Genomic DNA, 129,752 nt, shown 5'->3' on the forward strand with positions numbered 1-129,752 from the left:
GTGCATTAGAAATCAGGCTTTAAGTTCTTCCAAAGGCATCCATTTTTCTTGTGTTAATGGTTAATTCAGGGCACCTATTTGATGTTTAAGAGATCACTGCAACTTGCTCGCAAGAATACAACATTGATGAGCTATTGTCACATCACAGTACTTTCAGGAAGGACTTGGCACTAAAGCTGGAAAACTGCCCCCTAACTTATGTCCATAGGGAAAGCTTGAAATACTGAGGTCTATTTTTCAGAGAAATGTTGCATAGATAATAGCAATCATGATACAGTACAGCATCATGCTGCACCTTCGTCAGAGCTTCGCAATGGATAGGAATAGGGCACAGTTACGAAATATTCTTTAACTACAGGCTTGCCCCATTGGAAGGGACTGAGGCTGCTCAGCTCCATCGAAGAAAGCTTCTGTGCTGCCTCCAATTTTTTGGGAAACATAGGGTCATTTTACTTCACTTTCCACTGTTATTCCACAAAACAAGAATGGGCACTGCTCAACTGAATTGATTTTAAGGAAGCATTCAAACCTGGTGAGCTGAGCCCTGATGTGCCTGGACAGCAGGGAGAGGGCTCGGGTGAAGGGTTTCCCTTCCTCAGCTGTGCTGCAGATCTTGCTGGGTACAAAACACCCTCGCAAACTTCCACCCTGCTCCAATTGCTCAAGTCACCCACCCGCCTCTTGTAATTGGCTCTGCAACAACAACAACAGCAACAAAAATAGAGAGAAACTGCCTCTCGGTGAAGAAAAATTTGCGAGAAGGAAAAGATTAATGTGGAACAGCTGTGCTACGGAGTTTGTGAATAATTTGCTGAAAATAAACTTTAATGGCAAATTAAGAACAGAGATTAGCTCTGCAGCTCTGTGCTCTCAGCGTGTAACTTGGTTGCACAGCTCTGCTGGCAGCAGCTCCTCAGGAGCAGGCAGTGACATGGGAGCTGCTTTCCCACAATCTGCTCAGCTCCAGGCAGGCTTTTGCTTTCAGAAACCCCAACTGCAGTGAGCTGGTTCAGGAAGCAGAAAGGAGACAACAGCCAAGTCTTCCTTTCCCCTCCACATCGCTCCCGAGAGGTAATATGATTTTTGGGCAGCTGTCAGATGCTATCACTCATGTCAGGAAAGCTGTTGGCTGCCCAGTTTAGCTGTTGCTCTACAAGATGGATTTATTTTCCCCTGTTGCAGTCAGGATGGCATCACCCCAGTCAGACCAACTATGGGTCTCCAGTGATTTCAGCTTCTATCCCAGGTGCTGCAGGGAACTGACAACTAACTGGCAGTCTGCACCCCGTGGGCCAATTTGAATGCATTTTCTGAGTTTGTCAGCAGTCTGAACCCTACACCTTCCATCTCCTATATATCCAGCAGCACAAACTCCAGCTCCACATCCCACTTCCTGCTCTGATCTCAGCTGAGGCAGTTTGCACCATGCCATGCTCTGCCCTGCGAGGGGCAGCTCTACTACATCCAGCGATGCCCATTTTTAGGCTCTCTTTGCCCAGCAAACCTCATCCTGGAGGAGCTCATAGTTTCCAGTTCAGCATCATACACATAGAGCGTGTCAGCTCCCTCACTGCCCAGGGACTGGTGGGGTCACCATCCCTGCAGGCGCTCCAGAAGCATGGAGATGTGGCACTGAGGGACGTGGTGATGGGCACGGTGGGGCGGGCTGGGGTTGGACTTGGGGATCTTAAAGGTCTTTTCCCACCTGAATCATTTTGATTCTGCTGCCAGAGCCTCAGCACATTGGAGGAGCTCCCCCACGGGCACTGGATTCCTGGCCACAGCGAGTTTCTCTGCTGCACTCTGTGTGAGCAGAATCTGTGAGTTAAACCCCTTGGTTCCATCATCAATTTCTCCTACAATGGCTGGGCACTGACAGGGAGAGGGATGAAAACAGAGCTATTCCTCCTACTCTGAAAGGATAAAGGCCAATAAAATATGAGTATTGGCAGTCTGGCATGAATTACCACACCGACTGGTGTTCTGAAACGTCCCAGCTTTGGCAACATGCCTGACTGCTTTGTGGACATTGAATAACATGACCCCAGACACAACCGGATCTGCTTGTGCCTACAGGAATGATGGCAATTCATTTTGTGGCTCATTCAGCCAGCTCCAATCACTGCTTTTGCTTCAGTTAAGAAAAGACATAGATCTGCTTAATTTTTCTCTCTGTAATTCACATCAGACAATCTCCATTTACTAAATGTGATTGATAAATGAATTAATTGCATGACATTCATTCCTGACAGCAGTACAGAACATGTAAACTGGAAATAAGTGAGTAGGAACCTCTAAATCTAGAAAATAAATGATGGATTATTCAAGAAATTTTTGAGCTCAGTACTGAGAGATTTTCAGGCTCAGTACCAAGGAAAGATTGAAAGCCTATTTAACCTTGTATAGTTCAGTTCTTCCTCTTTTAACACCATCAACTACCGTAAGAGATCACAGGAGTTCCATGGCCAAACATGAAAACCTATTTGGATGGACATATTGCATTTGGCAGAAAAAATTTCCCATGTTGCTTCTTTTTTTCTGCCTTGTACTGCCACTCCAAAGAGACAAAAGATCTTTTCCTTCCTTTTTAATATCCAGACAGCAAGTAAAACAAAATTGTTTCCTCTTCAGCACTAAGCATTCATAGCTTTTTATGGCTACTTGCAGGTTAAAAGAAATAGAATTGAAGAATTACAGTATATAAATTAAGAGGTCATCGCTGGCAAAAAGCAATAGAGAAAGGCTCCCAGCACCCAGGCTCACGAGGAGATGGCATTTGCTCCTTGACTAATCCACAGACACAGGACAAGTTGTGGTTGAGATGTGCCCTGATTAATGGAAAATTGTTCCTCAGAGCCAGTGAGTCACTCATTATGAAACATGAAGCACATCCAGTTATTCCAAACTGGAGGACATTCACTAGCTGCTCACTAAGCTTTATTATGGTGTCTCCTACGAGTTTTATGTATGTAATCAAAGCATCTACATCGAGTTCTGCAAGTTTTAAGCATCTCCATAAAGCAACGTAATGACCTTCACAAAAAAAAAATAAAAAGTTAATAAAGGCCAATAATAATCAAGCTTTGCGTCAGCAAGGTACAAATATTAACCATATGCAAATTGCACTGATAAATCTGAAGGGAGCAGGCAACAAGCAGCACTTTGCATAGTCACTGGGGATATTAGGACCAAATAAAAGCAACAGGAAAGGCTCTGGGTGCTACACTTGCAGGACAAGTCGTAGGGTCTTAAGTGGGAAAATTAAATGTGTCCCTAGACCTCTGTAAAAACGAAAGGAGCAGAGCTGTAATTTAAATGCCACTTAATTTTTATGACTTTACCAGCTAACCAAATGCCCTTTGCCATGATTGGTTAAAACTTCTCTGATGACATACAATTAGGAAAGATATTTAATCAATCAATGCCACCCCCTGCTCGCCCCAGGCTGACTGGCATCTCCGTGCAGGTCCTTGCAAGCTGTCCTGCTAGGAGTGGCCAAGGGTGCAGAAGGAGTCAGGGCAAGGAGAGCAGCACGGACACAAGTGCTCTCTGCAGCACTGCCTCTGTCTTACTGCACATTCCCTCTATACACTTCTTCTTTCCCAGAGCCCATAACATCGATCACTGGTAGGAAAGACTAGCAAAGTGCTCCCTTTTCTATTCTTTTTCTCCTCCAAAGTGATCATATAAAGATGTACAGATAATCCCAAAGCTCCTCTACCAAAACAAGCTTTGATCTATCGCTGCTTTCACTGGATGTTTGCCACCACCTAGCAAAGGGCCTGAAGGGTTTTAAACTAATAGAGGTGAGATTTAGGTAAGGTGTTAGAGAGAAATTTTTCACTGAGAGGGTGGTGAAGCACTGGCACTGCTGCCCAGAGCTGTGGGTACCCCATCCCCAGAGGTAGATGGTCATGGATGGGGCAGTGGGCAGCCTGAGCTGGTGGGGGCACCCAGCCCATGGCGGGAGTGGGACTGGATAGGTTTTGAAGTCCCTTGCAATCCAAGCCCTTCTGTCATTCTTGTGTTTCCACTTACTTAATACACTGTGCAAGTAACAGCAACGTTTCAGCTGGTTTTCTCTGTACTGCACTACAAGCTTTATGGAGAAGCAAAATCTGTCTCTTTCATAAATATTGATAAAGAAAGAAAACAAAACCCAACAACTGTGACTGCACCATCATCTTCTTCTTTCTCCTCCCTTCCTCCTTCTGTACTCCAAAGGCTGTAGACATCCCAGAGGAGGACCCTAGCTCTTGAACCAGCACAGAGATCAGTGGAAAGAGAAATTTCAACGGCAGAAGCATCATCACAATCACTCCTTGAACACAAGACCACAAACCAGGTTTAACATGCCTTATCTGGATATCCCCAGCCATGCCACAGGGAGTCTACTACCAACCCCACAGACCAACCAAGGATCATCCCAGTGCCAAGCTGCTCTACTCACACAAGAGGGATTTCAGGAGCAGTTCACATCTTTCTACATACTGTCAAATGCAGTCTGACCCAGTGCTGGGACAAGGCAATCAATCCATTACCTCTTTCCCCTGCATATAAAGGCAACCACACACCACACCCATGATGAGGAGCCTAAGGCAGTTTCAATCTGTATGCCTTTGATGATATCAGCAGATCTATACAATTCAGTGCAGACAGTTTGCACACAGGTTGGGGGCTGCAGCAGCAGCCCAGCAGCACCAAACCTACATTTAAGATAACCCATTTCTCAGCCTGCCTGTAATTCTAGCCCTTGCTCCACTTCGAGCTGAGAGTGAGGTGACACAGACTGAAATCAGTGCTTCCAGAGGCCACACTGCCTGCAACTGCAGCACAGCCACGATTGATTTTCCTTAGGGGTCTTCCAGACTGCTATTCTGGGCCTATAATTACATCTCCAAACAAAGTTGCCTGTCAAGATCAAGTCTACTTTCCTGATGATGCTGATTTCCTCTTCCTTTTATATTGCAAAATAACACAGTTAGGATGAGGGAGAGCTTTTTTCAGATTTCTCTTTTTCCATCCAGGCTGCATAATTTTAACCTCCAAACTAGGTCAGCTCAGAGAAAGAACATTTAATTTAATCTGTTACAGTGATTAACAAAACTGTTGTATTGTTAAAGACTAAATATGAAGAGTTTATAGAAATATCAGCTCCTTGGTGTAAATGGTTCTTAGGCAGTGCCAAGAAAAATCAGCCAAGATACAGAGGAAGAGTAAAGAAAAGAGCCTGACAGAAGCCCTGACATTCTGGGCATCCTATCACTCCTTGGGATCTGAAACATTGTTAACCCATCCATTAAGAAACTCAGCACACTCTCAGCACACACATCCCACTGCAGATGATGTGTCAGAGGTAAGGAAAGTCTTGCAAGACTCCAAGATTAAATACATCAGGCCTCATATTTTCTGTTGCTAAGTGTTTTTCTTTTTAATTAATCATAAAATGTAGCAAGGAGCCCTTTAACATAAATAAAACTGAAAACAAAACCTTCTTCTCTCTCTCTCTCTTCCTGGCATTGTGCTATGGTCACAGCTGAGGATACCTCAGGGTGGGTTTGGGTGTTTCCAAATGAGTCCCTACACCTTTCCTTTGGCCGTGAAGCAGTGTCAGGTACCAGAGCACTGGCTGGAGATCTTTGGGCAGATCCTCCCACTGCTGCAACCTGCTGTAATTTTGCTTTGGCATCACTTTCCCTTGGTTTGGCAGTCACTGCACTATGGGCTTTTGGCTTTTTTCCCCCCCCAATTTAACTCTTTTGTTATGCTTGTTAAGAGACTCAATAAGGGAAACAAGAAACAAGGACTCCTATGAAAAGCCCGCCTGCTGTGCCAAGACCAGGAAGGTTCTTGTAGCATCAGACCCCCAGCATCTGTCCATTCTGTACCCTCTATAACAGAGCTGCCAACTTGCTGTCATGTCCCCCTTGCTCTTCCTCATCGCCTCAACAATTCCAAAATGCTGGAGCAAGCAGGCAGAGAAAAGCCTGGAACTTGCTCCAGCGTCCTGCAAAACACAAACCTCCATCTACTTCCAAAGGAGAAGGAGCTGACCTTTAAATCTCACGTTGCATTCAGCTTGGAATAACTCAGAGCTCCATTCGTACAAAGATTTTCGAGGATATTAATCACATACGACAATGCACACGGTCTGTGTGTTTGTTCACTGCCTTCTTATTTCCCCAAACCCCCAGTAAATAATCTCTTCTCACCTTCTGGTGCCCGGGGAACAGATACACTTCAGGTGTTGTCTCCTTTCTTGCTGTGTTTTACACCTTGCAGGCAGGGATTTCACCACCTTTGTAGATCCGTTCCGAAAAATCCTTGGCTCCTTTTAGGACTAAAATTAAGCCTCCTTCACTGTGCATTTAATTAACTTTTATTTGCTTGACATTTCGTTTTTATTATTTTTAAGCAGTCTGGGACTCTTGGCATTAGAAGTACATGTAAACTAATCCTACTGATAGTCTTTGCAAAGATAGTCTATTTTATTTTATTTTTATCATGCCACTAGGAATATTTTTCTTGTAAGAGAAAACAGCTGCAAAGTTCTTCTTGATTACCTCAGTCAGACTGACACCATGCAAGGCAATAACAGGGCAGGAGGAAGCACCTGCTGAGAGCACACGGACACTCAATCAGATGCTGTGCTTCTGGTTTAGCTCCTCCAGATAGCAGTGAGGGAGTGGAGTCACTGCAGAATATTTATTTTACTGGAAATAACACATTTATTTCCTAAAGTGCTTTAAAATCTGCTTTTAGGCTGGATCCCCAGGGGATCAGAGAGGAAGCAGTAGGCGAACTGCTCTGCCCAGTTATTTCCATGTTCCTCCTTCCTGATTAGTGGGCATGATGAGGATGGGTTGGCAGTTGGACTGGATGATCTTAGTGGACTTTTTCAACCTTAATGATTCTGTGATTCCCTCTCCCCTCTTTTTTGGCACGTGCCAAAGACAGACCTGGTGCCTCTGAGATGTGAAGCCTCTTCTGGATGGAAATCAGTAGTCACGTGGGAGCATGAGTACATCTTTGCTGTGAGGACTGCAGGAAGGGAGCAGGGAGAAGATCCTATCCCACCCAGTGCTCACTGGGAGAGGGAAAGTCGCCACAAGAGCACCCTGCAGTGCTCCCGTCAGCTTCTCCCATCAGCAGGAAGAAAACAAAAAATATATAGTTCGTCAACATGAAGAGTAAGCCGTTTTGGAGCACAAAACACACTACTTCTCACAGTCAGCTTATTTTGATAATAAGTTCCTACATGCATACGTATATACAAGACATTTACTTAATACTTCTGAGAAGAAGAGGAATATTTAAATCAAGACACCAGCTTGATCCCAGGGCTGGAATCTAATAGGAGAGGATGAGAGCTGGGGCCGTGCAGCCTGGAGAAGAGGCTTTCAATTGTCTTTCAATTTCTAAAGGGGCTGTAAGAGAGAAGGGGACAGACTCTGTAGCAGGGTCTGTTATGACAGGACAAGGAGAAATGGTTTCAAACTGAAAGAGGGGAGATTTAGGCTGGATATAAGGAAGGTGGTTTTATTATAATAGGGATGGTAAGGTGCTGGCACAGGTTGCCCAGAGGTGGTGATACCCCATCCCTGGAGACACTCAAGGTCAGGAGACAGGGCTGTGAGCGCTGATGAAGCTGAGGATGTCCTCTAAGAGTCCCAGCTCAAAAGATTCTATGACTCTAAGAAGTGCTTTCATGAAAATCAAGAAAAATGACAGATCTTTTACATTTATGGGCAATCTCAACCCACAGAGTTCCCTCATCCATTCTGAAGGTCTCATAATTCAGCAAAGAGGGGAAACCTGGCACTTACTGAGCATGAGATATTTTTGTGACTGCACAGTTGGCGTACTGATGACATTACTTCTTTTTAAATATTTTAAGAGTCTTTGGCTAATGGACTATTTAATTAAGAGAAATAAACATTAGTTTTCAATGTACGGGTAAGGAATACCCTTACCAGGATGGGTTGCAGGATATGATCCTCACTGCCTTTGCAGATTTATCACTTGTACCAGACATGCAGAATATAAATAGCATCAGCCTTAGACTGGTGGCACCCACTCAGTCTTCAACACTTCATAACGTTCTACTGAAAAATCAGTGCTCTCTGAAAGCCTGGTGCTGAATAGCAAGCATCTTTTTCTCAGCTGAAATTAGAAATGCTTGGGAGACGAGCAATGAGGTGCAGTTGTCATTATTTAGACATATAGACTACATATTCTGTGTGGATGATACTAACACTGGCGTGTTGCTTCCTGATAATAGAAAATAATGTTTAATAAACATTGAGTTTGCAAACATTGGTTTTAGTCGCGAGTTTTCATTTCATTTTTGCCTCCATTTCCTATAATCTGGTGGATCCAAAGCTACAAATTCAATTTGCAAATTCCACCCCTTACTGAAAACTTATATTTCACTCTGCACGGGTGAGAAAAGGAATATAGTTACATGCATCACTGCAGACACACCTGACAAATCGGCTCTTTAAAATCTCTTCTGCCCACACCCCCACCAAAACCAAATTAATAGGGGACAGCTAAACTTTTCCACAGCCTGACAGCAGTTTCAGCCTAAACTGAGAGTAGATACCTCAGAAATCAGGGGTGATTCCTGTCTGTGGTGGAAGACAGAGCTGAGATTTTCATAGAGAAGCTTCCAAGAACAAAAGTGAGGATACTGGGACACAAAGGGACTATCCTGCCCACTAATGGTACTTGAACACAAACCAGTATTTACACACAGTTCCCACAACACGACCTGGTTGACGTGGAGAAAGGATCTCTAAGGTCTGAAGAAGCTCAGATATCCCCATGTAGATAGTAGGAATGAGCCTGAGCCATTGCTGAGTGCTAGACAAAGTCAGAAAGCAGAGAGACACATACGGTCAAGCCAGAAACCTTCACCTAACAGACATAATCAGGGAGAGGAGAAAAACATAGCATAGGAGCCTGCATAGGTCTTCCCTCTGATTCCAGAGGCACAGTCAAGTGGAAAGTGCCCATTGCCCAGTGCACTGCTCTGCATCACGAGTATACAGTATTGAACACCTTCCTCAGCACTCCCTGGGAATGGAGTTCCTCAAAGCATTTCTGTGTTTGGTCCCCATGCAGCGTCACCATGGGTTCCTGGGCGAGGAGGGGTCCCACAAAGGTGCATTCTTATTATTCTTCAGGGAGCACAGGTTTGTTCTGGCTTTGGTCCCCAACATACTGTTTGCTTTGAGGGTGTGTTCCAAATGATGAGAGCAGGGACCTCTCCCAGCGTACCCCCAAGATTTAAGCATGCTATCCAATGGTGTCATTACCAGATTTTGAATCCGTTTGACATTTTCATCACCTGCCCCTTGAATCGCACTACAATAATTCTACTTCTGCCCTTAAAGCCACAGTTTTCTCCCAGCTACTGCACGGCTCGGGTGTCTGCAAATATTGTGGGGCTCTGTGTCTGCAATGCAAAGCATTCCTCTCCTTGTGCAGCACCTTGCAATTGTCAACATTGATTTTCAAAGCTTACAGCACAGCATTAACCAGGAGCTGCTCTTTCTAAAGGATTTCTGCTGGCTGTTTTTCTTCTCCTCCTCTTTATTTTTCTCCCCTCAAACAGACCATTGGGAGAGAACGCCGTGGCACAGAAACACTTTGTTTGGGTGCCAAATCCTCGTTGCAGCAGGGTGTAGCCAGGAGGCTCACATCCCTCTGCCAGAAAAACTCTTTGCTTTTCAGTAGCTCTCAACCCCCAGCATCCCTCTGGTAAGCCAAAGGCAGGAAAGAATAACCTCATTCCCACCCTAAAAGCATTTGTTCCCTCCTACCCCTTCTCAAGCTGTGACTCTACAAGACACTTTCCAGCTCACAGACCTTACCCTGGCCCACATCTCTCCCCACAGAGCCTGCACGTAACTGGCTTTCCTTTCCCACCTTGGCTCTGAGCATGGTTTTTTAAAGCAAAAATAAAGCCAAGGCATGGAAGGAGGACAAGCAATCCGCACAGCACAGCCAGCCTGCCTGCTCCTCAGCACAGCTCAGAGGGAAATGAGGATCCTGCCATGCCCGCTAACTTGCCTTTCTCCTTCAGAGCAGATTAGGGACCGAGAAACAGAAGAGACTTTTACTTGCTACTTCTCTAGAGAGCCCTTGAGTCGCTCTCTATTTAAGAGCTGGACATGGCAGCCATTTGATTTCTTTTTAAGCAATCAGCAGCTGAGGCAATTTGAGAAAAAGGATGTAATTCTGGTCAAGGCAGCTTCTGCCTGGACAAATGCTGCTGATGGGAGTGGCACAATGAGAACTGGGGAAAGAATCTTCTGCTTGCTAAGAGGGGTGAGGAGAGCAGAGGCTGCAGCAGCGCTGTGCCCCACAGAGGAGGCATCTTGTCCAACAAACCCTCCCTTTTTTCTTCATTACCACATTTTCCTGCTTTTCTTTCCCCAGCATGGAAATAAAACCATCACAGCCACGTACTGGCAGTGCAGACCAGAGTGTCTTACTCCTTGCACCAAGGATCATTTCCAACCACTAATTGCTCAGACACCCTTGGGAACAGCTGGGCTGCACAGCCTCCAGGTCCTCTCCAAAGCACTCCGTTCAGAAACAAGATCTGCACAAGGTGATACAGCTCCATTTCTGCTCCATAGCAGCACTTTCCTGCTTGGAGGTGAACAACCTGCTTCCCATTTCCCACCCCTCTCCTCCATTTGCAACATGCAGCTGGCTGACAGTCCAGCACAGAATCTTAGAATAATTTAGTTTGGAAAAATCACTGAGATCATCTTGTCCAGCCATCAGCTCACCATCACAATGAGCAGCTTGTTTGTGGAAAACTCTGAGTGCAGCAAATAAGCTGGATTTCAGATGGTACAAGCCTTCGGGCACTAGGAGGAAATGCATACATACATTCAGCTTTCTCATCTTTTCACGTTATTTTAAATGAATACCTATATGCATGTTGAAAGGCAAGGAAAAGTAGAGAAAAAAAGATGAAAACTGCAGGAAGAATTTGGTATAGGATTCATGAGACAAGGCTGGAGCGTGGAGGAGGAACATGGAGCCCTGCAAGCACCTCCATGGGGCCCCACAGCCCCACAGAGCAGCAGCCAGCACTGCAGCTTCTGGAGAGAGATTTATCAGGCAAAGAGATCTTTGATCAATGCATCCACCCTGGAAGGAGCAGGGCAGGAATGAAAAATTGCCACTATGCCTCCATCACTTGGTAGTTTCTGGCTGCTGCTAATTTCAGCAAGTTAAAAAAGACTCATCCTTCCTTCCCCTGCCAAGAAGCCTGGCTTCTAAAAACTGACATAAAGAGCTGTGAAAATAAACCCCAATGCACCAGGTGCAACTCTGATCTGTGCTATTCTGGATGAGAGCTCCGCCAACAGCAGTATAAATACAGTTTTGTAACAACGCATTCGCAGCAAAAATTTATAAGTTCCCAGAAAAGCACTAAAACTGCTTAAATCACTGCCTCAAGTGCCCACGTTTTCAAGGCTAATAGCTCAAAGAGCATCAGACAACCACGGCCTCACAAAACCCAACAATGAAGAGCAGTTTGGAATTTCCCATTCTGAAGGTATTTGGAGATTGCACCCAGAAGAAAAGCTGGAAAAAAAAAAGTCTGATTATGAGGCTTTTTCTCCTTGAAATGCATGGCTCTGGGGATCGAAGGCTCTCTGGTCCATCCAGCAATAGCAGAGGTTGTGTGGAGGTTAGTGGAGCTGATGGAAGCACTGGCCCAGGCTGCAGCCACCATGGGGCTCTGCCCCTGTGTTGGTGTATTGGAAGGTTGTGCAGACCTGACTCCTGCGTTTAGCAGATACACCCCTAAAACCACATTGGAAATCAGAGTTAGGACAGTATTTCTTTTCCCATGTGTCTATGGGATCATGGGTGCTTCAGTAGAGAGTTTGAGGGGCTTTGCCTCTGCTTAATGCCCTCATTACGTCCATCGGTGAGTCCAGGAATGATGAGATGTTGGCTTCAGGACTTCCCCGAGCTCTCCGTGGGTCAGAGGAATTGACTCCTCATGCCAGCTTTGCACTAAGCTCTACCAAGCTCTACTAGTGCTGCAGTTTTTTGAAAAAAATACACCTCTCCAGCTGGCAAAATACATGGCAGTGATGTGGAGTGCCAGAACTGCATTTGCCAATTGAGCTCATTCTGCTCGTTAAACCGGCTTTGATGCTGCAATTGTATTTTGCCATGGTGGCCAAACCTTTCAGCACAGACAAAGCTGAATTCTCAGCTCTCGGCCGTGCTCCCGTGTGGGAATGGATCTGCTCCTGCTTTTTCCACGGCCCCTCTGTCCTCAAGTGTCCCCACTGCCACTGACCTCCAGCACGTCCCTTTGAGAAATGATTTTTCACAAGGCATATTTCATCCAGCTGTTGGCTTTAGCTAAAGGCTGCCCTTTCCTTCTTGCTCTTTTGAGAGCAAAAATATCACCCAGCGAACACAAACATGAATCTCTGTGTTAACACAATCTAAAACACATTATCTTTTTACAGAGGGCTTCAAAGTGAAAAAGGATTTTAGTTTTACCAGCAAGGAGAGTTTTAATCAATGTTGAGCCATTGAATTTTTCCCCTAACCCTTGATTAATGAGCATGAAATACCATTTACCTTATAAACTACTCCAAACATCTAAATATATTAAACCATCTTTTGGTTTCTCCTTGGTTTCTGAAGCACGAAGCTTCAGTTGAATGCAATTTGTACCATCAGCAACCAGAGTTCTGCAGTTGTCACTGTTAGCATTACATTCATTTGAACAGTAATGAGGTGACACTGACTTATGGAACTCTTTATAGTGTTCTAATACTGTGATCATTCAGGTGTTATGAGCCTGTGGGAATGTTAAGGCAGTTTAGCTGTAGCTCTGCCCAGATTAAAAGGCAATACTGTCTTCAAGGAATTTTTGACCAGGTAAATTTAATCACAGGTTAAACCACAGATGATTCTCCTGTGCTTCCCCTTAGGTCTTAGAGGTTTTTTCCAACCCTAAGGATTCCATGAGTCTATGTCTCAGACACACCAAAGGGCAAACCAACCATTTGGTTTGGGTCACCCAGCCAAAGCATCCTCCTTAGTAAAACAAAGGTGAGATTCCTGCAGTGCACTTACAGGTAGGGCCATCCGTAGTGTGCTCACAAAGGACTCTTGGCATACTCCTGTCCCCTCCTGTGCTGTCCTGCAGTTCCCACACCCCTATCCACATAACAGTGGCAATGTGCAATATACTACTTCCCACTGTGCCATGAAATTAAGAGAACTGATCACTGAGAGACACAGATGTGCTCTAATATTGAACCACTGGACAGGCTCTGCATGAACCTCCACCCACGTGCACATCAAACACACACTGAGATGAACGGGGCCATTTTTAGACTTTGTGCCAAGAAGGAAATCTGTGCTGTCTTCTTACTAGGGAAGGATGTAAATATTCATGACCAAAAAAAAAAAAAACCTTACTAAATATTTTAATCAACTCAGTCATCATGTGAAACAGAAGTAATTTTGCCTTTCGGGGCCGCATGGATGGGTGCACACTTGCTGCCTGATGTAGCAGCCATCATCTATTTAGGCTGCTTTAGCTTAATAGCTGAAATTCTGCTCTTCGAATTCCTGTGTTTAGGAAAGAAACTGATACACGTTTTTAAAACCTGAAAATAGAAAGAAGCTAGGAAGTGTCGCAAAGAGGGGAAAAAAAAAGAGCAGTCAGAGCTAAGCACAGCCTAGGGTAATCCAGAACAGGTTTAAGAGTATTCCCCCTAATACTGCCCAACACTTTCACTCATTTAAAACCTGAAGATCGCCGCAGTCCTTCCTGATTCTGTGTTGTGTACAGGATGGTTATGTTATTCCCTCTCCAAATCACTAAAACAGGTGTTGAACAGCTTGGCACCTGGGGCAGGAATGCCAAGTCCTGGCCGCCAACCTTTGCCACAAAATAGAAGCACCTTTTTCACCTCAACCTTTTGATTGCTATTTCCTCCTGAATTTTTGATGCGCCTCTTTCACCTTGTGGGCTCCTCATCTCTCGAGCACTCCTTTGCAAACAGAGCTAAACACCAGCCTCTGCCATAGTCCCTGTCTAATAGCAACCCAGGGAACACTGCATCTTACACCTCAGATATTTTCTATAAGCAGTGAAGCTGCTTCCCTACCCTTTTTACTACCCTCACCTGGCTTTCTTTGTGCATTTTCCTTTTTCTACTGTTTTTTCTTATCTGCCTTCTTACTGCTGTTTCTTCACCAAATAAAGAAGGGCAAGCAAAAACTCACCTCCCTTAAAAGATCTTGACAGCAAAGAGCCTGAAAATAGATGGCTGATCCAATTGCGTAGTGCAGAATACTTCATTTTCATCATCTTCCAGGCAAACCTCATTTGATTCTTAATGGTAAATAATAATCATTAAATCCATGAAACAAGTGAAGCAATAGGTGGGGGGAGGGAAAGCAAAGATAACAACAGAAAAAAAAAAAAGAGAAAAAACAACTGTATTTTCAGCTGCAATACAAAAAGACATAAAATACCCCCTAGCTCTGGGCTGCTTTCAGAGATGCTGTCTCAGCTTAATTATTGCCCTGCTATCTCCTCAAGTTCCACAGACATCCCATAGCAGCCTGTAATGATGCCAAGATAGTTGGTATCACTTTTCCCCACTTTAAGGTTCCCCTTTCTTAAAGGCACACATCCAACTTTTACATTTTATTAGCCAAATCAGGAAAATTTCCATTGCAGAATGACAACTGCTGACAGATTGAAGTGAGCTTCCACAGCCATAGGCAATTAGTAATCTTACATTCATTACCAGGTTCATGATTTGTCACAAGCTTTTTCTTTCTTTCTTTTTTATTTCTCTCCTTATTAGTGGATTTGAGCGTGGATAAAAAGCTAGGAAAAAAGTACCACTGTAGGCTAGAATAATATAGAGTCAATAGAGAAGAATAAAGAGAGGAAAGTACTTCTGGAGTCCCACAACCCAACCTCTGCTCAAAGCAGGGCCAAATCCAGCACTGGACTAGGTCTCTCTGAGTTGCATGCTCATACAGAACATTTCCATTGGAAACCCCTCCTGAGCAGTATTCAGGCAACCATTTACAAATTTCAGATCTAGTAGATGTACTGCCAGTCCAAGTAGATTTTCTACTTCTCTACTTTGTTCTTAGTCAGTTTCCATACAGCTTGATTAACAGAGAAGGGAGAAATACACAACTTACATCAACTGAGACACTCGTTGCAAAGAAGAGTAAAAAAAACCAACACAATGAGAACTGCTTAAAATGGGTCTTGCCACAGAGCATTTCCAAAACGGCCCAAAAAAAACCCATAGATACCGATGGGGACCAGACTTAATGCCCATCTCCATAAAGATAAATGAACCTGAAGGCATAGGTAATTAATTTCCATGCAAATGAGACATAACAGCATCAAGTTTTGGCTCAGTCTGCCTAGTCTTGAAGTCAGTTGGCACCTTGCCATTGGCATCATTGGCAGCAGGACCCAATTCCCAGTTCAACATGTTTCCATCCTGCAGAATGGGCTGTGCCATGGGTTGGGTGCCATGGAACAGCCCTGGGCACCAGGCTCCAAAGCTGCACTCAGAGAAGGCAGAGCCCATGAGGACAGAGATCAGTGCCACACATAAGCACACATCACAGACTACTGGTCCTTCACCAGCACAGCACAGAATCACCCAGTTCAGTCCAACCTTCCCTCTCTTATTTGTTTTTTTTTGGGGGGGACAGAGCTTCAGTTGGGGACTGTGGGACCCCTGCAATCCCCTGCCTGGGAAAACATCATTTTTGGCATCTACAACACAAATCCCAACATGTGCTAGTTTCCAAAACAAAACAAAACAGCGTCTAGCTTCTGAAGTGAGTTTAGAGCTCAGAATCCTACTTCAGGTCTCTGGCCAAAATTCCTCCATTCTTCAGACTGAAAATGAGGCATGTAAAAAAAGAATAATAAAAAGCAAGCTAGCAACCAACAAAATAAATGATAACAACAACAAATATATCACTTTTTCCATATTTGTTTCCCATTTCTTTCTTATTTACCAATGTCTCCAACATCAGTTTCCCCTCTCAGAACTTTAGCACTCCAAGTTCCCTTCAACAGCACCCAGACTTGCAGCCCAACAGGGAAGAGACAATGAGTAAATTTTAAGACAACCGTGGATCGTTTTGCTGTTTCCAGGCTTGCTGGGTTGCAAATTAATAAAGTTAATTAAACAAACGAAATTAGATGAATCATATTTAGGGCTGGGTCTAAAACTGGATGTTTCTCTGGCGACGTGAAGGATTTGGTAAACCTTATTTTACCTGAGAAATGCAGGCACTGAATGGTAAAACTGCACAAGAGAATAACTCGGGCACATCCTCTCTAGGTGATGTGCTCCAATTCCCACAGCACAGCTGGAAGGGGAACCATCTCCTGACCCTGCACGGTGGCTCAACCTTGGCTAATGAGCCCAGCTTCCCAAGGCACGCTGTCAGAGGCAGTCAGTGTGTATTTGGAGCCAGTGTTTGCAGGGGAGAACGCATGCGGTGCAGCCAAATTAATTAGAAAATTCAGTAAAAACTGACATGATGAAGTACAAGAAATGTACAAAAAGGAATTCAAAACCCTCCCTTTTGCTGCTTCTGACTGAAAATTCTTTTAGTATGTTGTTCTTCGATGCAATTTAAATTATCGTCTGGTAGAACAATTATCCAACTAAAAGATTTAACCGTGATTAAAGACTAAATAATCTGCTGAACAAACACATGCTTGGCCTTGCTTGAACTGAATTTCAATTCTTCACACATCCGGTGCTTTACCTACACACTTCCTAACGATCAGCCTGGCAGGTGCTAGGCAGCATCTCATACCCTTTTACACCCAATTTACAATTTGTCACATCACTCCCAGGAGGACCAGCACAGGTTTCTTTGGCCTGGCCCAGCCCATACAATTAGCTCATACCATGCTTTATGTTCTCATTTAGGCAATTTATTTCTCTCCCAGTATAAAATCCAGGGCAGCCTGAAACTACATCAATACGCGTACAACACAACAGCAGGGCACAGCAGGTATTTCTCTTAAAGGCACTACAAAATCCCCCCGTGACGCTGTTAGGAATACCTGTATTCAGCAGGCTGAAAGAGCAAGAAATTCCATTGTCAGGCATACAGCAAGAGCAGACAGAAGCAGGAAACCAGCAAAACCAGTGCATCTCAGCAGCATGCTCAGCTCTGCACTCTGCATCTCACAGCTGAGGGCATGTTGTGCTCTCACACCTGGGGCTGATGTCTGCACTCACCCCATTATGCTGGTTGACCATTATTTCCATCTGCCCACAGCACAATGCTGATTGTTTGCTTTTGTTTTCTTTCCTTTTTTTTTTTTCCTGAGCACTTAGAAATTCATGAAACATCAACAGAAAACGTGAGTGTGTGGAGAGAGAAAATTAAGCTTACCTTTGTGAGAGGAAAAAGGAGATAGGAGTGAATCACAGTGATGCATCCGGGGCTTGGAAGGTCTTTTGGTAAGGATGCTTTGGAGACTCAGCCCTATTTGCACCACCTTCTTGATGTCAAAAGTACCCCAGGTTCTTTCCTCAAACATCCCATGGCTGAGGGGTCTCAGTGAGAATTACTCTTTTCATTACAGTGGAAGTGGGTGGAGGAGTGCCCTGGTTTCAGCCACACTCTGTGCATGTTGGGTTCTTATAAGTGCAATCACATGGAAAAAAAAAATTCAGTCTTTTTTTAAATAAGTTCCTGTCACAGAAGAGTCAGAAGCTTTGATTTTGTTTTGTTAGAAGAAATTATGTGTTCATTTTGAACTGAAACTGAACAACAGTTAGTGGAGGTAAGGGTTTGGATTCGTTTTAATCAAGCTCCTTAACGACCACACTGTGAATCTGGGAGGCTTTGAGATGGAGCAGTGCTAATTGGAGCCAGGGATCAGAATCAAAATCACAACACCCACTTTTCAGATACCACAGTGCAGGAGCCTTTCATTACTGTGCTTGAGATTCAAACACCAACTTCATGTTTTGCAAATCCCAGTTTGCTTTGAGGTCATTCCAGCGTTCATTTACCAATACATTCAAGGCTCCCATGCAAGTGCTCTGCCATGGCTGGAAAAGATGAAAGAAGGATCAGATTTGCCCTTGGTATCCAAACATAGCTTGCTATGCTGTTAACAAGAGCCAAAACTATTCAAAGATTTGTTATGTTAATACATGCACCCAAACAGGACACATCTGTAAGAGGTGCAAGGCACGTGTCATGTATTTGATATTTCATTTTTGTCCTTGTATTTCACCACCAATAAACAAATTACAGGCTGAAACACTAAGTAGGCCCCTGCTATGTGCCTGCAGAAGATCGAATGTGCATACAGCAAACTGATTGTGTAGACGTAATGATGAGTTTTACCATGCGAGTAGAAATTTTTTTTATCTCCACTTAATTCAGTGACTAAAGCAGCACTTGGGGTAGATCCATTAAATCTTCACAAAGGATTTGTGCCCACAGGTATTTTGTTCTCCACACTGCAGAAAATTTAATCAAATCTGAGGATCAATGAGCTGACAACAGGAATGGCTGGCTTAGACTTTTAGCTAGATGATATCCAAGCTTTCTCTGACTTAACTCTACCTGTGACAGCTGATTTTTATTTTTTGCTATTCTCTTCAAAGCTAGTTTCAGAATTCTTTTAAATTATTTGAAGATGAACAATTAATACTACTGCATAAGAAACAACTTCTGAAAACGCATGGATGAATACATATAAAAAAATTTTGTCTGAATTTTCACCATCAGTGATGATGAGATCACAGTGAAGTGGTGAGAGCCGTGATATACCACAACACGGTGGAGAACGGTGATGAGAAATCTCCCAGTTTTCATACCACTGAGGTAGCACAGTTACAGTGCACAAGCCTTGGACAATATAGAAATGCAGAGCCATTTCCCAGAGCTAAAGCCCTGTGCAAGAAGAAAATTTTATGACCCTGCATGATAAATAGCATCCTGGAGGATCACCAAGGAGGTGCGTGCCAGCTCTCCTCACCACGCACAGCCTCTCCCAGGTAGGCAGCCACTGCTGACCTTTCTGGTGAACGGAGCCATCAACTTACCCAGAATAAATGATAGAAAGCATTAAATTACGAGTCTTTACAGCAGCAAAATGTCAACGTGCCAATAGGTCCTGATGGCTTTCCATATGACTAAGCAACATGTTCACATCCAGAAAATGCCAGCATCTTGTGGCAAGAGCTGATGGGTGTTCAAAGCATGGTTGGTTAGGGACGCGCAACCACACATCGTCATGGTCAACGTTACCTGCTGCCACACATGCTTCAGCCTAGGAAAAGCTCAGCAAAAGGTAGAGCTAATGCACTGGTGAGGACAGTAAGAAACACAAGTGCAATCTGCAGAATTGCAGCACTGGGCTGTAACACTGAAATATTTCAGAAAATGCTTACGTGCATGTAACAACACAAGGTCACGCCACGGTGCATCAGCTGAGAGCAGAGAAGATTAAACTGACAGTCTATATTCTGATTTATCACATAAAAATGGCAGGCTTTTTCTTCATTTGGCCTGATAAACAGCTCTTCTACTTGACTTTTTAATTAAATTGTGAAGACTATTTATTATATGATCATAAATTTTTTTGTATAACCAGTTTTGTTATTGAGGGATCTGAGAGCAAAGGCCAAATAGAAGAAAAACTAATAAAAATGTATGTTTTTCTCCAAGAAATCAATAGTAATTTAAGTATGCTGGTGGTCGCAATTCTATTTGAGAAAGATTGATCATCTCCTAGGAAGAATTTTTAAACATTTGGCTGGTTCCTTCCATTTTCCTAGAACTGCCATCTTTTGGGAAACTGACAGCAAAATACTAAGAATGTTGATTTTAAAATACCAGGCTTCTAAAATCACCTCTCAGGTGAGTGATGGGGAACATGCATTTGAACAAAACTGCCCATAAATGTAATAAGAAAGGTGAGATGCACGCTGATGGCATACTGCACACATTCAGCAACAGAAGTTATCTTCAGTGCCTATTTCTCCATGTACGAATTCAAAGCTGTGTAATAGAAACCAGTGCACAGTAGAAGTGGATCTATACGTGCAGTTACAGATCTGATTTTGTACCGTTACAAGTCCATTAAGGTGCATTGATACTGGGAGAGCTTTATGTCGGTTGGATGACAGCTGAAGGAAGCTAATTATGGGAAATCCCACAGGACGGAGCATAGATGGCTTCCACATTTCTCTCCTTTGCATTACAGATGTACAGATTTTTTTTAGGTAGGTACCCCGGAACAGGAAAGAGAAGAGTGGGTATAAAAATATAAAAGGAAAGAAAATTACAGCAGTTGGGAATGACTCACTTTCCTTCAGCAGGGTTTTTCCCCACTAGGACTACGTCTTGAGAGACACAACAGATTAAACATAATTTCTTACTTATGCACACAAATTAGCAAATAGATCCAGGGAAAACTTTACATCTTATGAAATATTAGGTGTGCCAGTCTAGGGAGTGCAGCTTGCAGGGTCTCGGCTCATTTAATCTTCATCCAGAACACTGAAATCATTGCTGTACCCAAACCCTGGAAGCTGTGGCTTACAGGAACTATATCTGAAAGCAAACCAGCTCAAAGCTCTTCTCTTTCCCTGAACCCATTTCTTGAGTCTCCAGCCAGCCCTCAGCAGACCCAAAGAGCAGCTGGGTCCCACTGCACTGATGGATAAAAGGAGATGTGGGAAGGCAGGATGCTAGGAGGTAAGCGGGTGTGGAAACCCAGGACTCACTTCCCTCCAACTGGCAAAGCAAGAAACAAGGCTGACATATCTTGGCAGAACTTCTGTGAAACATCCCATTTTCAGTAAATTAGCACTATCAAAGGAGGATGTGTTTTATCAGAATAGTGCCCTTCAGCTCTAACAAGAAGATGCACAACAATAGGTTGATTTGCAACAAATCCTCCAACACAAAATGCTGAGCCAGCAGGGCTGTTTGCCTGGAAGGTTGTATGAAAGATTTGTACAAACAGCATCAAAGATGAAATGAAGTGTTAACTTCTGGATTATAATTAATCCCTCTGGAAATAATCATTTATTCAATCAACAAAATAAGATCATTCACATTAACCTTGAAAGATCTACTAATAGCTCCTTTCCAAGTTTCACATACAGATGATGAAGTTTAGCACCAACCATTCCTAGAATCTGTTTCTTCACTCTATTTTCACCATAAAGCAGTGAAAAAATATCCTCAGGCCTTTTCAATGTTTTGCTTACATGGAATGAAACAATCTGGGAGCTAATTTTCTTCTCACATGGCCATGTTTATCTCAGGCTCGACTTTCTCAACTTCAGCAAAGCTGCTGTAATGCAAGTAAACATGGAGAGAAGGCACACAGGGAGGTGATTCCTCCACATGGCAATAGAGAGATTTAGAAAAGCTAATTCAACATGCCTAATAGAACTGAGTTCTGACCTGAGACCATACCAGACTCAGAGTATCTCCAGTCAGAAAACTGGCACAGTTTCGAACTATCTATACCACAAAATACACCACGCGAGAAAGACTCCCAAAATTTTCAGCATGTTCTTCTGGGCTGTGGAGAAGTTTGGGAGAATTGTTATTTTTTCTTTTTTTTTCTCCCCATCAGCCATCATTTAATTGCATCTTTCTTAGAATGATAGAATTGTCGAGGCTGGAAAAGACCACTAAGATCCACAAGTCCAACCCCAACTTACCCCACCGTGCCCATCCGCACATCACTCAGTGCCACATCCCCACAGTTCTGGAGCATCTCCATGGATGGTGACCCCACCACTCCCTGGGCTGGTGTTCATGGTTCATGAAGAGCCGAGAGAGCTGAATTTCAGCACTGGAGCCCTACAAAGCCCAAAATCTCAGCTCTCGGGTTCACAGTCCAGCTCTGACAGAAGCCAAAAAGAAAGTTCATTCCTATGCACTATGGATCAAACTTTACTGATGTTTATATTTCTAAATATATAATTAATATTTCTGAAGGATTCGTTTTGGGAGCTCTTGGAGAACAACTTCAGGAGAAAGCGGACTGGAAAAAAGAAAAGAGAGTTTGAGTCAATAACAGTATCTTTATCATCCATATATTAAACAACTGCACCTTTCTGTGCAGTTTTTAAAAGAGATCACCTTCATTTGCCAGCTGTGCATTTGTGAAACACCTTTGCCCTTCAATCCACTAAAAAAATAATTAAATTTAATAGAATCCACCTACGTTCTAAGGCAGGGATTGGAAGTACTTATATTTAATAGAAACTGCAGCTTCTAAATGATTATGGTATTTAATTTGCATTCTCTTCGCTATTTTAACTGCAGCTTTATTAGAATAGCATTGCTGGCTGCTGTTTTTATCTTTTAGTGCCATTGTCATGATAAGAAAAACATGGAAAGCAGATGAAAAACAGAGAAAATATAAAAAGACAGAGCGTAAGCAAAGTAGACTGAATATTTGATTTGTGTTTGGGGAAAAAGCATCTCAGATCTCTGTAAAGCTCAAATCCCCACTCTCCCTCTCTGTGAGATTCCAAGAAGTGAAAAGAAGATGTAGGATGTCGCTGGCTCATTTCCATGCCAATTAAACACCCATTTGGCTCAGAAGAGGTTGTCAGTGGGTGCACACACAGCACTCCAGCAAGCTGTGCCCATTGGCACTGGCGGAGGAGCTGCCTCACAGCCTGCCCATCTCCTGCATCCTGAGATGATGAGACCTAGAAATTCCTCCTTCTTTCCCTGCTCTCTCTCAGATCCAGCCAGGCTTTGTGGCTTGGAGCCAAAATGTTTGTGTTTTGCCAGCTCACATCCCCAGCCAGAAGATCACGTTTGCAAACTGAGAGGGCTGTTTTGAATTTCTGTTAATGAAACCATCACAAGCATCAAGACAACACAGCCAGAGCATCTGGCAGAGGGAAATCAGGGATGAGCGAGGATGGAGGTGGGCAGTGGGGTGGGTGAGCCAGGACCACATGCGTGCCCATAGTCCTCTGGAGCCCAGTTAGGAGGTCTCCAGCACTCACTGCAGCATGAGACAGCTGAAATACAACTTTTTTAAGAGACTGGAGCAGCCCAGTATCATTCACAGCTCGTTCATGCAGGATGATCCATAATCCCACAGATAAAAGATAATTCCTGTCCTTAATCAAGGGCAGGAGCCCAGATGAAATAGGAGGGAGACAAGGAAGCACTGTGGAGTTACTCTTTGAATTTGAAGGAGACATGCTACTGAGCAAGCTAAAAGTCATAAAGCAGCCTTATCTGTTCTGATTCTTCAGGATTTGTCATTAAATTCTCCTTCAACTTTGGCTACAGCAGAAGATATGCTCAGATCCATTTAGTCATCTGTGTTGAATGCTGGATGGAGCATGGAGCACTGGCTTACCTCTGGATAGATGTCACTGAGTTCATGGCCATATGAAACCACAGCAAAGAAAATGTCTCCATTTGCTGAGAAACCAGATTTGCACTAACAAAATGGGAAACCTACCATGATTTCTTGTTGTTTTTCTTTTTTTGAAGGAGAAAAGTGACTACAGTAAACTCTGATGAATGACAGAATAACTGGGAGACTAATATGTCCACTGGTTAAGATTTTAAGAATGAGCATTTTGCCATCTGAGAATGGCTTTTTCAATGGTTTCTCTGTACCTAAGCTAGAAAGATGTCTTTGGCCCTTCTTGAAACACGTTTCAGGCTTTCTTGGCAGAAAAATTAGAAAGGAATAAAACACTTTGGTTCTTGCTCTCTTTCCACTGAAAGGACTGCTGTCTTCTCCACCTCCCTTAGATCTGCAGCAGAAAGTGGATCTGCTGAAGGGTTTTTCAGAGCAGAATTTCATAGGATAATGATGGAGCACAGCATGCAGCAGGTTCCTTCAGCTTTTGAAATCTTCTTTTGTGCAGGTCGTGTCATCTGCTCAGAGGCAGGCTGATGCGTGGAAGTAGGCTTTGCAGGAAATCATCATGGCAGAGAAATTAAATGTCTATACCTCATTACAATTTAATCAACTGATTTACAATTAGCCAGTTGTGTTAGGGTCCCACAGGCTGCCAGCAAGGCTGGATGAGCCATGCCAGGAGGATGACACCTGAAAGAGGCATTCCAATGTAGAAGACCACATTCCACCACACATGATTGCCTTCTCCAAGCCCTCAGATCATGGCAGAATCTGCCAGACTCCAGCTGTACTTTGTTCCTTTCCAGCAGTGCTCAATAGTTTGTGCTCGCTTCAAGGTGAGTTCTTCCTTCAATTCTAATTCGACTGTGTCGGCGTGTTTTTGTGCTCACATTTGAGTGAAGCTAATTTTACATGGCACTGAGCCAGTTCAGGAAACCGATACACAAATTCGTAATTATTCATGCATAATTCAGGAATTATTTGCATACAGTAAACAGACCATCACGCTGATGAAGTGTCAAATGATATAAAGTGCTAATGAAAGAAAGGAGAATAGATGAGATCATGAGACCAAGAGAGAGAAAGCAGGAGTGTAAATCCATCCTCTAATGAACTTTTGAAAGCCTCCCCTGTGCCTGATGAGCAACACCCACGGCACCACTAAGCACAGCCCCAGCACAGCACAAATATCCATGGAAGCAAAGACACAATTTCAGTCCAACCTGAGGTTTGTATGGTATAAGTCAGACCTTTTCAGTGTAACTAGAAATTAGCTCTTCCAAGACCCAGCAATTCCAAAGGCCCACGGTTGCCAGAGGTGAATGTTCCATTATTAAAGGGCTCCTGGGCTGTCTCAGGAGGGCTCTGCGCTTTCCTGGTCCCTCGTTATGCATTATGAATGGGGAGATTCTTTTAATCCTGTCACTGCAAAAGCAAACATTTCCCTGCCTCATCTGAGTCTTTGCTTTGCCCTTACCCACCCTTATCCGGGGTGTTTGTGAGTAAGACAAAGTTACCATCTCTGACAAGGGTGAAAGCAGCCTATATTATTATGAATGCTCGTTAATAATCTGATATTCAGTGAGGGAGAAAAAGAGAAATGGATTCACACTCTGAGTCTGCAGCACTGGTTTATTCACACTGTTTTACAGTGAGCGTTGCAGTCAGTAGAGCAACCCAATGCTTACCATGCTGCTCCGAAGGGAAAAACAATCAAGGCTTCAGCCAGCACTAAATTATTCCTTTCAAAGCAAGCAGACTTCCTTATTATCACCTTGAGCTTTAAAATTTTCCTTTTTCTGAAAAAAAAAACGGCTTTTAGCTTTCAGGATTTGAAATAAATCTGTCTTGTTTTTAATGTGTTTTTGCGTAGATTAATGTATCTACCAAACCATAGGCCTAACTTATTCCAATATCCATCTTAATAAAATCCTCAGGGAAATGTGTTGAAAAGTGCTCTGACATCTTTTTTAAAAAGTTCTGATTTGGAAACTTATACTTTTTTTTAATCATAATTGTCAACAAACAATTTTTCAGAGCACGGAACTGTGCAAAAACCAATTAGAAAGTGCAGCTCCTGCACAGATTTACCAGGTATGATTGCTTTGTGAACATTAGAATTTGCATAAAATTAAATGGATGTGGTAATGGATTACCCTTGGTAGCAACTCCTGTTGGATTGAATGAGGCCCATTTGCAGTGTGTAGGGCCCACAGGTGCTGCAGGAATTTCTAGCACTTCTGTATACACGTGTTATTGGTTGGTTTGTCATCGATTAGGTTTCACAAAAGACCTGACTTTGCTATCTGCTTCTATTGAAGTGGAAATCAGTGGTATCTCCCCAGCCTTAATGTGGATTTATTACACCTGCTCTGCACTGAAAACACACCTATTATTAACGGAGGGCCAGTTGACATTGTCACTACATAGAGGTACCAAAACATTCATTATCTCTAAGCTTTCTGATTATATTACAGTTTGCTCATTTATACTCTCACACCAAGAGCAGCAAGCCTGCATTCAGAGGACAAAAGCAGAGACAGGCTTTCATTGCATGCACTTCTCTTTGCTTGCTTGCTTTTTAAGCACGTAGGCTTTGTGGAGTGGCAATATTATTTACAATCCACACTTGCTGTTGTGTTGTTTTTCTGCCCATGAATGGACTGCCAGGGGGAGCTGAGATTGGGAGATAAACACACAGGCTGCAGTAACTCCTGAGAAGAGCCGACAATCTGCACATCCCTCTGTTTCATGCTGTTGTATGCGTGATAAAATGATATTTTACGGTGAGGATGAGCGAGGAGAAAATGTTCTAAACATAACGCATGGCAGAGAGAGAGAAGGAGACAAAGGCCAGAAGAGAAAGCACTTTGTGCCATAAGAAAAGATTTCAGCTTGTCAGAATGAAAGGCAGGGATTTTCAAAGCGCGTAATTTCTGGAGAATTACATGAGATGCGGATGGCTGCAAGGCTACAGCTCCTGCTCTGCCACAGATAAGTTTCAAGGCCAGAGCCTAATTTTATCCTGTGATGTAACTGTCTCTACCACGAAGCTGCTGTTGGAAGGCCTGTTGCCCAAAGCCATTAGCGCCTTGGTTTCCTTGTCTCGCCGAAGCTGTGGACAGCATGAGATTTGTTATTGCTCGGTGACTTTTCTCACTTTGGCCTTGTGAAGTGTGTGGGTGACACGGTCACATTCACAAACACCGCTCCGAGCAGCAGCACAGCATCAGCGGTGCCTTTTAAGATGTGGTGAAGGCGATGAGGGGGAAGGAAGCAAAGCTGAGCCTCTTGCAACAGAAAATGCCATTCTTTTCAGTCATCCCGAAGAAGCTTCAGCTTGAAATTTAACCACTTCAGGGCAAAAAACAGAAGTGCAAGGAAAGGAGACAATGTGGGCAGTGGTTTTGTACTCATGGATTCAAGTTCATCCCCAGCTTGACTGTAACGTGTTTGGAATCGCCCCTGGAGAGCCATTGGGGTGAAATTTGACTTCGGGCAAACTTCTCCCAAAATAAAGCAAGGAAACACCTATTGCATGCCAAAAAGATGTGGAAGTGGACCAGGAAGAATGCTTTTTGATGTCTGTTCTTGAAAGAGGGCAGTGGGACTTGGAGAGGATTACATGGTTGTAAATGCTGGAAATTGCTCCACCTGTGTTCCTGGGATGGGACCACGGCAGATGCCAGATACTGAGTGGTTCCTGCCTCGGACAAGCACTGCACAAAGAACCACCTGCACTCTCTATCAGTTCTGCCACTTAATACTTCGTACCTTTGAACTTCCCCTAATCCCTCCGTTGGCACCTGCAGTGCATCCCAAAGAGACAAAAGGAGCCCTTGTGAAAAAAAATTATATTAATGTTTTTAAAGGAGGCTTTGCCTGATTCTCTGAAATATCCCATGAGATAAATCATGTTATTGTCAGTGTAGTTTCCATAAATCACACAATCTTTGAGTCATTAAGGTTGGAAAAGATCTCATCAAGTCCAACCATCAACCCATCATGCATTGATAAATACCAACAATTCCTTGGGAGATGCTCAGACCTCAGAATTAATACGAAGAAGCAATAAAACAAAAAACAAAACCATTTTGATTCTGGGAGTCTTACTGGGCAACAGTGGAGAAAGAACATGGAGTTTGTGTTCACACATATTACAAAAAGACTCAAATGAAAATGAAGAATCAGTATTCACCTTTACTCACCTTTGACCGTCTTCTTTCAGTTAGGAGAGCTGTGTCAAGCAATCAGAAAATGGAAAAAAGATGAGGAAGGGAAGAGGGGAGCAAAGGAAAAAGAAATCCTCCCATAGTTACTTTACCCATAAATGATAGAGAGAGAAATGTGCCAAAATGCTCATAAATATATGTTTTCTCAACACAAAACTAAACATACATATCACAAGAGCCACGTGGGGCTGTGAATCAAATGCTGGGTTGGCTTCACCACTGCTGCCTGGGGCCTCTGCAGGAAATTTCAGGTTTGCTGTCACTGCTGTGTTCCAAAGTCAGCTCAAACCAAGGTTAAACAAAGAGGTAAACAGTGAGAGGGAGGGACTTCCCCAGTGAAACTCATGGCGGGGTTTTCATACCTTGCCAGCTCTTTCTCTCCTGTTTGTTAGCTTCCTCATAGCAGTACTGAAACAGCCTCCTACTGACAAGATCAGAGTGAGATTTTTCCTTGTCTACACAAGATCACAGCTAATTCCATCCACGGAAAGTATTGACTGCTGCTTGCACGGGGTCACGCCTGGAGCAGCCGCGCAACGCTGTAAAAGACAAATTAAGTCTCTGCTGACAGTGGCGAGCACCAACACAAAGAGAGCTTTTCCTCTCAGTGCAAGGCTTTGTGAGAGGCTGCTAGATTGAATGGAAAAACAATATGCAGTTGTATGACCTTTGGGCAAAAGAAGAGCCAAGGACAGCTTCATCCTGTGTGTGTTACGGCCCGAGGAGGTGCAGGATGGGACTGAAGGCCCCTCTCATTTCCACAGCATGGAGAAGAGAGACAAGCTCAGATTTTGAGCCCTAACAGAGCTGACATCAGCCGCCAGCCCTGAGTTATATACCCAGGGCCATCACACACACTAAAACAGGTTGTGCCACTAAACCTTGAATTCATCTGCAACGCAAAGGCTTCAACATCTTTCCAATGTAGCCTACGTTTATTTTGCTTTGTGCTTCAGCCTACATTTAGCTATTCTAAAATCAGCTTATCTTACCCTAGTTCGGTGCTGATGATTATAAATTATAAATCATGCTGCTAATGATCATAAATTCTTCATGTTATTTTCAAAGTAGGAAAACCTCTCAAGGTGGGAGTCCTCTTCTATAAGCCTTTTACCTTAATCAACCAAGCTTGTAAACATATTATAAAGCAAACAATCAGAAAACTGGTATCTAATCTGTCCGACAAGGTTATCTTGTCCTCTTTTAATATTTTACTGGTTATGAAGTAGGATTTAAAATAAAAGCCTTAAAGGTACCTTCAACCCTAGCAGATGGCAGAAATCGCAAAGCAAGGGCTGTAATTGAAGAATTCAATACCAAACTCGTAATTTACTGCCTCCCACATTAGTGTTGGAAAGAACGAGAGAGGTACCTGTAAGGGATGGAGATGGAACCCATTTTCTGGGCTGACAAAGCTGATGGACTCCTGCTCCTTCATGAGAGGCCTCTGCGCAGGATGGTCACATCCCACTGCAGTGGTTTTGGAAGCCTCCAGTCTGCTCCGTTGTTTACAGGACTGATGCCAGGGGAGGAGAAAGAGCTGCATTCCTAAACCATAAGGATCAGCCCTGTATCCTCCAGATCTGCTCCCTGGTTTACCGATGCCCTAGAAGCAAAATGGAGAGAGAAGGCACGAGCAGCACCTTGCTGAGTTTGTCAGCAGGGCTGGGACAAGCCTGGCTTGAAATTAATGCAGAGAGACCTGTGTTTGGCTGCTGCATATCCAGAGACTCCTTCATCTTTGCGTTTGCAACCATGTCCTATCTGCTGGCAGTCTCCAGCATGTCACAGAGCAGGGCTGGAGTGTTGGGAAAGCAATCCCAGAAAAATAGTGTTGGCAACAAAAGGAAGCGTCTTTGGGGACGTAACAGGGCAAATGGTGCTGGGGAACAGGCAGCATTCAGGCAGGAGCAATTCTGGAAACATCTGCAGAGAGGGTAAGTGCCAGGAAAGAGCATTTTCTTTTATTGGCCCCTTTATTTTGATTTTATTGCATTTGAAGTATGCAATAAAAAGAAAAAACATTTGGGGCAATAAAACAGCCACAGAGAAATAGCCTGGCATCTTTGAAATAGTGCAGGGGTGGGGACCTGTGTGCTTTGAGGAAGGAGCAAGGTGCTGGCCTGATGGAACAGAATCCATGGGACAGTGCTTGGCCAGCTCTGTGGCATCCCTCTGGTTGAAAATCAAACACCATTTACCCTTTGTCACCATCCCAGTTCCACAGTTGCCCACGGGTCCCCATGGTCAGTGGGAAACACTATGGTGCCTGGGGAAATGGATGAGGAGTACTTGCTGTGGGGGCAACCCCACGTGCTGCAAGTCACAGAATGGCCCGGGTAGGAAGGGACCTCAAGGATCATGAATCTCCAACCCCCCCTCCCAGCCAAGTACTGGGAAATGACCCAACAGAATCTCTGTGCCATCGCACTGCAGCATCAGGAATCAAAGCAGCAAAATTCCACTCCTGGAACAGTAATAATTCACTGATGTCAGATTATCCCTAACTGCACTGGAGAAAGTTCAGCCTCACTTCTGCAATACCCAGGAAAGTCTTTTTTTCTTTTCTTTCTTTTTAGAAATTATTGAGGTACCGACAGATGTGATGGTGCAGTAATGCCACAGAGCTCAGTAAGGGTGTTTGGATCCTGGTTCCCATTCTGCATGGTGAGAGCACTCTGTGGCTTAGCAGGACCAGAAAGCTCCAGAAGTAAAAGGCCTCAGATGAGACACTCTTTCAGAAACAGCTCCATGCTGAGCTCAGTAACTACTTGCAAGAACCTCATTTATAGGAAAGACATGAAAAGCAATTTCTGCCTATGCACATGGGACATGGCTGTGTGTAAGGCATACCTGTTATCTCCAGCTGGAGCCGATACACCTTCTGCGCAGATCATACACACTGCAGAGCTGTAAAAGGCTTTTGATTTGGGAAAATTAAAGCTTGGCTGCAGTGTGCTAATGATTAGTCATTACTTGAAGATCTCAGCATCAAGGCCAAGGGAGAGATCCTGCAGCAGGGTTAAAGCACAGACAGGTATCGGGGAGAGGCACGATGGCCTTTTTTGTGGAAAGAGAGAGCTCAAACTCAAAGGCTGCTATGCTGTGCCCTGGAAAACAGCTGAAATGAAAGAGGTGATCAAACAAAGTAAATGATGGAGCTGCTGACTTGGGGATGGAGCTACAACCCTGTGTTTCTGGCTCCCTGATACAGCGCTGCCTTGTGCAGAGATGATGTTCATCAGCTCCAGGAATGGGAGCCAGCTGGACCAAGAATGAGGATTTGATGGGAACTGGTGTCCATACAGTTTGATCTTCTCCCTCCTTCCAGAACTACTTTCCCCTTATCTAGTTCATGCAAGCACTTTCAACAACAAGCAGATATCTGTTACCCAAACCTCCTTTTCTGTCCGGCCCTTTATGCCAGGGGCTGGGGTAATAAGGAGAAAATCCACCCCCAGCAAAATGAATCAGAGGTGGGAAGCATGGGCTCTGCACCAGGTGCTTGTTTGGGGATTGCCTCCAGCTTCTGCTGAGCAAAGCAGGGAAGGGAAGGCTGCAGCAAAAGAACCCTGCCCTGGGGCAGGGGGAGGTCTGGGAGAGCACGGAGGGGCTGCACAGGGGCCAGGCATTGCACAGGCAATGGGCATGCAGAGGGCAGGTTACTCACTGAGACTATCTTCCACCTGGGTCATTGAATCCTGCTGATTTCTGCTGTTAAAAGAGCTTCATAAATCCAACACAGGAGCAAAGAACGTAATTAGCAAGCAAATTACAACATGCAACGTGATGAAGAGTGAATAGGGGAGAGGTAACTCAGTGAGATGATCTATCTGCAAATATGTCTCCTGTTGGAACAGGCTACATAAACCATTTCTCAGAAACCCATTACATCTGTATGAGTCAGAATGCTTGAAAGCTGCAAAAAGGTAAAAGTTCACCAAATCCTAATTGGCAGCAAACATTTGATCAGGCTCAGTTCTACTGTCATAACTACAGTGTCATTATCAATGCTGGTTATCCTATAGATTGGGCAGCAAAATATGAAATAACATCCTCCTCCTTCTTTAATTTAACTAGAGAGCATAAAAGATCAACCCAAAACACTGATTTCCAGTAATCACGTATCAATAACCAAGAACATGAAGGAATTTAAGAATATTTAATAATGCTAATGGCTGTCCAGTCAGCAACACCTAATTGGTATCGTCAGTCACTCCATGTCAAGCTTCTGTATGAGACACAGCTGATAGATCTCACTTGTGTGTGGCACCAAGGAATTGCCAGTGCTGGAATCACAGCTTTCGTTTCCAGCAGCTATTGCTGTTTATGATAGCCCTGATCTTTTTGTCATACATTTGCAGATCCCACTGCTGTGTGCAGATATGGCACTAAATCCATCAGAAAGCATTACGCAGTATAGCTCTTGGCAACGCCGACTCCACAGCATCGCCCAGCCAAAACAGGGCTCTAAATGAGAACAACTTGGATCATATGTTTCACTAATTATGCACAAGAAGATGTAAACAAGCTCCATTAAGATTATTATGCACGAATTCATGTTTTCGCACAAATCACAAATTACCTATAGCTGCTTTTCTTGAATAAATCATGTTGGAACAATAAAGCTGACATTTTACACCCAAGACTATGACTTCATTGTGGCTTTCAGAGAAATTACCCTTAGATTTATAGTCATATTAACCCATGACCCTGAAAGATGTCTAATGAGACCTGTTTATCACCCTGGTCTGGAGGCTGAAAACAGTCCTATTCTTGATCCAGATGACTCAGTACAGAAGCATTACGGGTCTGAACTGAATCCTTAATGAGGTGGCCTGAATAAAAAAGACCCAAATTTATCCCCCTGTGGATGATTCTGTGCTGTCTCAGGAGGGAGCACAGGGGGTCACCTTTCCTTTAACTTTAACAGTACACAAACAGATCAGGACAGATTCGTGACTTATTAATTAACTGTATTATCATTTTGATACTATTTTCCCCCGGACTCTTAGATAACAACTATCTAACTCCATGTCACTCTGAAAACTGCTTTAATTTGCTCCTACAAAGCACTCCTCCATCTTCCTAACCCAGCTATTGCAAAACACACATCTGCAGCACGACTGAGTGCCCAAAGGCAGGAGAACAGGACCTGAGTGCAAACCCAAACCAACACAAACCTCCATGAGATGCCAATGCTGTTGAGTCAGAACAAGTGTGCATACCTACGGATGCATTTAGGCACTCATCTTTCAACTTTGGCTAGCAGAACATTTTCAAAAGGAGTGGTGAGGCCAGGGAGGTGGAAGGGTCGCTGTCCCCAAAGGTGTTTAAGGAAAGGGTAAGATGCAGGACCTGGGGACATGGTTTAGTGGGCAATGGTGACAGGTGGATGGTTGGACTATCAGATCTTAGAGGTCTTTCCCAACCTTAAAGACTCTATCATTTGCAAGCGGCATTGGTGTTTTCCTTGACCGTGACATTCATGGCCTTTTAACTGTATTTTAGAATTATATTAATGTATTTGATATTGGGTAAGGCAGAGTTTCATTCCATTTAATCTTACTCATCCATCATCTATTTAACTTTGCATATTGTCATTCAAAGCAAGTATTTTAAAATCAAGACTCCATTAAATCTATTCAATTATCTGTTGTTATGGGTGACTGTTATCATCGGCTCCAATAGCTTTTAATAACTGAAATAGCACACTATGAAAATAAAAATACAATTGTTAACCTTGGAGTATCCCTAGGCCCTCATTTTAAAGCTGCTCAGGCATTAATTCTGCGGCTTATAAATAAATGATTATTAAAAAAAGACCCGGAAAAGTTGTAGGAACAGACAACTAAGCAATGTCTTCCATCATTGATTTTGCTTTTTTAAGCAGGTAGATCTTTTTTCCATGCAGTGCACAGAATGGCTTTGATGTTTTATGTAATGCTGTCACTCACTGAAAGGCAACTTGAAGTTCAGCATAAAATTCAGACTGCTCAGAGCCCAACCTCCCAGCTTCTGTGCTCCTATTTACGAAATGTTTTATACTTAAGAGTATTAATATTGCTTGAAAACTGTTCAGAGGAGACACAATTGTGGTGACTCAGTCTTAATCACTTTGCAATTAGATTTGGTCTTAGTAACTTCAAAGTAAGGGGAAATATTGGTCTATTTCCTTACTTTAAGTCATGCTTGTAAAAACTTCAAAGAGTTTTAAAAAACAGTCTGATTTCATACATAATTAGCTATGGAACTGATACTTCCAAACAGAAGCCTAAAACAATAGTGACTCCCTTTCAGTCATTTGACAAGGAACACAATAAGGCAGAGACAACAGTAAGAATCTCTGATACCCAAATCGCCTCCCATTCCTCCTGAGTGGGAAAGCTTGGGATCAGACACCACACCAGCCACACTTCTTTAGGCTTCTCAGAAAAGACATTTTAGGTACTGAGACACAAGGGAAAAGGTCACAAGATAGGTGGCACAGAAACATTTTAAATGGAGATACAGAAAAAAAGCACGCACTGAAGGAAGACATTCTCAACCCAACTCTCTGGAGGCCAAGGGTACAGCATCGTACAGAGCAGCTGATTACAAGCTGGCTGGAACATTGCAATGCTTACATACAGTGGTTGATTCTTTTCTGTGAGAGAAGTACAAACCCAGGACTTGCTATCTCTCCTTTTCTTAATGCTGGTCCGAGCCACCCCACCCAAACAGCCCCAGCTGCTCACCCTTGGCTGGCAGTGGCTGCACAGCACAACCTCCATCATCTCAGCCATTCTCTGGTACAAGAGTCAATGCCAAATTCTATTAAAGCATATAATTTCTGCCATTTCTCCACTCCAGTGCAGAGAACAGAAAATATTGAGAAGATGTACACGTGAGATGAGGTGAATTAGGGGCAATATGAACACCACGAACTCGGGTATTGACTAACCTTCCTGCTCACAGCAATTACTGCAGGGTGCAGCGAAGGTGCTGCCATTCCCCGAGTGCCTGCAGTCATAGCTCGCTGGCCTCCAGCCAGATCAGACTGCAAGAAGCTCTTCAATCACACAATCCCATAAAAAACAATTTGGTTTCACAGTGGTGATGGATCCGTCCTCTGACTAACCTTATTACTTACCCCCTCGCCATGAGAACACCCAGATTGGACAGCTTCAGATTTATCCATATGTTTTCAGTATTTTGTTAATCACTCTATTGCTTTATCGATGTTCCCATATCAGACAATTACCTCCATCCAAAGAACACTTTCTAATTGTCAATACGTGTGAGGCTGGGCACTTGTGATAAATCTAATTAAGAGGACAGCATCTCTGTTGCTCTACCTGTACATAATAATCATCTGCAACACAACAAGATGGGGAAGAAAAGTGGAAAGTGGAATCAAATGTCATATGTTTTCATCTATGGAAATCAGGCCAGACCAATAGCACATCATTCCTTATAAGAGAATTGGGAATATATATACCTGCTCTCATCTATCCAGAGCACGGCAGTCAGTGAAATCTCCCTGTGGGATTCACAGCTCTGAGGTGAAACAGTTGGGAATGGATAATGGGAACAGCTCTGCGGGGGTCAGAATTACTGGAGGGAGCAATCCCACTCGTGGCGTCCATTAAGGTCCGCTGGCCCAAGAAGCAGCTGTGATGTTTGAGGAACGTGTCAGGCTTGTGCTCAAGGCAATCACTGTCATACGAAGTAAGATGTAAGATGAAGTGTAGAACTGCACTGTACCATTAGGATTTGCCTTTTTTTTTTTTTTTAACCTCAAAACTGTCGAACAGAGGGCCAGAGGAAAGGGGGTGATACTGGAGGGACTGATAGGGCTGAAGGGTGCGCTGTGAGGACACGTGGCCTCACATTGGGTTGGTAATTTGGTAATTACTGCCCCAAGCCCCTGGGAAGGGAAGCAATAAAAAATGCGTTTCATCTCCTGAAGAATGAAGATCTGAAAAAAAAAAAAAAAAAAAAAAAAAATGTAATCAACGATGCAATTTGTTTCTAATTCAGAAACTTTTGAGGTCTGCGGCTGCAAGATAGTTCATAATGAAGCAATTTCTATCACCACGCTGAAAAAGAGAGACATATGGGCCAGGAACAAATTGAAAACCACTCCACCAATATCATCCACCCTGAAGAGCCGTTGGTATCACTGCTGAAGTGTCTCCAACACACACAGCTCAGCATTTATTATCCACGCTGATGCTGTGCTAACCAGTCCAGCGTGGTCAGAGCAGTGCTGGCTCATTGTGTCATGTTGAGCCCAGGGGCCCAGATGGCATCTGAGCTCCTCCATGCAAGGAGATACGCAAGACATGGAGCGTGAGCTGCTCCCATTTGCCTCCGAGAAAAACTTGGTGTCTGAATAATCACGCAGTGGAGGAAAAGAAGGGGTTTCATCACACCAGCTGTCTGCAAGGGCTCTGTGAGCAGAAGGCTGCAGGATTCCTCTGGCACAGCCATGGTACCACTGGGGGTACCACCAGCCCCACTGGGAGCAGACAGAGCTGCCCAACCCCACTCATCACTGCACACCTCTGGCAGAGGGATCTGCTCATCAGGAATTGCACAGGGAGAAAAACAGGTGGTGTTTTTCAATTTTTAAAAAATTGATTTTTTTTTTTTAAATGAAAATAACGTGATTTTCAAAGAAGGTCAAAAAGAGAAAAATACAATAAAGCAGCTCATAAACAGAAATTAATTGAAGTATTTTTACCGGGACCTTAAGCACAAAGAAGTTTTTATAAATATCTACAGAAAAATTACTGTTATTTTGGACCAGCTGTAGAGTCAGCATCAAGCGGCAGATTTTGCTGAACATCCACTCCTCTAGAAATCCTTCCCAGGATAGAAAGCAAAACTCCACAACTTCTCAGCACACTGAATTTGCCAACTTTGCCCAAAGAAATCTGCACTTCCCTCCAGCAGATCCCTTTGCATTTCAGAGGAATCCCACGAAAGAGGGTTGGGGCAGTGGTGGCAAGGACACAGTAAACTCTCCCAATAAAGATAGAATCATAGAATCATTAACGTTGGAAAAACCCATTAAGATCATCCAGTCCAACCATCAACCCATGCCTGTGGACCACCCTGGACCACGTTTCCTCAGTGCCACTTCTCCATGATTCTGGAACACCTTTAAGGATGGTGACCCCACCACCTCCTTGGGCAACCTGTTCCAGTGCATCACCACGCATTCAGCGACAAATTTTTTCCTAACATCCAACCCGAACCTCCCCTGGCACAACATAAGGCAATTACCTTTTGTCCTATAAATAATAATAATACCAATAATAATAATAATTTTTAATAGTGGAACTGATGTGATTTGGCCATATGTTTGAGTTGTCCCCTCCTCTGGGTAAAGCCGCTATATTATCAGTTACTTATTAACATAAGCCCTCATTGTAATTGGGATTAACCTCCTGCCTTGCACTGCTGAGAGCTACACAGAAGTATGGGATATGGGTGCACCATAGAGGATCCGTGTCCGAAAGTCCCAACAGGTTTAGACAAACCATGGAGACTGGAAACATTACCAAAGCAGCACTGCTGCTCGCTGGGAAGAAAAAGATGCTCAGAGCAGCATTCAGTCTTAGGAACACTAGTGAAATTAGTGGAAATACCCAGGAAATGACATAGTCCCAAGAGTGAGTTCATATTCAGGCAGTTGAGATAAATAACAGTTCGGCTTCACACTTGTGTGGTTGGTTTTTAACAAATCCACTGTCTGGACTCGAATAACAGTCTGCCACAGGGAATGTTACTGGAACATTCAATCAATTTTGGTGCCAAATCTGCCTGAGACAGAAGGACCACTTCTATTGACTTTGGAAGGTGCCACAGCTCAACCTCTGCTTCCCAAAGCTGCACAAAGCTGGCACCGTCCAAACTGACCCATCCCTTTGCAGAGTGCAGGCTCCATTAATAATAATAATGATGATAAAATAATTAATTAAATCCCTTCTCAAACTTCTCCTGGCCACTCGGGTGGGATGCTGTTTCCACTGACCAGAAGAAAAGGACAGGAGGTCAGTGAGGCTGGATTGCAACTGTGGATTGACACGAGCCAGAATTAAGTTGTAGGGGTGTCACTGCCACAGCAGAGCTCTGCGATGCAGGCTGCAGGCAAACTTGTTTAAAAATAAAAAAACAAATTGGAGAAGTGAATAGAAACTAAGAACTCCAATTGGGAACGTTAAAGACAGTTTGCCAAGCTAGAGAACACAAGGAAAACAAGAAATAAGAGAAATGAGAATAAAGCTAGGAGGTTTTTAATGCTACATTTGTCAGGTAATCTAAATATAATAGCTAAATCCATTAAAGCATTGCCTTTAGCAGGTTTATGTCCCAGCTGTTTGCTATTTTTGGTGCCCACACGGACTCAATCAGCACCTTGTTTCTTTTAAAACAAAGAGAAATGTTGAATTTTTATCTGCTTTAAAAAGCCCAAATCACAGCAGGCTCAACAAGAAGAGGAGAGCGATACAGAGAAAGATGTAAAACCTAATTAACGACCTTTGGCTGACGCAGAATTGAAAACCAATTAAAACCTTCTTTTTGCCTAGAAAAGTCCCAAAAGAAATCCCTACATCTTAATTTGCTCCAGTCCTTATCTCCGTGGTGACAGGTCTGTGCAGCAGGAGGATAAGTGAAGGGTGGGCACGAGGGCTGCCTTCCCCTCCGCAGGCAGAGGTCAGACCACGAGCTTTAATTACAGAGCGCCATCAGACAGAAAGCACCACTAAAACCAGAGTGCTATTTATAATACACACGCCTTGATACCTTGCTGCTAAGTACAGCTTTGTGGCTGATGAGGGATGACATCCAGCCCGGGCTGTGCCCCGAGCCCACCTCCCAGTGCCAACAGCTTCAGCTGTCCCCATCTTGGGCCAGCCTGAGTCTATCAGCAGCACAGTGAGGAGGTAAACTCACGTTTACCTCCTTCATTCCGAAAACAAAAACATTGTAAAAATCAGCTCACTTCCATCCCGCTGCTTGGGGACAGAGCCTCAGCATCTTTGGTAGTATTTTGGTTTATTACTGCAGAGAATTGTCGAGGAGGAAGGCTGGGAGTGCTCAGCCCTTTTACAGGTTCATATTTAATTTAAGAATCCAATCTAACTCTTTAGTAGCTTTTTTCTTTTCTTTTCTTTTTTGGTTAAATTAAATCTTAATTCTTTCCACGCTCTTTGAATGAATTCAGATCCATGGCCACCCAGAAAAGATGAAATTGGAAATTACAGTTCTGGGGGTGCCAGGCAGCACATGGGTAATTAGAAATCTATTTTTTTCTTTTACTTTTTTTTTTTTTTTGTCATAGATTTTGACAGTTATTAATTTCATTTAATACTACCTTTTGTTCTGTGTGACTATCTCATTTACGGCACGGATTTGGAAAGTCACCAGCACAGCAAAAGCAGAGACACGAGGGAGCCAGAGAGCTCTGCTCATGATCCCACTCTTCTCCTTTCTCAGTGCTCCCTTATTCTTGTTCCTGTATTCCTTTATCCTTCACACTTCCATCTCTCAAGTACATCCCATAATTTTCTCCCCAGCCAAAACACTCCATCTTCTCAAGCCGTGCTAAGACCCACGGCCAGGTCATAGAACCACAGACCTGTTGGAGTTGGAAGGGACCCTTAAAGGCCATCTGGTCCAACTGCTGTACTGAGCAGGGACACCCACAGCTCCATCAGTGCTCAGAGCCCATCCAGCCTGACCTTGGGTGTCTGCAGGGGCACCCACCACCTCTCTGGTCTGTACCCCTCATGTTTACTGGTCAGACATGAAGAAATAACACAGTGCTGCTAGTTACCAGTAACTACATAAACGAAGTGTTTTCCTTGAGAAATTACTGCCTTTATCTGATCAATATTCCATTTTAAACAGCTGGAATCTCTATAGCAATATCTCTACAGCCCAGGCTCTTCCACACCACGCAAGGGGATTCTGCCTACTGTCCTGCCACTATCAGGGAAAGCTGACACGGACACACAGGGGGCATTAATGTGCACTGCACAAATGAGCTCAGCAGCACAGTGCTGCTGTTAGAGATGAGAAGGCTGCAAATCTTCACTGAGCAAATGCTGCTGTTACAGTGTTGGCCATCAGCAAGCTGTGACCCTGAGGCCTCACCTTCTGGTGTGCTGGGCAATGGTGCTGCAGTGGTCATTTTTCTTCAGATGGGTACATCTGTAACCATCCCACTGGGGTCATTTCCAGAAACAGGCTGATGAACGCCCTGATCAGCAAGCTTGCTGCACAAGTGAGTCTTGCTTCTGCACTTATTACATGAAAAAGGCAGCCAGAAATTGGAGAAGGCAGCTTTAATCCTACTCGGGGAGAAAAGCCATCAGGAGTTCATTTAGTGGGGTCTGGGGGAACTCTGCATGTCAGCTCTCACGAGGCCAGGCAACAGAGGCATCTCCAGTCGAAAATTAACCCATTTTTAGTTACTGTTATACCCCTGGGTTTAATTATTTTAAAGGAAGGGTTTTTAAAGGCCTCTTTTTTTTCAAAGACCTCCCAGCCTCTAAGCAGGTCTATTTCTATAGTGGCAACTTCAGGACCTTCTCCAAAGTAGGTCAGACACAGACCTCAAGGGCCCATCACCGCCAGACCATCCAGGCACATGAGACCACCACCAGCCTGAGGGGTTCTTTGCACACTGAAAGAGCCTTTTTAACCTCCAAGTTAATTTTCCTTTATGCTGAGCCTTTGTTCCTGCACAATAGATTGTCCTGAGAGGAGGATGGAGAAGCTCTGCCTGGAGGTTTGCACATTGTAAGGTCACAGCAGGCTTTCTTTCCCTGATGTAAGGCACTAATAGCATAGCCAGACAAACTAAATGATATAAAAAGTCTGGAGTGGACAATTAAATATAATTTCAAAGTGATACTTATCCTCCTTGGAAAGAGTACTGGATTCACAATGCCTAATCCCATGCATTACGTCTGTATGTTATATAGGGATATTTAATGCGGCCACATCTCTTGGTGGTCTGGTTAGTCTATCTTTTTGCTAAAAATACTCTTGGTTTGTCTTTGTGAAGACAGTTATTCTCATTAGCAAATTATGGTTGGCCTTATCTAATGGAACAGTGCAGACTAATACGCGGAAGAGACATCAAAGAAATCAAATGATGGCTTTATGTAAGCAGTAAAAACAGTCAGTGTGTTCCATTATTTTGGCTCTGAGCACCTGACAGAGCTGTAGGTAACCCCGTTCAATGCAGGGGAGTTGGACTCGCAGGCCTTTAAGGATCCCTTCTAACTCAAACACTGCTGTGATTTCCTGTTCAGAATATAACAGCTAAAATACCTACACCACGACATGATGCATCAACAATTTCATGCAGGTACAGGTTAATACTGCACCCCTCCCTATGCTCAAGCACTGGGTCATACCTGCAGCTGCATCCTTCCATTACCAGCATGGCAGCTTTTGGAGGTCTTCCAGCCACGTGGACCTGGCAGGGTTACACAGCAGCTGGGAACAACACAAAGTGCTCCACTCCTACACCAAGCTCATTTCAGGTTCTTTGCATCTTTCTCCAATAGCAGGTCTTGGCTCTGAACCACAGAGAGCTGCTGGTTGAGATTGCCCAAAGAGTGCATTCCTTTCACACCAACCCTGCAGAGACAATCCAGTTTGGGGAAGCAGCACAAGCCCTGTGCAGCCCTTTCAAACATTTTGTCTTCATTTGCAAGAGGGTATGCTTTAGAGAAGTTTTGAAGCAAGTGTCTGGAAATTCTTTAGGTTATACCAAGAGCTTCATGGGAAGCGTGGTGGTCAGAGAACCCCATTGTTGGACATGGTTGGGTTTGATCAATCAGTACCTACCTTTCCATCTCTGTCTCTCAAGGTTTGTTCCCCCATTCATACTAGCAACAAGAACTGTGTCCAAAACACAGGACAGGAGAGAAAAGAGCAATAACCATACAAAACAGTGTCAGAAGGACAAAAATCAATCACAGACATAGGGTTTGCTTTTACTGCCCTAACAAAGAGCACTCAGCAATGTGCTGGTGCTTCTTGAAATGCACAATGATGCTTTGGGGATTAAAAAAGTTAGAGAAGAAATACAAAAGGCAGAATTAATTTCACACCTTTGCTTCATCTACACTTTCATGTCAAACAACATTTGGACAGACTATAGAGCTTCCTTGTGTGTCTAGGTAATATATCCATCGTTATGCTGCATGGGATTGCTTGGGAAATGGCTCGTGTGGATGTACACTTTGTACAAACAAGTTGTCACTGTAAACCACAGTCCCTCTGTAGCATCTACATGATGGAAAGCAGTGATGGGAGATGGCCTGCAGGAACTGCTTTAGCACTCACAAAGAGGAGCAGTGCTCACACTGCCATATATTTGCCCAGCGCAGTGTAGTTTCACAACCCACACTGATGTGGCTGTAACCCAAACGAGCCTCTCAAGTATTAGAAAACCCACAAACACAGGCTCTCCCCTTGCTGCAGTCCTCACACATTGCACGTTTTGACTTTCCACAACAACAAAAAGAAACAATTAGCAAATCCAGAAACAAACAAACAAAAAATCACTGCACAGCCTTTTGCCTGTCCCCTTCCAAAACACTGCTCTCCATCTCTGAAAGATGCACCGTGCCACTGCTACCCAGTATCCTCCACTTGGGAAAATGCTGCTCAGTCTCTGCTGTTGGGACCCAAAAGGGCTGAACCCATCCCACCCTCTCCCTTCAGACAGAACACAAGAAGTGAAAGGGCTGTTGAGAATGATCAAGCAAAGTCAGAGTCAAGTTCTAAAAACTTCAGCTGATAACACACACACACAAAAAAAAAGTGCTAAGTTATTGGCTCCCACAGAATTCATAATGGAACCACAGACTTTCTAAGTGGCTTAGAAAAGGTACAGGAAAAGGAAAGGCCTTCCTTTTGCAAATGGGAGAGTTAAGGAAACCGGGATGCATTACACTCTCACGAGATCACCTTTTCCAAGCACGAACCCATCCCTACCACCCCCATAACCCTGGCTCCTACTGGGACAACCCCTCAGCTCAGCTCGTGGGCTCTGCTCAATCCATTCCCAGGGGACAGGAGCAAGAACAACACAGGGTTTAAACTTTAGTGCAAAGCCAACGTTGTGTGGAGCGTGGAGTGGAAAACTCAAAACCATGAGTCCCTAGAAAAGGCAAATTCTGTAATTTTTAACTTGTTTATCAACTGACAGACTCATTTTACGCTGCTCAAAATGGTAACTATTTCATGTTGCTTCAGCCAGTGATGCTGAAGCTGAAATTTGTCCCAGCAACCATATGGTGCACCTCATCTCTATCAAGTTAGCTAGATTCCAGAACATCCATATTTACACAGATACAAATATGGATAGGAAAGAGAAATGTGACTCCTTAAAAAGAGCTTTTTCTGGAGTAATCCTAAGCTGCAAGATGCATGGTTTCTCATGCCATACGGTGTTAAAAGAAAACTAAAAAACTCATCTTGATTAGGAATAGACAGCAAAAATGAGGAGTGAGGGAGAGAACAGATCTAATGCCTAATCCATCAAACATGTTTACAAACAGGATGAGTTTTCTTTGGAGAGGAAGTGAGGAGGAGGAGAGCAAACAGGGCTGTGTCTTTTTGTCTTCATCAGCATCACTACAGAGGACATATGCTTGGTGACACAAGGAGGTCACAGTCATATTCCCAACTGCTTGGCCTCTGTGTGCCCCAGCCTGCTAGGACTAAGACAAAATGCATGTAAAATACTCAGCAGCTGAGCAGAAACTGAAGAGAAAACCTGACCTGCTCCAAAATCAGTGGCTGAAACATGCGAACAGTATGGTTTTGACCAGAAATCCTTTCACATGGAATCACTGCAACTGAACTCCAGCCTACATTTCGGAGAGCCAAAATCCAAATGATTCCTATGAACAAACAAGGATTAAAATAAATGAAACCTTTCACCCCGGGAGCTGAAGGGATTTCCAGAACTGAACCCTACTCGTCTCTGCTCACATAGGGCAGAGGCATAGATGCCACTGGGGCTTCCTACATTTCCTCCAGCAATTCCAGTTCTGCAGGGCTGAGACCTTTTTACTTCATTGTCACTTCCATGTCAAATGACATTGTGTCAGCTGTCCCCCTGTTGCCTTCCATCACATAGCAGTAAAACAGAATGGAATACTGGTGGGAAGGTTCAGCCTCTCCTGCCACACCGCCAACATCCACCTCTGACGTTGTGGGCCAACACAATAAAACAGGAGGCATTACTTTTGGAGTAGATCACATATAATCCAGCTGGTAGCTGGTGTTTCCTTTTCTTTGCTTTTTCTTGCTGCAGGATGAAATATTCACCAACCACCTCCCCCAAAACTCTCCGCAGCAAAATCAAAATGCAGCACTGCCAGAAATGCTGAATGCAGAGCCAAGGTCTGACCTTTCACACTGTCTTTGCCAGATGCAATAATGTTAGCAGTTCGATATCCAAATTGGCTTTCAGCTTTAAACACTGCTTACCAAAAAATCCCCAACTTACATCCTCTAATATTCCATATAATTTTAAAACATTACTCAGAGCTGACTACAAAAAAAAACACCTGTGACTCATGGGAACAGAGCTTCATTCATGAGATGACAGCAGAGAAGGGTGGCATGTGTTATACATGAACACTTGAGCTATCACACACCCAGCCAAGCGCAGCGCAACGCCAAGAGCAGCCTGTCTCTCAAAGGCACAAATGAGAGCATTTCATAGAATGACTTTGACGGAAGGGACCTCAAAGCCCACCCCACAATGGCCAAGTTGCCCCCCAGCAGATGAGGCTGCCCAGGGTCCCATCCAGTCTGGCCCTTGAGTTCTGGTGCTCTTTATGTTCCATGGTAAGTGAAGTCTGAGATTAGCATTAGCCTTAAGAGATTTGCCTCCTGCACTCCAATTTTAGCTAGGCTTCCAAAACTGCAGGCAGCTGGTAGGACATATTCCAATCTCTACTTACTGCTTTTATCCAGATATTCCTCTAATTCAGGTACTGGAACAGCAAAATGAAAGTGTAGATCTTGAGATCAATGAGAAGGAAGCAGCTGCATATTATCCGGACATTGCTGGCATGAGATATTGAGGTTGGTTCATCCAAACAGCCTTAGGAGACACCACCATATACCCCTACATCTGCAGCTATGGACTCGGAAAAGTTTTATTACAGTACGGTCAAGAAAAGCATCATAAGCAAAATCATTTTATACTGCATTACAGAAGAAAACAGTCTTTGGTGAACCTTTGGTCTCTGCTTCTCAAATCAAGTGAGTAGACATTAATGCAATTCTGAACACATACTTAAGAAAGAGATAAACTCAGATTAATCTTACTGAGTGCCATGTTTAATCCACCATGCTTTGTCCAATGCTGATGACAAAGAATTCTTCCACTTTAATAGGGATAACGCACCCCTAAAATTAATCTCTACACTGTGGCAGTGTACCAGCTCCTGGCTTACTCTCAAGGTTCAGACAAAACCACTGTCTTGACTTCTAAATGCTTCATGATTGTCAGACTCCACCTTAAGCATTGCCAGAATGGAGAGCGGCAGCAAAGCAGCCCACTTGTAAGGAGTTCATCTCCTCACCTCCAGCTTGCAGACAAGAGGATACACACAAGCTATCCAAAAGGAGTTTCAACCACTGCAACTGCTTTTCAGTTTAATAAAACACAAATGGAGCAAGGATTTCAAGGTTTTCAACTGCAGCCTTGAAAAAATCCTGTAACTGAATGAGGAAAAGAATGAGTAGCACGTAACAGAGCAACATTTTGCTATCTGTGCTTTGCACAGCACTAGAAGAGCATCCTTAAAGGCAACAAGCATTGCCTGGCTGCACCCCAGTTCCACCAGCATTACAATTCCACCTGCAATAATCTTGCACAGCTACACAGAATTAAGTTTATTTTTCTTCTTTTTTTTTTTTATTAAGAGGAAGAATTGCTTTTGATTTTAACCAAAACAATTATTAAAACCTAAAGCTTACACATACATTTTGGTAGTGATCATAACTGGTCAACTGCATTAAGAATAAATATCAATGTTTCCAAAACTGACACCGTAATACTGCTGCTTGATTCATCAAGCAAAGGACAAAATACAAACAGCATACTCCCAACAAGTCTATTAAGCTTTACATGGTTATCAGTAATACGCAGCACAATAAAATAAGCCAATTAAAACAATTTTCCCCAGGTGATGCCCCTATGACCGTGTTCATTAGGAAAAACACTTGTAACATGATGGGAAGTTCAGGAAAATCGTGGTGTTGTTAGCCTTAGAGAAGCACTCAGCTACCATTTGTCAGCAGTGCACTGTATTTTGGAGCAGATAAAAGACCTCTGTACAATTTGCACAGCTGCACACAAGCAGTAGTTGTCCAAGGAGTTAGGACAGTTTTTGTGGGGTTTCTTTCCCCCCCAGTCCTTAACAATAAAACGGACACATCAGGCCAAAATAGGTTCTTAAAAGTAGGTCAAAAATACCCAGTCATGATCGCTTCTGCATTGGTTTCCTAGCAAATTAATCTACCCACACAGATATACGTAACGCGTATCCTGGAGACAGTGAGGCAGAGGAAGAAAACCAAATACATTCATGAGGTAGCTTAGACTGAATAACTGCAGTTAAAAGTTTTATTGAACCAAAGAAGGTAAAACGTGGTAGTCCAAGTTCACTGAGCAAAAGCAGCTCTCCTGCTGAAGCTGCGCCTTGTGCTGAATAACCCTATTAACAGAGAACTATACAGAGGACACGTTATGCAAGTTGGCTCAACAGCAAAGGAGAAAAGGTAGATTGAATTTCAACTGATGGAACAATTTGGTCAAATTCAGTGGCTTAAGTGAACGTTTCTAGCCCTTATCCACCTATATTCAGTACAAATGTACAACAGAATATACAGCTGCACCGAATTCCCATTTGTTATAGCGTGTGCTCCCACACAAGCAGAAGCCAATTCCTGAAAAGACTCAAAAATACCCAAATATTTTAAGTCTGTTGCTTGAAGCATCACTTAACTGACTCATGAAAAAACACTCCGTGTGTTATAAAAAACTCCCGACCTCTACAAGGTCCACTTCCTGTATAGTACTGATTATTAAAATTATTTATTTCTTCCCTCTGCCTAAGGAACTTCATATGCTCTGAAAGAACCCACAAAATCAGGTGGGTCAACAGATATGTCAGAAATACTCGGAAAGGAGGGAGGTAGCTCAGGCCCCTTGGCCACCTTGGGACAGTTTATACTGATGTAGTCTACCTCCCTTTGTAATCTGCAGTTGAAAATGAATGGAAAAAGGATTTCAATTATGAAATTCAGTGAAAGAATGCATTCAATACGAAGTTCAAATTTGATTCATTGGGCTTCCAAATGAAGTTAGAGGCACCTCACACCCAATACACAACATTAATAACGTACCTAATTCATACATTTTACAGACAGCATCTTCTCATCTGTTAAACGCTTGGCTCAAGTGAGTACAGGGTTTTCTTTGTTAACCACTTCACAAACATTCTAGGCCAAACAAACAGCACAAGTAATGTCAAAATCATTTTTTTTTTTTCCAGTAATTGTACCAAACGCTGTAGGCTAAGCCTAACAGAAACTACTGAAGGAAAGTAATAGACTCCATGATGCAGTGCAAAGGTGTTACTACAACATCGTAAGTCAAGGGATGTTTCTAAGGTGCTGAAAGAGGAGATTCTCTGGACGGTGACCCCGTGTTGTCCTCCGGTGGGAAAACAGTAAGAGTGCAGGCTCGAATGCCACCAAGAGATTCTGGAAGGTCAAATACTTTATGCCACTCATCTTTTTCTGGATCGTATTTCTGAACTATTTCCACCATACAGCGGTTATTCCAAGAATATCCTCCAACTACATAGATTTTATTTTCAAAGACAGCAACCCCAACATCACTTTGCCCACGTAACATGGCAGCAATTGGAGTCCACTGGTCTAGAGTTGTTGAGTAATATTCACAGCTTAGAACATCATCATAATCACTTGTTCCTCTAAAGTGATTTCCACCAATAACATAGAGCTTGTCTCCTACAGTACACATGCAATGCAGACCTCTGACTGTCGTCATTGGAGCTTTCTGAGTCCATTTGTCTGTGTCAGGGTCAAAGCACATAAGTTCCTTCTGGAAAGTATCATGGGTAATTCCCCCTAAAAAATAAGACAGGTGTTAGAATAGTGCTTACTCTAATAAGTAATAATTAAACAGCAAAAGCATATCTTTTAATGAATTCATTCCACCTGACATAAAATTTCTCCCCATTGGCTTAGGTTAGTATCACATACACACTCCATTTCAGATTACATTTTAATGTATTTTGTTCCTCTAAATCTGGATATAGGAGCCATACTCTATGCAGTACTTCATTAAATAAGACGACTATGGCAGATTAAAAGAACAGAAACTTGTTACCCATTCTTCATTCTGGCAAAACTTTTGGTGTTTTTTTTTTTTTTTTTTAAAAACTATGTGTTCAGCTTTCTAGTATTGTTTCATACCATGAAAACAGAAGACCATTTCTCTTACAAGTTCTGACTCAGTGATGTTACATTTTAAGTGGTCCTTACCACAGTTTTCCTGACAGAAACCTTTCAGTAATTTAAACTGAAAAGATATTTCAGATATCCTGATAGCAACGAGTGCCTATAGTTCTGTATGTTTATACCTTCTTAGTGATTCCCTGCAACGGCTGCTGGAAAGGTTTCGAAGGAAATAGTGGGATGATTTCCCATCAGTAGATGAAGTATCCCCATCATCCCACATCCTGACCTGCCTATCGATCATGCAATCAAAGTCAGTAGGCTTATTGGCTATGGATCATCTCAGATTGTGATAAAACTATCTGAGGTGTTGAAACATACACAGAGAATGCTGCCACTGAACAACCTCCTGCTGTGCTAACCATTCAGCATTGAATTATGATCCTTGGATTAACTGACAGATTGCACGGTGTCTATAGGCATCATGTAAGAAAGTACTTGGAGAGTAAAAAGTAACTACAGGAAAAACAGAGGGACTGCAAAGCCCTGAGAATTCTTGACAGCCATGGTAGTGACAGGGCTTGGTGGCCTGTCAGAGAGCAGAAGCTTTAAGGTAGTGATGAAGAACTGACAAAGAATCAAATCTTCATGTTTTCATCCCTAAAGCGTCCCTGCTCATGGGGATAACTGAGAGTATAGGAAAAGAAAAATGTGGGAAACAGTATTGATGTGAACAGTCACATTAAGGAGTACACACACACTGCCTGCAGTAAGACAAGCAGAACCAGGAAAAAGCACAGATAGCAGCACAATGATTACAAGCTAGCTAAATGACTTCAGCACAGAAACACGAGTGTGAAGCTGTACCTTATGGTAGATTTTGAAATAAATTCCTCCTTTTCTACTAGCACAAAGCCCCTTCCATGCAAATTATCCAGAGAATCAACTGGCCTCAATGGATCTCCCAACAGCTGCCTACAGGTGGATAATCTTTCCCATTTCCTGCCCAGAATTCCAGGTCAGAAATTAGAGGACATCCCATAAAACAGCAAGAGAACATACAGAGGACTACATCCTTCTTTCACCTTCTGTGATCACAGGATGGACCTGTGGATGATGCCAGACACTAGTCTACAGGGAAATATTTAGATCAGCAAGCAAAAGCATAGGTTCAGGGTCTAGTTTTTCCCATTAGTGGTGAAAAACATCACTACTAGCTTTATTCCAACTTGATCACCAAGACTGAGACCAAACCTTTAGGAAGTGAGCACCTACCAGACTTTCAGAAAACCTACTTCCCCAGTTCAAAACGAAATGAAGCTAAAACCTGGGTGATATAAGACTAGGTATATTACACTGAAAGACTACTGAAAGCATACACATAATTTGTAAACTGTGATTAATGTCAGTACTTATCCATTCGTGTCAGCTCAATAACAGCAGATGTCTGCCTTCAAAACACCAGAATTTCCAATGCTTTCCAAAATATATCAATAAGGATGTGTTTAATGGTCATTTGTTTAATGGTTATTGCCACGTTAGTGCCACAAAAGAGATGTTCTGATGGCTTAAGTGAATAATTGCTTTGCAATTTGAAGCTGTTATCATCTAAATGCGTAACATTATCGGAAATCACTTTCTGGGACTCCACAGTACATATGCCATTTATTTGGCTTCATACAGATGTGTGTCACCAGTTTGTATCATGGCAAACACACTGCAGAAGACGACTATCTCATCATTCCCCATGAAATTACCTGAAATGTACATTAAACCTCCATATACAGTTCCAGCATGACCATAGTGGGGTTCGTTCATTTTTGCAACGTAGCTCCATTCGTTCATTCTGGGATTGTAGCATTCCACAGTGGCTGTTCAAAACAAATGAGAATATAAATGTTGAATCTAACACAGTAATTTGGCTTTCAGTACAGCGGCAGTGGCATTAATATATTCATAAATGCAGGAAGTATTAATAGGAAACACTGTAAAGCTGAGAGTTAAGGGAATTACTAAATATTATGTGTGGAGACAATACAGAAAAGCCTCAAGCGTCGTCCCAAAGGAAGAAAATCTTGCATTCTTGCTTTCCATTAATTCCTTTCCCATTCCTTTTTAATACATAACCTGCCCCAGCTAAAGAACTCTGACAGAAGCAGAGTTGTGGGACCCAGTGCCCAGGCTGGGTGCATCCACCTGTTCTGCTCTTGCCTCCTGGAGAGTTTCCTCCAGTGTCTGCTGGACATTGACAGAGAACCCAACCAAGCTGTAGAGATTGGCAGCTTGAATAGCACCATATGACCAGAAGGGTAAGAGATCCTGAAAAACCTGTAATACAGTGACCTTCCAAGTACAAAGCAATTACCAATAGTCGTGTTATCTTAGAATTATTTGTTCTCTTCTTAAGTAATTAAAATTACGAATCAGATTCTAATGCTTATTAAATAACACTTGAGATGTTTGTGGACCATGCCATACAAAATGCAATCTGTGGCATTTTACTTGCTTCAGAACAACCTTTCATTCAATCAAGTGTAGAAAATTTCAGGCACCTATATAGAATCTGCAGTGGTGACTGACAGTGTGGGATTTCCCATCAAAGAACACAGAAGCTGATATTCTTGACATTATAAAGGCAGAAACTCATTACAGCATCACTATAAGGCTGCACACCAATATATTAGTGAAGCACAACAATCAGGTCAGTAACAATGACACAGTGATTATAAGATACCTCGCCCCAAACTGCTGATCTGTCTTTAAGAAAACCTTCGGAGTATTTTGGAAGAGATAAATTAAACCATAGCCTCAGACTATCTCCAAAAGAACCCTGGTCAAGGAAAATTTAGTAAAGAGTGCGTTACAGTGGACTTCTTTTAATCCCTTTAAAATGTATAACCTCTTTATAGCTGCAGAACAGGGTATTTTGCAACTCCATACGGTTAGTATCCCAAGGAGACACATTCCAACTAGAAGCTTCCAATTCAAGTATCAGGAATACCATCTGAAAACTCTTCAGCACCGTGCAAGATTAAAAGAGAATGACATTGCACAAGAGAATTGTTAAGTTGTTCCAGCACTCTGGGTTTTTTTCAGCTTTCCCTCCCACAGGAGCTGAAATTTAAATCTGCAAGATAGACAAAAAACCAAAACTGATGTAAAGTAACTGAAGTGTCTCTGTACACTACTGCTGACGTGTCAGATCTGTGGCTTGTAAGACCAGCCCAGGTGATGGTCAAGTTTCCAAGTTCACTCTGAGGGCTCTCTCCCTCACTGAGCACTCCCCATCCCACACAGCTCTCTTCTTACACAACAGCCCCATCTCAGCCATTGGAAATAAGTCTTTCCCATTGTATACACACAGACAGTTAAAAAAAAAAAAAATGCATGAGTGAAGGGGAAAAAAAAAAAAAAGGCATCCAAGCACTCTTCTGCAAATAAAAGCTTAAAGTCATGCTATATTTTTACTTGATGTCCAAAATCTCTCCTTACAAAGCTTGTTTTTATCCCCATTTAATCTCCTGTTACATCCATCAGGGATTTACACTGCCATGATGTCAGTAGGGCAGAAGACAACCTTACCCAGTTGGAAGTACATACAAAAAAACAATTCCTTAAACTGGGTGTGAACTCAATATCTCAATCCAAGTTGTGTTTAAGCAGTGGGATTCCGGTACCATGTGCAGTATCAGCCCAACTCTCAAACATTTCCAACTTCTTTCCTGTATAAACATATTCATCCGCCTCAACAGTCTTTTCTGAAGAGGAAAAGCTCCTTTATACTCTGTTCTACTTAGCAACCAGAAAAGCAAAGATATGCAGAAATTTCAAGAACAGAAAAAGATCAGACATGCAAGTAATTATAGGTGTCCCAGTTCCAACCTGACAGCAGACCCTTCCGACCTCCTGCTAGCTGCCATGGTGCACCAAAACCATCACTTGCTTTCACAGAAACAAAGGCATCCTCTTCCCCACAGTGCTTACACTTCGTGCTGAGGTGAGAACCTTACATTTCTAATACAGTATAGAGGCAGGAAAAGCAGGGCATGTATAAAAATCATGAAGCCATCGGCAACCAGAAAATGGCAGTGCACCAAGGCATTCAGCAGTGGGCAGCTGTTTCTCTCAACTGGCACGGCAGTTTATTTGAGAGAATCTTTAGTCAAAAGGCCACTTTGAGACGCAAAGAGAAAGTTAAAGATGCAAAATGGATACACATCACACTGCTGGCATCATTATTGCCACACAGTAAAGACATCAGCTCTCTGAGCAAAGATGCTGTTGAGTTCAAGATCCCTCACCTCCGATGAGGCTTCAAAAACTCTCCTATATATTACATACACACAAAGATCTGCTTGATAAAATAACAGACAAATCATCCAAACTCAAAACTCACATCCACCACGCTCTAAAACCACTCTGATTACTTGAGCTGAGAAAAGCCTACTGTTCTGCTTGGGTTTTCTGCATAGTTGTGGCCTTGTTTCCCAGCAAGGTCGTTCCATCTTTGCTTTAACGCAATCTCCCACTGCACTGAAAAGGAAAAAATAACTCCAGCTATTACTTAAAGGTGCTGTTGTTTTAAGAAAGAATTCTGCGTATTATCTGTGGCTTGAACACAGTACACAGAATGGTTCACTCAAAAGAACTGTTATTGAACCAAAGCACATATATTTTTATAGGATGGGACAGATGGATTCATTTCCCAAGAGCGTGAATGAATCAAATCAGGCTTTGTGTTTTAATGATGAAACTCCTGCTCTGGTCATTACCAGTAACACAGGGAGGACAGGTCTCATTTTAAAGGACACAAAATTTTGGCAGCCCCAGGGGATGCTCAGTCTGCCCTCACTTTATTTTGCTATCTGTGATGCTACTTGAGGATATACAGCTATGAACCACTTCTGTAGCTTCTAAAGAGTCTTGAGGTTTATTACAGCAGCACACTTCAACTGTGAACAGCATTCAAAAACCTGGAATTTTCATGTTACCATATTTCCTATAACACAGCTTGCTGCTGTAGAACTCAAAGCTTACTTTGTTAAGCTGAAAGAGCCCTAAGTAATTTGGTTCCTAGCGTGGTGAGAAATCGCTTCAAAATAAGCTTCTACATGAGATCAAGGCCAGGCTGGATGTGGCTCTGGGCAGCCTGGTCTGCTGGTTGGCAACCCTGCACACAGCAGGGGGTTGAAACTAGATGATCATTGCAGTCATTTTCAACCCAGGCCATCCTTTCATCCTTCGGTTCTCACTTCAGTCTGATATTTACAGGACTACACAGGCAGCAAACAGCCTAACAGATTAACAAGGCAGATTTTTCTTCTTACTCAACACCACACAAAAATATGTATAATACGTACATTTATGCTGTGTTTTTCATTATTACAAAAATATGTTGTTTGAACTCAGAGTTCAGCATCACAGGAGCTACATGGAAAATAAATGCCTTCCCAGTTACTGGGCAGGGGGTCAGGACAAAGCATAGCTGTCTTCCCCTAAACTGTGAGTAGCCTTCTGCCTTTATTGCAGCATGATGAATCTGCAATTCAAACAGTCCAACATCCTCCAAAGCCCTTAGGAGAATTTCACACAGAATCCCAAACTTCAGTGAAGCCAGGCAACAGCAGAGCCTGAAACATCAGAACACCAACTGCTAAGTTCCCTATGCGAGGGGCAGCTTTTGCCAGCATCAGGAACAACTGAGCTCTTTCAGAAACAAAAACATATTTTTTCTTTGAGAGGAAACTAGAATCCTGTGTTCTACACTACTGGAAGTGCCATACAAGCACTGCTTCTGAGCATCTTTGTGACCACACACAGTCTGTCTTCTTTCCCAAGAAGTCTTTCCTCTTGCATGCCTGGTTTCTCCAAGCTGCTCCATTCTCTGTGTCTTCAGCCCTGCTTTGACACTTAAAAAGAACAAAGCAGAATTACACACAGTCCCCCTGGGACCAGACTTGGAAGTGTGAATTACTATTTTTTAATTCAGCACGTTTCATAAGACATTCACCATACTATGTTGCATCCACCACATCCACACCAGTTTACTCATCCTTATCACCAAACCCAATTTTTCTCAAAGTGCCATACATCATTGAACAGCAACAATTTATTACTGCTAAAGTGCATACTGCTGAGGTAGGAAGTGATATTTACAACACTGTCCTCAGAAGATTGATCATTTGAAAACTGTTTGGGGAAGACTTGCTGTAGAGCCTCAAATAAAAATAAAATCTTTATTCCAGGACTTCGTCAGGAGGTTAAAAAAAAAAAAAAAAAAAAGAAATTCATTTTGGTAACTTAAATCCTTTGGCCCTTTTCCATAAGAGGTGATCTTCTGGAAAGCTGAATTGAGGTTTCTGTAATTTTTCCTCTTACAACAGATTGAAATTAGTTTGAACCCAAGGGCAAGTTCCTTAATACCTGTCCAACACACACCTGACCTTCTCTTGTATGAAAGCTTGAAGTTTTTCTCCTCTGATGAGAATGGAAAGTTTAAGCTGGATTTCATCTTTCAGCTGTCAAGGTTTATGAAAGAAACATGAAAATGAAAAGTGACTTGCCTCACAATTAACAAGAAAAGAAACTGAAGCCCTGAATCAAAGCATGAGACAGCTACAATACTTAGCATTTATGGAGTGCTCTTCCCACAATGTTCCAATAACATTTCCCAGCTCTGTGAGGAAACTGCTGCAGTATTTTAATGATATCTTTGCAGAATAGTTTTAAACAAGTGATAGATTTTGTGTTTCAAAGTTGCAGAAGAGTTGAGGTCGGCAGAATGATACTGCATGATCAGATCTAAGAAAAACACTGCACTAAAAGCTTGCTTTAAGCATTGCTTGCAATGGCTCGGTAACAGCCAAGCAACATTTTCACTGACATTTGTATCAACTGCATAGAATAGGGTTATAAAATACTTAAGGTAAGTAATCCGCCTGGCTGCTATTAATTAATGTCAGCAGAAAACAGTTCAATGGATGTCAGGTTTTCTGACATTCGAGGCAAGGATAAATACACGAGCTTACACAACCCTTACACGGTAAGATAAAGCGACATGTAAGAAAAGCTACGAGAACCTTCTGATGTAAATAGGAATATTGGTAAAGAAAACGAATTTTTTGCCAACTATTCTCCAATGAATGTTTTTTAGGAAGCATTTTGAAATCTCATTTCAAGGAGATTGGATTCTAAGCCTCATGCAGCACGAGCCCCTGTGTTGGGTCGTCCTAGCAGAATGCTCCGATTCCTAAAAGCTTGCAGTAAGTTCATAGAAGAGTGTTTATCTGAATAGATGAGATGCACTAGTTAAAAAAAATTATGAGCTGCTACATAAATTCACTTTCGTATTGTTTCAAATAAATATTTACTCATATTTATAAAAAGCAGGACTTAGCAGCTACTAAAGAAATAAGACAGCTGAGCATTGGGATTAAGTGGCAAACAGAAAAAGGAAATGTTGCATCCATATTAGATATATTACTATGCTAAAATTCCAAGCATAATCACTGTAACTTTCCAATTTTAAAGCAGCGACACAAATTTACAATTGACTGCACAGTCCCTGATTTGGGTGTAAACTTTAACATTATCACTTTGGAAGATCCAGTGGGTTCATGGGGGCCATCCACTATTGATTTCTTAATTAGAGTTACGTGGTAACTTTTAATTTAAACTTAGAGGAGTAATATTAAGTATCTTTTGACAAGGAGAGAGACGGAGGCAACAAGACAGTCTTTTGTTGTAATGGTACATTACCTGTGTAGTCACAAGATCAGAGGCAAAAAAAATTTAACATTTTAAGTGGTTTAAAAAGCATAGAATGTCAGGACATCCAAATCTCATTAGCCTGTCTTAAAAGAAAGCCTAACTAGCATTTCAAAATGATTGCTCTAGGAAACGTGCTCCTTTTAAAACAGCCTTCCTGCAACAGTGAGTTTCAGTTGAAAAGCTGCATCTTCCTCTAGAGCGAGAAGAGTTGGTTTGGTTTCTCAGCTCAAATTATATAGCTGGGCGTACACATTTCATACATACTATCTTACATGTAGATACACTGATGACAAAGTTGAAGAGATTGGATATTTTGCATCAGGATGTGAGATACAGGTATCTTTTTGTCTGTATGGAAGTCCTAAAACAGCTAACTGCATCCAGACAAACGTCTCCATGCATTTCCAGGACTGCCAGAAAGAAGCTGCATGCCAACAAACTCACTTCTCTCTCCCTCCATTCACGGGGCAGCAGAGTACTTCAAGGCCTAAAAAGAAAGGCAAGGAGTCACACTTCAAGTGCTTACCTAGCTCACCCGCTGCATTTCGACCACCCACTGCATACAAATGTCCTTTCAGGGCACTTAGGTGGAAGAAGGTGCGCTTCTCGTTTAAAGACGCGACTTGCATCCACTTGTTGTAGCGGGGATCGAATCTGAAGACCGTGTCAACTGCCGTCTTTCCTTTCGTGTCGTAATTGCTCTGGCCTCCAACTACATAAAGAAAGTTTCCAATGACAGCAATGCCATGCTGGTACCTCGGCGCATCCATGGGAGCTAATGATTTCCATTCATGGGCTTTTTCGTCATACATGCGTAGTTCTTTGCTGACAACCAGCTGCTGCCTCAGCACTCCCCCCAACGTTACCAAGTGAGTGCTGTCTGACCGAATGGCAGTTCTCTCCGACTGCATAACTGGTTGCATGTATGGCATCATTTGGTAGTTGCTGGCTTCCAAAAGCAAGTTTACACAGGTGTTGTCAGTTCTCATGAAGTCCACTGTTTGAACGTAGTTAATAAGATCCTGGGGTGTCATCAAAGGAAATCTGATGTTCTTCATTAGCTTTGCAGCATATTCCATTCGAGGCTCTTCAAACCGCAGCCAGCGACAAGCCGCCTTGAAGAGTTCAAGTTCAGTGCAGTGCTTAAGGCTATTACTTGAAAGCACAAAGGCAAGACGTTCAAAGGGGAGTTTCACAAATTCACCAGTACTTAATAACGCGGGGAAGTTCTTTAGGATGAAATTATTAACATATTTATCCACTTCTGTGAGATTGTATGTGTTGGCAATTCGCCCAACCTCAACACAGTTTTCCAAGGAAACCTAATGAGTAAACAGAAAGAGGAATTAAAATACGTTCTTAAATTTGGTGTCTAAATGATGCTGATGAATTTAATCAATACTATAGAATCTGCAGTATTTTCATCATTTCACAATGCTCAGGCTGATTTTCACATGAGCAAAAATATTCAATTGATGTATATATTCATGACCGCAAGGGGAGAGCCAATGTCAGATACATTACACAATGATGATACATAGCAATTATACAGCTCTTCACCTTTGAAATGCTGTGCAAATGTCTTTGTAAGAAAGAAACATGGAAAATACAGTTAAATGAAAGTTGATTAGCCTAAGGTTACAGAGAATTATGTAAAAACAGGGCTTGCCATTAGGCATCTTCAACCTTATTAAATTTCTATTGTCATAATCCCTTTTCTCATGAAAGGCTGGGACCTGATGATCTTTTGAGGTCCCTTCCAACCTACAAAGTACTCTGATTCCATGATGCAGCCAAGCAGAATGGAGCAGTTACCTCTCCAATGCTGTGCATCATGGACAATTTATTTACAGGGTTCAATCCCATACATATATTCCTTAGGAATGAATAAAACTACATCTTTGCATCTCTGGTAAATGAGATTGAGTCTTACATACTACGTTCAAATTACAGACACAGCATACTCAAAAATAACACATAGCTAGCAGTCTTAGATAATCAACATAGGATTTCCCCTAGAAATAACCAACACATGAAATCCTTCAGTGTGGATCATATCCTGACTGCATTCAGTACTCAAGTGAGTATACCATATACTCTTGTCATCCACATCTTTTCCAGCATCTGCCTTTCCTACATCCTTCTTACATTTCAGTATCCAAGAAGGAGAGAGAAAAAGACAGGAGGGATGGGACGGAACCAAGCAAGACTGCAGCAAACCCACACATTTCAGTTCTGCAAGACCTACACTGCATATGCCAAGCAAGTCCATTTCCAGATGCCTCTTGTCAAGAACTGTACCTTCTTTTTGCATTCAGTATTCTACCCCAAACTTCCTTCACACATGCTTTACAGTCTCCTTACAGATCAAGCCAACAGCATGTCCAACCCTGCTCTGCACTGACACTTACCACAGCTTTAGGATTGTCACATTTGTAATTCCAGAAGAATTTAAACTTCTAAATCTTGTAGTTATTTAAAAAAAAAAAAAAAAAAGGTTGTAAGGTTGAAGACTATGACTCGAAAACAATCAAACGTGTTCTGGTTGTGACAGATTACATTTCAGCACTATATTACTTCAATCTATCATTAACCTTTAACAGGCAATTCCAAAAGTTAATGAGTATGGGAAAAGCAGACTTCTTTATTCACTAGAAACTCATCTAACTTATCCTAGAATTGAGATCTGCAGTCACTAAGACTTATTCACAACCCTGAAACACCTTCCTAGAATCAAAGGTTCCAATATCTCATTCTTATCTCTAATACAAATCAATCAAGCCCTGTCTTCAAGATGAATGTGTGGCAGACTGTCAGCATTTCTATTACACAACATCCATGCAGTACATACACAAATCATTACTGAATTAGAAGACTGCACTATTTATACCAAAATATCATCTTCTCAGCTAGCAATACTTATAAAACATTCTGTTACTCAAGGAACATTTTGGTCTGTCTTCCAACTGTTATTGAGATACTACCAAATATCTGTGCATTTCCTTTAAGGCTTTGTAATATACATGAATTAAATAGAAGTAACAGCATATTGTAAATTAAGCAAATGAAACTGGACACACTTACTCCTAAAGTTTTATTCAAGATCAATAATAAAAATCAAACAACAGAAAAATGACCCCTCAGCAAACTGATTACATACTATAGCACAACTTTTAACTCCTGCTGTAATGTTATGGCATTTAAAAACTTACTTTGCAATGCACCTACTGGCATCCAGCTATAGAGGCAGCATTTTCTCCATGTCAAGGTAAGTAGAAACATATTATTGCATATACACAGAAGAGATGCTTGAAGGAGGAAGATCAAGCAAAAAAGGGCACAGAATTGCATAGCATTGGTACCAAGCATTAAGGTAGCAATGAAATATTTACATACACTGCAGGATGCATGTCAGTTCTCAAGTTCAAAACATGCCAGGCTATTCTAGGCTTGTGCCAGTGCTCGCATCCTAGTTGATGTACCACAACTAAGTTACATGGGAAATCTATGCAATTCAATATATTCCTGGAATGCCTGCACTTGAGAAATTTATTGACATATCACACATCGTTAATGGCAGGAATATCACATCAGCAGTTTCCAGTGCCCCCTGACTTCTCATAAAATCTATGCTATTCTGCTTTAATTAACTGAACAGAATTGGACAGGAGTCAGGGATTTTTTATTTTTTTTTTTTGTATTGCATTTGCAAATCTTCCCCATTATGCTTATGAAACGATGCACTTTTTTGGCTCATTATCAATAAACCTACCACTCAAATCTGGGTACTACATTTAGTATTTCCTTAAAGTTTATTTTCCTCACCAAAAGTACCATTACCAGCTTCACGCTGGTCTATGATAACATATCATACTAAATTATATTGCAAAAAATCTTATATATAAAAAAAAAATACACTAGAGATTCCAAAGTCCTGAGTCGAAAACTTTTAGAACAAAATGCAATAGTTATTCACACAAATATACAAAATTGGACAGGGTAAGTTATAATAAAGGTATTTGAATAAATTACTTGTTTATTTAAAAAAAAAGTGTGACTTATGCTATGATACTTATGAGAGGTGCAGAAATTGTTCTCTGCGGGAGTCAGTCAATCAGGAGCTCATCAAGAAACAGAAGGAACTGCTACTTCTGGCCATCCTACTGAAGTGAATGGGAGGAAGGGAAATATCAGACAAAGAATGCAACTGTTTGTACAAACTATCCAGTAAACAGCAAAGGTATACACAGAACCAGCTAAAAGCCAGGAGTGAGCAAACACCGAATTGACTTTGTATGGTGCTGAGAATTTCAGGTAGATCCTATTTTACCTGGGCACTGGTCACTGTGCAGAGCCACTCAGACTCGTTACTCATTGTTAATTGCTCATTGGACAGCAGAAGTTCCAGAAAATAATTTTAAAAATGTCAACCCAGCACTATGATACCACAGCCTGAAAAAGTAACAGCTAACACAAAGTGCTTTCTTTAGAAAGCAGCTGACTTCATTCTTGGGAATTTTAGAACAGTCGCTTCCCAAGCTCTTCTAAAAACTCTACTGTAAAATAGTACAAAACTGGATATGGAGCAAAATGATTAGAAGTACGTGGATCCCAGAGAACAACATTAGAAAAGGCTGATTTCTGGTGCCTGGCAGAACCCCAGGTCCCACCCTCCCACAAAGCTGAGACCATCCTGCAAGCAGACAAAAAGGGCCCTATGGTACTACATCACCTCAAATTAAAAGACAGTTTTTGAAACAGATCAATATAGAAACATTCATACAGGCCTGAAAGAACTGAAATCCCCTTAGATATCAGTATAAATCAAAGGATTTAAGAAAATACTGCAAGATCAAAGACCACACCAACATTGCATATGGAGCAACCTTCAGAAAAAGAGCATTCAAACAACAAAAAATGTCCCAAATAAAGCAATTTAAGATGAAAGTCGCTCTTTCCTTAAGAAAGCAAACTCACAGAAGCTGTCCTGACCCAACAGTGCCAAGAGCCAAAGAACAAAGTAGAAAAAGGACAGAGCAGAAAGCAGCAAACAAAGCCTGGAAGCCAAGAATCCGTTGTGGCACAGCTCCCATTAAAGGGAGGCTGCTCCAAATCACTGATCTGGATCTACAAACACCAAGCCCTTAATTCAATTTGGTGCTTTATAGAAATGTAAGCCCTACAGAGGCACACTGCCTCATTTTGGAAGGTAAAACAACCTGAGCAATGCAGAATAGATTGTATGGGATTGAAGAGTGTAAATTAAACACTATGGCAACTCTGAGAACTGAGGAACTAGAAAGCATGCCAAGATCAAACACAAAATCGTAGCGTTACAGAGCCCAGACGCATCTTACAGATCTGTCATGGAACAAGTTTCTCTTGGTGGCATTTTTGAGTCCTCCTATTTACATGCTCTCGGGAGAGAGAATACATTTTTGAATCTCTACATTGAAAACCAATGCTTTTTAATTTCTTATTAAGGATTACAAGAGATTCAATTAGTATTTTAATTCATGACATATACACCATGTTATCATCCAGATAAAAGGATGGGGTGTTTTCTTGTCATATCCTTCCCTGCCCATGAAGACAGAACTCTTTGCATGAGAAGGTGAGCACTCCAGGAGATGAATCCTTAACAGCTGTCATCTTCTTGGAAAAAAAAAGAGGTTTTTGTTTTTATAATATAGAGAAAACTACAAGAACTGCTCAGACGTTCAGCCTGAATGGAGCACAGCACTCCTCAAAGCACAGATATGAAACAGAGGATGCTGTTGTTGTTACCCTCCCACACTGGGGGCACAACCTGAGATTCTCATCTCTGTCATAAACAACACATTACCAAACTGTAAATATCGTATTGCATTGCAACTACAGCATGTTAGTTTGAAGTGCAAACTTCTTGTCTGTTCCAAGTGCAGAAAAGTAACCGTGTTAAAAGCCCCAAAATATTCCTCTTTTAACAAACACTGACAGTAAATGAGGAAACGGTTGTTACTTTGGGGGCTGTCCTCTGCTTACCAAAGCACTTCATTTGTTCATTGTTAAGTGCCCCAGTCGCCATTCAAGGCCATTTTCAATTCTAGCAAAACATGGAAATCAGCATAAAATTCTGGTAGCTCTCTTTCATATAACCAATATTTCTGTAGCATCTTTGTATTAAAATATATCCTCTAAACAGACTACTAAAAGAACAGACACGAAGCCCAGTGGTTTACAAGAATAATGATGTAGAGGTCTCCATGACAGTTGCTACTACAACAAGCATCACTCCACAAAAACAAAAAGGCTTTGAGAAAGTATATTAACAGGCTCTAACAGCCAGCTCTATTTTTTGTTCAAGTTTAACTCAGCAAATCGCTTTTTTATGGAATGATACGGAATATGAGGGCAAGAACTAAGAAATAAAGTAAGGAACCTGGAAACTATAATAATACCATTACTGCTACTAATGGAAGGATTTTGATGTGATAAATATTTATCTCAACTCATACTAAAAACAATACACTGAAAAAACCCGCAATAAAATTCAAAAATTATCCTGTGAATTCAAGTTATAAACAATGGTGAAACAGAATTCAAGTATTATAATGCCACTGTTTTTGCTTTAAAATGTAAACAGCTTTTATAAGTGTGAACTACAATTGGCAAGTCTTACCCCAGAGATAAGAAACACTTTACAGAAGTCCAAAACAGGTAAAATCTGCAAAAAACTGGCAGCTTCCAGAGTGTCCTGAAGGTTGTCCATGTTAAGGGAAAGCTTTGCAGTATAAATGAAATCAATGATCTTCTTCAGGCCTATTTTGTTGACGCCATGAAGCTTGATGCACATTAAGTCCTGTTCCTTCATTCCTCCTGAGAAAGACATGCAGGTAAGCTTACAAGATCGTTTTGATAGGATTTGAATGATTTCGTAAACTTGTACGAACATCAAAATAAAATCACCTGTGAACATGGCCTTGAAGTAGTCACTTGCAGAAGCCATCATTGCTCTGTGGACAGGAAACACCTCATCACCATCTCCTGGAACAAGGGTCACATCACACAGCAAACCTTCCACTCGCAGCTGGTCAAAACCCTGCAAGGAGAGCATAACGCAAAGCAGCTGTTTGATTTGAGAGGAGAGCAGGAACTAACTTCTCCTTTCCTTATGTAAATACTTGTTTTATTTACATAAGTATTGCAGTACCAAAATAAAAATCACTGAGGAATAAGCTGTCATTTTACAATAATTAGATATAATATATTCAACGAGAATTATTCACTGAAAGCTTAACCAGAACATTTTCTATAAGAAGCTGAAGACTACAAAGTACCCTGAGCCTTAGAAAGTTGCTTTATTCAGTTAATTATTTCCAGGAAGGAATTTGTTTTGAAAACATATGTTCCAGCAATTATTTGAAGGCAGGCACTCGTATTTTTTTTTTTTAACCTATGCAGTTCAGACACACATGCACTCTAGATACAAATCTGCTCCATGCCACTTTAAGTGTTCCACCAATTAAGAGGCTGTAAAATACCAAGGCTTGAAAGGAAAGCTATCTGGTTCACTGCTTATCAAATTTATTAGCAAAGTTTACGAGCCAAAACTATGAAAAGAGCTGGTCTACTCCAAATTACTCAAAATAGCTAACCATAATAGAAAAGGAAGTTGTCTGCAGCAGTACTTTAAAGTAAAATTTTCCTCTAAAGACATACCCAGCTGGGCATACTGGAAGACGCATGGGACACTGGCCTCCTTCACATACTACAGAATAGAAGCTCCAACAAAATGATTCCCTTCAACCAGGCATGCCATCAGACATCCTTCGCGTACTAACAAGGCAAATACTATCTTTTTAGATTTAACACTTGGAGAAGTCTTGGCCGCACCTCACGTAATTTAAGGGTTAAGATATCTTAAGGAAAGCCTGTATCTTTAAAATTACATAGGTCCATAGTCTGCTTAAGAAGTCTGCTTGTAGCTTACACTTGAAGACTATGAAAATAGAGTAGTCACTAAAGATTCCTAAAACTGGAACCTTTAACTTGCAGGAAAAGAAATTACAAGCTATGCTTGCTCACAGGCACCGCCAGCACAGCACAACAACATGTTTTAAAGACTTCTTAGGAGTTACAGAGAAGGTTGTTGAGTACAGGTATTCTTTAGAGCATCCAAAATTCCCAGTGCGTATCTGTACTGACACAAATAATTACCTGTAACACCACGGAACTGTGAGTGTTGCTGGTGAAAAATCTTGTGGTCCCTGTCTTTGATGACTGCAGATGGGCAGAGACGCCCATATCGCTGCTACCAAGAGATACTTTCATATGAGGATCCTCCTCTTCCACCAGAGATCTAAGAAGATGAGAAAAGAGAAATCTTAAGATCAAACTCATATTTTCATTAAGTGCTCTTCTGCATTAAAAACACAGCTCTCTGGGATGACAAGTAACAGAACCGAAGCAGTAGGTCATGAAAACCAGCTGGCAACAGAATCGATTCTTTTCGGTCCTTTCGGTCAGCTCATCTAAGGAATTGAAATACCTACACTTCATCAGTTCAAAAAATCTTATATACAGCCAATAAATCCTGGTCCCCTCCCCCACACTAAGAGCCTTGCACACTTATTTCCATGCGTCCTCCCAGTATTTTATGATGCTTGCAGGAGTCCCATTCCATTTTCAAAATCAATTATTGCATCAGATTGCAGAGCAAAGTTATAAGATTCAAACATTAAATATAACTTTAAAGTTCAGTGAATTGCTTCTTATGGCATACATCATCTCACTCACACATGAATAATAGCAAATAACTGGTAGAGTCTCAGCTGTAAGCTACTACAACAACAATTCCTTCAGGACACAATACCCAGAGTTTTGCTGTCTAGAGGCAACCACTTCATAACCTTAATTTAAGATTTGCTTGTGTGAAGTTGTCACACATTTTGATTCCAAGTAATTATTGCCCAAATTCAGATGGAAAGGACTAATTTAGGTAGAACTGTTAAGGATTACTGCTCTGTTATTAGCCTTCCATTTGCATCTTGAGATGTAAATTGGATTTACATAGAGATATGCATATGAGATTCTAATTACCCTAACCTGTAATTATTATAAAACGTAAATAAATTTCCTCTCCAGAAATGTTACTAGTTCCCATGAATTCTTTAAGCTCATATATTACCTATTAGCATGCATACCAGTCTAATGCATATATACACAATATTAATTAGCAAAGAAAATTCTCCCGTCTGTGGATTAGCGGCTTAATTATTAATAAAGACTCCATGTTTCACCACACATTCATAGCAATTTAAAATAAATGCTGCAAATCTCAGATACAAAACATTTCCCAGATTTTAAGCATGCAAGTAAACACATTGGCCTCCAAGCTAGTTTCAGAAATTACTTTAAGTGACAAGCATGTGTTTGAGTTATTTGGGTTTCTTTCCCAGTTTTGATTGGGATTGCTGTGTAAGGATGACATGAGAGTTTGCAATTGAAAAACAAAAGCGTTTGCTTTCTTTTTGAGCAGCTATTCCCCCCAACTTGTTTTGGTACATTGCCTATAGAGAGCAGTTTCTGAAACTTTAGAGTTCTTGATAGCACCGCTGTGCTTTGTTCAAACCCATGGTTACATCAGATACAAAAACATATTCATACAAATTCACCATTCAACAGCACACATGGGTTTGAAACAGGGAGATTTTATGCATGCAGACAAAACAGATTGTAGGAACAAGGGCACATCGAGGTAGCTTTGACTTGCAGTGTGTAGCAACGCAGTAGTGAGACATCTAAGAAAATTAATCAGCGCAGATGTACTGCAGTAAGCAATTCAGTCCTGTTTGAAACCAAATCATCGTATTTGTAACATAAATCCAGAGTGTGATGTAAAAAACAAGGCATGTTTTAATTCAAAGTGCTCTCCAAGCCCCTTGCCATACAATAAACGCATACAACGTAATACAGCAGCAAAGCAGTTGCTCATGACCTAAATTCACTTTGTTCTACAGCGCTTTGTTGGTTGTTCTTTTCAGCTTGACTACAGCCTTATCAAGGAAATGCTAACAATATCAAGAGACATCTAGTCTTTAAATTTGGATGTCTTTCTAAGAGAGGGGATATGAAGTCACGCTGGGAGATGTCTGAGCATGGGTGGAGAGGAACCAGAGTCACCTGGCATGAATGTCACTGTATTTGCTCTTGGAAGACCTCCCAGAAACATCACATCTGATAGCTGTTTTACAAAGGGGCTTTAAAAGCCTTATCCTAAACTTGGGTACGTTCTGTTTTCTTACATTTCACGTGAATCTCTAAAAGGAAATAATGGGTGGATAGTGATAGGACAAGGGGAATGGTTTTAAACTGAGACAGAGGAGGTTTAGGCTAGATATTAGGAGGAAGTTTTTCCACACAGAGGGTGGTGACTCATTGGAACAGGTTGCCCAAGGAGGCTGTGGATGCCCCATCCCTGCAGGCATTCAAGGCCAGGCTGGATGTGGCTCTGGGCAGCCTGGTCTGCTGGTTGGTGACCCTGCACATAGCAGGGGGTTGGAACTGGATGAGCATTGTGGTCCTTTTCAACCCAGGCCATTCCATGATAGAACTTCCACTGCTTTGTCCTAATGAGGTCCATTAGAGCATGCGACTTCTTGTTACTGCTGCATAGCCAGCAGAGGGGATACAGTCTATGCTGAAGTACTAGCAGCACTCCAAAAGACCCATCCAACACATGATTCCCTGAATCCAAGTGCTGCGACATTCGTGGGCAGGAAAGAGCCCCCCCAGAGCAACCAGAAATTAGGAGCATGTCATTGGCATTGCACCATGTTAACGTTTATCCGCACGTAAGGTCAGAAATCCATCTTTGTAAGACAAACTAAAAATGCATGAAATCTTCCATACCGTGTGATACCAATATAGAAAACAACAGAAACAAGTCCTGCCTCACAAACAACATGAATTTATAACTGCCTTTCAAAGAAATTTCAAGCCATTCAGAATATAACTTTAGTCTTAGGGCTGTAAAGTGAATCCTCAGTAATATCTCCACCATTCGTGCCCTGAACACATGGGTAACATCGTTCATATCTGACTGAATTCCCAATTAAAACACAGTACATACATCTGTCACATTTGCATGCTGCCACCACAGGCATTATTTATATTCATTAACATAGGTCTGCTAAGCACTATAATTAATTAGAGCATAATGAATGTAAATATATTGATTGGTACTTTATTGCAAGCACAGTATATCACAATAAAGCATACTACCAAAAAAGAAAGCTAATTCATTTTCCAATTAATTCTATTGTTCTGATCAATAGAAGTCATTAAACAAGAAGAACAGCTGTAGCATTCTTAATTGGGGTTAAAAAAGTTGGAGGAGGCAGCTACCACTGCAACAAGACGTACTGATAATCCACCAGTAGCTGTAAGTGTGGATATTACACCACTTTCAATGCATACAGTTGCTCTGGATGGGCTTTTCAGTTTTAAGCGCTAAGAACGAGGGGATGCTGGAGTTCAGCACACAGCATCGGCACTGCAACAGCAAAGCAGAGCAGCTTCCTGACTTGCTGCAGTCTCTCAGCAGTTCAGGGAAAGCCACAGGAGGTTAATTAGTTGCTATCACAGAAGAAGCTGTCATTCAGGAGTTGTGTTTTTTGGTGTTTTTTTTTTTTTTTTAACCTCATGCCAACTCTTTCAAGTTTTTTCCTATGCCAGTGTAACCGAAAATGCTTTGCATTCTCGTGACTCCAAGTTAATCCTCCAACTGATAATTTTGTAGCAATGAAATTTGCAAAGCAGCATGTGTTGTATGATGTTATACAGCCTAATTCCATTGCCCCTGTCAATCTGAATGACAATTACTTTGCTTTTCACCATTTTAAAGAAATGACAAGATCTGGACTGCCCACTAACTCCATTTATTCCCTATAAGGTATAATTTCTCACCTTTTGCTAGATGAACAAGGTATCTAAATACTCCAGTTGTGCTATCAGCAACTGGAAAGATGACCAAGCCAAATGTAAAGCTACAAAAAAATACTGGTAAGGTTGTAGAACTACTGCAAACACATGAATCTACAACGACTTCTTCATAGTGCAGTACGCTTCTTCTGTGCAATCACTGCTAATCAGCACCTGAATGGAGAAAAAGTCAAATCCCATAGCATTATTTAATTACAGGATCAAGCTGGAGGCACTTCTGGCATGTGCCAATACCACAGCATTCAGCAACAAAACTTTGTTCTACTTCATATTAAGCCATTCCTATAACAGCAGAGATCTTTACTGTTTCATGATCTGTCAAAGATACGGAGTGATACAGGGCTGCTCTGCATGCAGTGTGCATGTATTTTGGTAATGAATCTATTAATGAGAAGCCTAGTAAATACAACGAAACTCCTCTATACTATTAGATACAGTAATTCTTTGCTTCGTATACACAGTCTACCAAAAAAAGCTTACATATCACCTGTCTTTCTGACTTTCCATTACGAGCAGACGTTCCAGTACCAGAAATAATGAACACAAGAGCCTCCCAACAAGTTACATACCACCAAGGAGCACGATGAACATAACTGATATGGTAGCACTGTATAAAATAAACTCAATACTTCTATTAAGAAATTCTAAAATCAGTATAACAAAGAGGAACAAATTACACCGTCACTTATTTCACATTTCTTCCACTCTGAATCTTCTAATGACACAGCTTCAGGACATGCTTTATTCTGGCAAATAAATAACTTTCACACTTGTCCCCCACTACAACAACATCTCGTTTTTTTCCTATTTTTAAAGAAGAGTTTCTAACTTCATTCCTTGGTGGTATCCACAACCCAGTAAAACTAACCCATTCTATCAGCTTGCTAATTATTTCTTAACAGAAAATATCACAAAGGATAGCACAAGGAATGCAAGCTTGCATTTAGCATGAGCTCAGCCAGAAGAGAAGGACAAAAGGCACTTTTTTTTTGGTCAGGTTGACAAAACAATGAGAATATTCAAATCTCTGTTACTGTGTGTGGCATAGGGCAATTGGTGTTGTATTCTGTACCCTCTGCTGCTGCTGAACACCTGCAAGTAGGAGAAACACAAGAACAGCACTGGAAGGACTTTGAAATAACCTGCCACGCATGTTTAAAAGCCATAATTTTAATGGGTGAGTTAGCAGCTAACATAACAAGGAACACTTGTACTTATCCAGTTACCATAATTTCTTCACACTCCATTTTCACACTGCTCACCTGAAAGCGGCTGCTGCAATCAGGACATGCAAACCTTTACCCCAATGAATTAACACCACACTGTCACTGCTATGGCTGCCATTTCCAATAGCTGTTGGTGGAGCACCACTCGCACCTTATATATTCCAATATCTTGGGTTTTATTCCTGACCTTTATAGGTTAGAAGGGCATCAACAGCTGAACACTTCAATATTTGTTTAGTTCTTTGAAATCTACGTTCAAGGAGCAAAGGTACAAAGCTTGAATTTGTTTCTTGAATTAAACAAATAGATGCTCCTGCGTTCATTTCTCCACCCCTCCTTTAAAATCAGGTTGCTCTCTAATATTATAATAATATAATATTGCATGATGAGAGCAGAAAAACAGCTTCTGTGTAGCAAAACAAACCATGAGAAGTTGCATATTACTTTCAGTAGGCTCTCAGTTGGATAAAGGACTCCAAACCCACCAAACCCAGCCAAGAATGACAAGGACAGCTCGTGGATGCATGCTGAAGGCCAGTAAGCAGAGGTGGGTGGATTCCTGGCTCTAATTGCAGCTTGGGCACAGTTACACATGAAATGCACATAGCAATGTGCAGCTCCTGCTCCCAGCCTAGATGCACAGCAAGAAAACGTTGCTTCAATCTGCAGTTGTCCTTGCTCCTTCTGCACACCAGGTCTTTGCAAAGGAAAGCTGTTGGGGTAACAACCCGAGAAAGCAAGCTACAATGGCAAGGAAAAAGCTGTAGGAAATATATTAAGAGTACAAGAAGGAAAACAGTGAATCAGTCCTACAGAAAGAGAAATCACAGTATATTTTTAGGAAAAGCAAATTCTCACTGAGAGATATGCACTACCTACTTGTACAACATTTTCACCACAGATTTAGACCGCATCTAAGGCTGACATCAATCAGGGAAGCAAAGCAGTCTCTGCAGTTCTACAAGCACCATCATCAGAAGTATGAAACCACCCAGAATGGCTCCGACAGAACCTCATTAACCAGTCAGGCTCAAGTGAACCTACTTAGGCTATTCTACAGATAAAGTTTTTAATAAACTTTGAGACAAAAGCATAGAAATTGAGCCATTCCCAGTATTTATTTTTTTAAAAACAGAAAGTATGTGTCAAACAATGCCATTTGGACTCCAACACATCTCACCATCACCCTGACACGATGCTCTGGCACACGATGTCAGCAGACACCAAGCAAAGCACTGGGAACACTCAGGCAGTGAAAGCTCTCATTGCCGTACCAAGTGCCAATGGAACCAAGCAGAACTGGGGACATGGAAGTAAGGGTAATCCCAACATCACTTTGAGCATTTTTGTGTTACTTGACATGAAGCCAAGCTGGGACCAAAGGCCAGCACTAAATTAGGTCCCACAAAGTCAGCAAAGGGCTGAGCAACAGCTTAGGTCTCATTTTCCAAGATGCATACATACACCGAAAACATTCTCCACAAAATTATTTCTTCAACAACTAAAAACTACCCAAGCTCTCAAGCTGTTTGTTGAATAATTACAGCCCACTGGTTAAATCAAACATGCTTTCCACAGAAACAAAGCAATATTTGGCTCAGTCATTGCTGTAAAGCCTTTGTTCCTCACAGTGTGCAGTCACCCTAGGAGCCTTAGTGCCACATCCACCGTTATCTATTTGACAAAAGGTTTGCATTCACTGAGCCATTTATAGCTTAAATTCTCAGACATTGTTTAACAATGCTAAATTACAAGTGATTCTCTAATGACATTTTGCCAAAGTTGGTCTTAGTGCATTGATTCCTACCATTAAAAAACAGAAAGCAAAGCGCATACACACGCTTTGTAGTTTTTCCTAAAGAACTATTTTATGTCCTTGATGTTCAAAACTGCAGAATTCAGTGACTCAGAGGCTTCATATTTTATGCTGCACTGACACATCCTGCCCCTGCCCTTCACATTTGGTCTCAAGTATCAGAAACGTAAGCCCTAATTCTGTCTGCACAGCTTAATGCACATTACAGGAAACACTGAAAATATTTTGCATGCACCATTCTGCCTGATGTCATTAAATTTAGTTTTCATATACACAGAAATCATTAAATTAGCAGAATGGTCCCTTAGAATAAAAGCAAAGCTAATGGACTAAAACCCATTTATATTTACGGTGGCACCTGCACATTCAAGCTTTGCTGATAAAAAAATATAAATACTCCACTGTACCCCTGCAACAACTTACTCCCATCCTTGTGCTCTGCCACAGATTGACTGTTCTCCTATATGCTACAAAGGATAAATCTGAGTGCTTCAAGGCCAGCAAATTAATACCCAATATTCCAACATCATGACTTGGTAATTAACCCTTGCTCTTTCTGCCTAGAACCTTCGATCATTCCTCTTGCTGTCACTTCTCACAGCTGTTTAGTATTCCTTGATTACATTCCCCCTGGGAAGACTGGAGCTTTTTGTGTTTGGTTGGCTTGGCGTTTTGTTTGTTTTGCTTTAAGGTTTGAATTGTAAATTGCTTTCCCCCTCACATTATTTAAGAGTTTAAATGTAAGCACATAACAGCTGTGGGGTATTTGTCAATTCCAGGATAAGGGATAGAAACTCATTTTCACAGCTGATATAGCAACAGTCTCAGTCACTGCTGGACTAAACATTACAGCCATGCTATGAATATGCACTTCCATTTTAGTGCTCAACCACGCTTGATCCCCACTAATCTCAATCAGAACTCTATTACTTTTAAGACTCCAGTACTCCCCATCCACACTCAACAGAAACTACTGCACAACGTTACAGCAAGTATAAAGCAACTGCACAGCAAGGTTTTCCCACAACAATAAAATTAGGGCAACAACAACAAAGCGGCAGATGTGGTATTCTGGCTGAGCAGGTCAAGTAATATATTCAAGATAATGCAGTGGAAGTGATTTAGCACAGCACAGCATGACGCCGTCATTGCAAGATTACATGGAAGGAGAAGGCAGTTGGGAACATTTAAGTCATGGAATCACCTCTGAAGATCTGACCAGAAAAACATCAGTAGCATTACGACATCTCGTGACAACCACTTTCTCTTCTGTTTTGCCAGTTTATTATTATAATGAAGTTTTACATTTCAAACTTGGAATTAACTTCTTGAAATACCTATTTAAAAAGCAAAAATAAGATTAAGAGGCATAAGTAAGAAGTCTATGTACTGGGACCAAAAGTAGCCCTCTATTTACAGAACAAACCTCTTCCAAACCCTACCTCCTCTCTTCAATTGGAGGCATGCACTGCTGGATCATTTCTAAGCAGTATTTAGGCTGACTGACACAACAGCCAGGAAACAATTGCTTCGAGTGGAAACCTTGCCAAAGGTGAGTGAATCTTTGCTTTGGTGTGAATGGAGCTCTGTCTGTCAAACATAGGCAAGAGCCCAGCAGAAGGGTTTGCTACAGATGCCCAACTGAGGTAGCAGATGCCCAGTGTGGTCACAGAAGCTACCCGGACTCTGAGTTATGCACACACACACCTTGCCCTGTTTAAGTGTATCACTGTATAGCACAAATTCAAAGAGCTCACTGCAGAGCAAATCAGAGATTTAGGAAAAAAAAAAAAAAAAAAAACACAAAAAGCATTAACCTACATCAGCAGCTAAAGCCAATGCTGATTACTCCGGAGCATTAAGAACTCATTCTACTTTTCTGCACACCGACTTCCATTGCTGCACTGCATATCCAATCAGACACATTTCAGAACCAGACCACTCGGATGGATATACTGTGCAACAAACCCTCTGATAAGGATATCTTTGGATCACTGCATTTGTTTACTTCTCCTACCATTAGTCATTGACGAAAATGCATCCAAAGAACAGCTTCCATTTAAAAATATCAAAACACTGCCCAACAGAAAAGGATAGATGGCACTAATTTTAGACACTATTTCACATGGAGATTCTTCTAATTCAATTTTACTTATTTTTAAACACGGCATGTCAAGGACAAAGAACACTCAAATCACCATTTAGCTTTCCAGAAAATGTTTGGACTCTAAATAGGGCTACAGAGGCTCTCATTATCCTTGTTTCTAGAATCAAATTATTTCTTACTATTTTTGCCACTGAAACGTTGCTATTGAATTAGTAGGTGCGTATCACGGTACTTTGATCTCCAGGTTTCTTCCATTCCTGTAAGAGGAAGACGTGCACAAACCTCAATGACATTCTCACTGTGAATAAGAACATTCTCCCTAAGTCCCTCACGTACAAGATGACATTAGGGGGATGACATTGTGAGCAATTGTATTTTGTGAGCGTATTTCATTACGCCTTAAAGCTGCTATACATAACCACACTGACCTGTCGTTCTCCAATTTAGAGCTTTCAGTCTTCTGCTTACTTCAATCTACGTTTTGTTGTTGCTTTTTGTTTTTAAATTACCTGTTTTTAAAACACAGCCACCAATAAATACCTCCAATTCTGAGAAATCCTACATTTAGCATCATTCACTACTTCCTTCCCTCCGGTTTACTTGCTGGAACTGCTCGCCTGCCTCCACCAACACCAAGCTACTTGTGCCCATCCTCACACAGCCAACAACAGCCAACACAACCACTTCCACCAGCAGAGCACACACTTGCTGTAAGAGCTTTTGCACTCATTTCAACCGAGAGCCTTCTAAGCCCTGCAGAAGAAAATGCAAAAGGACTCCATGAAAGCACACACCTGCAAGTATATCTGCACGCTGTGAATATTCACACCAAATCACAAGCTGCATTAGACCCATGTATGCTGGTCACATGCCAGCAGTCCATTTCTAATAAGGATTTTCCCTATGAAACGTTCCTGGATCTCTTGGTGGACTTGGGGCAATCTCAAGCTATTTGAGACCAGTCCCACAGGAGACTGGTTGCCTGTGCTTCTGTTCGGAGGGACCCTTCTCCCTCTGAATAACGTGAGAGCTTTCTGGAAAGGTCTCTACAACTGTAACTATACCTGTAGCTATGGGAAACCAACAGCCAAGCAGCGGTGAATCGTTGCTTCTCCTTTCGCTGCCTGAAAAGCAGCGCCAGCCCCAGTGCAAAAAGCAGATTTCCCCATACCAGAACCACGTACTTGCCTACAAATCCATTAGCTCAACTTCAGCAGGTCCCTTATTTCATATACTACCTGGACACAAGTTTCCTGCAGCAGAGGACTCTCTCAGGTAAGCTCTTTGCACGCATTCTGCAGCTTGGGAACAAACTTTTAAAGCAGAAACTGCAGTTAGACTTATTCAGCTGCACAGCCCGCAGGACAATTAACTGTTTTACAGGGGTACTTTGTACAGAGATGCCTGCTTCATCCGAGCACCAAACGTACCACAGCTCAGCATTCCAGTACAGGGAAACTAAGGCAGAGTTCAAGTATCAGGTACACAGACCTCATAAAATCTGTGAGTCCCGACAATGGGTTTATTCTCTAGATAAGTTACTTATAAATCAGAAGTAGAATGAAGCTTCTCAAGCTAAGGCCAACTTTAATTCAAGAAAAAGCCTGAAGAATTGGAATTTCATTGTAAGGATGACAAAACCCAAGCCTTTAAGGTGTCTCTCCTTTACATGACAAAAATCACACTACAAACCCATAGCATTAAGTGCCCAAATATTAAAGAGACTGAAGTTCCAGTTTAGATTTGTATACTCTGGATCCAAATTATCAGACGTGTAAGTGTTCATCTGTACATTCAGTAGTTTTATGGTCATATTTTACATCAATTGATGTACTGTTTTACATGTCACTTCTGAGAATGTACTTGAAAGAAGCCCTTTGCCAGCATGCAGAGCATTACTTGGGGGAGAAACCCTACAGCCGTGAAGGTGAAAAATGTATCACAAAGTACCTAGTAAATTTAGCATCATCTCTGCATCAAAAAGCACGATTCCAACACTGATGTTACCGATCACAGTAAATCACAAGGTTGGCTGTGCCAGCCCACACCTACTATCTAATCAAATAGGTGCCATTTTGTAACATTTCTCCTTTTTTTTCCCCCTCTTATGAAGTATCTGAATAATTTGGAGGCTACATTTGAGAGTCCTGCTGAAGTCAGGGCAGTGAATAAACATCTCCATAAGCATTCGGATACACGGAGTCATTACAAAAATGATTAAGGCTGCTGCTCACATATTTCTCATGCTCCAGATAAGCTCAGCATCAAATAGTTACGCCTGATCACTAAACCTGTTCACATACTTTCAACACATTGAGGTAATCAGCTACACGATCCCCATCATAAAAGCTGAAGCACGCACAGAGCTAGATTAACAACTTAAAGGCAACACACAAAAGGGTTCAGTTTGAGCAGCAGACAGATCAGACCTGGCTATTTCTGATGTTGCTTGCATTTAGCAAGTTCTGTAGTTTTAAACACATCAGACAAGACCAAAGACGTCACTACCGTGAAACGAGCTTCAAAGCCTCACAACTCTTTGGGTATTTTGCATTTAGTCATTAAAAAACACCTACGGTAAGCAACGATTTATTGGAAATAGCTTATTTTCTGGCAGCCTTAAGCACATTGGACGTACTCTGTGACATAAATGCTTTAAGCCTTTCCGTGAAAATTCATCCTAAAACAGAAGCATTCCCTGCTCAGGGAATTGGAAAACCCATTTCTTATAGCACATCCCTACAGCAGCTGCAGCAAAGAAATAAAAGCTGGGAAGCACAAATCCAGTAGCAGCTATCAGGTTGCAATACTATCAGAAAGTCAGTTTTCATAGGGATTTCCCAAATGCAGAAGTCACCTACACAGTTACTTCTGCATCTTGAAGCAACTCATGATGAGAGAGCTGCTTCCTTAAAGGCACAAGCAGTTTTTCTACCCGAGGTTCAGCTTTATTTCAAAGAAGGCAACAAAGCCACCTGTATATTCTAACACAGAACTTGCAGCAGCAAAAGGTGAACAAAAGCTCGCCAAGATTTGGCGAGGCAAACAAAGCACGCTGCTTTCCTGGCCATTGAAATACTCCTTTATGTAAAGCTACTTTACATGGGCAAACCGAGTAAGTGCCAAGCATTCAGATACCGATGGTTTCTATTTCTCTTTTAAGCATTTATTTTAACTTTTTAAAATTATTAAAAGGCATTCAATCTGTATTAAGGCTACAGCTTGCAAGGATAAAAGAGCAAAGCAAGATGATTTCTTGCATAGAGGAACACGAACAGAAGTGCACTACAGCAGAGCAGGTGATTCCACGTTCAGTCTTTAATCAGGAGGAAATGTTAGCATATACACCACAAATTAAGCCTGCCTCACACCTTAAACTTCTCCATTCAGCTCTACAAATTAGCATGAACTTTTCAAAAGAACATTTACGATATTACGAATATTGGCTCAATCTGCACAATTTCTCTACGTTTCGACAAAGAGGGAAAGACTCGACACGACATCCATCATGAGACATCCAGGATAAAAATCTCAGGGTACAAAACAAGGTAAAATTCTGGGTGCCAATGTCATTCAATACATAACAAGGTATTTTGCCACAGGGTAGTCTCACGAAAGAATTCCCACCTTAATATCCTCATTTCTCTCACTTACATGTATGCTGGAGAAAGTGGCGATGACCTGGATGTTTTAAGCACAGGAACTGGGAATTTCCAGATAGCAGGAGAGCTCGTTTTCCATTTCAATGGCATGTTGTCACCACGGTACTACAATAACAGTAAACAGCGTTTCCATAACAGACTACCAACTAGGACTTCCATTCCACACACTACTGACACAGCAGTGGCTGCTGCTAAGAACAAGGAAATGATTCTGCCAGTGCCCTCAAACCGATGCTTCCAATCTGTAAGACGGGGCTGCAAGGCATCTCCTTTTAAATCCTGCTGTCCCCTAAAGCGATACGATGATTCTATCGTTCTAACTCAACAATAGTGCCACCTCGTTAGGGAAGCGCTGACTGCAGTATATGGATAAAAAAAGAAAGACTGCACCGTGCACACCAGCACAATGCAGCCTTATTTAATAAAAGCAACTAATTCTCTTAAAGAACTATTCCTGATGCTATTGTTCTACCTTAACAGGGACACTGCAGCACTGCACTGTATTCTCTCCCTATTAACCTCATTTCTGACCAATGAAAGCAGAAAAATGGGTTTCATATAAAAATGAAACAACGTACCTACTCAGAATACACTTGTCATCCTCTGAACATTCTTCTTTTGAGCTGCAACAATACAAATGGGATATAAATCTCAGCATAGCCTTAGGCCACGGCTAATAGAGATCAGTGACTAAATTCAGCAGCCTGTTTTCCTCCTGTGCAAGCTCTGACCAAACAATACAAGAAAGCCATTATGGAAAAAGCCCATTGCAGAAATCAGTCCTTCTAATCCATATCTAGGAAGACAAAATAAAGCATAAATCGCTGCAGGTTTCTGCACGCTCTTCTAATAGCTTCTGCTTCAGGACGCTCTCATTTTCCTATTCTCATTTCCAGGGAGGATGAGCAAAATCTCATGCATTTTACAACACGCTATGGGAACAGAAATATCACTCTGCTTTCCGCAGCACAGAAGCAGAGCGGCGTGCTGTTAATAGCAGTCCTCGTAGGGACGCTACCAACAATCTAATCCTGAACGTCCCCCGGCCCCCCCAGCCCCGCAGCTCACGCATTGCCTGGAGAAGTGGGGAGGCAGCCAGGCACGCAGGTGTCCATCAGGGACCACTCTGCAACTCCGTGACCTCCCGGGGCTGACGACAGCGGGGAGTTTAGAAGGCGAGCTATTAAAAAATGGAATGGAGAATTTAATAGCGCGTTGTGCATAACCTGATTGCGCTTCTAGGGAGAAAAGGGAAAGCTCTGACCATATTGATTACCTCCCTTAAGGAAAAAAAAAAAAATCAGACCCCCCTTATGGCCATTGTAGACAGTATCAGCGCTATTGGAGACGTTTATTCTACAGATTTCAGAACAGTCTTTGTGCAGCGTGACAATGTTTCTGTTCATCAGGACAGCTTAATCCCATCACAAAAAAAGCCAACACCCTGCCACACCGTTCAGCAATAAAGAACGGAACAAAGAGCAGGATTCCTATTAATTTTTAAAGCAATTTAATAGCACTTAGTAACACTCTGATGAGTTTTTCCAGAGGTGAAACCCACATTGTTAAGTTTATTTGAGGGATGAAGTCACCGTGCGATAATTGCTGCTTCTGATAGTTATTATTGAAAGTGTTTCCCAAAAATAGTTTTGTGCATTTAAAACTGTTACCATAGCCACAAGCATTGAACTAAAATAATCCAGGAAGATCACATCCCAGGATGAATTCAAGGCTAGATACACGTACCGAGCAAACCCAGTTCTTTGGGATTCATAATCACACATTAGCAGCATTAAGACAGGAGCTGCTACTCAAAGAGTGCAGCACGGACATGAATAAGGACAGATTATTCATATGCTACAAATAATAAGAAAACAGCAGTCCCACAAATAGCAAGTATGCATTTTCAGCATCGAGTCCTACACTTTCAGGAGAATGTACGCATTCACATGTCAGCATCCACACTTGTGCACCCACAAATTGCACAAATGCCCAGATGCATAGCAGACTGCTAGATCGTCCTGTCCTGCACTGCTACACTGAAGGCCTAAAACTTCATTTGAAAGACATCAGATAGCAGGTCCTGTAACCATACAGAAAATCCCAGGATTTTGAATTTGTATGCAAATTTCCTTTTTACATTTACCATCCACATAGAAACTCCTTTATAACAAGCAGATGATGCTGTTTTCTTTCTTCATTTTGAGCTAGTGCCATCACCTACTAGTCATCTGAAGTCTGCACCCCCTGCTCTACCCAACCCAAGGAGTTCACTACAGGTTGCACAGAGAGGTGGTGGTGCCCCATCCCTGCAGACACCCCAGGTCAGGCTGGATGGGCTCTGAGCACTGATGGAGCTGTGGGTGTCCCTGCTCAGTGCAGGAGTTGGACCAGATGGACTTTAAGGGTTCCTTCCAACTCAAACAATTCAATTCTATGATTTTGTTTATCAACTGCAGCACTGCTGACACGTGAGAATAACACAAGAACAACCTTTTCAGAAGTAGCTGTGTTAATACTATCTGTATCTGTTTTTGATGAAGAAGAAGTCCACTTTAGCAGTACAGTCATTGCCACATATTGACTAGTACTAAGTCAACCAACAGACATCCAGAAAGATGTACCCCTCAATTCCGAGGCCAACAAGATCACTGTGCACAGAGTGCAACATTTGTGCTCAAATACCTCCTCTCCTTTGTATGCTTCTGCCTGTGTTTGTTTTTCCATCTAGTTGATGAGCAATCTAATTTAAACCCTTACAGAGGAAAAAAAAAAAAAAGAAATCGATAACCGTAAACTTAACATTTTTAGAAGTGTATAAAACCTGAGCACCACCCAACTTAATCTGCTCCCAGCACTGCACACTACTGATCACAAAATGCACAAAAAGCACAGATCTGAAAGAAGCAGCAGTACGAGGTACTCCAAAACCAGAGAAATGCCTTTCACTTTCAAAAGGAACCACATGAGAAACAAATCCCCTATGTGCACATCATCATAAATCAAATGTCTTCCCAATGGTCCCAAATCAGTTAAGTACTCCCTGATAAAATACTACCTAAATATGCTTTATGTGAACGAGTTTTAGCAGAAGATCTCAGCATATTATTCTGAACACTGAAAACACCACATTTTCTGTCCTCATATTATACTGCTTTTCCTTTCAACCCGAAACTCAACAGTCCTGATGGCCAAAAGCAGCATTACAGCACCATGCAGATTCCCTCTTGCTGAAGAAGGGGTTATTCCTGGGTGAGTGCTATGAAAAAGCTACATTAAAGCAGCAAACCAGAGCTCTGCTTTGCTTCAGCATTTAAATGAATTTTAAAGTTAAGGAGTCAGACTGAGCAGCTCCGTGGGACCATTTCCTCATTTAAGAGCCGTGACTTCAAGCAAGTTTGCTTTTAAGTTAAATATTAGATTCTTTCAAACTTGAAGTTACATTCTACTTATTATCCAAGTGTCTTGCTGATCTTTTATGTTGTATACAAAAGACGAGAAAGAAGCCTTTGCTTTTTAAGCAATTATTTCCATGCTGCTCTTTCCAAACCCACACTGCACAGACAGCAAAGGAAGTGAGTGGCACAGCATCGAGCACGGCTGCTGGAAGCTCCTCCATGAAGTAACTCAACAGGTGGCACAAGAAGGAAAAAAGACCACAGCCCAAGTCCCAAGGAGCCAATTCACAGTCTTGAGCTGCTGACATGGTGGGAAGTGACTGAGGCCATACAGCAAAGCCTGCAACCAGCACTTACGTGAGTGCTGATCATTGTGGCGGTCTGGGCTACTCCCCATCATAGCAGGAACTGTTCCCCCTGTGATCCTCTCCCTTCTCATTCCATCCTGCTCTTTCCTTTGTGCTCCTAGGACACCAAGCTATTCCCACGTTAACATATGCACACTGTTGCTACAATTGCCTTTGCTCCCTTTTGCAAAATGCACCATATTATGAACTACAAATTCACTTCTAGCACAGCACGCTCACATTCCTGGGGTAGGTGTATTTCCCACACAACTTTTAAACCACCTTTGAATTCCCTATCAGGCTTCCCTCCCTTTGTGGTTTTTCAAAGAAGAAACAGTCACATACAGCATGATGTGACCAAAGACAGCAGCATTATTAGTACACACTCATTTGAGAATACTTATTTGAGTCTTGGAACGCCATGGACTCCTATAGGAAAACCAAGCAGCTTTAGCTTAACTTCTTCCTGGATGTGCCACTGAATTTTCATCAGCTTTAAGACAAACTTATTTTTTCACTCTAATTTAAAGTGCACAAAAAGAAAAGCTAAAAGCATTTATTCAGCCAAATCATTTGCTGTGCTCCTGCCAGCTGCTTACATCCCTCCTTTCATTCATCTGCTGTGCATCTGAGAGCTGAAACCACTAGGTGGAAATAGGGCTCTGCTGCACAGGAGCTTTCTCTCAGCCTTGCAAACCCTTTCTGGCAGGACCTGAGAAATCATCACCAACTCTCAGAACCCTGTGTTCATTTTAACCATAAAGAACATTCAAAGCTACAGTGAGTGGCTCCCACTTACATTTAGAAACGTGGACAGGAAGGTTGAAATATTTCATTGCATCACAAATTATGTTTGCTAACATTAGACTATTTTTTACTGGCAGTGCTTAAGATAAAGCTCCAGACTCAGTGACAGCCAAAAAAAGAGGTTCCAATGCTGATGCTCAAAGTCTTTCAAACATCTTTGAACTTTTGATATTTCATCCCCATACCTGGTGTTATAAAAATTAAGTGATTCAAAGCCTTTTCACATTTAAAAAAAAATGGTTAACATCTCTTTTAAATGATTTTAACCCCAGTACAGTTTGCTTCAGGCTGAAGGCAGAAACTCCATTTCAGATTGGAAGGAACTGCTCTGGTCCTTTGTTCATCTTACAACTACCAACACATTAAACTGATGCATACTGCTGAACGAGGCCATTTTAACACAGAAGAAAATTAAAATACAACTCCAGAGCTCTAATAAGATATCCACAGTAACTTATCTAAGTTACAGCATCTTCTGGAAACAATTGCACCATCGAAGATATACACAGTCTCTAAAATGCAAATGAGTTACCTTACAAAATATCACAGAAAATACTTCATTTTAATTCTCTAGCTTTATTCTTGAGATGGCTGCTCAAGAAGGACCAAGAAATGGTAATTCAGTTTCAGGTATGGTTTGTGATGGTGCAGAGTCCTCAGAAATAGCAAATAATGCTAAGTGTGCTTTCCTGGCCATGGAAGTAGCTTTTTTTTCCCCCACTGCACTTCTAGAGGTGTTGCGTGGATTCTTGAAGAGGGCTCTGCTCTAAAAAACAGAGGTAAGATGCACAGTGGAAATCACTTCCAAGAGACAAAGACATGATTTTAACTCCATGCCAAGCTACAGGTCACAGCAAGGCAAAAACCAAAAGTCTCAGCTTCAACTGAGCAAACTACATAAAACTATTAGGAAAATAAGTGTTTTAGTAGGAGTTAAAACCAAACAGTTAATGGAGGTTTCCAAGTTTTGCTCTGAGCCCACGTACTCTGCTGACAACACACAGCCCAAAGGAAATGTTTTGAATTGACACTGATTTAGGGAGAGAACTGTGCTCACCTTCCCCAGGTGGTTATGTTTAGTAAATCACCACAGAGATCTGGATGTACAGGCATGTTAGCCAGACTGACCCTCCTGAAAACAATTGGTCCAAAGCAACAGGTTTTTATTAGGTCAATCTGTAGGCTACGAAGAATTTATTTCAAAGCAAATTTCACACAGCTGCTAGGGTTTGTTGGCTGTGCAATTTGTTTTAGTAAAGTATGCACAAACGTTTACACACTGGATGATACGATACCAATATATTAAGCAGTTCTGTAATTAAAAGGACTCCTTTTAAATGTCCTTGGACAGAGGACCAAACATTGACAACACATCCCATGTACCAGACAGCAAGCTGCAAGTGACGTTAGTGATGTGCCCATTGATGTCTTCAAGAAATATTCTGAAATAGAAGCACACAGGCTCTTTATTTCCTTTACACAGAAGCTATTAGTCATTTTGCATTCCCTATACCTTACTATCATTAATCAGGATGGGTTTTTGTCCTCCTGCACACATGTAAGGCAGTCCCTGTTTAGAAGGCCAGGCATGGGGAAGCAAGGATAAAGCAGACTGAATCACTATAGAAACACAGTAAGAGCAGTGATCAACTTCTTTAAGAGACAAAAAGATCAGCTTTCTGAGCACAGCAAGTCCTGCTGTGTTGTGTCAGCATAGATGGATCCAGTCTGCTGACCCACAATCCTGCACAGCCAACGTGGGCAGGCTGAAGGCCTTATCCCAAGGCCAAAGTCCCTCAGGGAAGACTGAGGCAGACAAAAGGTTCAGAGAAAGATGCTGATGCTACAGGCCATTGTAAGTCATTATGTGTAACCTGTGAGCCAAGAAAAAAAACATCAAGAAAACAGTGGGAACACTCATTCTAGGCAAGACTTGAAGCAACTGTGCCATGCTGCACATGGTTATTTCACTGCTGCTTGCTGGTTTACTTTAAGTCACAAAAGAAATGATAATTAAGAGAGTTGATCAATTACATCATCAGTTTGTCTTATGTTAGATATAAATTTTAATAAAATAACTCAAGCTTCAAAGCTCGGCTCGTCTCCACACAAAGGCACATGAAAGCTTACATAGCAAAAAGCTGAGAGATTTCTCATTATCATCAGCACTTTCCCCCACCAGTATGAAAAACAGAACAGTTTCTCTATCATAGAGCCTTCAAGATTGTTCCATCTAAATGGAATGAGGAACAGGTGGGACCAGGATAGAAGCTGGACCAGCTGAGTCAGAGGCAGTACAATACAAAAAGCCCTTCATATATGAAGAAAAAAAATAAAATCTTATAAGCCATAGGTGACCAGGAATCAACTCCTCCCATTCGTTAAAGGCAGGTGGAGTCCAAAAACTTCTTCCCAAAAGATATATGGGGAATCCTCCCTGGGCTATTTGTTCAGGACCCTCCCCTCTTCCTCAGAAATTAGGTCAGCAATAACCTGTATGCTACCTGTTTGAAAAGGAAAGCAAATCCAAACAACCTGGTTTGATGTTCTTCTATTCGGAAGCAAGCACAATCTTCATGGTTAAGACAGATAAAAAACACAGGACTCCAAAAAAGATTGAGCACAGAAACGATCGCAAAGTTGCTTTAGAAATACACTCACATTTAGTTCATCATCAAATGCCAAAATCCCTGCTTAATATAGAAAGGAAAGTACCAATTACATTTTGCATTGGAATTGATGAGACTATAATTTAAAGCAAGCTGAACTTTCCCAAGGCAAAGTTTCAAAAGGTGCCAATTATTTATTTCACTCAAGTTTGTTACAGTGGGCAGATGCATAAACTGTGAATTTGCTTCCAGAAGCAAATCTAAAATGACAGCTTTAAGATATTCACTTAGAGCGAACAACCCCACAGTTATAACATCCCAATATAGTGACAGCATAAACATAACTGCTCAGATAATTTAGGACCAAGCCAAGGCATACTGCATGGAAAACCATGCACAGCAAAACCAGCAAAAGCTGTTTTTAGGAAAATTCATAATGTTAATCTTGTTTGGATTTTAAACACTATTAAGTATTCAAACTAACTAGCTTAGTCTCCTAATCATAAATCTTCATTTCATAACACTTTCAGGTATGCTTTATATTGCAGACGAGTGCCTCGATGAACTTTGGATGTGCAGAACATCTCATCCCTAAGGAAAACTGGAGGTCAGTGCTTCCAGGAGCCCCCACAGCAGGTGACTTCTGACAGAAAAAGTGTCTTTTGATATATACACATACAACACTAAGCAACTGCATGAGCTTTGAACCAGGCCTGACCTTTCTCTGAAGTGTTAACTCAAAGCAGCTGTAATTCAGGTGTTTGTCTGCCAGAGGGAGCTGAAGCCAAGAAAAAAAAACACGATGTAATGCAATACTTCCAAAGTTCTGGGCTAGTTTAGCACAACACAAAATCATTTTGCTATTCAGACAAAGCACGTCCTGCTGTGAAACCACCACCATCCACATCTCCCCCTGACAGTAAGTCCCTTCAAACTCTGAATTCCATCACCTACCTTTAGAATACATCCAACTGCTGCTTGAGATCCACAGCATAGTTGCACTAGAAATAAGCTGCTCTAACAGTGCAAGCACCACGTCTGATGTTATCTAATGTCTTATTACACCAAGTTCTTCTCACCCCATGCACGGTAACACTGTGCAAAGACCAAGTATCCAGTTTAACAGACGAAAATAAAAAAAATCCATTTCCAGCTCGATACTTAAATGCTTATGTGCTTTTTTTCTCCCCCAAACACTTTCCACTTACTGCTTCTAGAACCCTAGAAGTGTTGCTGCATACAACTGAATTACCTTATCATGAACTGTTCCTGCAAAGCAGCAGCTCACCCAAAGAACTTAAAACAGGCAGGAATTGGCTTCTTCTTGCCAAATAGTAGAGCAAAATGCTCTCCCATTAATGCAAGACAGGATATTGTTAGACAAGATTTAGAAACGCATGTTGGGAAAGAATTCCCCTATACGTTATGGACAAATACTTTCCAGCCTGCACTTTAAAGTGCTTCCAGGCTTCACAAACTTTTATATCTAAAGCCAGCATTAATCCCACCAGCTCTCACATTTAGAGAAAAAAAAAAAAAAAAAAAAAAAACAGGATATACAGAGCTCTAAATAGATCCCTTAAACTTTGAAGGCCAACCCTCCTTAGATCAACATTTGACCAACAGCTTTACCATGAGCTTAGTAGCATCCTGTGTATTTTAGGAAAATCAATTATGCCACCTTCTGGTATTCATAAGAACTGCTCTACAGGACAAATGCTCTTTTCATAAATCCCCTTTTTTTTTAAATGGGAATAACAAGACATCCAGAAAACTCACTCCATCCAGGTAAGATACTGATGCAGAATGAATTTTTTTTACTTGGTTAATTTGTACATTGCCACCTGTTTGGACCAGCTTGTGCTCAGTCTCAGTGTCCCTAGGCAGGTTCCCCCTTCCTTTCCAGCAACATCCATCCCATGGCTTGAGGCACAACCTATTCTGCTACCTGTCCCTCTCTCAACAGCAAAGGAACTGGAAGAGGCAGAGCAAAAAGGAGGAGTAGGCTGGGTGTAACAGCAGCAAAGACACAGGAAAAAACATTAACAGTCTGAAGTGTCACAGTGTGCACGACAAAGGTGAACAGGGAGTAATTACTCACCAGCTCTAACCGAAATAGGAAGCTTCATATGAAACTAGCAGATGTCTGGTGAAAAAAGAGGAAGCATCACACAACACGTGCTTCAGTTGTGACACCACCAGCTTTTCAGTAACTGTTTTTTCTTACTACACAAAAATCCAAAGCAAATGTGAAAAGTAACGAAATTAGAGCTACAGAACAGGACATTCTGCTTCGGTCTGGAAGGCCCCTGAGCACAGGCTGCACGGGGATACTGAAGACACCCAGGTACATATTAATACTGCAGCAGGACCAACATATGGAGCTGTGAGATTAGCCATCAAAATCCTTTCTGCAGCGCATCTGCAACTGTGCAACAATTCATACTGCTAAGCACATAATAAAGGATGAATTTCAACCACAAACTGTTTCAAGAAACTTTTGTTTACTTCTGAGCCTTCAGTATACAACTGTTTCTAGACTGTAAAGTTTCACACAGACAAAAAGCAGTGCAGCTTTGGTAGAGGAAGGGAAAGGGTATGGCAGTAGGTTCGAGATAGCACTAATAGAGAACCTGCACAGCTGACTCTGATGGCTCACCAGATGCACACCTAGCACTTCTGCAATCTGTCTGACCCACAAGTTAATTACTCCTGGTGATAATTTTCCAGTGTAAGTCTGATTACACAGATTGCAAGAGTAAATAGAAAGCTTGTTGGTGTCAGCATCAGATGAGTCCAAGCCCACGTTCAGGTACTTACAATGCACAGGACACAGATGAGCATCCCCACTTGCTCACGCAGCCTCCCATAAGCCTGCATACATTCTTTAAAATTATATATACACACTGTGAAGAGCTGGATATATGTATATCTTACTGTCTAATTAGTTCAGTATCTCCAAACAAAACACACGTTAAAACTTTGCTCTAACATGCTCTCACAATTGAGGTCTTTTACTTATTCTTAACTTCAGCACTTGGTTTTCTGGAGATGCAGTAATTATTTTGCCTTCACACTGCAAAACGCACACAGCGTGAGAAGTACAAAGCATGGCTTTCTTCACAAACACCACCAGACTGTGCTGTGACTGCAGTCTGTTTACCTGAAGGACATTCCAAGAACCACAGAGATAGCAGAACACCGTGACTGCAGATTTTATGGAAGAACTGAGATTGGGAACTGCAGCCACCTGAACAGAGCGTTGCTGAGTACTGCCTCAAGCGCTGCCTGGAAATGCAATGCAATCATTCCACATAATGAAGTGTTAAGACAGTTTTTAAAAAAGCAGGCACCATCAGTCGTGCCTGAGTTGTCCCTCCCTGCCCATGTATTTACAGGCACTACTACTAACTAGATATATTTTTGTAGTTTAGCAGAGCATTTTTTCACTCACGTGGAACGCCGATTCCAAATTCAAACCTCAGACTAAAAGCAGACCTGGTAATTCAAAGGCAATTTCAAGTGAACTCAGTGCTTTCATGACTTTAAATCCTTGAAAGCTGAAGCTTTTGAGGTCTTTGAATAGCGTCTACTGCAAGCATGAAAAGAAGGCAAAATTAATTCTGGAGGCACCTGGGAAATCTCTGCTGAGCCAGCCATACACTACCCCAAATCTCAAAGGACAGGATACAGCAGTCAGATTAGGAAGGGAGGAAGGCAGGGCAACACGCCAGGTATTTATTCAATAGGGTCAGCACTGAACTCAAAGCAAAATGCAGTTGGGAGCTCAAGATAAGATGAGCACTGGCCACAGAAGTCTCTGTAAACACTGAATTAAGAACTGGCTATTGAATAATAAGCCTCTAAGGGGAAACCAAGAGTTACAGCAATTACTGACCACAGGAGTTTTACATAAGCACCATTACAAAGCAGCACCCTTTGAGTGCTTCGCATCAAATTTCTGCTAACTTGTCTTCTGGCTCAAGTCCTGAATCAAGCAACAACATGCACAAACATACCTTTTTCTGTTTGATTTCTTAACTGATGCAGAAATGTAAGCAAGTTACCAACATCTCACTGCATGAAAAGCAGCTGCTAGAAGGAAAGGCTATACAATCTAAGTCACATATACCATTAGGAAAAAAGAGAAAAAAGCAGAATTAGGTACAATTATTGAACCTTGACTTTCATGTGTCATACACACTTTCTAACACAAAATCCAGTAGCGTGGTTCAGTCCATTTTCACTCTCTTTGCCCCTAGTTCCTGGGCTGCAAGTCTTATAACCCAATACTTTTAACTGTCTAGAGGCAATTCCTCTTCTCAAAGAACACTCCTCATCACTCCCAAGTTATGCATAGCAGAGTTGGCCAACCTAACTTCAGATAAAGCCAGCACACATCATGTAATTACCACTCAGTGTCTTTGTCACGTCGCAATGAAAGGGATATCCTGTTCACAATGACAGACCAGTGATGCCCTGGCAAAGCCTGAGAGCAAAATACAAGTAGGACAGCTACATAATTTACTACACAAGCCTAGTTTTAATTACCTGAAAACAGAATTAAACAGTCACATTGGTTCCCTCATCACTGGAGGGACAGAGCAAGAGGGGGGGAAATCTTAATGTAAGTCCTGATAGGAACCCAAACAACAGCCAGTGATGCTGTGCCTGCCAGGAGAGAACAGCTTTACAAAGCATGCAGGCTTCTCTGCTTCTGTTCCCGTGTTCTGCTTTACTCCCACACGACTCTGACTCACCCAAGTCATGTCAATCCATGTCTAAGCAACTGCAAAGGTTTTTGCTATCCTCGTCCAGCTGGGATACTGAGGCACTTGCTGACTTGTTGATACATGACATCCTCACTCTTTGAGAGCATCTGAAGATTTAACACATTCACACTAAGTGAACCTTCCCTTCCAGATCCTCGGCTGATACACCTCCACCCACCTGGCTGTCAGGTATGATTCCAATAGCCTGGAGCAGGTGTATCAGTGCAGAAAAGTGAAACTAAGTCTGGAACTTGGAAGTCTTGGAACAGGGCAGTTACAAGCTGGAAACGTTTGGAATCCAAAATGGAGCCAATGTGATAACATCACTTGGGAAGATGGAAGGATATTAGCAAGATGCTTAGATTTCAGAAATGTCACAGGTAGGCATGAATACACACACAACACTGTAATGAGGCAGAACAAGTATTTCTACTGTAATAGAAAGTTCTCTGTGACAGATGCACTCCTGACTGGCTTCCAACAATGCAGGATTTTCAGCCGTTAAATTTGCTGTTACCTGCAGAAATTACACTGCTATCTGCTCTTCGGATTTCAGTATGCACTTATTTATGGGTAACCACCAGGCCACAGGACAACACACTACCTGAAAAACTGAGCTGCTTCCCCTCAACAGCCTTCCCTGGTCTTGCAAGATGCTTCTGTGAATCAGAAGATCATGTAATAGCTCATTAGTTGCTCCAGCTTTCACTCTTCAGGGCAGGAAATAATGCAAGTAACCTAATACTTCTCATTTTTACAAAGTACAGTTAATAATGTTACCAAGCCTAAAGTCCAGCTAATTAAAACAAATCAGAGATCCAAAACTAACAAGCTTTCTTTACAAGATGAATGCCCAAGCAAGATTGAGTATTTTGTTTCCCAGCACAGCCTCTACCACTGCATGAGTATTCTCTAAAACATGCCTGATTTTCAACTAAAACCTGAATCACTGACACATCCTTGATGTCCAAAGGCAACAGGCAGAAGAATTATCAAGCATGATAAATGATGAGAATAATAGCACTATGGGTTTTTGTTCAGCTTGTTATTCTGTTTTAATAACATGTTCTTGGTGTTTGGATGTGGGCTGTGTTTCAGATCCATTTTTTTTAAGGTAGAAAGTACTAGCAAGCTATTCAGCACCCATCAGGAAAGGTACACTTTTCAAAATTAAGTTGCTTTACTTATTAGTCAAATGAACTGAACAGATCCAATCCACCAACAGGAACGTTTGGCATTTTATTCTCCTTCCATTTATGAATCACTAATGTCTAATTCTTCCATACTTGACTAAATGAGAGATTATAGGTGAAAGTTACCAACAAAAAACAGTTCCTGGGAAAAAGGAACCTGAGAACACATTTATTTATCAACAGATGGCATCCTTGAACAGACTACAAGAGGAATTTAAAGACAGTATTTTTACTTTAGGACATGACAACCTTTATTTTGAAGCATTTATTCAGATGATCAGCTGCTAGCAACAGCAGATTGAACTGTGGAGTAAAATGACTCACTTCCAAAACAGCTCCTTAAGTTTTCCAAGTTTCTGTGCATTATCAGTTTAATAACCATGCCAGTGTGTACCCAGAAATGACATGTAGTTTAAATACAAGGTCACAGCAGAAAAAAAGTGCAGGAAAGTTCCATTCTTCCCCAAAGGGAAAATGCTATAGCTGCAATTTGAGCAGACTATTTTAGATTTTGGTCACTGAACCACTTTATCACAAAGCATGAAGATGCTTTGGATAAAGCCTCTTGAAATTTGATGCATTCCAACAAACACTGAACTGTGCAGAAAAACAATTATTCATCCTACACCTACCCAACAGTTGCCATCAGAAGATGAGTTTGAACAAACATATCCATCCAAGCAACAGAAAACAGAGATATGAAAACAAAAGGGAAAATAGCAATCAGCATGTCATTATGTTACACTGCTAACAAAGTCAGCAGTTGGAGAAGTTCCCCATCTTGTACTTTCAGCAAAAACAGTTCATACAGTACTGAGAACAGTACAAAGCAGCCTGCTTTCCCAAGCAGCTAACCTGTCACCTTAACTCCAAGCACAGGAGCATAGAATGGCCTGGGTTGAAAAGGACCACAATGCTCATCCAGTTCCAACCCCCTGCTGTGTGCAGGGTCACCAACCAGCAGCCCAGGCTGCCCAGAGCCATATCCAGCCTGGCCTTGAATGCCTCCAGGGATGGGGCATCCACAGCCTCCTTGGGCAACCTGTTCCAGTGCCTCACCACCCTCTGTGTGAAAAACTTCCTCCTATATTAGGTTGGATATTACCCAACCTAAACCTCCCCTGTCTCAGTTTAAAAGTTCTCCTTGCCAGGAAGCATCAAAGATGAAGATGAAGTTCAAAGCTGAACTGGGTCCTCAGACTTTTAATATTATAAAGCCTTAGGTGAATGTGACAACACTTGGATTAAAATAAGCATTCTGGACGTTCTTCTCTACCCGTATATTACTTGGAGTCTTTGGATAGTCTGCATTCAGGCTTTTCATCTGCCTGCAGTACTGTATCATTAGGGATGAGCTGTTTTGGTAATTTGTTTGCAAGATGGGGGGGATAGGGAAAAGCATTTTTTTGCAGGAACTTTTCCCTTGGCAAGGGAGTGAACTTACAGGAAACATAAAGAGGTGCTGTTTCTCAGAATAAACCGATTCGTACAAGCAAGACTCTCCAATGCATTCCGTGTCTTAAGTGACTTATCAGTTCATACCATCAAATCCATTAGGACAGGCAGGAGAACTTCCACTAATGTGTCTGCAGAAGGAGCTGCTGCCCAATGGGTAACTCTTTCAGAAGCATTCATACAGTCTCTTCAAGATGTAACCTATATCCCTTCATTATTTATCCCAATATAATTCAACTTTGACAGAACTATTTCTAGTTTCAGACAAACTCCAGTTTTCTGAAGCCTTTGAGATTCTACTGAAACATCTTCCTGCCTCATCTCTTCAACCACATTATTTACTGCAATGCATTCACCCAATACTCCTGCTTCTCTCACCACATCAAGCTCGAAAAGCTGCTTTTTAATGACCTTAAGGGCTCAGCTTTGCTGTATTCGCAACATTTGTTCCCCTTAATTAGATCAACCTTTGGCAAACGCTCCAACAAGCAACTCTGGTTTCTTTCATGTGATCATTATACACAAAGGTGCCTAAAAAAAAAAAAAAGCAGTGATAATTCCTCCTTCAAAACAACCATAAGTATGACACAGCACCAGACATCAGTTGCAATGACTATTTCTTCTGAGCCATTCAGTTTGACTTGCTACACATCCCCCCAACTGCATTCCCTCTTATTTTGCACTGAGTTATAAGAGTTTTAGATGAAAGCTGTTTGGACTTACATTTGTACACCAGCAGCGCTGGTCAGATGAGTATGCAAACAATATATTGCCTAAAGAGGGCTTCTGCAACACAGAGATTGAGCTGCACTTCCCACTGCAAAGATATTACAAAGCTGCTGCTATATCAGAAAAGCCAATGCATTCTCTCCAAGGCCATTCAGTTTAGGCTCCTTGAAGCCAAAGCAAGTTTGTTTATTGTTTAAACTGAGTTGTGTGAAACTGTCCAAGGTCGAAAACAAAAGGAAGATACTGGTTCTGAAAAAAATACATAAATAAAAAAGTGCCCCACACTGCCTATGGGAGTTCATTACAATTCAGAAACATATGTTGGGTCAGCTCAAACTTCTGAAATATCATCATTTATAGACAGCATCATTTCAGGTATATGGCATATACTAAGAAGGAAGTGAAGCTGTTTAATGGAACAGGATCCACTGCACTGAACTCCGTAAAACACCATATTTAAAGTCAGTGCAAGTAATTCTTGTTTTATGTAAACCATTCTACTGAGAAACTAGCAGACAAGAATATTATAAAGCAATGTATAAACATTTAGCTTGTAAAAATACACCCCAACATGCAGAAGAACAGAGAATGAAATAGTACCAGTGTGCATATTACAAAGCTCCACAAGATCTACTGCCTTCTCCTTGCATCACCCTAAAATGTGTCCTAAAATGGCCCAGGAGGACATCTGCACACAAACTAGTGCACAGCATAACAACTGCAACCATTAACGATGTTGCACAGGCAGCAAAAGAAGCCCCTAGAGCTGTTACAGGGAAAAAGAACAGCCTTTATATAGGTTTGACAGCATTAAGACTGATCTCAAAACCGTTCAGCAATTTCAGCCTGTGCACAGCACTTAAAGGAGCACAATCATGCTTCTGTGCTCCTGAGCTAAAGCAGGATTATTTTGGTGCTAAGCACTCGTCAGCTGTGCCCTAGCAGATCTCTGCTTCAGACAACCCACACTGGGCAGTCTCAAGCTTCAGAACTTGAGCTAATGAACTGAAGACAACAAAACTTCAGACTCACGCCCTTGAATTTAACCCATCACCTCAGGTCTGGCTGCTATGACTGCACAGCTGACAGCCTTAACCAGAGAAAAGGCAAAGAGCTCCTCTCCAGCACTTGGCATCCTGTGCACATCACAAAGAGGACAGGGACCTGATGCTCCCCTGCTCCTACAAGCAGCTGTGTGACACCAAGGCACTGTGCAAAGACAACTCAACTCACATCATTGAGATGGAGGTAGCAGAAAGTGTTTTTACGAGCGAGGTGTGTCAAAGCACTGCTGTAAATGAAATACTCTCTTGACTTACAAGTCAGCCAGACATCTGTTTCATGCCTGGATTTGCATAATGAAACAAGTTTTAATTCTCATTTACAGCAAGATGACTCAAAATGTTATCAAGCTTCTCAGCTGGCCACAAAATATTGAAGTGATTTAGAAGTGTTGGTAAAACATTCAAGTCTTTACAGATTGAACGCTGTTCTATAAAAGACTCACATCTCACCCTTCTCCAGTACAAGTCCCCCATCACCATGATTTCAGCACATCCCAGCTAGCTCAGCACCTATATTTAATCACTGCTGGTGAAACAGAATCCCCCAGAGTTTAATTAGGTGACCCAGGTCCAAAACAAAGCAAACAAAAGCATACAACAGAATATCTAGTAAATATGATACAAGTAAAAGAAGAATCTTTATTATTTCCACTTAGGCAACAGAACAACATTCAGGTCCCACTTTCTCACTAGCAGTGGGGGAAAAAAAAAGTCACAGTAAGAACCCAGCTGCTGACTGTCACTTATTTTAAGTGCACAGGGGTTTGCATCATTACTGAGATCAGGGAAAGCTATGGAAATATCAGTCCATTCCCCATGGAACGGAACAGCACAGATGGAGCACGTCCCTTCAGTGCCCAGCTTGTCACACACAGCCCTGAGCTACTGATTACCAAGGGCACAGCTCAAGTACCTATTACCATTGTACAAATGAGACTTCCTCAGCCTCAGAGAGATGTCAAATAGAACAAGGCACCCTCCTTCAGCCTGCCAGGCCCAAAGAGCAAAATCAACATAGCAAAAGGGTGTGCATCTCTGGATTTTGGTCAAAGATGATATTTTAATACAGGTTCAAGTTAAATGTTATCCAAAATATTTATGAATTCATTTTTGAGGTTAGCATAGAACTCAATACTGCTAAATGAAAAATTTTCTGTACACTTTATTATCAAATTGACATTTTAACTAAAGTTGCAGTATGTGTTTTAAGGCCTTGAAAGCTTGCTGCTTGAGCATTCAAAGGTGGAACATTTCCCACTTTAAACTGGTTTAAAACTGAATCCTGGTGAAAACTGAATGGTAATATTAACAATAAAAACATCAGAAACAAGGAAATAGCAATTCCCCTTATGCATCCCATAAACTTTATAAAGCTGTAAGCATCACTCACTGTTGTACAGAAGTCAAAGCCAAGGCTATGAATGAACAGAATTGAGAAAAGAACTCAGTACCTGCACCTCCAGCCTGCAACAACTACTCAAAAGTTATCTCAATAAATCTTACTAAATTCAGCCTTGCAGCATTCAAGTAAGAATTAATGAAACTAACCAGCTATTCATCACCTCTTACTGCAGCTATAATGCTGACATAGAAGAGTCTTAATGTCAGCAGATCCAGAACCACTGTTCACTGTGGATGTCACTGGCTGTAAGCCTCATCCACTCTTAAATATCAGAGTACCACCTGACCCAACCATATGCTGGAGGCTGTGAAAAGCTGTGAAAATGCAGCTAAAAGGTCCTTAGCCACAACCAGCTGTACAAACTAAGCACTAGCCCTTCAAGGTAACTGCTGTGTATTTGCCTAGAGCCTTCTCTGAAAATCACCACACTGAAATATAATCAATATCCTACAAAATAAAAACCTAAATAGAACTGCTGTTCAATCAGTAATAGTGGCATCACTAAGGAAACACTTCATTTAAGGGATGAAGGCTGATATTTGAAACCCACACTATACTTACACTGATCAAGTTCCAGGATTATTAACCTGATAACAAGGAAAATATCAAGCACTGGATTTCTTAACAGCAGAGTTTTCAGAGCTCTGTACAGCAATATCCAGTGGCAGAGCAAATAAAACCGTAGCTGTCTAAAGCACTTCAAATAGATTGCTCAAAGGCCTGAACAGATCTGACCACTGCACAACCTCTACTCCTCTCCCTCATATTTAAACCTGCTAGAAAGCCACATAAAATCTTAAAAGCTTCTTTGAATTTTTTTTTTTATTTATTTATTGTTTAAGTGTAAAGAGTCACAGAAAATTTCTTTTGTCATGGGAGAATACAGAAAGTTGAAACAAGATTACGTACCAAACCAAGTCTTTAGTCACATCCCCTCACTCTAAGGGCTGAGCTAAGCAGCAGGGATAGCTGCAGTGAGGTTTGGAGAACATAGGCACAGGCAGCTTTAAGAACAGCATCACCCACCACAGGATTACACAAGCCTAAGGAAGCAGCAGAGCCTGAGCAGCTGCTACCTGCCTTACCAGGTCACGTGTAGGGCTGCCAGGAGATCACTGAGGCTGAATAGAGTAGTCAAAGGGCTGTAGGAACAAGCTCTGCCCAGGGTACCTAACCAAGGGACCCCGTGAGTCCTCACCTGAACATGAGAACAATGAGAACATGTGCCACAGCTGTTGAGATCTGCTGCTCCAGCACCAGCAAAGGGCATCACAGAAAGTAATACAGATCAAAAATATGATTACTGTTAGAAGTAATATTAAAAAGTAATATTTCAGGACAAGGTGAAAATGTTTTAAAGTGGAAGAGAGTAGATTTAGACTAGATATTAGGAAGGAATTCGTTACTATGAGGGTGGGGAGACACTGGCACAGGTTGCCCAGAGAGGCTGTGAATGCCCCCTCCATGGCAGGGCTCAAGACCAGGCTGGATGGATGGGGCTGTGAGCAACCTGGGCTAGAGAGGGGTGTCCCTGCTATAGCAGGAGGTTGGAACTACACGATCCTAGAGGTTCCTTCCAGCCCAAAACCATTCTGTGATCCCATATTATTACTGCTTGCAGCCAACACTGACACAGCCCTCAAGGACTTTGGCCAGAAGTCACACTGCCTCCTGGCTAAGTCAGGTGGGTCAGCACAAGCATTTCTCCTGCTGCTAAATAAAGGAGCCTGTCAGGTCTGGCAACAAATCCTCCTACAGCCTTCCAAATCTTCCAACACCCTTCCTGAAATGGGAAGCATAACCTGGAAGAAGCCGAGAGACAGATGACAAGCAGTGGGTACTAACTTCAGGCAGAATTTCTCTTGACTGAAAGTAAGACAGAATACCAGCTACTATTTGTATTTGGTGTATCTCACATCCCAGAACAAGGAAATTAACCATTAATTCCTCACCACCACCATTTTGTAGTTTAATGAGGATTATGCAAAGTGCTGCAGAATGAAGGAAGCCCAGAAACCTTTCTTAGATTTAGATTAAAAAAAGGTGCATGTAAGAATCCAGACTGATTTCTGCCTAGGAGTTTAACGTATTACTATTCCATTATAATAAAAGGAGATTTTTTCCCCCCCAAATTAAAACCTCCTGTTGCATAGCAATAATAATATAATTGCAAAAAAAAAAAAAAAACACCAAGAATTCAAGGTATCTGTAGTAACAGCTATCTTCTAACTTGAATTTTAACTATTCAGTACCAAGAAAAGCACTGAGGTTGTCCACAGATGCACCATTCCCCTATATAATCGTCATCTGAAAAAAGCAGTAGATCCAGAGTATAAAAGCTTATGGCTCAAAAGAAACCACTCAAGACCACATTCCTCATGTTATATTTAAAAAGCCTGAAGACTATCACAGAAAATCCTGAAATATTTTTTAATTCTCAACTGGAAATTAGGCAAGAGAGTTCTTATTCAGGTGTGATTTTATCAGAGGTTCTTCCTTTCCTAACACGTTTTGGGGACATTTTCATGGTATCAGAACACTGCTATACTGCAGCAAACAAACTGTAAGCTTCCAAGAAAGCTTCTGCTCCATCTTCTTTGGATGGAACGTATCAGACTGTCAATCAAAATTAGACAAGGATAATAAAGCATTGATAACCAAGTCATATTAAGCAAGTAGTGCCCTATGCATGGTAAAAATAATTCCCCAAGCACTTTGTTAACCCTGCTAAGGGCTCCCACAGGGCACACATCAGAGATTCTCACCAATATCTACAGCACATTCCATGGCCAACAGAGAGAGCCTTTGGTAGGCTGATCATTATAGACAAGTATGACAGTTAATCATTTATGAAACCATACGGATTCTACTGCTTAGTCCTCCAGCTCTTTATTTGGACATTGAGCTTTTGCCTACGCTTCCCACAAAGGCTCTATAGTCACAGCTTTCAGAACCAATGATAACTCCAGACAGGCAGCAGTTACTCTAAAACAGGAAGGAAATACTCCCATATTTATATTTAAGAACCCCGTTTGTTACTCACAAAGTGTCTCTCCACATCATCTCTGATGAGCAGAACTATCTCCTCAGTTCTTCATGCACCTGCAGCCAAACAGAACAGCATTAAAGCAAAAAGTCACAGACAAACATCCATAAAGAGCATTTTGCTGCTCAGACCCCATGCATTTATGCATTTTCACAAAACAAACCAAGATTTACACTAAACAATCACACACCATATGACTTCTTCCCCATTTAATTGTACTGTAGAAAGTTACAAACAGAAAGAAGCAGAAAACATTCCTGCTTGCATGTATGATACTGTTCCTTGCTGCAGGAAAAAAAAAAAAAAAAAAGGGTGAATTATGAAAACTAATCAAGTGAACCGAGAGAGAGCACATGCCCTAGATTTTTCAAATAATCTCCTGGTTTAACCCAGTTGTTCCTGAGCCTGCCTATCCCATGAACACATGCTAAAATGGAAGCTGCAACACATTAAAGCCACTATTTTAAGGGTGAGATGCTGCTCAAATGATTTCTGTACAAGACACTTTAAAATTTTGGCCTCTTCTATGCAAATTTAATGAGTTCCACTTTTGAGATCTAATATAGTTGATCAAAGGGTGACAGCCTCGTTAGTTGGTTTTTTAATGTCTCATGGGTACAATATCTTACAGCTATTAATCAGAATGAAAGGCTGCAGCCTATCTGTAAGTCTATGAACTCACTTCTAATTGAGGATACAACGATAAAGCTGTAATATTTAAATGTGCTGACATCCTTTAGCAGTAAGCATTACAAAATCTAAGCTATGCAGTGCCCACAGAAAAGCCACAATTTGATTTTCAGCCTTCTGTAGATTTCACATTGTTGGGCACAAGTGAACTGTAAGAGAAGTCGTAGCTGTAGGAATTGAGCGCTTCTTTGAAACAACTCACTACTCCTTCACAGCCCCAAGAAGAAATTTCTTACCACTTTTAGCACTCAGAAGTAAACGAGCATTGTTAGATACATCCACAAAACAGTAAACCTACATCAAGATTTGAAACAGGGCAGTTGATGTATAATAAAAAAAATTTCTGCAGATCAACCTTTCCTACAAGTGCTCTGTGCCATCACAACCAAAATTCTGAGTCCAAAGAGCAAGCCACAGGAGATGCTAGAATAGGAATTCACCTAAAAGTGGATTTTGCTAAAGCAAATCAGAGACATTTAGCAGGAGACATTTGCACATAATATTTGTGAGCATGAATTATGAATTCAATGTGTGCCCTACACCTTTAAGTGCGCTATAAGAGTGAGCACCCAGCTCAGCTGCTCCCATCCACCAACAGGAGAACAGCTGGTAGAATCAGGTGCCTCTTGGCTCCTGGTGTCCCTGCACCTGGGGACATCCTTGGTTCAAACCAAATCCAGGTTTTCCTCTACTAAACATGTCTACTCAGTGAATAGGATATGATTCTACCTCTCCATCATAAAACAGGTTAGGACTAAATTAACTCTGAGTAAATGAGGTTGGCCTGATCCTGGGCAAATACACAGATGGTTTTGTATTTATAGCTATACAAGTTTCCACACATCTCCTCTGTGAGGCCAAAGCAACATCCTCTTGATGGGGTCTTCATCAGGGCTGCTTATCTGTGTGAATTAATGCCACACTCACACTAGATTGACTGAAGATTAGGAAAAAAAAAAATCTGACCTTTCCATTACAAATTAAAAATGAAAAGTAACTGTTTCCATCCTTCCTTTCCACATTTTCCCTAGATAGGTTACTCCAAGTCAGCTAAGCTGCAAGTTTGTTAAAGTTGGTTTTGGAGCAAAACACGATAATGGTGCACAGCAACCTCGCAGTGTGCCTGATAAAACTTAACCTGAATTCCTGAATATACAGGTTCTCCCTTCTTCCAGAAAGAGCTAAGTAGTACGGAGTACCAGACTACTCAGTCAGCAGTCTGTCCAACTGGCCTCAAACCTGTCACCTGAATTCAAACCAGGAGCCAGGCTGACTTTGCCAGTGACACCCCTGCACATCTCCTCTCCTCACCCACAGGTTTCTTTGGGGTGAGATCTGAGCAGAGTGGCTTCTCTGTGATCTGCTCCTACTGCTCTGCTGGTGAGAGGATGCCAAGCCAGCTACATCGTGAAGTGAAAGCTGAGTTCTTGCTTTTGAATGTGAGGCTTTTTCTTAATGAACTGCTGAGAGAACAGAAGCAGCTCCTTGGTTGGGGCTGTTTGGCTGGCGTACAACAGAAAATGTAACGGAATGTCACACACTGTCTTCCTTTACACTACAGAAAGCTCAAGATTACAGAAGAGAACAGCACAGTGCAGGGTGGGGAAGCTGATGCGTACAGGTGGTGAAATTGATAACTGAAACCTGCCTCTAATTGCCAACCTCATTATCACAGAAATTCAGATGGTTCAAGCTACGCGTGAACCCTTTTCCTCCATACTTGGCAAGGCTTCTTTTCAACTTCAACAACAGAGCTGCTATCACCGGTACACCCTCACCACTGATCCTCCTCACCTAACGCAAACAAGAGGAATTCACACCTCTCCTCACAGCCTGACAGCTACTCTCTGTGAGCACAGAAAGGAAAAAAGATCACTGGCATTAACTGCTCCCCAACAAGAGCTGGCGGCTGAAGCCCTCCCTGCTGCACAGCTGCCTCACATCTCTGCTCTGTGCTGCTTTGCTGGTGCTGCTGCTCATTTTGCTGCTTCTCCATATTTTTTCCTTGAGCAAAAACCACACATTCTGCCATCATTCTTTCAGATACATAAATGTACATACCCATCACATTTGTTGTTAACAACCTTCAGCGTGAGTTTCTGAATACGACTTTTAGGAGTGGTGTGGTTAAGACCCGTGTAAAATCGTTGAGCACTTCACAGCCAAATTCAGCTACTTCTAATGCTGACCACACACAAGAAAACCAAACCACGTACTGCTCACACACCAGTGCACATGTGGCAGACACCCTGTGAAATGGTTGCATTTTCATGCATGCATTCCAATACCTGCTAGAAGGCTCTGAAATTTTCCAAGCTGATAAATGAGGCTTCTGTGGGTGGCTTGCTTCAGCAGCCAGCTCTTTAGAGACAGAATGAGCGATGCAAGGCATGTCAAAGAATGCACCAAAGGCACAGTGTAAGAAGCCATGACATAGGAAAGGCCACACATTCTCAATGGACAAACACGAGCATACAAAGCATGGAATGAACATGAGAAATATGCTTGATGTGTTTCTTAAGGTCTATCCTCTAGCCTGAGGTTTCTAAATTAGTTTCAAATGATGTTCAGAAGTTGTAGAGCCAGGAGATGCTCTGATTTAGCCTGATCTACAGCAGAACTGCAGTCCATAGAACCACAACAGAACAGAACTGATGGAAAACACCGGACATTTAAACTAACAGTGAGCAAGTGGCTGAGCTCTAGCTTGGGAACTGTAACTACGGATGTAGTTCCACAAACTTAGTCTGACTTAACTACAATTTGCACCAAATGTAATACATCAACCAACTGCACAGTTCACAGAAAACCACTGCCCAATTCAAATAACTGCTTTCCATCAAATGAGCAAGCTGGTTGCACTCATCTGGAACCAGCTGCGCCTCCCATGCACACCCTCAGCAGCTGGGCAAGGAGCACACAAAGCAGCAGCTGATTCCACCTGAGATTGAACTGTGCCCTTAAACATAGAACAACTTTAATCTCCAAGTAATAGATCATTTAAGAGACTCTCCCTAAATATATAGTGCCCTTCTAAGCATATATTTCTTTTATTTTAGAGGTAGGATATAGAACAGCTTCATTTAGGGAGTTTTCACAGTAACAAGTACCAGAGTTCCATTACTCGAGTGGCATTAACTATATCACATACCACCTGATAATCAATAATTAACAAGTTGATCATTAGCGTTTTCCATCTACAAATTGCAAGTGTACACAGACATTTTCAAGGAAAAAGAATCTAGTCCACTCACAGAAGGAGTCCCTATGTCTACAGAGCATCCAACTGAAGTTATTTATCACAGTTGAGCAAGGTGCATCATTTTGAAAAGCTCATGGTGATCATGACCAGAGGGGTTTTTAATCCTCCAAAAAGCCCTGAAAACACAGTTAATAACCAACTCGTAACCTATATGGATTGCTCCTCTTTTTTCAACAGTTCCATTCTCTGCAGTTGGCCAGAATCCGCAGATTAACACTTACTGCTCAGGAAGAGTTAATCCAAAAGGCACTTTCACTATAGACTGAAAACAAGAGGTTGTAAGAGGAGTTCAGACCCTGCAAAGCCTCCTAGTAACACAATGCACATTTCAGTACTCTGAAGTCTTCCAGTTCAAGAAGCTTTTCAAGCAGCCAGTACATCTCATCTGACAAAAGAACTAAAAAGGCTCAGAACACTACAACATATTCCCCCATTTTTCTGCTGTAAGAGCTTTCTTTGCTACATTAAATCTCCTCTGCTACATTACATACCAGACTATCAGAGCCACTTGCTTCACTGAGAAATGAAATCCTTGAGCAGCCACTCAAGTCCCCGTGTGACAAGGCACCTTGGAAATCACTTCTCCCTCAACAGAGCCTTCCCACCTGTTGTTGCTTTATTCAGCCACATCCTTTACCTGCAGGCTTCACCTAATCCACATCCGTGAAGTTATCTACATATGCAAATAAAGGCTTGGGAAAAACGCTTTAGGACAAACATTAGTCAGCACGATTTCAATCACTGCCTGGAAGCTTATTAATTCTGGAGCGCTATTAATGGGGGAAAGCAGAAAGCAAGGACTAGATGGCACTGGAATGAGATGGCCTTTGAGGTCCTTTCCAACCAAAGCCATTCCAGGACAGAACATCAAGTTGCAGATCAACTCAAAGGCATCAGTTTCCCTTGGCTTAATAGTATTTTGAGCCTACCTCAAGAAAAGAGCCATTGAACTGACATAATTCAGGCAATACCAGGGCACAGGGATACTCACAGCACAACACAGCACACTCACTGGCTTATGATAAGCCTATGATATGAGAATTGAGATAAAAACGTTACTTATTAAGTATCATACAGATACTTGTAACACTGCAGGATTAACACTGGAGAGGAGATGTGGATTTCTAATGCTACTTGTCCTAGAAACAGAACATTCATCACTTCCCAAATACAAGGACCCTGCACACCAGCACAACACCAATCCAGCTCTTCCAGCCCCAGTAACCATCCCAAAGGAAGAGCCAGAGGTATGAGAATCATTTTCATCCTTAAAAACTTTTCTCAACCCCACTACACAGACCATTATTTGCCCTTTTCAGCTACAGAGCACAAGCTTCTGCAAAGGCTGAGGGCAGTCAGCTCTAACAATGCCTCCTTGTGCTGCACACACAGCTTTGCACATACAAAGAGCCAAACAGCTTTGCATCTATCAATTGTTCTGACAGATGAGCTAATCTACACAATTAGATCCAAAATTACAATTTAGCAATTGCAGAACTTTACCAAAGGAGATTTCTGGAATTTTCAAGATATTAAGACTGCCTAGCATTTCAACTATATTAACCAGCTTTTGAAAGCCTTACGTAAGAACTGTTCAGGAAAGAAATAAAAATGTTGTGGTCAAAGAGTTCTATAACAGAAAGTGAATATTTTTCATTCGAACATTTATTTTGAGCATGTTTGGCATTTAAACTGCTATGAAGAGTTAAGATACTCATTTCCAATTGATTACAACCAATTCACAATATTCAACAATATCAAAGCCTTCTAATTTCTGTCCCTGTGAAGACTGGCTGATAGTGTCAACAGCACCAAACTCAGCTGAAATTTACACTTCACAAGCATGCTTCTCACCCACACAGTCCCTCATAAATCATCTGTTTTGTACTGGGAAAAATCCAGCCGAATAATTTTCTATGCATCAATTTAGGGATGCCTATTGCAACAGAGGAAGACGACTACATAAAGACTATAGAGCATGATGTACACAGAAATATTTACTTACATATCCTTCAAAATGGAAAGTTTCAGACTACCAACACCACAAAAATATCTGATTATTTTGATCAGCACTCAAGATGGTCTTTAAAGGTGCTTGCCTTCTCAGATACAGAAGCCTGGTAACCAACTCCTACTATATGCTTCATGCAAGGAAAACACCTTGCAGAAGTCAGATATGAAAAGCTAGACCAAAAACTGCTGAACCAAGCTTCTTGTTCAATAGCAGGCAGCTCCCAAGCAGAGCAGGTAACAACTAACACAACGCTGCACTGTTGACAGCCTTCATGAGCTGGTGTTTTAGGGTCTCTCAAATTCCAACTGCATTCAGAATGCAGTTTTACCACTCCATAATTCACTTTTCCCCCCTCTGTTAATAAGTCTAATCACATTTCAAACTCGTTTGTCTTTATGATATTGCATGACAGGAGCATTACAGCCACCGCCTCCCATCTCATGGAGCAGCACCCATAGCAGCCCTCCCAGCTCCAGAGCCCTGCTTACCAACCCCATCCCTCATTCATTGTAGTGCTCCTTCACTGCACAAGAAGCTGGAAGCACACCTCCCCTAAGCTATACAATATATTGCCTAGTTATGTTAATTGAACAGGAACACTTTCACTGGGGTTTAGCCATTTAAATCAAATTAGTTGCATAGACAAAGCATCTCAACTTTCTTACTGTTCATGGCAGGATCCCAGGGCTATGTTTCGCCATTCCCAAGTAGTCCAGGTTAATTTTGACATCTAGAATAAGGTTCAGGAAGAGAAAAAAGAATTGTCACACGTTTGCACACTATTATTCACTGTAAGTGTTATTTTAAAGAACTGCAAGGTACAGCATCTCCAACAAAGCTAACTATTGGTTTCTGCAGTGTTTTGAGCTGTCTCCACTGTGAGTGGAAAATTGGACGGCCCTTGCTCTTGCCTGCAGGGAAAGTTGATCTAACTTGCTACTGTCGTGCCCTGCTCTTCTTCCATGCATACAGAATCTCTCATATGCAATTCCGCAAGACAACAGCTCCCAATAAAAATCAATTCCAGTAGTATTGTTGAAGACGAATGTCAGAGCCAATTTTCACTTAAGCTCGTCAGTCTCTAGATCAGAAGCAGAGCCACCATTTTATGTAAACCACTGAATGCACAGAAGCCCCAGGAGGTACGGAAGTCCTCGCAGAAGTAATGCCTTGCATCATGCCACTAAACCAAGCATGCTTTTATAAATTCAGCTGACAGTTGCTGTCGCAGCAGGAAGCTATCTGGCTGGGCTTACAAAAACACTACAAGTTACAACTGAGCTGAAACAGGATAAAGTTACAGTGAAAGGTTTCACAGCCATTTGAAAGTCATCTTTCTGTGCGGAAGGAACAACTGGAGAGCAGAAGAGGAGAGGAGACACTGCTTTTCTTTGTAACATCACAAAGCCAGTGCAGCAACTGCCAAGGGAAAGCAGCCAGGCACCCCTACATGCAAAGAGCACTCAGTAACACTGTCATTTACAAAGGCAGCCTTTTTTTTTTTTTTTTTTTTAATTCTTTCCAATGCAAAGTGTGGAAACACTGATAGCAGTGCTGCCTGCTTCTGCTTCCAGTGTTTCCTCTCAGAAAATAAAATTAAAGCATTACACACGGCAACCTGCATGCTCACATTCAGCTAGCACCAATACATTAGTGGCACTTCTACAGTTCAGTGAAAGGATAGGGATATTTTCTCCAAGGACAAGCCCTTCCCAATGTGAAAGGAAGTTATGCATCTACCTAAGCAAAACAGTGAAACTAATAAAAAAAAAAATAATAGTGAACGCTCTGTTAGACAACAGCTTAACCAAACTTAACCAAAACAGAGGAGTTACCTGAAGGTCAGATACATTATTGCTGTCTTATTTCATTAAGTGCTCTTCCTGTCAAATGCATCAAGTTCCTTTACCTTTTATAGATACCCATTTATGTACCGCAGTCAGAAAGACTCCCGTTCCAGAACTGAATAAATATTCATGTGCCAGGAATGACAAAGTCTGTATCATGGTTCATTTTGGTGAAGAAAGCCAGGAAGAAGAAATCAGAAAGTAGACTTCTGCTGGCAAGAAGCCCTCTAAGAACTGGGCACATGATCCTGGCTTCCCACCACCCCGCCTGAGTATCCCATATAAATCTCCATCTATGCAAAGCAGCATCAGGCTGCTCCAATGACACACACAAGCATTACAGTGGAGGTCTTTATGAAAAGCCTTCAGCAGTGAAAAACTAGAACAACATCAGACTTGTTAGACACATCTGGGATGGCACTGAGACAATGAAGTCAATACAAAGATAGCGTTTTTCCCCTCCAGCCCACTCCTTTTTTCCTCCTCCCCATTCCTTTCTCCACCATTATTCATTCTTGACTCAGGAACATGAAGTGCTGCCACACAAACTCTTCTCTCGCAGTCATTTTCTGGGCTGACTCCCTCCTACTATTAATTTTACTAATGAATAGACAATCTAAACTGCTAAAGGGAGCTGATTGGAACCATAGTGTTGATTCTTTTGGGGGCGTGCAGGGAAGACAGGAGAGAGCAGCACAGAACCCAACAACATACCCCGCAGCATCCCCAGCCTGGCAGCACAATAAGAGCACCTTGGTTATCACCCTGCACCCCAATAAGCCAAGCCTACATCTCACTTTTTACCCACACAAAAGTGTCGAGCACACTTTTAGCTTCTGAACCTCTGTCCTGGATTTGGATCTCCTCCTGGACACAGCTGTGCCCTAGAGGAGCTCATCACCCTCAGCTGCTTGTCACTGCTCTGCCAGAAGGCCACCAGCTGAGCTGCCCTTAAGTACTTTCTAACCTATTTACTTAGGATCAACTGATACAAAGGCTGATTATTTGTGCTATTCAAACCACCCCAGCTTATTTTGGCTGTCTTGCCACAGAAGAGCTCACACAATCGTCTCAGCTGCTAGAGGCAAGGTTAATAGCCCCCTTAACAAAACATTTGCCTCTTCCAAACCTGGGAACGACATCCAAGAGCAAACCAAGACACGATATCCCTAATGGCACCCCAAAAGAAACTACAGCTCTCGGCACGATCATCATCATTATCCAGGATAAGTGAAGGAAAAGGAAGGCAAGTCTTGCTTCTATTTGCTCAGCCCTTTCCAAGGAAACACTCTCACCCAACTCCCAGAGCCCTGCCTGCAGGGACAGCCACGTGCACTGTGTATTAACACTGCACACAAGCCTCTGTCCTTGAGGACAGACAACAATCAGGTTGCCTTAGGGCTACAAGCACAAAAGCGATACCATCCTATACTAAAGTTAGACTACATGCTTAGTAAGATATTGCCTGTGATGCTAACTACTTCACTATTCCCGTGTCCACCCCATCCGCAAAGCTTACAAAAATAACAGGTGAAAGTCTACAGTAAGCATAGTAAGATTTAAGAACAGAAACTGCCTTTGTTTTGTGTATGCAAAGCAGAGAATTCAAGGTCTTGGTCCATTTGGCTCTTAAATAGTAGCATCTATTTTACAAGGGAAAAAAAGAAAAGAGTGACATCCTAAAGTTAGAGGTACTCCTCAAAAGTCACAGAGCACAGCTTTTCATCAGTAATTAAAACATTTTCTTAGGAAAGTGTATTAAAGCCTAGAATTTATCAATCAAAAGTAGTGTAAGCTTCTAGAAAGTCTGCTATCAGATTCATAGCTCAGCAAGAGCACTTCATTAATAAAAAGCAAGGCATTACAGTGGGAAGCCTGAACACCTTGGGGTCACTGTCATTTGCAAAAGGAGATGGTGTGGATTTGTACCAAGGTAGAGCCTCATTGCAAACTCCTCCATGAATTCAGCCTTACTTTAAGTTATTAACCACTTAGATTAGCCTATCTGCAAAGATTCAGGACAGACTCGCTCACCAACATCACTATGATAACTGGTTGAGTTGACAACACATCAACTCTGAGACAGCAGATAACACCTTTATCTCATTACAGCTCTCCATTAAATGATGAAACTCCTGGTTTGGCCATGAAAGACAATCTCTAGGGGAGATACGATGGCAAGATCCACTTGGATTACCAAACATCCCAAAGTAGCCTTCCTATCATTACAGATGTCAGTGGTTCACACTGCCCATGTATAATGAAGAGTCAGTGAACACCTACACACTTACCATTACTCCCCCACAACAAGTGCAAGTACCCACCAGAGGATGCTCTGATTTGCATAGCCACTGAAGGAGCAAAGGCAATGCAGCTTGGGCAGCCCAGCAAATCAGACATTGCTGACTTGCCTACATTTAGCCTTCAGTCCTCTCATAGCTCAACTGTTAAACCCAAAGTTTCCCATTTGAAGGTAGAAGTTTTCCAAGTCTTCAGTTTATACAAAACATCTCACATGGGCCCTCATGGAAATTAACTCTTTTTAATACTGTATACAAATAAACTTAGAACATTGGGCACAACAGCCCAGCTCAATTTTAGATTTTTATATCGCTGGTAAATTACAAATTGAACATTGAGGAAAGCAAAGCTGGTTATGTTATTTTCTGACCAACACCTTTCAATATAAGCACAAAATAGCATTATTAACATGTGATGGCATTTTGTAACTTCCAATAGCTACTATAGAAGTTATTCACAAGCAATGAACGGAAAGTTGACTGGGGAGGGGAGGTGGGAGGAATGAACTATTAATGACTTCTACAACTCTGGCCCCCTCAGCAGATAACCGGCTATAAAAATACACAGACCATGTGCCAAAGTGTGTAGGATTCCAGTGCCACTCGTGGCTTTCTTTAAATAACAGATGTGCTACTCACTTCCTCTATTCTATTCAAAAATCTGTGGGCAGCCATAAGCTTGCCCAGAACCATGCCTGTGTTGTAACAGCAGAGCTACAAGAAAGCTGGGCACTGAGATGCTCGCATCAACAAGGCAAAAGAACAGCCCACCTTCCCATGGCTTGCTCCAAGAGACTGCCAATGTCTGTGAGAAGGACACAGCCCAGCATTTGGATGCTTCATTTTAGTGCAGAATTCACACTCTCATACCAACTCAAGCCTCCAGGAAGATATTTGTGTGGCTCACCCAGCTCCCGTGCAGGCAGACAAGTAGCAGAAGATCTAAAAGGCAGCCTGAAAGCATGAGACTTTGAAGCATGAGGATCACATCCCTCTGTGTGTGCTGGGAGGAGAGCGATCTGCCTCCCCTCACATCATTCCTGCCTCGACTTGTGAGAGCAGCAGCAAGGTGTAGCCACAGGCTGAGAACCTGAGCAAACCACCGAGTGGGTTTCACTTCCCAGGAGATAAGCAGCACAAAAGGTAACTCCACTGATGGGCTTTTAAAGGATTCATGGATAAAGTTTTAAAGAAATGAAAGAAAAAAAAATCAGATTTGGCATTTTCTTACGGAATTATGTCAACATATAGAATACAACATTCAACAGAAACGGAGCTTCCACTTCAGAGCGTTGGATGTCATGCCAGTACAGCAGAAGCCTGCTGGATAGCTCAGATCTTCACCTTGCCATACTGTTGGATATCTCACATTAGCATTATCAGATAAGGTCACTTTCTCAAAAGAATCAAAGTTCCCACGATGCTCCAGGAGAGCATTCCACTTCATTTAATGAAGTGTGGAATACACTCAACTGGCAAAGAGAACAGATCACTCATGAGATCCTAGAAAACAATCAGGAAAAGGGAATTAGATTGAAATCCACTTGTTCATCCTTGCTTTCTTGGATCTCAAGGTTCTCTTTAAGATTTAATCATTGTATACCTCAAAAATTCTATTTTTTCTTCTTGTGACATGAAACCTAGCCTTCCTCATAACAACAGCTTGCTCTTGATCAGATGGAGGTGCTGGAACAGCTGCCCAGACAGGCTGTGGATGCCCCATCTCTGGAGGTGTTCAAGGCCAGGTTGGATGGGACCCTGGGCAGGTATTAAATGTGGAGGTAGGTGGCCCTGCTTGTGGCAGGGGGTTGGAGCTTCATGATCCTTGAAGTTCTTTCCAACCCTGGCCATTCTGTGATTCTGTGAAGTCAAGTTTGCTTACAGTGTATCACAGTTTTCATTTGTCATCTTGCTAAAGCAAGGTCTGCAGTTTCCCACTAGTACAGACCAATAAACTTGCCTTCCTGTTTGCTTTTCTCACCAAGAACAAAATTCCTTCACTGCAAAGACAGAATTGTACATTCAAAGAGACCAGCAGGTTGAGATGCTGAGCAATGCAGTAACTTAATTACTTCTAAACCCTAAGAGCTGGAGCAGGTACTTAAACCATCCCATCCCTGCATTCAACCACAAGATATGTGCAAGACAGCCATGTGCTGACAAGTGTTCTATAAATGAGATTGGACAGCCTGGACATGGAGAAGGTCTCTAACCTAAAGCAGTTTCTTAATTTCCCCTTTCATGCAAATGAAGAGACTTCAGACAGGACAAACAGGCACACACACCAGTGGGAAGAAGGAGCCAAACAAAGGAGTCCAATCCCATGGGTAAATAGCCTCACTACCTTGATGGCTGGGAGCCAGTTCTGCTTCTGGTCCCATCCATACCTGCAGGAAAACCTCAGCATGTGTGTCCTGCCCAGAGCACCCAGTGTGCATCAAACCCAGGGACTGGGGTCCCTCAGAAAGAAATGCAGAGCACATGATCCATACATTCAAGTAGGCGTGGAGCACCTGGTAGGGCTGATAGTCTTAAGCATGGAAACAGAAAAACATCTCAAGGGTCTGCAAAAGTTAAGCAACTACAAGACAGGGCAAAAGCTCAGAACTTCTCTGACAGCAGAACTCCTGCTTACATCTATTTCTAGTCTACTTTCACCTGTACGTAAGTATAATCACGGTGTAAATATTTCCTACTAAAGCTAAGCAGAACAGCTTTAAAATGGTAAGCACGTTGGCATTGCCAAGTAAATCTCATGTATTTCACAACAATGGAATACACCACTAAGCAGCTGCATCAATTACAAGCATCTTAAAACAAAAGCCCCAAGAAATCATATGACCAGCATCATTAGGATGTACAACGAAGCACTGTTTCCACAAATGGAAACAAAAAGACATTCCCTGCAGTGAGTTTAAAGCAAAACCATTCGCTAACAACACAAATCTATCACTGCTGCATTCTGCAAAATAAATTAATACACACTATTTTAAAAGTGCTTCTCAAAATAGGCATATCAAATTCTAAATACTGACCATGGGATATCTCTTGGATTCTCTTTGAATGAGTCATATATATAAGTTAAGGGGATCTGCCAAGCTCTGTCCCAGCTCACAAGCTATCGTATAGAACTAACAGAAATACAGCTGTGGGAATTTCGAGCTCAAAGCATATAACCCTGAAAGGAAAGCAGAACACATTGCCCCATCTATTTAAGCTCTTACCTACCTCCCACTCACACTGACAACCATATACACTGTGCCAGAGCTGTGATAAAGGCATGTGAACTTAGCCTAAGGCCATCGAAGTCAGCTTTCCTAAGCTATTAGAAGTCATTAGAAAAGTTTTGTGCCATCGATACAGAGCAATGGGCACACACTGAAGCCTCTCTCAGAGGCAGCTGGCTCTTAGAACAAATGGAGCCATTTGTTCAATCACACCATGCTGCAGTACCTCTAAGTTTTGCCAGCACAGATGTGAGAGAGTAAAGAAAAAAAAAAAAGCCACATACTAAGAATCAAAGCAACTTCAGCACAATAATGAGAAAGAGCATTTTAGACACTTCTTGCTTGTAGTGTTTGTGTAGGTGATACAGTAATGCGAGTAGAAGCACTTCTGGCAGAACACATTGCAAATTCGTTTGGAGTCTCCATCAGCAAGTGGTATTTGGAATTGCTTAAATTGATTAATTACCCCTTTCTAATAGCTGGACCATGCTAAGAGCCCTTGGTGTAATGCTGCTGGAACTGCCAATTCCAAGCAGAGGTTATGACTTTAGATCAAGGCAGCTTGATCTCCACTATCAAAGAACATCTACAAATATATTATACTGAGATGCACTAAACATGAGACAGTTTGCTGCAGATTTGTTTCTTCTAAAGGCACTTAACTTGATGTAAAGCAGAAATCATCTTTAAGGTTACCAGAATCCAGGGGCAGGGAAATCAAAGCTGTACTCCATGCCCACAGGGTTGGTTCCCTATATCCAATCCACATGCCAGCACCAGAGCCCTTCCTGCCGGATAAAGCAGAACCACAGCCTCACACGATTTGCAGTTTGGTGAGCCTTTAACAGAACAAGTGGAATAAAACCAAAACCTGACTTGGGAAAAGCCACTTCAATTCATTTTTGACACCTGGTGGCAATCCAATGCTCCCTAGAAACAGAGCTGCTCCTTTGAAGCCCAGCAGCACGCCGATCTGCGCTGGCGGCTTTGAACTTCAGAAGCAAAGGGAAATGTTTAGAAGCACAATTTTGAAAAACACAGAATCAAAGAGATGAGAAGCAGCCTCTCATTTAGCCCAAGTTGCTGCCCAAACTTTTACAATCAGCACGGCGGTTCATCTCAGTACTAAGTGGCACTGCAGAACAGGCTTCACCACGCAACCAGCAAAGCCCTAAAAGTTCCCACCAGTGCTGTCTCCGTGTGCAGCTCATTGGCAAAAGAAGCAACACTGCTCGGTGCCACCATCCCTCAGTCCCCGGGCTGCATTTCTACGAGCCAGAAGGCATTCCTGGTGCAGTTTCTTGGCAGGTCCAAGCCAGCATCAGCCTCATTAACACTCGGAGCATTCAGGCTAACGAGACCCTCGCCAGGCAGAGCTGATGTGCAGAATTATAGACGGGACGCAGAGTGCCAAGTTAACACCGCACTTCTTACACGGAGACGAAAAGTCCTTAATAGGGCTTAATAACAGCAAAGCTCGGCCTGAATTTTAGTGAAGGAAGAGAAGAGATCAGCGAGGTACCCGCGAGCCACAGCCACAGCCTCACTTCTAACGCCTGCATCCCACAAACAACCGCGGGACTCCGCCGTCCCACTTACAGACCGCAGCGCAACCAGCAGCGACGGGCTGCCAGGGCCGAGGGGAGGAAGCGAGGACCCCGTGGCCGTATCACAACGCCCGGAAGACGGCAGCCGGGTGCACCCAGCCGCACGGAGCCCCCCAGCCCCGTCCGAGGGGCGGCGCGCAGGCCCCGCGACCCCCGAGTCCTCCCGAAGCCCCCGACCCGAGTGGGGCCGAAACGCACAGCGTCCACCTCGCACCCCTCGCTCACCTGCGAGCCATGGCAGCGGGCCCCGCTCCGGAGCGCTCCCCAAGTATCGAGCGCGGCCCCGCGCCCGCCGCCTGGCCACGCCTCCGCGGGAGCGCGCGTCCGCGTCAACAAGGCGGGTTCGCGCATGCGCGAGGGAAGGCGTAGGGGGTGGAGCATAAGGCGAGGAACGATAGAAAGGGGCGTGGCCTAGGAGCCAGATGGGGCGTGGTCTAGGTGTTGGAAGGCGTGGTCTATGCGCCGGGGGCGGGGCTAAGGAGGGGAGCCGGGCTGTAATTTGGGAGCAGCGTCGTTAGGTAAGGCTAAGTGAGGTCATCCCGTGCGGCTGCCTGCTAATTAAAACGTTTCCAAACTTCCCCATTAAAGGCAGCGCCACAGATGTGTCGGACCCTACACAGGTTGCTCCGAAAGTAATGCCTCCTATTTATTTCCACAGGAACTACACGGGCGCAATGAGCACTACAATGCTGGTTGACAGAGCACATTCTCAGAGGCAAAACTCTATTTTTTTCAACGTAGCCAGGTCATGCAAAGAGAACAATACCCGTTAAAAACATTTCCCATTCAAAAATTTTTATCTGATTTTATCTAAAAAAGAAAAAAATAGTTCATATGTGGCACATGTGCTATCACCAGCTCATTCTGAATGTCTCCCATAAGTTACAACAGGATCTATTACAAAACCGAATGCAGAACTTGGGCAGAAAGAGGAACTGAGCCCTACTATGCTTCAGTTCCATGTGACAAAGTACATCCACTGCTTGCAGTTCTGCAATATACTCTGCTGAACTTCACTTGAGCTCCAACCGCAGCACCCACAAATGTGTGCTCCCAGCAGCATTCTCTAGCTGCTTTGATTTGCTTTGCCTGCAAAAGGAACCCTGCAACCCCTCCTGTGAGTGCTTCAAAAGCAATGCAAGAGGCAACCACCCACTGCTGGCTCTTGGAGTGAACTCAGGAACCCTGCAAGCACTGCTTCTGCCTCCCTGTTCCTCTTGGCTTTTCTGTGTGCCGCAGTTTGGAAAGCGATCACTTTCAGGATGAGGACCTTTGTGCCTTATCTATACTGAAAATATTCTGTGTTCAACAGATATTCATATTCATGCCACAGTAACAGCCTGAAAAATTCCAGAAAAGAGGAACAATTTATAATCTGAAGAAGTGGTGCTGGGCTGGCACAGCTGCACAGGGAGTCACCATCCATGGAGGTGCTCCAGAGCCATGGGGAGGTGGCACTGAGGGACGTGGTGATGGGCATGGGGTGGGCTGGCTTGGGGATCTTAGTGGACTTTCCCAACCTTCACGATCCTATGATTCTATGACCTGCTCCCGTTCCAAGGAGCTGTCAGGGCAGACACGTGATGTCCTGTGCTCCATCCCCACTTCCAGCAGCAGGCACTTCCCAGGAAGCCCAGCAAAGCAGTGCCTGTCCCATTTCCCAGATATTTCCTGTGAGGAGAGGCCCTTTCCCAGATCAGCAGTGAAAACAGCACACATTTGGGAAAATGGAAGTGCCAGCCTTCCAGCCTGGTGCTGGAATAGGGCAGAGGATTTTTGCCTCTCTTCATCCTCTGTACAGCCTCTCACAATGAAAATGACGAATAGTTGGGCCAGCAGAGAACCACACTGTTGTGAGTCTTCTCTTCCAGGCAAAAATGCAACAGAGACAGGAGCAGATCAGCACAGACATCACTGCTACTCTCGGAGAAACATTTCCAACATAAATGGAGCATTTCACTAGAGAGAAACAGTCAAAATATTAAAATATGTAGAAAGGGGGGGATTATTTTGGCCACTGAGCATTAAAATTCATCAGGTGTGAAAAAAAAAAAAAAAAAAAGAAAAAGAAAAAGCATTCAGACCTGAGGAGTTTGGAAGGATAAATGAGATGTGAAAGGAATGAAAGAAGGAAGGGAAAAGCACTGCAGGAAGCACAGTTGGTGACATGCAGCAGAGGAGGACATCCTGTGCAGTCAGAGGTTTAAATGCCTCAGGCATTTGGAATGGTTGCAAAATTTAACACAGCAGCTACAAAGGCAGTATCTGACCTAAATACACCACTTGCATCCTTATATTATCTGAGGTTACCATTTCCTTTCATCACCAGAGGCCCATTGCCCACAGTGGACACACAACACGTTTTAGACTTCATCTTGCAAACTCTTGCAGGACTGTGACATTTACGTTTGCAGTGAGGCACTGACACATAGCCAACCCTTTCCAGTCTGCAGTCCCAGCCCATGCCTTTCTCCTCCCAGCATTTCATTCACAGAAGACATCCAGACCTGAACATTACTCATTCCCCCCACCTGCTTTTTGTCTTTCCTTGCTGTCTGTCTTTGAGATGTATTTTTATGAAGAGTACTGTGGCTCCTGAATTGTCAGTTGTATTATTTCTCTGTATGACTCTATTTCTTCATTTTTGAGGGAGTAAGGAGAGGGGCGGCAATGTGAAGTTTGAATCACAGATTTTCAGCAAGTCCAAAGTCTCAGTTATCTGATTTTTTAAGCCAGATTTGGATCTTCATCCTCTCTTTCCCAACACTTTGCTCTTTGTACGGCTTTTAGTGCCCAAGGAAAAAATAAAAATAAAAAACAGCCAAACACAATTCTTTTTTTTTTGTTGCTACATCATAAGTGAAGCAGCACAAGTGAGGAATGCTCCAAAAAAAAAAAAAACCAAACCCATCAAAGAGCAAAATACAATACTCAACTTCAATTATACGTTTCTAAAACATGCATTTTGTCTTTTAATATCAATTCCATCCATGTCTCCTCTTACAATTCACCCCTTCCTGCACCCGCAGATGGGGATGGATGAGAAAGAAGCCCTGCTCCACCCAACACAGGTCAACACAATGGAGGAGGAGTGACCTGAGCCAAATATGGGACTTCTGTATATATAATTCTGCTATCAAAGCAAGATACAGACTTCTGTCATATACCATTTGTTGTATCACAAGAAAATGATTAAAAGCAAGTTTCTGCCTGTCTGTTGCAGATGCTGATGCATTCATTGCTGACTTCTTAAGCGCTGCTCCTTTGCACAACATCTGATCGAAGCTGGATATGACACGTGTTCTGGCAGAAGACCTCCTGTTACCTCTCATAGAAGAAACACAAGTTTACCACTGTGTGTCCTTGCTCTCCAGAATGGAAGCTCAGTCTTTCTGCAGCAATCAATGGCTCTTAGACCCAAGCAATCCATCTTCCGGCTAATTTCCAACAAAGATCACAATGGATATAAAATAAATTATTGATTGCTGCCAGGAAACGCATTAACAAATCTGTCTCAAGCTCGGTGGTTCCAAGTGGAGCAAATTTATTAACTGTCAGTGATGGGGAAGTCCTCAGTAATCAGCTGAGCTGACCCAGTAGGAAAGGAGCTTAGTGCACAGTGAGCTGCCTCTGAACCAGGTCAAAATGGGATGGTACAGTGTGTGCTTCAAAAAGGAATGCTTCAGAAAGAAGCATCAGGCTGCCACGGGGCAAAATGTAGCATCTTGCAGAGATTTTCCCAACACAGCACATGTTAAACTCAGGTGCTCTCCCACCCTGAGGCAGTAAGGAGTGATGGATTTGGATGCAGCTCCCAGCGCAAAGCTGGGCTGCAGGAGCTGCAGCAAAGTGTGCATTTGCAGAGTTATTTCTTCAGAAATAAAGGAATCATCACGAAATGTGCTCGGTCTGCTGAGACATCACAGTGTGTGCACAGGATGAGCAGAACCTCGTGGCATGGGCACAGCTCATCGCAAGATATTTTACTGCTGAAGTTGTGCAGATATAAATCCTTCATTGCACTCAAAGTCCATGCTTTTGCCTTGCTGGCCTGCAAAAGGGTGTTGACTGTGGAGGGAAAACAAAGCAGCCATTCAGCCTGACGTGTTAGCAATAAGAGAAAGTTTCAGTTATTGCCATGGAATCAATATGACTGAGATATACAGCGCCAGAGAGGAAAGAGGTTAATTTTAGAGATCCTCTCGTGAGCCAAAGTAAATGGTACGAGTTGAAATTCACAAACAAAAATGCAACTTAACAGATATTAGACATCCCCCACACCCACTCAGGACTCTGTTCTGAGCAGAGATTTACTCTCCGTATGACCTGTGGGGCACATTTGAAAATAAATAACTGCACTCAGTCCATAGCATCACAGATCCTGTGTTCAATATCCCATAGCATGTGTGGGATGTAGAGAAAGCAAGAGCAAACGCCTATGTACCACAAGCCCAGTACCCATTGCTGGGTTATCCTCCCAGACAAAACATGGCAGAGGATCCCTGGAAAACTGCTTGGCAGATACACCTCCTGCCCATTGAATGTTCATTCAGCTCCTGCCCTTCTCAGAGCTATGTAAAAGCTAAGCTTTATCTGTGAGAAAGAGGAGGAACAGCAAAGGCTGCCAACACTTGGAGGAATCCTGACACTCTGGCCCTATTCTCTGTGTCCCGGGGCCATAGATCACTTGTGTGCTTTACTGCCAGGGGGATATTCTTTCAATTTAAAGCATTTGATCCTCTGTGTTTTGGCAGTTCTCAGCAGCACACAATTTTCCCTTCAATGAGACAAAATGAATTAACGTGAAATGGGGGCTGTAAATTACAGGTCATCAGTATTGGCAGGGAAATCATAGGTCCTCGGCAGCACAATAAATACCAGAGGTGGATGCAGCCAATTGCTTTAGAAACTCATTATTTATAACACCGGTCACAGCTGCAGGGCTGTAAATAGTGCTTCTGAGTGCTGGGATGTGTACCTCACAGAAGTCTGTCCGTAAAGTCTGCCCATAGTATACAGGGGCAAGCCCTGTGAAATTAACATCAGAAGTGAAACAAAAGCAATGGATGAGTGGCTCAGTGAAGCTGTTCTTCATTCGGTTCAGCATTTTGCTGAAAATCATTTCCATTGAACTATAGAGCAAAAAACATCTCTGGAAAGCTCCTGGAGACAGTTGAAAGTGCACAGCCAGCACCCATCTTCATGCTGCAATCAGAGGGCAGAAGCAAACCCTGATTGTCTTTGTGCAGAGTTCTGTTGTCTGAGCTCTGACAGTGTATTTTGTGAGATTAGAGCCTGCACAGCTGGGAATGATGTGACAGATTCCCCTTTCCTTCCAGGCATCCTGCACGTCTGCTCTCCAGCAATCCCCGCAGGAAGCTCTAATGCAGGTGGTCAGGAGAAGGGGGAGGAAAGGAAATTGTTTTTCACATTTCCCCTCTGGAGCACAGGTTGCAACATGCATCCCTCATTACGCCCCGTCCTGCTTGGATGTATAACATCACCTCATCCAGGCCAGGGCTGCTGCTGCAGAAGTCACTTCTCGTCTCCACCTGTGCGCAGATGTGGCCAGATGTGCACCCAGGGAGCATGAGCTTCTGCTGTGCATGGTTTCCATACTGCTTGGATGCTCAGGATCATGCTGTAGGGCTGCCTGAACGTGTTGTGTTAGTTTCTCCATTTTTTTTTTTTTTTTAATTGAGGTAGAAATTCAGAGCATCGTTCCACAGAATTACAGAATGGCCAGGGTTGGAAGGGACCTCAAGGATCATGAAGTTCCAACACCCCTGCCACAGGCAGGGCCACTGACCTCCCCATTTAATACCAGACCAGGCTGCCCAGGGCCTCATCCAACCATGCTTTGAACACCTCCAGGGATGGACAAAGCATCCACAGCCTCTCTGGGCAGCTGTTCCAGCACCTCACCACTCTTGTAGTAGAGAGATTCATCATTTTTAACAGTTGCCCTTTCCCATCTCCATTTCCTGGCCAGCCCATGCATCCTGGTGAGCAATGTCGGAAAATGAAATGAGGATTTTCACCAAATGAGAATGACTACATCCATCATCAGAACTGCTCTCAAGGCATCACTGTTGATTCTGGGTCTCCTTGTGCAGTCTGGATGCAGTACCCCAGAGGCAGCTCCCAAAAGCACCTGGCTGAACTTGTGCTCTGAGACTCTTTTCAGGATTAAAAGAAGAGAGACATTGAGACATTGGGCTACTTCAGGTTCTTGTTTTCATAAACAGGCTCAGATTCAAAAGGACACATTTCTGACAGCAGAAACTTCTCTTGGCAGGGAGACCTGAAAGGAAAAATCACTGCCCCTGCCTCACTGCATCCCTGCTCTGTGGTGCTCAGAAAGGCAGGTGGTGCCCTGGATGCTTTTTGTTCTGGAGCCCCTGAAGAGCTATCAGGAATCACATTTCAATACAGCACATCTGGACATTATCTGAATTGTAGCCAACAGTTAAGCAGAAAGACATTAAAACCAAACCTCAGGATTTCACTGCATGGCTGATGTTCCACCGTACCTCTGAAATAATTGACTTTCTGTACACCAGGACTGCTCTGTCTCTTTGCATTCTCTCACTGCATGGTGGTGGGAGCAAAAGCATTCCCTCCATTTGTTACCTCTTAAATTCATGCATAATTACACTTCCTTTTAAAATCACTGTGAAGTCAGGCAGGGAAAGGACTGCATATCTGGACACTGCATTGATGGCAGCACACTGCCTTTCTTCACTGTGGCTCTGCAAATGCCTTCAAGCAGCCCACCATGATCTCCCAAGCAGACCATATAATATGCACTGTGCCAAACCTCCATCTGATGCCAACAGGGCTGGGCTGCACGTATTTCCCACATACACCATGCTTCAGTGTAAGGACAAGGTATTATGTATGATCCCTGGCTATGAACAGAGTTTGTGGCTGTGGAACCTGAATCTGTATGAAACACAGAGGCACACACACTGCAGTCACAGAAAACTTCTAAGGAAACCAAGCAGATATACATATATATGTTAAATAGCATAATAAATACACAGCACAGCCCACTTCAAAAATACATGAATCACTGTGTGTCTTGTAGCTGTCCCAAATCAATCGCTCTTTGAACATGATTCAGTGGTGGCTGCAGTGCCATTTGGTTTGGATGCACATTGGCCACTTCATTCACCACGCCTGGGTTTTGGATAAAAACCAAAAAGTGGGCAACAGAAATAAGAACAAAAGTATTAGGAACACTATGAGTGTTCTTGCCCATGCCTCTGGAATCAAAGTGATCAAAAGAACCCATAGCTTTTGTTTTCGATAGGAAAAGTGTTGTGCTGCAAGAAGAGTTCTCCAGCGTTTGGGAGAAGAAAAGAAAAAGAGAGGTGGAAATCTTTTCTGGTCCAGAGAAAGGGAGGTTTGAAGTTAGTGGTGATAAGAAATGGTATTAAAGAACAAAACTCCCATGGTAACTCCCACTCCACCTATGAGAGAGCAACTGTTCTCCCTGCCCAGCTCCACGGATCCCATCCAGCAAGCTCCATTAATACATGGCATCATTCAGTTTTGTATACTTTATGACTCAGTTAACATACTTGGCACAAATGAACAACTGGGAGGACGCATGCCAATGCTCTGAAATGCTGTGATTTGGAACTTAAATATTTTTTATGGAAAAGGAAGAAGTGATATTCCAAAGAGATGGAAGGCACCCAGGGAGCAGTGGGCTGGGGCAACGAGAGATGGCATGAAGCTCTTCTGCCACTGCCAGCATTGGGGTGCCCAACAGGGCTGTCCCAGCTGCTGTGCCACCAATGGGATGTTTGGGGGCTCTCTGTGAGGATGAGGCCACCTGCTCCCTTTTCTGCTCTGCTTTCTGCCCCAGCAACGAGCTGTGCTTGCTGCCTGCATGCTGCTCTTGTGCTCCTGGCCTGGGTTTGTGCTGGTCACTGCCTCAGCGCTGTGCGCTCCTGGGGACACCAGGCAGCATCCTGCACATTGTAAGAATTGGCAAACCACAGGAGGGACAGCTGAAATGCAGCCCAGACAAGCAGCCACACAACAGAGGGGGTATTGCGTGTGTGTCAGTGAAGGAGGGCTGCAGAAAGCTGCATTCTTGCAGTGCAGTATCTCACTGGGAAAGTAAGAAATGAAGAGATGGGAGAGAACATGACCACCTGTGAAAAGGAAATATGCAGGGAGAGATGCACAGAATGCAGAAGGCAAAGGATAGTGGCTGTCCTGTGACAGCTCCTGGAGGCAGCTGAGCAATGTGATCTGCAAGACATAGCACTGATGGTCTGGAAAGAGACATTTCAATGCAGGGTGAGGGAGCATGCAGAGGGGAAATGAATGCTGACCATACACACCCAGAGACAGAAAGCATCTGACTTTATACACCAGAGCTTCAGCTTTTGAGAAAACACTCCCAGGGAGCACTGAGAGAAGCCAGTCCTTTGCCTTCTCCCATCAGCCTCCTCCTGAGGTCCATCTGAATGTACACAGACTGCCACAGAATGGAATTGTATTTACAAGCATGAATGCACCTCAGCAGTTTGACTTGTTATTTCCAGGGGGTTTTGCTTGCTTAATGCTCCATAGTTATTGTCTCTGCTGCAGAAGAGACAAAGCTATTGCTCTGCTCTCAGACATAGCTATTTATATCTTGTAAAAAAGCTCCCCAGGAAAGAAATATATGAAACCAATATCATAAAATTAGGACAAAGACAAAACCTCCAGGGCCATTCTGCTCCAAAGCTGTCACTAAAACTACCACATCACTTTTTCTTTCCCTGCCGGGTTGCTCCCTCCAATCCCTATGGTAGAAGCTCTTTATTGCTGCCACTTTAAGCTTAATTCAAATCAAAAGGAGCCCATGTCTCTGGGGAAAGCAGTCCCACAACCAGCATTGGACTTGCACCATTCTTCCTGAGAAGAAATTTTTCCTACTATCGTACCTGAACCTCCTGTGGTGCAACCTAACACCATTGCCTCTCATCCTATTTCACTGCATATACTTTGTGCCTAATTGTATTTAAATGATTTTCGAGTTGTTTCCCTCTCTCTCCCTAGCCCATCTGCTATACCATCACAGACATAACATCAGAGGCCCCACTCCTTCAAAGAAATTCTTGAAAGTGACTCATGGAACCAGATGTGCCGTAGCGTGTTGTGTGCACCCAGGGGTGTGTTTATCCCTTACTGCTTTCCTCACTGAGTAAAGCTGTTATCACATAACTGGAACACACAGCACAGTGTTCCATCACTACGAGAAAGTCTTTGAGGTGTTGGAGTGTGTCAAGAGAAGAAGCTGGAAAGGCTCTGGAGATCAATCTTATGGGGAGAAACTGGGGGAGCTGGGATGGTTTGGACTGGAGAAGAGAAGGCTCGGGGGGACCTTATGGTGCTCTCCAACTCTCTGAAAAGAGGTTGTGGAGAGATATATCTTTCTAGGTTTCCTCAGGCCTAAAGGAAGCCAGCTGAGGTCAGGGGAGCTATGGGACATTTTCAGCCCCTTCTCATGTTGCTGTGGCCACAATGATGCCCACTGATGGTGTGTGCCAGCCCTTGAGAACAGCACTGCAGGCCTGGAACTCATTGGCTGCGGAGCTGTGGGCCATGGAGTGAGCCCTTCTGCTTTCCCTACATTCTTATTGATGGAATTTTTACACAGCTTCTGAAAAATTTCAATGCTTTGCTAAGAGTATCAAAAAACATCAATTTAGAAAACTCAGCTATTGTATAAAGCTTTTAGAAAAGCGCTTTCAAATAAAATATTCCAAAGCCCAGTCCTTGTGACCGAGAAGCAATGAGTGCAGAAGGGCAGTGCATTGCCCAGTGTCTGCAAGGAGAGTGCCCAGAGCAGGTGATCTACTCCCAGAGTTGCTACAGGATTTGGTTTCTCCCATCACCTCGGAGCTGCTGTGTCAGCACCAGCAGTGGGAAAAGTGTGCATTTAGATAACAAGCAAGACTTCTTCAGCAAACATTTGCCTAGATACATAGATGGCATAATTCAGATACCCATCTGCTGCAAAAAAAAAGGCTTCTGAGGAGTTAAGTTACACCCTTTATACGTCATAGATACAGTTATAATTCAGTTCAACCTTCCCTCCCCCCCCCCCCCCCCGGGATTAACATAGATGCTAATCATTATGTAAACTGTGGGACATACAGGAAATTGTCTCATATCAGCATCAGTGTTTCCCCTGGGAATGGGAGGGCTCCAGCAGTGTGCCAGATCTTCCTTGCAGCCCTGCTGCCTGCTGCAGGGGTGTGTCTGGGGGATGGGGTTGGAAAAAAAAGGTGAAAAGGGTGGTAGTGTTGCCTGAAAGTCTGGAGCCTCACAGCTGGCTGTGGAGGATGGCTACCCCCAAGAGCATCACATCCAGCATCACTGGGACAGGGCAGCATGGAGATAAGGGTCAGTCATTCCCCTCCCAACAGCAGCTCCATGCTACCAGGCAGGCAGGGTTTTCTTCAATAATGTTTTCTTTTTTTTTTTTTTTTTTTTTTTGCTTGATCTGGAAAATTGAGAGAGCACAAAAAAAATCTACACGTGTGTGACCAGATGGTGCAGCTCCATCCTTAGCGATCCCTGAGCAGCCACTGCATCTGCACATTGCCTGCAGGACTCTGTTCACCAACTCCTAATTGAACTTTTTTAGGAGAGAATGTGGCATCCACAAACTCTGTGTTTTCTATTGGAACACTGTGACTTTGCTGAAACACTTCTTTCCCACCAAGAAGCAAAATGCTTCTTCCCTCCCTCCCTCCCTCCCTCCCTCCCCCTCCCTCCCTCCCTCCCTTCCTTCCTTCCTTCCTTCCTTCCTTCCTTCCTTCCTTCCTTCCTTCCTTCCTTCCTTCCTTCCTTCCTTCCTTCCTTCCTTCCTTCCTTCCTTTTCAATAAGAAAGACTTGGTACATATACCCTGTGTCTTGATCCTGTCCTGCAGTAAAACACGAGCTGCTGGCTGCTCCCCAGACCTCTCCCCATCCTGCTGACATTTGCTGAACAAAGTGTTGCCCAAACACGGTGACCCTGACGCTGGCTGGCTGGCACGAGGCAGAAGGTGCAGACAGGGGCTGCAGTTCTGCTGATGGACAGAGCAGCCCAAGGACTGGCTGCAGCAGGGACTGAGCAGTATCAGCTCTCCAAGACTTTTGGAAGAGTACATGAGTACTTTCCTACACTACAAAGTTACAGAAAGTCTATGGATCATGCTCCCTCTGCTTCCTTCTGCCTAGATTCCTGAAGTCACTCTGCAGAGTTGACTTTGTCTTTTCCCCAGCCAGGTACATTTTGTGGTTTCTTATTGCTAGTGTTGGCCCACAGCGAACAAGCAGCAAAAGTCTCATTAGCATTTTCCCACAACAGGCTCCTTGAGAGCCAGGACTGTGGTGTCATCTGCGTCAGAGCAGAACTGAGTCCCTGAAACCAGAGCCCGACGTTCCCTTTGATTAGGACCGTGATATCCAGCCCCCGTGAAACTCTTTCATGGCCATCACCCATGCTGCAGCCTGCCAGGTTGCAAACTGAACACTCATTCAAACAGCTTCATTGAAGTGGGACCTGAATTCAGTGCTAAGGGGCAGGGAGGTGAGCAGCTCCTTTCTGCTGCTGCTTTGCCACACCTGAGTTGGCACAGAGGGGTCCACACCCAGTGCTCACCAACTGCTGCACACTATGGCTTCCACCATCAGTGCTTCCCACTCTGCAAAAATAACAAATGCAATAACAACCCAGGCCTGATTTCCCTCCTTCTAGCTGAAGTTGAGCCCAAATGAATTAAATCTGCTTGCTCCCTTTTGGTGGTGAACTTGAGGCTGATGAAAGTGAACTATTTTTAGTGCTAGCTGGAGGCACAGGCAAATGGCTGGCACAGCACTGAGCATTTTCCCTGCCTTGCCAGTGCATCTAGCTGGGATCTGCACTGCAAAGGGTGCCACAAGCCTCATGCTGCCATGCAGCTGCACTCAGCCATGCCTCTCTTCCTTTAGAGAACATCAGCATGCAGGGACCATGTGTTCCTCCAAGTACTCCTCAGGCTGCTGCTGCTTTCAGCTTTACTTATTGTAATGTGTCCTTTGCTGTGGCCATTTGCCTTGCTCTTTAAAGGCTGTGGTCTGACATTTGTTTTTGGCTGGACTTAGTGCTGCTTGTGAGTATAAAGGTTCTATCTGCTTAAAGAAAGTTGTAACCCAGGCGCTATTTGCAAACTTTTTCTCCCTTCTCACCAAAGTGTCAGTTTTTGCTTTCACTGCAAGGAGGCTGCTCCACATCAGCTGCAGGGTCTGGCTCCCTTATTTCAAAGTTCACATCAGTAGCCACTCACTGGGCTTTTCAGACACAGATGCCATCTCTTAGAGTGTTTTCTTCTGCTCTGTGACACATTTCTTTGTGCTACACACATGGAGCACATCTGCCTGGGGATGTGTACCCTGTTCCAGAAAGGACAAGTCTCTATCTACGGGCTTGACAGAATAAGAAGCTCATTTTGCTGTTATAAAAACAAATGAGGAGGCAAAATCAGCAAAGCAGCAGGATCCTACCCTGCATTTCCAAGCATCACATGAGCCACGCACATCCTGCACAGGACCAGAGGCAATACAGACCCAATGGGCAAAGGGAGCAGAACGATGAAGGGCACCTCCTACTGCTGCAGTGTTATCTGAGGATCTGGAGGCTGTGATGATTGCAAGGCTGCTTGCTGGGATTGAACTGTGCTCTCATTGCCATTAATGACAACAGCTGCTAAAAATGCAGTTGTTAAATGAAGGCATCTGGAGGATGTCACAGATCGTTCCCGCAGCTCAGCCCACTTCCCTTATCCCTGGAAATCCTCCCAGGATTTACTGCACTGTAACAGTGCCCATTCTCCTGTCCCAGCATTGTCCTTAGAACACTGCACCAGGCAGGAGCAGCCCTCCAGGGCTCTGCAAGCTGCCTTCCAGACTGGGTTCTCAGACTGAAACTCGGCACTGATGCGTCAAATGGGAAATCCTAAGAGGAGATAAGCACACATGAGCTGCTTCCAACAGATCCTGCTCTATGCTGAGACCTGTGCTTGGTGCCATGATGCAGTGTCTTTCCCAGAGAACTCAGAAAACCAGATTTCCTTAATTCCATGGTATTCAGGATATAGAGCTAAACTCATAAGAGTTAACTAGATTTTGTCTTTCAGCCTTTCTGAAATGCCTGTGCAGGAGAGCCTGCATTTCTGAGTCGGGAAAGCGCAGCCAAGGCAAGCTGTGCGTGGAGTAATGGGGACCAAAGCTTGCTTTACCACAGGCATGCTGAATCTGCTATTTCAGTTGGTACCCAAGCACCAAACTGCTCAAAATGGGCTGGAAAATAAAAGCCACCAGGGTCCTACATTCTACAGTAAAGAGAGGATCGAATTAACCCTCGAGAGCTGCCACAACAGTCAGCAAGTGGATAGGTCCTGAAGGAGAGAGCACATCCAAGCTCAGCTCTCTTGAGGAGGCTCCAAGTTCGCTGCTTTTTCCATCCCCTGGGGGGAGGCATGATCCATGTTTTTCCCTTGAGGATGGGCTGAGCTATCTGATACTATTCAGTACCCATTTGATAATCCTATGGGAGCCAGTGGCCCCAAAGCCACCAGCAGGGCTTAAAACAGGAGTCCCATCACTATGGATGTGTGCCCATTTGCTCAGGAATCATGCCAATCCCACTGGGGGCTGCCTCTGAGCCCCGCCACATCCAGCTGCTGTCTGCAGTATCACTGTGTTGTGCTGCTTTGAAGCAAACCCAAGGTTGTTTCTGCCAGGCAAAACACTCTATGCATTTATTTTCTTTAATCTGTAACTGCGACCCTCTGTTGTTGTGGGGTTCTTTTTTTTTCTCTCTGCAAGCCAGTTGATTTTTTGTCTCTCTGATAGTTCCATGCTCTGGGGAATCCCACAAAGACCTCTGTGCACTGGGAGCTGTGGGAAAGGAAGGGAAAAGGAGAGGAAAAGGAGAGGAAAAGAGAAGGGAAGAAGGGAAGGGAAGGGAAGGGAAGGGAAGGGAAGGAAGGGAAGGGAAGGGAAGGGAAGGGAAGGGAAGGGAAGGGAAGGGCAAAGGAGAGGGAAAGGGGAAAGGGAAGGGCAAAGGGAAAGGAAAAGAGAAAAGAAAAAGAGAAGGGAAAAGGGAAAAGGAAAGGGAAAATGGAGAAAAAGAAAGGGAAAAAGAAAGGAGAATAGAAAAGGAAGAAAAAAAAAGAAAAAATAATGGGGGGAGGGGGGGATGGAATAGAAAAAAACCATCAGGGCAGGATGCGGCGACGTCTGTCCCCCTGCTGCCTTGCACCACAAGCGCAGTCGGGACCCCGCTCTGCCCGCTGCGCACCGCGGGGCCCCAGCGCCACCATCTGGGCACGCGCCCGGCCCCTGCTCTCCGTCCTTCGCCCTTCGCTTCCCTCCTCCAGCCCCTCTCGTTTCTGCGCCGAGGCAGCCCTGCACAAAGCGGGGCTGCTGGGAGGCGCTGACCCGTTTGCTCTGCTGGGCTGGGACTGTTCCAAGCCTCTGCGGGGCTATTGAGGACGATGACGCAGGTCAGGCTGGCAGGGCACTGGCACGCTGCAGCCTAGCCCTGCCATCACCAAACACAGCTGCTGGCTGCGCAGCAGTGCAGAGACCTGGTGCTCAGCATCTGGCAGCCTTTGGCTCTTAGTGCCAAAGCACAGCATGCACGGAGCACACAGGGCCAGCAGAGCATCGTGCCACATGGCTGTCATTTATCCAAACATTGCTCGTACAAACAGAGCACAAATCACAGTAAAACAAACCACTGTATAACTTTAGTAACATGCCACGGATGTGAGTACTTTATGTCTGCTTATAAAAGATCTCTCTTCTTATTTATTGCTCCTTCCAGGGTTTGCTGAGGAAGGAAATAGGAAATGTTACTCTCTGGCATGTTGTGAGTGTGGCTAAGATGCTGAGGAGAAAATGGGGCTGGGACCAGTGTAGAAGCACAATATCGAACAGTGCTTTTCAGCCAAGCTCCATGGGATGTTTCAATTTGCATTACACTGGAAGGGCCCAAGACAGGCATCTCTGTGCAATCCTCCCTACACCTTTCCCCTGACTGCTGGTGGGGAAGGTCAGTGCTAGGAGAGGAGGCCATGAAAATGCCCATCGCTCCTGGGGTGAGAGTTGAAAGCCAAACCAGAGCAGCAGGGAGCATTGCTCTGCTTCCTTCCATAGCTGCCAACCACTGCCCAGCCATGGCTCAGCTGTGCCACTCTGTCCCCAGAAGAAGCCAGCAGTGATGTGTTGCTGCTGCCCCACTGGGTCACATCAAGAAGAGGGCCAAGCACGTGATCTTACTGCAGAAGAAGGTATTTTCCTCCCACACTAAATATAGGAGCAGAAAAAGTGGCTGTCTTGTTCTTCCCAAGGCCAGCAAGGCACAGGAAGGCTTGGAGGAGGCTTTTCCTTCACTTCCACTCCCAGCCACCTCCCTCGCCTTGCTGGCAGGGCAGTGATGGGGGCTCAGCACCCCACGTCTGGGGGATTTTAAATATTCCCCCATATCTGAGAGTGCAAACTGCCTCTGCGTTGGCTCTGAGCAAGGGACACAATGACAGCCATCAGGTCCAGGCATCCTCCCTGGGTGACACCCTAAACTCCAAGCAGCATGAGCCCAGCTGCTTCTTTCCAGCAGAAAGCTGGCTCTAAAACAAGTGACATCAACTTCATTGTTTCTTGGCTCCAGCCTTGAAAAGTCCAAAGTGTTTTTGTTATTCCTGGTGTTAGTCACGCACGCCATCGGAAGCCCAACCTGTAATTCTGGCTTTGCTGCTGCTATAAAACATCTACACTGCACTCTTCTCAACCAGGAGCAGAAACCTTTAATTTAGTTCCACTAGAGGAGTTTAATCTAGGACTATGACATTTCAATTACTTGGTAATACATATTTAACATTTAGCTGTACACGTCTAAAATTAAACAAAGAGGAGGAAAAATGTTGTACATAAGCAACTGTAAGGATTTAATTTAAAGCTGGTAAAGGCTGTAAAATTAGAACAAAGTTCTAAACAAAGGCATTTAAAGTAAACTCTTTGGCCTGTTAGGTTGCATGATTTATGGATCTCTGTTCAAAGTGAAATAGCTGAGATTTCCATTTCTCCCTGCTTTTGAATTTTTGGCTGATGAAGGACAGAAAAGTTTAAAATACTGAAAGTTTCCCGTGGATGGGAAAAGCATTTCTGCGGCACACTGGTCCCAGCCTGGAGCTCACAGATGTTCCTCATCTCCAGGGCTTGGTGCAGCAATTCAGGAAACCAATGGGGTTTGTTTGCATCGCCGCCAAGAGCCAGGTGTTCTGGTTTTCAGCCTAGCAGTCTGTAAAATAATGGGATAAGCAATAAGCTGCTACTTCTACCTCTCACATGGAGAACACAGGCTCATTGTTCCTGGCTTTGCTTTGTCTCCTGGTGTCCATAGGGGCCCCTGTTGCTTTGCAGCTGGGCTGTGAGCTCTCCTGGGCAGGGTGTTTGTCCGTGTTTGGATGTGGCACTGAGGGACGTGGCTAGTGGGCATGGTGGAGATGGGTTGAGGTGGGACTAGATAATCTTAGTGATCTTTTCCAACCTTAATGATTCTATGATTCCATGCCTCACATTGGTGGGCTGCTGGCCCAGTGAGGCAACACATCCAGACTGTAGCATTGATATGCTGTGGTACCCTGAGTTCTTGACACTTTGGCTCCTTCAGTCTTGAGGAAGCTTGGCTTTCTCAAATGGTGTCATTAAGAAGTATCTCCAGTCTGATGTTCTTTAACATTGCTGCTTTCTGCATCCCCATAAAAGGTTGTTTATTGTGCACTGCCAGAGAAGTTTCTGCTCCTCTGTAGCGTAAGCACAATAAATCAGGTTCTTTTTTAGCACAGCCTGAAGAGTTCGCTGGGGCAGTTTCAGTCCTGCAGGCCCAGAGCAGGACTCAAAAAAACAAATGGATAGCCAGGCTTTCCCAGGCAACCTGTTTCTACCCAAAAGTTATTGATGGATACCATTTGGTTTCATTTCCACGGTGGTTGGTACTGGAGATCCCCAGTCTCAAGGGTAGCCTCTCTGGGCAGAGCTTTGTGGGGCAGTGCTGGCAGGCTGCAGAGTGCAGGAGTTCATGAGCAGCACAGGAAGCCCAGAGAGAAAGGAAGAAATCCCACCAGGCTGCAGTAGTTTGGAAGCAGCT

The 129,752-nt window shown here is 42.8% G+C and overlaps 1 protein-coding gene across 3 annotated transcripts; it reads right to left on the bottom strand.

The window, feature by feature from the left end:
• Window positions 1-46,352: 46,352 nt before the first annotated feature.
• KLHL13 (kelch like family member 13) lies at window positions 46,353-112,919 on the bottom strand. Of its 3 annotated transcripts, XM_010715176.4 has the most exons (9): window positions 112,789-112,862; window positions 104,248-104,312; window positions 97,614-97,672; window positions 64,198-64,339; window positions 62,947-63,079; window positions 62,660-62,856; window positions 56,525-57,320; window positions 49,986-50,099; window positions 46,353-47,898 (listed from the first exon to the last, which is right to left on the bottom strand). In XM_010715176.4, the coding sequence occupies exons 3-9, from the start codon at window positions 97,631-97,633 to the stop codon at window positions 47,411-47,413; spliced, it is 1,890 nt and encodes a 629-aa protein (XP_010713478.1). In that variant the 5' UTR covers window positions 97,634-97,672; window positions 104,248-104,312; window positions 112,789-112,862; the 3' UTR covers window positions 46,353-47,410. The 3 variants fall into 3 exon arrangements, with proteins under 3 accessions (XP_010713478.1, XP_010713480.1, XP_010713474.1); XM_010715178.4 differs by lacking the exon at window positions 104,248-104,312 and having other exon boundaries at window positions 112,789-112,919; XM_010715172.4 differs by lacking the exons at window positions 97,614-97,672; window positions 104,248-104,312; window positions 112,789-112,862 and adding an exon at window positions 76,787-76,944.
• Between the last annotated feature and the right edge of the window lie 16,833 nt (window positions 112,920-129,752).

This window comes from Meleagris gallopavo, chromosome 9 (assembly GCF_905368555.1).
Source record: "Meleagris gallopavo chromosome 9, MGAL_WU_HG_1.1, whole genome shotgun sequence".
NCBI classification, from domain to species: Eukaryota; Metazoa; Chordata; class Aves; order Galliformes; family Phasianidae; genus Meleagris; species Meleagris gallopavo.

Coding starts and splice junctions, on each gene's coding strand:
- KLHL13 (XM_010715172.4), bottom strand. CDS start 76,884: ATGCCATTGAAATGGAAAACGAGCTCTCCTGCTATCTGGAAATTCCCA. Junction 62,857..62,946: donor CTTCAAGGCCATGTTCACAG/GTGATTTTATTT, acceptor TGTCTTTCTCAG/GAGGAATGAAGGAACAGGAC. Junction 47,899..49,985: donor AGGTTTAATGTACATTTCAG/GTAATTTCATGG, acceptor CTTATTTTTTAG/GGGGAATTACCCATGATACT.